The 144,179-nt window shown below is 44.2% G+C and overlaps 3 protein-coding genes across 5 annotated transcripts; 2 read left to right on the top strand and 1 right to left on the bottom strand.

Moving 5' to 3' along the window:
- Positions 1-42,581: 42,581 nt before the first annotated feature.
- LOC144683996 (membrane-associated progesterone receptor component 1-like) lies at positions 42,582-58,557 on the top strand. Its single transcript, XM_078547660.1, has 3 exons — positions 42,582-43,031; positions 54,799-54,954; positions 57,287-58,557. The coding sequence occupies exons 1-3, from the start codon at positions 42,734-42,736 to the stop codon at positions 57,397-57,399; spliced, it is 567 nt and encodes a 188-aa protein (XP_078403786.1). The 5' UTR covers positions 42,582-42,733; the 3' UTR covers positions 57,400-58,557.
- On the bottom strand, positions 57,549-94,664 carry LOC144683992 (A-kinase anchor protein 17B-like). 3 transcript variants are annotated; one of them, XM_078547653.1, is made up of 6 exons: positions 94,151-94,664; positions 84,572-85,344; positions 83,328-83,473; positions 78,724-78,961; positions 66,985-68,674; positions 57,549-59,570 (listed from the first exon to the last, which is right to left on the bottom strand). In XM_078547653.1, exons 1-6 carry the CDS (start codon positions 94,200-94,202, stop codon positions 59,524-59,526), a joined length of 2,946 nt encoding a protein of 981 aa, XP_078403779.1. In that variant the 5' UTR covers positions 94,203-94,664; the 3' UTR covers positions 57,549-59,523. The 3 variants fall into 3 exon arrangements, with proteins under 3 accessions (XP_078403779.1, XP_078403777.1, XP_078403778.1); XM_078547651.1 differs by lacking the exon at positions 57,549-59,570 and having other exon boundaries at positions 66,468-68,674; XM_078547652.1 differs by lacking the exons at positions 57,549-59,570; positions 94,151-94,664 and adding an exon at positions 93,766-93,808 and having other exon boundaries at positions 66,468-68,674.
- Positions 94,665-101,992: 7,328 nt separating this feature from the next.
- Positions 101,993-123,450, top strand: slc25a43 (solute carrier family 25 member 43). The gene is made up of 5 exons (XM_078547642.1): positions 101,993-102,333; positions 107,457-107,698; positions 110,729-110,901; positions 112,667-112,801; positions 121,756-123,450. The coding sequence occupies exons 1-5, from the start codon at positions 102,062-102,064 to the stop codon at positions 121,972-121,974; spliced, it is 1,041 nt and encodes a 346-aa protein (XP_078403768.1). The 5' UTR covers positions 101,993-102,061; the 3' UTR covers positions 121,975-123,450.
- Positions 123,451-144,179: the final 20,729 nt, after the last annotated feature.

Below are 144,179 nucleotides of genomic sequence, written 5' to 3'. Positions count from 1 at the left end.
TGCCTATCCATCGTCATGCCTTTTAATGAAGTTCCCCAATCTATCTCAGCTAACTCACACCTCATCCTTTTGTAGTTTAGATTTAGATTTAGATTTAGGACCCTAGTTTCAGATTGGATTACTTCACCTTCCATCCTAATGAAGAATTCTATCATGTTATGGTCACTGTTCCCTAAAGGACCTCGCACAACAAGATTATCAATTATCCCCTTCTCATTGCGCAATACCAAAACTAGGATAGCCTGTTCCCTTGTTGGTCCCTCAATGTACTGATCTAAAAAACCATCCCATACACACTGCAGGAATTTATCCACCACAGTATTATTGCTGATTTGGTTTGCCCAGTCTATATGTAGATTAAAGCCACCCATGATTATTGTAGCACCCTTGTTATCTTTAATTTCCTGTTTAATGCCATCCCTACCTTACCATTACTGTTTGGAGGCCTATAGACAACTCCCACTAATGTTTTCCACCCCTTGTTGCTTCTTAGCTCCACCCAGACAGGTTCTACATATAGATTTTCTGAGCCAATATCCTCTCTCATTATTGCACTGATTTCATCATTAACTAACAATGCCACCCCACCTCCTTTTCCTTTATGCCTGTCCTTCCCAAATATTGAGTACCCTTGGATATTTAGTTCCCAGCCTTGGTCACCCTGCGGCCATGTCTCCGTAATTGCAATCATATCATACCCATTTACATCGATTTGCACTATATTTGTCTACCTTATTGTGAATGCTCATGCATTCAGATACACTGCCTATTGACTTGTCTTTTTAACATTTTTACACAGTTTTTTGTACTATGGTCCTATTTGCTGCTAGCCCTTGTTTCCTCTGCCTTCCAGTGTTGCTTTTCTCTTTGTTTCCTTCTCTTGTGTCTCCCCCCTCAGGTTTCTATTCCCCTGCCATTCTAGTTTAAACCCTCCCCCACAGTACTAGTGAAAACCCCTGTAAGGATATTGGTCCCAATCCTTCTGGAGAGCAACCCGTCCAGCTTGTATAGGTCCCATCTTCCCCAGAATTGGTCTCAATGCCTCAGGAATCTAAATCCCTTCCTCTTACACCATCTCTCCAGCCACAAATTCATCCAGTCTATTCTACTATTCCTGATCTCACTAGCATGTGGCACTGGGAGTAATCCTGAGATGACTATCTTTGAGGTCCTGCTCTTTAATTTATTTCCTTGCTCCCTATATTCTGCTTTCAGGATCCCATCCCTCTTTTTAACCTATGTCATTGGTACCAATATGGACCACGGCCTCTGGCTGTTCACCCACTCCTTCAGAATGTCCTGCAGCCGCTTAGTGACATCCTTGACCCTGGCACCAGGGAGGCAACATACCATCCTGATGTCATGTCTGCGGCTGCAGAAAAATCTATCTGTTCTCTTCATGATAGAATCCCCTATTGCTCTCCCACTCTTTTTTCTCGCCCCTACACCGTGCAGCTGAGCCACTTGTGGTGCCATGGTCTTGGCTCTTGCTGCATTCCCCTGAGAAACCATCTCCCCCAGCGGTATCCAAAATGGAAAATCTGTTGGAGAGGGAAATGGACCGAGGGGACTCCTGCACTACCTGCCTGGTGCCTTCACTCAGTCTTGCGGTCACCCGTTCCCTTTCTGCCTGTGCACTCTTTACCTGTGATGTGACCACCTCACTGTAATATCTACAAAGATCTCATCCATGTGGATGCTCCACAGTGTCTCCAGCCATAGCCCCATCTCCAAAATGTGGATTTCGAATAGCTGCGGCTGGACACACTTTCTGCACACATGGTCGCCCCTGGACACTGGAAGTGTCCCTGACTTCCACATCGCACAGAAGGAGCATTCCACTTGGCCCTTTACTATAACTACCTCAAGTTTAGGCAATATTAAGGACAGAAGAAATACTCACCAGGTCCCATTTACCAAGGATGCCGCTCTTCTTACTGAGGAAAGGTAGAAAATGAAAGGAACCCTCCTTCCCTCTTCGCTAAACTCCCTCTCTCCCCAAACGCCAACATGAACACTTTAATGCAGCCCAAAGCAGCACTCTACTGTAGGCTGTTGTGGTGCCAATGTCAATGAGATAGTTCAGCAGCCCTGAGACTCACTTGAATTTACCCTATTGTTCGAGTATAATGTTGGTCTAAAATACCACAGCCATGCAAAAACTCCAAAACCTATTATTTAGTACAAACCCATCAAGCTACCCATCACCACCTATGAATTTAAGCAGTATATTGGATGGAATGACATCCTAGATTTGGCTAGATTATATTGGCTCGATTCTACTCTGCTATCCCACCTCAAATTGATGGATAGTACCGAAAAAGGCAGGAAAATCAGGCAGTAAGTTTCAATGCCATGTCCCAGCCAAGCTCACTATTCCTCCCCATCTGCATCCTGAACTAGATAGGTTTCCCGCTGCCTCTTTCCTGCCTGCTGTATGTAAATGAAGGTGGGAGTAGAGCTGGGTAAGCCACTTAATTCTCCTGCCTTCTGCCCAAGACACCAGGGACCTTTGTGAGGCCAGATTTCCCTCCCTGGCCCTTGCATCCCTCCTTTAAGTGCCCTCCACTTGTTCTGGTGCTGTGGTGGAGGTTCCACCTTTGCACTGACCAAAGTTTCCTGACTCGCAGTGACAGCCTCTCCCTTGGCAGTGAGGATCCTGCTGGGAGCCTACCCTATATACTTAATGATCCTGATCCATGAAAATCGGTCATGGTCACAGCAAGGCCAAGAAGTCCTGCTACACGCTAATAATGCCAACAGGGAGAAAATATAGGCCACGTCTCCCAAAGTGGCCCAATTAAGTCGGTTCTGGTTCGGTAAGGCATTGACTCGTCCTGGGATACAATTTTAAGGATGAACTTATCCAAAACTGCAATGCTTTTATCCTAACTCGCAGCAAGTCCTGTTCAGCCATCACCTCTGTACTCACTGACTGGCATTGTCTTTCAATCTGATAATGCCTCCATTTTAAAATTCTCATTCTCATTTTCAACTCCTTCCATGGTCTCACCCCTCCCTATCTCCTCCAGCCCTACAACCCTCCAGGATTTTTGTGCTCCTCCAATTCTAGCCTCTTGAGCATCCTTCATTTTAATTGCTCCACCATTAGCAGACCTGCCTTTAGCTGCCTATACCTTAAGCTCTGGAATTGCCTCCTTAAACCTGTCTGCCTCTCTATCTCCACCTTTAACATACTCCTTAAAACCTGCCTCACCTGTGCTAATATCTCCTTATGTGGCTCGGTGTCAAATTTTCTCCGCTAACCCACTCCCGTGAAGTGCTTTGGGATGTTTTACTACATTAAAGGCACTATAAAAATGCAAGTTGTTGTTGAGTACCAGCAGCCCTCTAATATCCCACACAAATGGCCATATTTCATGTATGAATGTAAATAGTGTCGGCAAACTATTTGAATGGCAAAGTTTCCCAGTAAAAATCCCACGATAGCAATCAGGAGCAAGAGCACTGGCTGATTTTTTTTCATTCCACGTTTCTGAAGCAACTTAGGTCACTCCTGTCTGCTGCCTAGCTGAGAATCAAACATGGCATCTATTTGATCTGATGGTTCAACGTTGCATTGGCGATGCATTAATGACTGGGCTATGCATCATCCTCTAGGCCATTGTGGGAGCTACCTTCTGTCATTTTCCCTGACACGTCACTCGTGGATGCACATTGATGGTTTCCAATGCAATATCTGACCTTCTATATTAAAAAGGACACTAGATTGGGCAGGGAAGAGAGAGAAAAGAAGAGGAATAAGGATAACAGTAGAAAAATATTGACATCTATCAATAATAATACTTCCAGGAAACTGAAGTGTATTAAACCTGATAAATTATTTAATTATAATTATTTCCACTTGTTACCTATTGATCTAGCCTGACTAATCAGTTACTGTGGTTCACAATTATCATGATGATAGTTAGTGATACTGTTAAATTGAATGTACACATTGTAGACAATGCCACAATGTTGTGACAAACTATGATATTCTTCAGCTTTGATTAGGATTCTGTGTTAGTTTTCCACTCTAAAAATTTAAACCTATGTAAAATATTGGGTAAATTTGAAATTGCATACAAATATTTACAGCATTCTGACTTCTTTTCGTGCCATTTCCTTAAGCCAGATAATAATTCATTATGAATCCAGACCATGCTCAGCACTGCTCAATATGACAGCAATATGACAGTATATCCTCTGATCTGCACAGACAACTTCTTGGGCTGATTTTTTAAATCTTGTCAATGATATTAGAATTATCCTGTCAGATTGAATCTGTATTATGTTGGAGTATTTACAAAGACTTTGCCAGTATAATCATACTTTCAGTGAAAGTGGAACAATCGAAATAATGGAACGGTACCGAAATGTCAGAAGGAGCTGAATGTGGCAACTTTTAACATTGGGACTCAAACTATCATTTTGCTATTGCATATAAATGAAACACTTCATGTTCTTCTCAGTGCGCTGAATAAGATGGAGTATATTAATGTGTGACTGGATACTGATATACGCAGCCTGTCATAAATTGATGAGAGTTGCACAATTAATCTCAGAGTTGAGATCATTTTCTCAGCCTAAAGGCTTTTCTAACTAAATTGAAATAAATCAATGTAGCTGGCAGCTAAATGTGTAATTCCAAATGTATAGAATTTGAGGGCACAATTTTTAATGAATGTGCTCTCCATTGCACTGAAAAAATATTTCCCTCTCTTTACTGTTGCTTCAGTATGAAATTGTTCTGGCCAAGCAGCATTTTTCAAAAACTTTTGATTAAACATTCTATTGCAGAGATTGACTCTAGCAAAGAAAAAGGATGGTTCTCACTTACACAGCAAGCACAGAAATCTACTTATTTTTAATCAACCTTCATTCAACAACAATAACACCTTGTATTTGTATTGCATCTTTAATGTAGCAAAATGTCCCAAGGTGATTTCCAGGAGTTTAATCAAACAAAATTTGACACTGAGTCACATAAGGCAATATTGGGACAGACGACCACAACCTTGGTCAAAGAGGTAGGTTTTAACGAGTGTCTTAAAGGAGGAAAGAGAGGTAGAGAGGCAGAGAGAGGGAGGAAATTCCAGAGATTAGAACCCAGGCATCTGAAGCCTCAGCCACCGATGGTGGAGTGATTAAAATCAAGGTTGCTCAAGAGGCTCGGGATTCATAGGGGTAAAACAAAGTTACATCCTCAATTCAGGTTTCAAATGAACGATATATTAATAAATTACAAAAAGGCAATTAAAAACTATGCCCATTTACCTTTGAAACATGAAAATTGTTGTCATCTAATGGTTATCGCTTGTGGATGGAATTTTAAAAATATATTCATTCATCGGGTGTGGGCATCGCTGGCTAGGCTAGCATTTATTGCCCATCCCTAATTGCCCTTGTTCAGAGGGCATTTAAGACACAACCACATTGCTGCGAGTCTAGAGTCACATGTAGGCCAGATCAGGTAAGGACAGCAGGTTTCCTTCCCTAAAGGACATTAGTGAACCAGATGGGGTTTTATGACAATCACTCCATGGTCATTATTAGACTTTTAATTCCAGGATTTTATTAAATTCAAATTTCACCACTTGCAGGATTTGAACCCAGGTCTCCAAAGCATTACCTGGGGTGGGTGGTGGGGGGGTCCTCTGTAATATGAGGCTAGTGACAATACTACTATGCCACCAGCAGCGTCCTGGGTGACTAAAAAGGACACATTTTCTTACTGAGAAGCTGATATTTTTATTATTTTGGCTTTTTGAAGGGAGATGGAAACATTCGCCAGCTGGCTCATGGGAGATGAAAGTGAGGAAATGTACCTGAATTTTGTGTTTTTAAATAAAAGTGAGGAGTGGTGAGAATTGGCATTAAAGTGACATTGTTTCAAAAATGAATGTGAAGCTAATAGAAAGAAATGAGTCTTGACATAAGTGACAATAAATGAGAAATGTTTGGACTCTCTGCATGGTGTGTGATAGACAGTAATCTAATAGTTGATCCGCGCAAAAGAATAGTAAAGTCCTGGGTCTGGCACCATCCACCATTCTAATAAATGGCTTTTGTATTGTGATTTCTTTATCCAGCAGTCATAGATAATGGTCCAAGCCATTAAGGGAAATGGATAGTGAGCTGAGACACTAGCCTTTATCTCTAGTGACTACAGTAGATTAAATTCAGTTGTGGGATATCAGCTATCGCAGAGAATTGAATTCACATCAGTTGAGAGTCTCAAATGTGCCTAGTGCGCTGACTGATTTATAATGAATCTGACTAACGCATAAATATACAATTTGGCAAATACCATTTTGGGATTGGGATGGAATCTGAGATAGGTGGTTAAACTAAATTCTAATTACCTATCTTTATAATTATTTGTTCCAGTCACTGGTATGGCTGCAACCATTCGTTGCAGAATTTTAAAAATAATAACCCTAACAGGGCTAACTCCTCTTGAGTCATTTTATTTTATGGCATGCACTGGCTGGGTCCCTCTGCTGCTTTACTGAGGTGAATGCACTACATGTCAGTGAGCTGTCATGAATGTGACAATGTATCACAGATACAAGGCAGATTCAAAACTTACATAGGTGCCCATGGCATCAGAAAGGTTGCAGCTGGTGACCATAAGACCATAAGACATAGAAGCAGAAGTAGGCCATTCGGCCCATCGAGTCTGCTCCATCATTCAATGAGATCATGGCTGATCTGACGATCCTCAATTCCACTTTCCTGCCTTTTCCCCATAACCCTTGATTCCCTTACTGATTAAAAATCTGTCTTTCTCAGCCTTGAATATTCTTAACAACCCAGCCTCTACGGTAAAGAATTCCACAGATTCACTACCCTCTGAGAGAAGAAATTACCCCTCATCTCTGTTTTAAATGGGCTATCCCTTACTCTGAGATTATGCCCACTGGTCCTAGACTCTCCCACAATTGGAAACAACCTCTCAGCATCTATCCTGTCAAGCATCCTAAGAATCTTATGTTTCAATAAGGTCACCTTTCATTCTTCTAAACTCCAATGAGTACAGGCCCAACCTACTCAACCTCTCCTCATAAGAAAATCCCTCCATACCCAGGATCAACCTAGTGACCCTTCCCTCGACTACCTCCAAAGCCAGTATTACTTTCCTCAGACAAGGGGTCCAAAACTGTTCACAGTATTCTAGTTGTGGTCTAACTAGTGCCTTGTTTAGTTTTAACAAGACTTTCCTATTTTTATACTGCATTCCCTTTGAAATAAAGACCAACATTCCATTTGCCTTCCCTATTATCTGCTGAACTTACATGTTAGCTTTTTGGGATTCATGCACGAGGACTTCCAAATCCCTCTGTGCTGTAGCTTCCTGCAGTCTTCCTCCATTTAAATAATATTCAGCTCCTCTATTCTTCCTGCCAAAATGCATAACCGCACATTTTCACACATTATATTCCATATGCCAAATTTTTGCCCATACACTTAACCTGTCTATATCCCTTTGTAGACTCTTTGTGTCACCCTCACCGTTTGCCTTCCCACCTATTTTTGTATCACCCGCAAACTTGGTGATAATACATTCACTTCCATCATCTAAGTCATTGATATATATTGTAAATAATTGTGGCCCCAGTACTGATCCCTGTGGCACTCCACTAGTTACAGGTTGCCATCCTGAAAATGCCCCCCTTATCCCAACTCTCTGTCTTCTATTAGTTAGCTAATCCTCTATTCATGCTAAAATGCTACCCCCAACACCATGGGCTCTTATCTTATTAAGTAGCCTTATGTGCAGTACCTTATTGAACACCTCTTGGAAATCCAAATACATTACATCTACTGGTTCCCCTTTATCTATCTTGCTTGTTACCCCCTCAAAGAATTCTAATAAATTTGTCAAGCATGATTTCCCCTTCATGAAGCCATGCTGACTCTACTTGATTATATTATGCATTTCTAAATGCTCTGCTGTTACATCCTCTATAATAGACTCTAACATTTTCCCAATGATGGATATTAAGCTAACTAGCCTATAGTTGCCTGCTTTTTGTCTCCCTCCCTTTGTGAATAAGGGCGTTACATTGGCAGTTTTCCAATCTTCTGGGACTTTTCCAGAATTTAAGGATTCTTGGAAGATTACTATCAGTACATCCACTACTTGTGTAGCTACTTCCTTTAATATCCTAGGATGCAACCCATCAGGTCCAGGGGACTTATTGGCCTTTAGTCCCATTAATTTCCCTAGTATGTTTTCTCTAGTGATAGTTATTGTATTTATTTCCTCCCCCCTTTTTGCCCCTTGATTATTTAGTATTTTTGGAATGCTATTAGTGTCCTCTATCGTGAAGACTGATGCAAAGTACTTATTCAACTCCTCTGCCAATTCCTGGTTCCCCATTATTATTTCCCCAGCCTCATTCTCTGAGGGGCCTATGTTCACTTTGGCCTCTCTCTGCCTTTTCATACATTTAAAGAAGCTCTTACTGTCCGTTTTTATATTGCTTGCTAGTTTACCCTCAAAGTTTATTTTCTCCCTCTTTATTTTGTTTTGGTCATCTTTTATTGGTTTTTAAAACTTTCCCAATCCTCTGGCTTGCCACTAATCTTTGCCACATTTTATGTTTTTCTTTCAATTTGATACTATCCTTAACTTCCTTGGTTACCTACGGTTGGCTTATCCCCTTCCTACAATCCTTCTTCCTCACTGGGATATATCTTTGTTGTGAGTCATGAACTATTTTCTTAAATGCCTGCCATTGTTCATCAACTGCCTTTTCTGCTGAACTCCTTTCCCAGGCCACTCTGGCCAACTCTGCCTTCATTCCCTTGTAATTACTCTTATTCAAGTTTAGCAAATTGTTTCCGATCCAAGTTTCTCACTCTCAAACTGAATGCTAAATTCTACCATGTTATGGTTGCTGTTTCCTCGGGGGATCTTTCACTCTGAGATCATTTATTAAACCTGCCTCATTTCACATTACCAGATCCAAAATATTCTGATCCTGGTTGGATCCACAACATATTGTTCTAGGAAACTGTCCTGAATACACTCTATGGGTAAAATTTTTAGCTTGGCGGGCGGGCGCTGCCCTACCCATTCGAATGTGACATGACACACGTTGACATCGGCCGAGCATGCTGACGTCAACACGCAGTCGCGCAATAGTTTGGTTGGCAGCGCGCCCGCCAACAATTAAAAGGCCTGTTAAGGCCATTAAACAATAAATTAACTTAAATTTTTCCCAGCATCCAACCTTACGATTGGCGGGCAGGCGAAAAGGCCAAACGGCCTTTGCATTTCTTTGAAAACCTCATCCATGGGCGAACTAAGATTTCCAAAAACAGATGAAAATAAAATAAAAGTTTTAAAATTTAATTAATAACATGTCCCTGCTCATGTGACAGAATTACATGAGGGAACATGTTTTATTACATTTTTCAAATCTTTATTTTTTTTTTAAAAAACGCTTTGTCTCCCTGAGGCAGCTCTGTGCCTCGGGGAGATTTACAAGCGCTCACTCGCGCACATGCATGAAGTTCTCGCTCATCCTTCTCCCTCCCACCCCCCCCCCCTCCCCCGCCACACACACACAGGCAGCGCTGAGCGCTGCTGCTCGCGTTTCACGCTGGGCAGGCCTTAATTGGCTTACCAGCGTGAAATTGTGGTCCAGTCTTGATCGCGGGCGGCAGTCAGCTTTCCGACTGCCCCCGCCCGGCCCCACCGAGCCTGCCCACCAAGGGCAAAACTCTGGATTTCTTGCTCATTGTTACCTCTGCCAATTTGATTTTCCCAATCTACATGAAGATTAAAGTCACCCATGATTAATGTTCTACCTTTTTTACATGCCCTCGTTATCTCCTGATTTATTCTGTCCTACAGTATAACCACTATTAGGGGGCCTATCCCACCAGTGTCTTCTTGCCTTGTTATTTCTTATCTCCATCCATATGGATTCTACATCTTCTGATCCAAGATCATTTCTTGCTATCGTACTTATTCCACCTCGTACTAACAAAGCTACCCCACCACCCTTTCCTTCCTGCCTGTCCTTTCGAAAAGTCGCATACCCCTGAATATTTAGTTCGCAGCTTTGATCTCCTTGTAACCATGGGCAGAATTTTATGGCCCCATTTCAACGGGGACGGGGCTGTAAAATGCAGCGAGATATTCTAAATCTCATTGGCTTCGGCGGAACGTAAAATCCCGCTGCCGTAAAATTTCGCCCCATGTCTCCGTAATGGCTATAAGATCATATCCATTAACCTCTACTTGTGCCGCTAATTCATTTATTTTGTTCCAAATACTACGTGCATTTAAGTAAAGAGCCATTAATTTTGCCTTTTTACCATTTTTTCTTCCTTTGACCCTATTTGTTGTTTTATGTTTGTACACCCTCTCCCTTCCTGTCACACTCTTGTTATCAATACCTAAATAGCTGCCCTGCAATGCTTCCATATCCTTTTGCTTTGTTAGCCTACATATCCTCTCTCCACTGCCCACCCTTCGCCTATTTAGTTTAAAGCCCTCTCTACAGCTCTAGTTATTCGATTCGCCAGGACGCTGGTCCCAGCACGGTTCAGGTGAAGCCCGTCCCACTAGAACAGCTCCCTTCTACCCCAGTACTGATGCCAGTGCCCCATGAACTGAAACCCATTCCTCCCACACCAATCTTTGAGCCACGTATTTAGCTCCTTATTTACCCTATGCTAGTTTGCCCATGGCTCAGGTAGTAGTCCTGAGATTATTACCTTGAGGTTCTGCTTTTTAATTTAGCTCCTAACTGTTCAAATTCTTTCAGCAGAACCTCCTTTCCAGTCCTATCAATGTCATTGGTACCAATGTGGACGACGACAACTGGATCCCCCCCTCACACTCCAAGTTCCTCTCCAGCCCTGAGGAGATGTCCTTAACCCTGGCACCAGGCAGGCAACACAGCCTTCATGGCTGCAGAGAACACTATCTATCCCCCTAATTATACTGACCCCTACCACTACTACATTCTTATTTCCTCCCCCAACTTAAATGGCTCGCTGTACCACGGTGCCGTGGTCAGTTCGCTCTCCCTCCCTGCAGTCCCCACTCTCGTCCACCCAGCTTGCAAAAATCTCATAACTGTTGGACAGTTGCAGGGGCCGAGGCTTCTTGAACATTACCCCCTGGGTCCCCATACCTGTTTCACTTGAAGTCACACCCTCTTGTCCCTGATCACAGACCAAATTTGAATTACCTAATCTGAGGGGTGTGACCACCTCCTGGAGCAAAGTGCCAAGGGAACTTTCCCTCTCCCTGATGTTGCGCAATCTCTGCAGCTCAGACTCCAGTTCCTTAACTCGGATCCGAAGTTCCTTGATTTGCAAACACTTACTACAGATGTGTTCGCTCTGGATTACCTTGGTGTCCAGCAGCTCCCACATGCTGCAGCGGCAACACATCACCCATCCTGCCATCACTATCGTATTTTACTTAATTAATTACTCTAGTATCCTTGCTCTTTACACTTGAAGAATCCCCCACTTTTTACACTTTATTGTAATTTTTTGCACACCAGTACCGATCTTATACTTAACAAGCTATTTTTAAGAAAAAGAGAACAAAAGAAAAAAAGGCTAGAGACCTAAACACAAACTAAAGACCTTACTTTTACTTTAAAGACTAGAAATACCCACCAATCCTACTCACTAGTCAACCACTCTCTGCAGTCTTTAATGATCTCTTGCCTCCCTCTCCGCAGTTTTTAATGGTCTCTCACTCCTCTCGCACTCTCTCACTGTCAATAGCCCTGCTGCTCCTCTTGCTCTCTCACTGTTAATGACCACACTGCTCCTCTCGCTCTCTCACTGTCAATAGCCCCGCTGCTCCTCTCACTCTCTCACTGCTAATGGCCCCACTGCTCCTCTCACTCTCTCACTGTTAATGGCTCCGCTGCTCCTCTCGCTCTCTCACTGTTAATGGCCACACTGCTCCTCTCACTCTCTCACTGTTAATGGCTCCACTGCTCCTCTCACTCTCTCACTGTTAATGGCCCCGCTGCTCCTCTCGCTCTCTCGCTGTTAATGGCCCCGCTGCTCCTCTTGCTCTCTCACTGTTAATGGCCCCACTGCTCCTCTCGCTCTCTCACCATTAATGGCCCCACTGCTCCTCTCGCTCTCTCACTGTTAATGGCCCCTTGCTTCTCACTCTCTGTCGCTGTTGCATGTGTCATTGCTGATTGTACTACTTGCTTCGTCCAAATGTTTAGATAACATGCATGAATGAACCCCAGATGCTGAACCACTGTGGATGATAGGGAACCTACAAAGCCCTGTATCTGACACGTAGCAACATTTAGACACTGATCTCCTGTCGCTATTCCTCTATTTCAGTGACAGTTTCATTTAGGTTCCTTCATACCTACAAATGATGTCTTTTTAAAGTTTTATTATATCCAGGATGAATGCTTTAAAACCTACCTCCTTGACCAAGGTTTTAGGTAATCTGCCTTATGTGGCTCAGTGTCAGATCTTGTTTGATTATGCTCCTGGAAAGCACCTTGGGACATTTTGCTTCATTAAAGATGCAATATAAATACAAGGTGTTATTGTTGTTGACTGCAGGTTAATGAAAGAGAAATACATTTCTGTGCTTGCTGTATAAGTGAGAGCCACCCTTTTTCTTTGCTAGTGTTGATCTCTGCAATAAAATACTTTCCTATGATGTTGAATTATAAAGTGTGTAATATTGCATTATTGTTCATAAGATTGGAGCATTTTCATTCAGAACATCCAGCAGAATTTCAATTTAATGGTATGGTGTCAGCTAAAAAGGGCTATTATTTCATTAAGTTATTAAATGTATCTGCATTTACTGTTAATTAACACATTTTCGCATTTGTATAATGAAAAACTACTCCTATGGATCGCAGAAGAAAATGCTGAAGTGCCTTCACGATTGCATATACAGGAGAAACAGCAAAAATATAAAGTAAAATAGCAAATCGCCCATGGACCTTAATATCCTCCCCAGTGTTTTCAACATAGCCTTGTCTCCCATTATAGCAGAAGAAAAATATAAACTTACTTTGATGTCTATTTGTTCAAACAGGTGAAACACTTCACGAAAGATGAGATAAGGTGAGAATTCAGTCACCGTGGATCTGAGGATTTTCTACAAGACAGGCTTCTGCTTTTACCCGGCTGAATGATTGTTTGAAAGAATCCATGAAAGGAGATCCAGTTTCTATAGTTACACATAAGGCAATGGCAACTCAGGCAGAGTGCTGAGTATTAAAAGTGAAGGTGAGGCACAATGTGGGTGGGAGACAGGACATGAGGGGACGTTTAGCACAATGAAGACTGTCATGTTCTTTGTAATTTAATCATTCCCAATGCTGTGCTTAGCATTCATGGATATGCTTGCAAAAAATATAACCAAGGCTATAGTAACGCCTAGCTGATGGAATCATGAACGTTTTTAGCAGAAGATTTACGGTGCAGTGGATTTCTGCTTTTTGGATGAGTGAGCCCCAAATTAAATTGAACAATACCGTTTGAAAATAAAGTTGAGGGACCTAAGGTGCACAATATCCAGGTATTTAGCAACATTCGGATACCTGACAACACAAATCTCCTCTTGTCATCTGCTTCGTTTTTCAGCTTGGATCGGGGCAGCGATTTATCATCTCAATTAGTCATGTTTTTTTTCAGTGTTAACTGTTTTCTCAGTGAATACCTTTCGATAATATAATTGTATAAATGTGTACTAAAGGTACATATTTGCAAACCAAGAGCTGTAGTAAAACACATAAAGAAATAATTGTAAATGAAAAAGCTTACAGATTTGTGCGTCCATGTCAAATGCTCTACAGAGTTTATTCTATGGTTCTCCTCTCCCAGTGGGGAACCCACTCTTAAAGGGAGGTTGTAAAGCTACTGTTGCCCCTTATCTCTGGCTCATGCTTGCTGTGATTATGGCTTCCCACTGGGATCATGGAATTCTATCTTATTCAGAATAAACTGTACTATCTCTGAACCTTGTGGCTTATTAAAGACTAGGAGTGAAAAAAAAATCAACCTAATTTTAAAGACTTTTCCTTTGTTATCAAAATATGTCTTCTTATATCCAAATTTGTCCAATCTGGGTTCTTGCTTTCAAATGTGTGCACTCAGTGACAGTGGTGAGTGTAGCAGCTCATGTTCCATGATGTTACTGAGTTGGAAGATCGCGATATACATGGGGACCTCTACATCTTCCAGAACACCTTTCCAATGCTATGTGCAAAAGAGGCTCATAACAACTCAAAGCTATGAAGTGGTCGTGCCTTCCATTTCAAAGCAAACCTACTCAGCGAGCCCGTTGTCACATAAATCAGTTTAGTGAAGGCTGCTGTCTTATGTTAGTTAGACCCCTCATTGGCCACCATCGTTGCTATGTCTTCCACATGAGTGCTTGGTGTCAGCCATGACTAGCCTAAGGCCAGAATTTTATGCTCCCCTGCCGTTGGGTTTTTAGGTGGGAGGGAGAACGAAATTGCAGGGTGGTATTCCCTCTGGGCTCCCGCCCGCCCCAACTACGCAGCGATTTTACGCTGGGGCAGGCAAGGCCTCGGACAGGACAACCGTCCTTTCCCCAGTTCAGGCTCTTAAGTGACCAATTATTAGCCACTTAAGGGCCATTTCCCGCCCAGCTCAATTTTTAGGCTGGCGGGAGGATTAAGCTGGAGAGGGGAAAGTCGAAATTAAACAGAGTTAGATCCCAGGCGGGAAGGGGTTTGAGGCGGGGTGGGGGTGGGGGGCGGGGGTTGCACCTCCACCAGAAGACTGCTTCTGAAGCCAGGCACTACCCCCCTTAAGGTCACTGACCACCGGTCCTCCCTCCCCCTGCGGCCTCACCCCCAAGATACCGATTGCCCCCTTCGCACACTCCCCAGGCCTTCGCTCCTTTCCCACCCTGGGACCCATTGAACTTACCTGGGCCTCCGCTCCCCGGACTTAGGCTCTGACGTCCTCCTGAAGTTCCTCTTCTGTCCACTGCAGCTGTTGTCACTGCAGGGTCTAGGGAACTGCCAGCCAATCCGATTGGCCCACAACTCTCTAAGGTGGGACTTCCTTCTGAGTGAGGGGGGGAAGTCCTGCCTGCAGCCAGTTAACGTTCATTTGAATGTGAAATGGCTGCGGGGACCACTTGGAGTCGGCGGGGATCGACTCTTCAGGTGGCAGGGAGTGAGACCCTGCCATCTGAAAAATTCAGGCCTAAGAGTCAGAAGGTTATAGGTTCAAGTCCCAGTCCAAAGACCTGAGCACAAAATCTAAGCTGACACTTTACAGCTGTACTGAGAGAATGCTAGATTGTCACATATGCTGAATTTAGGATGAGAAGCTGTGTTTACATGTTGCCATTCCCATTTTTGACAGTGAACAATTATCTCCCTCTGCTTTTAACATCCTGCATCGCTGTTTGGTCCCATGTACATTTTTGCATTTACATCCAGTGGATGTAAAAGTTCCCATGGCACCATTTTGAAGGAAAGCAGGGGCTCCCGGTCCTGGTCAATATCTATCCATCAAACAACATCACTAAAAAAACAGATTAACCAGTCACTGTCCCATTGTTGGACCTTGCTTTGTACAAATTTCCTGCCCCGTTTTCCACATTACAGATGCAGTAACTACTTTTCAAGAAGTATCTCATTGGTTATAGTGCAATTTGGGATGTCCTGTGGCGTGAAAGGCGATTTATCAATGCAAGTCTTTCTTTTAGTGTGTCAGCGACATAACCAATTATTTCCCCTGTCTGTATCAGGTAGGAGTGGCAATAGTTTAAGCTCGGGTTGAAAAGCATTCAAGGTGCACCTGATAGGACTATGGCGTTCTCCTTATTTTGTTAAGAGGTGGATGTTATATTTGTGTCAATTTTCTGATTTAGCACTCCTAGTGCAGAACTTTCTATCAGAAGGACACTGACGGCGAATCACGGAGGTATGCACCTACATGCCTGAATTGCTACTTGGCAAAGTTCTACAGCTGGAGCAGTAAATCATAAAATCTAACATATTATGGATACATAAGCCCAGAATTTGCTCCTTTATGTTTCAGTCACCACTGTTCTTACGTTAAAGGCAAAACTGCACATAAATGGTGAAAGGTCCTGGAACAGATGGAAGGACTGGGCGCACACCTTAAATTTGAGTACTGCATTGTCACTACATGCACTGTGATTCGTTTGTACGCAATGTGTGTGGAATATTTAAGTAATATGGTACATGTAACCAGTGCTTCCATCTGTTGCAGTGTCTTCTAAACTACCTCCTCTGGAACAAATTAACTGTAGCTTTCTTGCACAGAGCGAGTTCCTTAACATCTGAAGCTCCCTTGCTACTTTACAGCCATGTGAGGGGGTAACTTTTGCTGGAATCTCCTGACGATCCAGAAGGTGACCTTAATGAAACCTGGGTGCAGTGATGGGTCCATCAGTTCGTAGATTACATCACTTGGCTACAGGGACTGTGCAGACCTGTGCCAAACCACAGAGGGCACTGCTACACTTCATTCTGGTCAGTTAGGAGTCAGACTACACTAACCATTAGAACATTGGTTTGCATGATGCTCTGGAGTTTAGTTGAAAGAATTCCAAACACCCAGTGATTGGCTTACCCCTTCATGCCCTAATCAATTTTGCTTGGCTGGCACTTACTAGAGACACCTTAATATTGCCCGACCCAATTTGGCATCAGAGAAACTTTGAGTAGTGTTTAGGTGTGGGACATGGCTCCATGAAATTAGTGCTTTTTAGCAGCCATGAAAAGGGGTGACAAGGTTCGATTTTGTCCCCAGTGTGTCTGACATATCATCTTGTTTGTACTTAATCTACTTTTCCCCCCTCTCTCTAGGAACCATCTATCCTTGCACATCTGTCACTGTAATCAAGGCCAGAGTGCTACTACAGTTTTTCTAAAGGATCAGTGAAGCAATCTGTACTTACAAAGTTATGATTGAAGGACATGCTATGACAGTAAATAATCACCAAGTTGACATGTTCAAATGACAGATAAGTCATCAAAAAAACACCTTACAGACATTTTAAGATGAGTTATCAGCAAGTCACCGAAAGATAGGACCGGAAGCATCTCCTGGGACAAATTGATGAAAATGTGGGTTGCATTTGAAATAAAGCACCAATATTGAATAACAAAATTTAAATACGAAAATGATTCAAACCTATTAGTTGTGAAATGCTTAGGAACGCATTATAGTGCACTCCTTAATTTACAAAACTAAAGGAATTCTCTAAGCTTGTTGTCATTGCAACTATCTTTCAATTTAAAATAGAGGAAGCAAAGTGTTCTTAGAAAGATTATCTTATTGATACTACGTGAGGTGAGACACACAAATCACATTAGGCTAATGGTTCAAGTGCATGTAGTCTGCACAATTAAGTGGCAAAATAATTTTAAATCAAAGACAGATTGCTTAACATCAAATAAAGATGTGGGGGCAGGTTTTGCTTTTGAGTTACACTGATTTCCCTGTATAACTCCAGTGGATGGGGAAGGAAAATCAGGCAGGGAGCTTTTCTAAGCAAAGCTAATTCAAACAACCACCCAAGCTTTTGGCCAGGGAATCTCCCAGATAATTTGATCATAAAAATCTGCTAAGCTAAAGCCCATAAAGCAATTAAAGCCAAAAAAGATCACAAGTACCGAAAGCAGAAGGAGTTGTGTTTATTCTACAGACAGCTGGCAGGTTTGTTAAATGAGTACCTATTCATTTTCACAGTAGTGAAAGAAGAAAAAATACTTATTAAATTTAATATAAAACAAATGATGGAGAAACTAAATTAAACAAATCTCCAAGGCCAGATGGTTTTGGGTATTAAAGGTAACAGGTGGGGCATTTGCAAAGCCCTTAATCAAAATTTTCCCAAATTCTCTAGATTTGGAAATTGTGCCTCTGAATTGAAAAATTGAAAATGTCACTCCACTATATTTGAAAGCAGTGAAAGAGAGAAACCAGGAAGTTACAATCTGTCCGCTTAATGTCAGTCATGGTAAGGGTACTGCAGTCTATCATCGGACACAGAGTGACTGAGAACTTGAACAAGTATGATCAAAGAGAGTCAGCATGGATTTGAGCAGGAAATGGTCATGTCTGAATAAACTAGTTGAATTTTATGAGGAGATCACTAACATGGCGGATAGAGGAGAGTCTGTGGATTTTGGTAGGGTCTCTGACCTCATCAAAGTTTCCAACTCAGTGAAATACATTTGACAAAAAAAATTAAAAGATATTCCTCATACTTACTAATGGCTCCTGAAAATTTGTATTTTGCACCCCCTCAGCCCAATGTCAGAAAATGTCTGCCCTTCAGGTTGACAGTAGTGAGAAGGAGAATCCATTTGTCACATTAAAATTGCAATAAATGAGCAAATGCGGCTTTAAATTATTTTCAGGATGTGAGGGGTTATTCAGCAGTTGCTATTAGTGTTATGTTCATTTTTCAGTGTAATTGGTACGCTTGCTGGTTTGATTTCCACATTGAGCACTAAGCAGCAATCTGTCTACAGCATGTTCAGATCTTTGCATAACCACCCAATGAACAATAAAACATTTAATTTACAGGACACACTTCTACATGCACAAGCAGAAAGCCAATCTAGGTTTTTTATTACCACCATAGGAAAGCAGCAGACTGCTGTAAATCTTATTTTGCAAGTTATTAGCACTTCCAGTGAAATGCAGTCCTATCACTATCCTGATACATAATATCGTGCTATCATTTTAAATAAGGTTTTATCAGCGGTATGAGGCAGCACACCGGTGGTGCAGTTATGCGTGACACAATTTTGTTCAACCAAATGAAGCTGCATTTCAGTCAAGCATAATCTCCTTTACATAGAATAATTATTTGCATACTTGAACACATAATTGAGGCTGACACTTCAGTTCAGGATTAAATGAGTGTTATATTGTCAGATATTCGAGGTCCCATTTGCCTTGTCAGGTGGACATAAAGCATCCCAAGGAAATGTTTGAAGAAGAGCAATAGGGTTCTCCTAGTGGCTTGGTCAATATCTATCGCTCAATCAGTATCGCCAACGTAGATGAACTTGTCTTTATCCCAGTGCTGTTTGTGAGACCTTGATAAATTTGAATTGGCTGCTGTGTTAAATTACAAAGCAACATGTACTGCACCTCAAATGGATTCATTGGTTGTAAAGCACTTAGAGACCTGTGCAAATGAAGGATGCCATAGGATGCAGGTTCTCTTTCTTTTCTTTCTAAATAAGCTCTCATGTCAAATTGCACAACTTTGACAAAATCCATCTCCCATCCTTCCATCGCCCCACACATCCCTCCCCCACCCCCACGCCCACAACTTGCATTAAGTTGGCTTCATGGCCAATCAGCTGGCCTGGCCTGGTTTGCCAATGTCATTAAGTCGGTTGTTGCCATTTTTGACAGTGAACAATTATCTACCTCGGCTTTTAACATCCTGCATCGCTGTTTGGTCCCATGTACATTTTTGCATTTTGGGAAAAACCTTCACTGATAAACTCGTGGCATGACATGTGGAAAACCCCATGGATTGGGATGTTTCTCCTGTTAAAGTCACTACAACATTGAGTTTCTTTAAAAGAGGGTCCTTGCAGGCCATTGCATGATACTTTACAGAATCACTGAATTATTACAGTGCAGAAGGAGCCTATTCAGTCCGTCGTGTCTGCACTGGCTGTCTGAATGAGCAATTCACCTAGTGTCATTTTCCCACCTCCTCCCCGTAACCCTGCACATTCTTCCTTTTCAGATAGCAACAGAGGATGACTTCTTCAAGTTAATTGAATGCAAAACCCAGCTCCTTTCAATTCTAAGTGGCAGCCCTTCAAGAGTCATTGCTTCACCTGATTTTCTGCCCTCCAGCCAATTGCACTACAATACTAGCAATCATTGTGTTTTCTTTTTCATTTAACTTCATGATGCCGATTTTGTAATGAATGCAAAGTTAGTGCTCTGCTTACACGTCATAAGGCCATATCAGCAAAGAGGAGGGTTAACCTCGTTCAATTTTGTGCGACAAGATTCTCTCTTTAATTTCCACATGCTCTTTCTATTTGGAAAATTAATATGCACCCCTGAAAGCATGACGTACTGTGATTGGTTAGCTTCCAAGGGAGCATCGATCAGTGAACGGCATCATATATTGTCATATTTTATTGGGTCTGCTGTTTCAGCTTCCTGTGGGAGTTCTGTGCTACCCATTTAAGAAAAGAAGGTATGTTCATCTTTGTCTGCAGATGGTGGGTGTGCAGGTTTACAGAGTACCCTTCATGCAGCCTGAATTGCTCGACATCCCTTCATTAGACTTTCAAGGGGAGTGGATTCCCATTGGGAAAACCATTGAGGCCAGTAATATTGTTGGGGGAAAACAATTAATTTACAATAATTGGCACAAATGCTCAAGAGATTCTAGAGGAACAGGGAGAAAAAATTAGGAAAAACCAATTAAAAATAGCTAAGGTACAAACACAGGAGCAGAACCTAATTCAATTTTTCCATGCCAGAAATACCTGAAACTCTCCCATTGTTGGCTCCAATTGTTTCTTCAATGGTTCCAGAGTTTTTGCCCTTATTACTCTTCATTTGGCTGGCCAGGTGAAGAACATCTTAGTGATGCCATAGCTAAGTTTGCCTTGTACTAAGTCAAACCTCCCTTGTCCTCACAATTTAGTTTCAAGAAATGTTCTGGACTTGCCACTCTTTCTGTGGCCATCCTGTATTTGCCACTGCTCAGTAACCCTGATGATGCTGGTGACATTATTCTGCTCACTACCTCAGTGGAGAAGCTGCAGGAGTTGGTGGATTGTCTCGATCAAGTTAACAATAAATACTGTCTCCTGATCAATGTCGACAAGACAAAGGTGAGGGGGATGGGTGGAAAGTCGTCCAAGATTCTGATTAACAGAGTTCAGCTTGAACATGTTGATCCCTTCCGCTATCTTGGGCCACGCATTATGGAAGAAGCAGAGTCTACCAAAGAAATTTGGGCTAGACTTAACAAGGGTCATGACGTTGTGAACTCACTTAAAAGAGTAGAATAGCTACAGCATCCAGATTACAACAAAAATTTGTCTCCTGAAAGCCCTTGTGTGGCCGATGACAATGTATGGCTGTGAAAGCTGGACCATCTTGAAGAGTGACGAGGCTTGAATAAGAGCATTTAAAATGAAAGGACTCAGATGGATGTTACGTGTGTCATGAACAGCCAAGTGGATAAACGAGTGGGTGCTTGAGAAAGCCGGTGTTAAGAGGAACTTGTTTGAAGCAGCGATACCAAAGAAGCTCACATACTTTGGACATGTGATATGAACAGAAAGGGAGTGTTTGGAAAAAGGGGTAATGCGAGGCAAAACACCTGGACAACGTGCACAAGGAAGAGCCAATACGGCATGAATGGATAATATCAGAACATGGACTGGCCTCTGTATGGGACAGCCAGTGAGGGCAGCAGACAGCAGAAATCAATAGCGAAAGATTGCTCAAAGCACAGCTAGTCCTCGGAACGAGGACAGATGAAAGACAAGACAAGAGAAGCAACCCTGGAAGGATATAGACCTCATGTTTGGCACAGGCAGTATTTTCTGTTATTGGATGCATAAGTTGTACCCTAGCCAGGCCCCAGCAATGGAAAATCCAATCCAGGCTTGAGTGTTCAACATTTTTCTTACCTCAAAAGAGAGCTTTGTACTTGTAAAGTGCCAAATAAATTGAACACTTAAAATACCATATTGGTTTCCACATACTTACTGTCAATTTAAGACAGTGCAGTCATGGAGTTTTTTTAAAGCTTTGAGAAGTCACCAATTAGTCACATTAATAAACTGGACTGTCCAGAAGAAAGGCCTATTCTATTGAATGCATGGATATCCAGCTTATAAAATGTCTTTCAAGTGTAATTCATATCATGCAAGCTCCATGCAGAGTTCTGACTAACTATAAGAAAGCTCTGGAATTGCATGTAAATGCTAACTCTGTAATGGGCAGCCTCCTATTACAGAAAAATTATTGTCTATCCTTAAAGCTCCCCAGATTCATTTGTCACTTCTGTCTGCTTTGTGCAATTACAGACAAAATTAAAATGTTGATCCCAAGCCATCACAATCACACAATCACAGAATTGTTATGGTGCAGAAGGAGACCATTTGGCCCATCATGGTTGCACCAGCTTGCTGAACAACTCACCTAGTCCCATTCAGCTGCCTTCTCCCTCTAACCCTGCACATTCTTCCTTTTCAGATAACAGTCTAATTCCCTTTTGAATGCTTCAATTGAACTTGCCTCTACTACATTCTCAGGCAGTGCATTCCAAACTCTAACCACTCACTGCATAAAAAAGTTTCCCCTCATCACTTTTGCTTCTTTTACGATTAATTTGAATCTGTGCCCTCTCATTCTTGATCCTTTTATGAGTAGGAACAGCTTTTCCCATTCTACTCTGTCCAGACCCCTCATGATTTTGAATACCTCTATCAAATCTCCTCTCAACCTTCTTTTCTCTAGAGAGAACAGTCCTAACTTCTCCAGCCTAACTTCATAACTGAAGTCGTTCATTCCTAGAACCATTTTTGTGAATTTTTGCTGCACTCTCTCTAAGCTTTCACACTCTTCCTAAAGTGTGGCATCCAGAACTGGCTGCAACACTCTAGCTGAAGTCGAATTAAAGTCTTACACAATTTCAGTGTAGCCTTCTTGCTCTTGTACTCTATGTCCCTATTAATAAAGCCCAGGATACTGTATGCTTTGTAAACTGCTCTTTCAATCTGCCCTGCCGCCTTCAATAATTTATATACATATACACTCAGGTCCCTCTGCTCCTGCACCCCCTTTAGAGTTGTAGCCTTTATTTTATACTGTCTCTCCATGTTCTTCCTACCAAAATGAATCACTTCACACTTCTCTGCATTGAACATCAGCTGCCACCTGTCTGTCCACTCCAGCAACTTGTCTATGTCCCTTTAAAGTTCTACACTATCCTCCTCGCAGTTCACAGTGCTTCCAAGCTTGTTTTGCCCACAGATGTAGAAATTGTGCCCTGTACACTGAGGTCTAAATCATTAATATATATCAAGAAAAGCAAGGATCCCAACACTGACCTCTGGGCAACTCTATTACAAACCTTCCTCCAGCACGAAAAATATCCATTAACCACTCCTCTCTGTTTCCTGTTGCTCAGCCACCTGTTGCTACTGTCTCTTTTATTCCATGAGCTATAAGTTTTCTCACACATCTATTGTGCTGCACTGTTTCAATGTGTTTTGAAAGTCCATATACACCACATCAACAACATTGCACTCATCCCTGTTACCTCTTCAAAAAGCTCCAGCAAGTTAGTTAAACATGATTTTCCCTTAAGAAATCTATGCTGGCTTTCCTTAATTAATTCACATTTGTCCATGTGACTATTAATTTTGACCCGAACTATTGTTTCTAGAAGTTTCCCCGCCACTGAAATTAAACTGACTGGCCTGTAATTGCTAAGCTTAGCTTTACACCCTTTTTTGAACAATTCTCCAGTCTTCTGGCACCACCCCTGAGTCTAAGGAAGACTGAAAAATTAGAGCCAGTGTCTCCAGAATTTCCAGTCTCACTTCCTTCAGTACTTTTGGATGCATCTCATCTGGTCCCAGTGCCTTATCAACTTTAAGTACAGACAACCTATCCAATACCTCCACCTTTTCACTTTTAAATCCACCGAGTGTCTGAATTACCTTCTCTTTTACCATGGCCTGGGTAGCATTTTCTTCCTTCATAAAGACAGATGCAAAGTATTAATTTAATATCTCAGCTATGCCTTCTGCCTGCATGTGCAAATCCCCTTTTCGGTCCCTAATTGGCCCTACTCCTCCTTTTACCACCATTTTACTATTTATATGCCCATAAGAGACTTTGGGATTCCCTTTTATGCTAGCTGCCAGTCTCTTTTCACACTCCCTCTTTGCTTCTCTTATGTGTTTCTTCACCTCTCCTCTGAACTTTCTATATTCAGCTTAGTTCTCAATTGTATTTTCTATCTGGCACCTGTCTTGAGCACACTTTTCCTTCTTTATCTTAATTTCTATCACTTTTGTCATCCAGGGAGCTCTGGTTTGTTTGTCCTACCTCTCCCTTTCGAGGGAATATACCTTGACTATGCCCGAATCATCTCTTCTTTGAAGGCAGCCCATTGATCAGCTACCATTTTTCCTGCCAACCTTTGACTCCAATTTTTTCAGCCCAGGTCCGTTCTTACCCCATTAAAGTTGGCTTTCCCCCAGTTATTTTTTCTTACTCTGGAGTGTTCGTTGTCCTTTTCCACAGATACAACGGTCACTGTCCCCTAAATGTTCTCCTAATGACACTTGATCTACTTGACCTACTTCACTTCCAAGAGCCAGGTCCAACATTTTTTCCTCATCTTTCCTCATTGGACTGGAAGCATACTGCTGAAGAAAATTTTCATGAACACACTCTAGGAACTCTTGCCCCTCTCTGCGCTTTACTGCTATCCCAGTCTATATTTGGATAATTAAAGCCCCCCCATTATAAGTACACTTTAATTTTGCACCTCTCTGTAATTTTGTTGCAAATTTGTTCCTCTACATCCTTCCCACTAGTTGATGGCCTATAGGCTACACTAGGCAATGTAATTGCACCTTTTTTGTCCCTGAGCTCTAGCCAAATGAATTCTGTCCTTGTTCCCTCTAGGATATTATCTTTCTCCAGCACTGCAATGCTCTTCTTTATCAATACTGCCATCCCTTTCCTCTCCCCCTTTCCTTCCTTTCCTATCTTCCCTGAACACTTTGTATCCAGGGATATTTCACATCCAGTCCTGCCCTTCCTTGAGTCAGGTCTCTGTTATAGCCACATCATCATATTTCTACAGGGCAATCTGCCCCTGTAACTCATGTACCACACCCCAGGCATTCACATATATGCACAGTAACCCTGATTTAGACTCTTATTACTGTCTCCTTTACTCTGACCCCACCTATTAACTTATGATTTCCTACTCTACTACCATCTATCTCTCCAAGTATTCTGTGCCCCCTGGTATTCCTCTCTAATATTATCTCCTGATTCCCAGACCCCTGCTGAGTTAGTTTAAGTACTCCCCAACAGCACTAGCAAAATGCCTCACAAAGAACTCTGCCCCAGCTCTGTTCAAATGCAACCTGTCTGGCCTGTACAGGTCTCATCTCCCCAGAGCTGGTCCCAATGACCCAAGAATCTAAAGCCCTCCCTCCTGCACCATCTTTCCCGTCACGCATTCATCTGTCTTATCCTCCTGTTTCTCTACTCACTTGCGCATGGCACTGGGAGTAATCTGGAGATTACTACTTTACAGGTCCTGCTTGATAATTTTCTGCCTAGTTCCCTAAATTCAGACTGCAGGACCACATCCCTCTTTCTACCTATGTCATTGGTACTAATGTGGACCACAACTGCTGGATGTTCAGCCTTCCCCATTCAGGCTGCTGTGGAGCCACTCAGTGACATCCTTGACTCTGAAACCAGGAAGACAACACACCATCCTTGATTCACATCTGCAGCCACAGAAATGCCTATCTATTTCCCTAACTAATGAATCCCCCATCACTATTACTCTTCCAGACTTCCTTGTATCCTCTGTACATCTGAGCCACCTATGGTGCCATGGACTTGGCTCTGGCTGCACACCCCAGATGAATCATCACTCGCAGAACTGAATACTGGTTGGAAAATGGGATGCACTCAGAGAACTCCTGGTCTACCTGCCTGTTCCTTTATGACTGTCTGGTGGTCACCTCTTCCCTCTCCCCCTGCATACTCCTAAGCTGCGGGGTGACCACATCTATAAACGTGCTATCTACATAACTCTCAACCTCACAGGTGCAGCGCAATGAAGCCAGCTGCTGCTCAAGTTCCACAATCCAGTGCTCAAAATGCTGCAACTGACAACACTTCCTGCATAGGACATGGGAAGTGACCTGGAGTCCTCACATAGCACAGGATGGGCATTCTTGAGGTTGGAGCAGCCCTGCCAGTTCTCTATTTATTAACTGATAACCTTGTTACTACAATTAAACCTTCCCACTGGTAATAAACCTTACCAATATTAATAAATCTTTACCAATACAAATAAAACTTACAACTATTAATAAACTTTAGCAATATTGATAAACGCGGTCAATACTTACTTACACCTTACTAGTGGTAGTAAGCCTTACCAATACCAATAAACGGAAATACTTATGATTCCTACTTATACTTAATACAACTTACTAGTAGTAATAAACCCTACTTTATAAGAAAAAATAAGACTCACCCCATTATTCCCTAGTTTAGATCGGAAATACTCACCAACCAATCACCTACCTGTTCCCTGTGATATCACACCTCTACTTTTCTTTCCAAATCAGGGCCCTGACTGGAAATGGCCTAGCCCGGCTGCTCTTGGACTGAGCTCCCACCTTCCCTCTCCCCTCTCTTTGTCACCCTGCTGCTCTCATCATTTCTCCTCGCTAGGACTGAGCTCTCACCTCCCTCTCCGCACTCTTTGTAGCTCTGCTGGTCTCGTTGATTCTCGTCACTCGAACTGTTAGGGACAAAATTAAAATATTGATCCCAAACCATCACAAAAGGCAATAGGTTGTAAGAATGTTCATATTCACTGCAAATGGCATTTCTTACAGAGCTTCTATAAAGGTCTATATATGCACATTAAAAGAAGTGCTATCAACATAACACCGTTTAAATTACTAAATGAAGTGCGCTAACAAAAGATTATGCTGAGCATTCATCCTATTTGTATGATAAGATGAATTATTACATGAGATAATATATTTTATGGGGCTGTATAAATGATTGTTGGCTTGACTGTTCTAATGTGGCAGAAGTAACATCAGCTGTCAGAGTGTATTTTATTTATGTTTAATAATATTTGCATTGCTGTTAATGAGCTACAAAATGATGCTCTTATTCAGTGCACTCAGAAGACTTCATTAACCATCAAGCATCCCAATATCACAATATCGGAAGACAAAAGGAAACAATTCTGTTATGAATTTCTTTGTAACCTGCTCTTCAAAGCCATTAATTTCCTTGTGTTTACATGTTGAATGCTACATATTAAATATTTGAATTCCCTTTGGGAATGACAACATCTAAAAGGTCAAAATTGGCACTTTAACATTCTTACAGAATGTCAGCTTTTGTAAGTCATGTCCTTGTAATAAATGCTTGGGATGGAGCGTCATGAGGGAATTGTGATGAAGGTGACCTATTACTCAGTCTGAATGTTGATCAGTTGGTCTACACCAGCTCCAAGCAGCATCAATATGCACTAATGCCTTTGTTACCACTAGATTCAACTATTCCACTGCTCCCCTGACTGGCCTCCCACCTTGCACCCTCCATAAACGTAAGCTCATTCAGAATCTCTACTTCCCACATCCTAACTAGCACTAAGTTCCATTAGCCCATCACCCCTGTGCTCGCTGACCGAAATTGCCACACCATCTGGGAATGATTTAATTTTCAGATTCACCTTCATGGGCTGAATTTTGAGGCTGTCGGGCAGGTGCGGTGGGCGGGCCCGGGAGCGGGAGCGGGTGCGGTGGGCGGGCCCGGGAGTGGCTGGGAAATGGCCCGCCACTCGCGATCGGGGCTCCCCAGCCGCGAATTCACACTGGCTGGCCAATTAACGGGCAGCCAGTGTGAAACACGCACTGAAATGCTCAGTGTTGCCAGGGTGGGGGCAGGAGGAGGGTGAGCACTGAAGTCAGTGCGGACGCAGGGCAGTGCGCAATGAAAGCTCCCTGAAGGCAGAGAGCTGCCTCAGGGGGCTGAAGAATATAAAACCATCAAATAAAGATTTCTAAATGCAGAAAAAACTGTCCACACATCGGACTCACTTTCCTAAACATATGCATTATAAAAATTCTGCCCAAACGTTTTTATATGTTTTCTTTAATTACAGAAACCTCATCCCACCCTTGGATGAGGTTTCCTGAAAAATACAAAGGCCACCTGGCCGATTTGCCCACCCGCCAACCCTAAGGTTGGACAGGCAGCGAAAAATCGATGTCAATTAATACTTTAATGGCCTTAATAGGCCTCTTAATTGTTGGCCGGCGCACTGCTGACTCTTGCATGTGCCCGCCGACTGAAATATCGCACGAAAGCGCGATGACTCCGGGACACTCACGCGATGTCATCGCACGCTGTTTTACGCCCGATCGGGTTGGGCACGCACTCGCTCGCGGGACATAAAAGTCTGCCCCACATCTTCAAATTCTTCCTTGGACTCACCTCCCCCTCCCAACCTCTGTGGCTCTGTGGCGTTGCCACATATTAATGGGGAGATGTACTGGAACTGCAAGGGTTATCATTCCGTGAAAATATACAGTTTGTGGGTGACCATGCACAGAACATCCTGCCGGTGAATGTCTGCTATCCTGCCAGCAACCATGTTGCATTCATCCAGTGCCAGTCAGCCTTGTCTGCTATCTTTGGCCAGCCCTACAACTCTCTGAGCTCTCCGTGCACCTCTAATCCTAGGCTCTTGTGTATCTTTGCTCTACCCTTGGGCTCTGGAATTCACTCCTAAACTTCCCAGCCTCTTCACCTCTCCTTCTTTAAGATGCTCCTTAAAACTGACTTTTTTGACCAAGTTCTTAGTCACCTGACTCGGTGCCTTGGTATCAAATTTTGTTTGATAATCAATTGCTTCTAGTGAAGCGCCTTAGGACATTTTATGATATTGAAGGTGCTACATAAATGCAAGTTTCTGCTGTTGTCACTCATTAATACTTGACCCTGAAAATGCAGTAAAATGTAAAACTCTTAAATGTTTGCTCCTAAAGAGTGCTCAAATGGAAAACATATTTATTTGTTAGTTGTTTTCAGCCATGGAAACTATAGAGAACTCCAAGTGCAATTGGAAGGCTTTGAAAACATTAGTAATATCTACCGCCTGTATTAAAATGACCTCAGCTGCAACACATGTATCCAGCTTTTGAATCACTCCAAAAAGTGATAAAGTAACAGTTACACTCATAGCACACATTTCAATGTCAATTTGCGGTACACAGTGTAATTGCAAGAATATGTTTCATTTACATTTGTACCAGGCGTAACAACCTGAGGTGTATCATATTGATTCAATGACAGATCCATGGAAATAAAAATCAGCCCCAGAACACTGCTGGCATTGGTGCCACAGAAGGCCAAAACTTCATTAATATCGGCTCAACTACTTCTGGTACTCACTGCACAGGGTGCTATAATTGTGAAGGCACAAGTGCTAATGTTGTATGCATGCGCTGGAAATGTGCAGAATGAGCAGATTGTGATGTCAAACTGTTTGGAACTGCACAGATCCTGTTAACACTCTGTCTTAAATGCTCCTAGCTAATTATGAGTTCAACTGCATGAGGAACACCCTCACCATGAGTGCTTTTTAACGACATTGCCATGGAACTTTCAGGTGAGGAGCTTACAACTCACGTTTGGTGCTGTAAAGTGAGTGGGAGTACTGTGCTGAGCGTTATTGGAGAAGTTTTTGAAAAGCTTTTGGACTCACGAGGGAGATTGAGCACAGGCAGCAGAAAGCGAAGCTGTGTGCACAGGAAGGGGGAGGACGGCTCTCAACAGAAGCCCATATCTTGCACAGGTATTCAGGGAGTTCTCCTACCTCCACAGCAATGTCTGAGGTACCTATGTTTCACCAAGGAGGCAGTGACTGCCATCTCATACATCCCAACCTGCAGCTGCACAGCAGGGCGAGGATGCCTGTCAAAATCGCCATGGCCCTCAGTTTCTATGCCACAGAATCCTTCCAGGCAGGAGAAGGTGACATTGCCTACCTTTCATGGTTAGCCCTCCATTGCTGCACCAGGGAGATGACAGGGACTCTGGACTCCAGGAGAGAGTGCTTCATTACCTCAAAAGCAAAATACTGCAGATGCTAGAAATATGAAATAAAACCAGAAAGTGCTGGAAATACTCAACAGGTCCGACAGTATCCGTGGAGAGAAACATAGTTAATGTTTCAGGTTGTGATGACTCTCCGTTTTTATTGCACTTTGTCATCTTCTCTCTTAGCAGAAAGAAACAGAAAGGGCAGGCACATGGTTTTGCAAGGGTAGCAGGACTCTCAATGGTGCAAGACGCTATCAACTGCCCACACATGGCTCAGTGGCATTGCCACATATTATTGGGGATATGTACTGGAACTGCAAGCGTTATCACTCCATGAAAATACAGTTTGTGGGTGACCATGCACAAGAACATCCTGCTGGTGACTGCCTGCTAAGCTGGCAGCAACCATGTTGCATTCATCCAGTGCCGCTCAGCCATGTTCGCGATCTTTGAGCTGCCACAATGTACCTGAGATCAGCCGCTTGGTGACAAGAACTACCCACTCTACATCTGACTCATAACTCCCCTCTATTGTAAGGTTGTATGTTGTTTCATGAAGAGGTCTAGAGGCTTGAATGGTTGAACAATAACTGTTTATTAACACACACACATATATATGTGTGTGTATATATATATATGTATATGATATGGTTACAGTCCTGCTTGGACTGTATATTCTTATCGACTTCTACCAGACTCACTACTGCAGTCTACTACTCCCATGTGACTCTCTTTATCATAATGTGGGTGGTACTGTTTCCCCAGTCCTACATTAACCCTTACAATCCCAAGTACATTAATACTACACCTCCCCCCAAGTCTTTACCCAAATGTATTTTCAATAATATTTACATGCTACCTCTTCTCCCCACCCAAGTCTCAGACTTTACAGATTCTGATGGTCTGGAAGCTTTACAACTCTTCCAGATCTTGTTCTTTTCAGGTTTGGAGGAGTGGTCATCTCAACTGCTCTGGACTGAGTTTCTTGGTCTGGAGTTGAGTTTGTAGCACTTGGTGTTGCAACTATTTGGGTTTCTACATCTGGTTCACTCAAATGTATGATAAGATTTTCACCTTGAGGAATGAGGAGAAGACTTCTCCTGTTCCGTCTGATTGTGCCTTCTGGAGTATGTATCAAGCAAGACAGTCATTCTTCATCCCTCAGATAATGACGCCTTTTCTATGAGGTCCCTGATCCAAACCCTGTCACCTCTCTGTAGCCTGAGCAGGTTTCTAATACAGGTACCTCTTATTGTAAGTGGAAGCTCGTCTCTGTCTGTAGGACTGTTCTTTTTTTCATTATTCATTCATGGGATGTGGGCTTTGTTGGCTGGGCCAGCATTTATTGCCCATCCCCTGTTGCCCTTGAGAAGGTGGTGGTGAGCTGCCTTCTTGAACTGCTGCAGTCCATGTGGTATAGGGACACACACAGTGCTGTTAGGCTCCTGTGTCTAATTTGAAATTCGTGAGGTGACCATTTACAGTTAAGTCGGCATTCCAAAATATGAATCTGGGATTCTTAATTTCTCCCATGAAGAATTGTTGGACTTATTCTTGATGTGGCTTATGTATCTCATGGACACGTGTAGGATCCTCCGCGCATCTCGGGGTTTCGGACTTAAATATCTTTCCAAAGTGTCCCAGGTGGTTGCAGTGAAATCACTGCACAGTGATTGTTGGACATTGCTTGCGCCTGTGAGGTCCTTTGGCTGACATGGTTTGCCACCATCCTGTGTTTTGCTTGAGTATTGCTTTCCTTGCTCTGGAGTCTCCTTACCCTTTTTGTTGCTTCATAAGCTGGACTGCTGGGGTTACTCTGTACCATGGTTTAATTTTGCCACGCAAAGTGGGTCAGTTTTGCTGGCGGACTTTGGATTGATGATTTGGATGGCCTTTTCCAAAGTCAGATCTTCTTTAGATTGAAGGACACCTGAAAGAGTGTTCGTGAAAGCCTGTCCACCATCTACAAGGCACGAGTCAGGAGTGTGGTGGAATACTCTCCACTTGCCTGGATGAGTGCAGCTCCAACAGTACTCAAGAAGCTTCACGCCATCCAGGACAAAGCAGCCCACTTGATTGGCACCCCATCCACAAACATTCACTCCCTCCACCACTCACGCACAGTAGCAGCAGTGTGTACCATCTGCAAGATGCACTGCAGGAATTCACCAAAGCTCCTTAGACAGCACCTTCCAAACCCATGGCCACTACCGCCTAGGAGGACAAGGGAAGCAGATGCATGGGAACACCACTGCCTGAAAGGACCGACCGACCGACCGACCGACCGACCGACCGGCCAGCCGGCCGATTTTGGGGCTTACCTTAGGAAGGATATTATTGCCATAGAGGGAGTGCAACGAAGGTCCACCAGACCTGTTCCTGGGATGTCGGGACTGTCCTATGAAGAGAGGTTGGGGACACTGGGCCTGTATTCTCTAGAGTTTCGAAGGATGAAAGGTGATCTCATTGAAACCTGCAAGATACTTAAAGGGATATGCAGGGTAGATTCAGGTAAGATGGCTCCCCTGGTTATGGAGTCTAGAACCAGGGGACACAATTTCAAAATGAGGAGGAGCCACTTAGGACCGAGATGAAGAGAATTTTCCTTACTCAGAGGGTTGTGAATCTTTGGAATTCTCTATCCCAGAGGGCCATGGAAGCTTGGTCATTGAGCACGTTTAAAGCAAAGATTGCCAGATTTCTAAATACCGATGATTTAAAGCGAAATGGGGATAGTGTGGGAAGTATGATCAGCCATGATCATATTGAATGGTAGAACAGATCCGATGGGCTGAATGGCCTACTCCTGCTCCTATGTTCCTATCAGCCACTCACTACTATTCAGCCTTTTATGAACTCCAACTTAAGATTACCATAGTCACAGCCTTCAACCAATCTGTATAAATCATTTATGAAAGAATTTACGGGTTTGCTGGTCTTTTGGACTCTCTTGCTAAATTTTTCTCGCTCCACAGTAGGAGTCAAAGGACTTCATGACCTCTTCAAAGTTATTGGAAAATTCATTTATTCCTTGTCTGGTAACTATGTCATTGACTACAGGACCTACTGAATATTATAGTGTATTTACTTGTTCAGCCTCTGTTTTCCTATTCAAGCCTGATGCTATCATATATCTAAAAAAAACTACTTCACCATAATGCCCAGTTTTGCACCTGGCTTGGCCCTTCCATCTGCCTTAATTGGTCTGGCAGTGTTAATTTACCATCCAGGGCTGTTTTCAGCACAGGGGAATACAGCTTTATTATTTTTTTTCTTAAATGGCCCTGTGGTAATTGTTTTTGTTTTGTTTTCTTCCTGCACTTGTTGGGATTTGGCGGGCTCCTATCGCGGTTACAGAGCCGCTTTAAACTTCAGCAATTCTGCAGAAAATCTTTTGAACAAATCATTTTGGCCAACTAGTTGCTCTCCCAAGCTTGAAGAGTCAGTTTGAAGCTGATTTTTCGCCCTGACTTCTTTTTCAAAATTTTTTTTTTCTCTTGGCAAATGGTGTTATGGCACCGACTCTGGACCTGGGCTGCAGTATCCTTAAAGCCGCACTCGTTAAAACAATAAGTCTGCCAGTGCTACCTGACTATTATGCTGAATTTAAAAGCTTACTTTAGTTTTCTTTTTAGTTTTCTCACCGTTTTGTGATCTGGCAAGGGCCTTTGACTACGTTTTCGATTGGGCCTTGCAATGGACCTTCACATGTTCTGGTGGATTCCTCTTACACTGCACAGCAGATCTTTCTCCTGCCCTTCAGCCTCTATGCCTATAACTGAGCTCCTTAGGTGGTCTCCAGGTGTATTTGGGGTCTTCAAGTTAGGCTCACTCCTCTCTGGTCAGACTGCAATTTCTTTACTTCTTCATTCTTAGGGATTTTGGGGTCTTTCACCTGCTGCCAGCATTGTATTTTGTCTCATCAAATGGTCTAGAGGCTTGTATGGTTGAACAATGACTACTTATTAATAATACGTAGCTATATATATATATACATGATACAGTCCTGATTAGTTGCTATCTTCTTGCTGACTCCTACTAGGCTCACTACTACACTCTACTACTCCCATGTGACCCTCTACATCACTGTTTCCCCAGTCCCACATTAACCTTTACAATCCAAACATCCTAATACAACACCCTCCACCACGGGACCACACATGGACAGAACACCTCCAATGAGAGGCATGCTGTCATTGGGAAAGTCTAGGAGCAAGCCATTGGTGTACTGAAAGACTGGTTCTGCTTCTTGGCCTGAGTGGGGCGCCCTCCATTACCTGCCAGAGCATGTCTCCAAGTGTGTGGCAGTCTGCTGCATACTCCACAACCTTGTTCTCTTGACAGTGCAGCCCTTGCCACCTTTACACCTGGCTGCCACTGCAGCCTCACTTTGAAAGTTGCAGGCAACAGTGGGTCTTTGATAAGGAAACATTATCGCTTGGTCTGACACAAGCCACTACCAGCTCAGGTACTGGCACTGTTCGTATGTTAGAGGATAGTACAGATTTGGGGTCAGAACAAGGTGAGTCACTGGGTATTCACTGCAGTGAGGCAAGGGAAAATGGTAATGCATGTGCCTATTCACAGGAGGGTGAGATCGTAGATGAGTTCTGTTGCAGGCCGACACACAGGACAACGTTGATTGGCAAGCATGTAGAGCTGCTTGGTGAGTAGCCAGGCCTGCCACCGGTGGCCATTGTCATGGGCAGGTCAGGAAAATTTAATGGCTCTCCAAATTTTCCTGTCCCACCCGTGACAACGCCCGCTGGCAATGGAACCGGAAAATCCCAGCCTTCATTTCACGTATCGATTGAAGTTTTTGGAGCTCACTGGCAGCTGCGTTGTCACAAACTGGGAATATGACTCGAGCTCATTGACTAGATTGACATTGTGTGTCGCAGGATGGTCGACTGTGGCCCTGGGCAGTGTGTCCGCAGTCACTCTGGACGTACACTGTCTCATATGTAAAGTGTATGAGACGCAAGTGGAATCTTTTCACTGTCAAACAGCACGGAGGAATCTGGTTCCATTTTTGTATTTTTAAAGATCTCTAAAAGGTGTGCAAAACAAGTTATATTTATACAGCACTTCATCACATCTTGCAGAAATGTCTCGAAGCACCTCACATACAATGAATTACTGGGAAATGCAGCAATTCCTTTTACGTTATTTTCACCTTGTGTTTTTTGCTGTAATTTAATAACTTCCCTCTAGAAGGGGCACTAGGAATCAAGTGCCTCTCCTGTTTATTTAGATACTTTCATATCACTTAAGAATAATGCCAACATGGGAGAAGTTAGAAGAAGATTTAGTAGCATATCACAACTGCAGTTGTGTGAAATTGCTTTACTTGCTAATATAACTAAGACATTAACCCTTTTATTTTAAGTGTGTTACTATCTCCTTTGCAACAGGGACAGCAATTTCACAGGACATGCATTAATTCATTACTAATAGCAGAAAATGTAATTTCACCCCATATTAATAGTAATGAGAACAAACAAAAACGTCAAATATAATTTTTCTTGTTTGTTATTCATTTGTTCATTGTTTCTGAGTAAAGGGTATTCACATAGAAAAACAAATATCCCCATCCATCACAGGAAAATGATACAGGTGCTGTATTTCTTTGGCACGCATTCTATTAAATCTTCCTTTATTTGCTGTTAAAGCTGCCATTGTTAATCATCACTGAACACAGATTTCTTCAGGGTACCATAATGGTATCACTTGTACTTAATGCCTGAACAATAAGAGCATATTCTATTTTTTTTATGATATCCATGTTATTGGAAACATGAATATCATGTAATATGATTGGTCCTCTTCCACTAATCTGATTGGTCTGTTGGTGCCACATGATTCCAAGGAATGAGGGGTAGCCAGATTTTTTTTTTGCAGTAACGCATCAGCTCTTCCGCTCCCTTCTCCCTGGTGCTTCTCTATACTTCACTGGCCTGGAGCTGCAGATGTTCCTCCCAGGCTGTTGGTCAAACTCTATTTGATGCCCCAAAGATTCCCACTTTCCAGTCTCTACTTTCCCCCCCTGGCCCAGCCTCCCCTCTTCACTGCATTCTGTGGCTCTGCTTCCCCAACTTTGTCTTTGCTCTGCTCTCCAGTGCTTTTCACTCCAATTCTGACTATCAAGTTATCTCTGCAAAGCTGCCACTCCGTCCCAAATATCCAAATTGACCTCATTCCTACTTCAGCTCTGAATTTGCCTCAACCTAAGCTTCATCTCACATCGGCATATTCATCACTTAGACCTTCTCAAGGACAGTTAGTGCTGAGCACTGAATGATAGCTTGCCAGTGACACCCACATTCCATAAACAAATAATAAAATCCTGTCTCCCCTGCACTCACCCCCAATAATGCACAGAATGGACACATTCTCAGCCTGCCAGCCATGTTGTGGTAGCCAACTGACATTATTTAAACATCAGAAGATGTGCAATAAAGAAAGCAAACTAGAATGAAATTTTACAAAGATCCAACAGTGCATTCTGTGCAAAGGAGAAAGTAACTGGTGAACTCAGGGACAAGATGGGAAGAATTGCTTGGGTTAGTCCACGCGTAATTCATTCAAAACCAACATGATTACCATTTGATACTCAGAGCAGGCAAAGAAATTCTTCTTCCACTGTGACTGAACTGAACTTTCAGTCGGTCAGTGTGAAGAGCAAGAGGCAAAGTGTAATGGCTTTCAGATCATCATAAAGCAGAGGCAACCAGCCATGACTGCAATCTGACCTGAATCTAAAAGTTACCATTTTCAAAGAGAATTTATTCCTATGTATTTTATATGAACGTGGAAACAAAGTTGGTTAATTACTGGCATAGCAACTCAAAAGCTGATTCTGTTGGCTTGGCTCATTGACTATTGGGTTTTTTAAAATATTATTTTATATTCATTTGTGGGATGTGGCCAGCATTTATTGCCCATCCCTAAATGCCATTGAGAATGGAGTGGCTTGCTAGGCCATTTCAGAGGGCATTAAGAGTCAACCACATTGCTGTGGTTCTGCAGTTACATGTAGGTCAGACCAGGTAAGGACGGCAGATTTCCTTCCCTAAAGGGCATTAGTGATCCAGATGGGTTTTTACAACAATTGACAATGGTTTCATGGTCACTATTAAAGTTTTAATTCCAGATTTTTTTTATTGATTTCAAATTTCACCAGCTGCTGTTGTGGAATTTGAACCCAGGTCCCCAGGCAATTACCCTGAGTCTCTGGAGCACTCGTCCAGTGACATTACCGCTATGCCACCACCTCCCCATTGTGGAGATGTTAGACTTCTTTCAAGCCTTCCACCCTTGAGCTAGACCAAACAGGATGCTTGCAAACAGGGTGGTAGCTGATACCTAAAGGTATCCATGAATTACCGTATCCCAGTCTTATTACCTGTGAGGGCCAATTTGAGTGTTTGTCAAGGATCCCCTGTGCTAAACTAAGCATGGAAAAACTCAGAACCTTTCTCCCCAATGGAGCTTTCAGGGAAGCTTTCAATTTCCTGGTCCACATTTTGTTAGTATTCCTACTTTTGATGCAATATGAAAGAAACCTACATATTGTTTTCTCAGATTAGAAGCAATCAGAAATACAGACTGGTAAGATGCTGCGTTTTGACATCTATCCAATATTCAAAAAATTGCTCATCCCATAATTGATATATGATTGCCTCAATTTTCTTATTCTGATGAGCAATAATTTTGTTAAATCACAAAAGGAGAGATTCTTGGCTCTTTTTAGACTCTGATGTCATTATCTAGAACAAAGATGATCCTTTTAAGTTGTTCCACTTATTCATTGCAATACTCATGTCCTCAATGGTAATTATTGTCCAGTAGGTAATAGCAGTTTATCCATCAATCCTGTACTTCAGTTAGGGCTGTAGGTAAAAGAAAACCAAAGTTTGTTTTGCCCACAAAATACACACTCATGCCATTCGAACAAAATTACATCTTAACACAACTGGCTTCTATTTAGAGTTATTTTGCTAATCTTGAATATTTATAGTGAAGTTTGACCGTAGTTCTTTTTTTAAACTGCAAAATAAAATAACAAATTAACAAAGTGTTAGTTTTAATGTTAGCTTACCAATATAGGCAATTGCTAAAGGGGTAATGTCAACACAACAAAATGGGAACAGCTGATGGATGCACTAAGAGAAGTCACAGACAGAGTAACTCATTTTCTTATACTATGAATAGAATAATTTAGTAACGATCTTTCTCCAATTTCTTCCCATTTTATTGAAGAGGTGTGAGGGAAGGTAATGCTTTGGGGTTCCATACTACAGTCAACAATTGAGCTGATCTATCTTCCATTCTCGAGACCAAAAGCAGAACAAATATTCTTATAAGTAGCATCATAGATTTTTGCCAATAAAGGAATGCACTGAAGAATGTATAGCAATGTTTGACTGATGTCTTTGCTCAAGTTGATTTCAACCTCTTCAACCCTCACCCTGAATATGACTCAGTTAAATCCAGATAATACACTTAATATGACTGGAAAATTGCAGGGAATCAAACAAGGGTTGCCTTAAATGTCGAAACTAGTGGAGATCGTTGAAGAATGACATTATTGATCACATTATTTATGAAAGAATTCCATTTTTATTAACAACAAACTAACAGCACATGTGAATATCCAGCTGTTGTGCACAGAGGCTGAGATCAGATTCAAGTTTGCAGTGGGATTTGTCCTGCTTTGGTCTAACTACCAGACTATGGCCTGCAGCATTTTCACTGTCCAATTACTCACTCATGCAGCAAGGGTCCTTGAGGCTTCAAATCATCACACCAGATGATCATTGCTTTAGTGCCCAGGGACTTGTTAAACACTCTATCTGGCATCAGGTCATTGTTAACATGATGGGCGCAGCTACTGGTTCTCCTGGGTAGGGGCAGTGCAGTGGGCGCAGTTCCTGGTCCTCCTGGATAGGGTGTGTGCAGTTTCTGGTCCTCCTGGATAGGGGGCAATGCAGTGGGTGCAGTTCCTGGTCATCCTGGGTAGGGGGCTCAGTTAATATAAAAGTAAAATACTGCAGATGTTGGAAACCTGAAATAAAAACAGAAAATGCTAGAAAAGCTCAGCAGGTCTGGAAGCATCTGAGGAGAGAGAAACAGTTAACATTTCGAGTCCGCATGACTCTTCTGCATAAGGATCCCGGTTCCTGGTCCTCCAGGGTAGGGGGAAATGCAGTGGGCATGGTTCCTGGTCCTCCTCGATAGGGGGCGCAGTTACTGGCCCTACTGGGTAGGAGAGGTGCAGTGGGCATGTTTACTGGTCCTCACTGGTAGGTGGTGATTCAGTTGGCATGGTTGCTGGTCCTCCTATGTATGGGGTGAGGTTATTGGTCCTCCTGGGTAGAGGAGGTGCAGTGGGTGCATTTACTGGTCCTCCAGGGTAAAGAGCAGTGCAATGGGTGCAGTTACTGGTCCTCTAAGAGAGGATGCACTGCTACTGGTTCTCCAGGATAAGGGGCACGGTTACTTGTCCTCCAGCAACAAGGTTTTGTGGAACACCTTCACTCCATTCGCAAGCATGACCCAGACCTTCCTGTCCCTTGCCATTTCAACACATCATCTTGCTCTCATGTGCACATGTCTGTCCTTGGCCTGCTGCAATGTTCCAGTGAAGCCCAACGCAAACTGGAGGAACAGTGTCTCCTCTTCTGACTAGGCACTTTACAGCCTTCCAGGCTTAACATTGTGTTCAACAACTTCAGACCATCTTTACCCCTTTTTTAATCGATTTTTAAATTTTATTTATTTATTCATTTTTTTTTAAATACCCTTTTCCCCAGCAACCCTCTCCCCAGGCCATCTATCACTTGTTTTTATGTTTTGTTTTCACAGAGCGCCCACTCTTGTTTTTCCATTAACATATTCTGCTATCTTACTTTTATGCCACTATCAGCACCTTCTTTAGTCTTTAACACTACCATTAACACTCCCTTTGTCCTGTGTCCATAACATCTTTGTCAAATTTCTCCTGATCACCCACCTATCCCTAACCTTCTATTTTGCTCCACCTGCTCCACTGCCTCTTAAACAGTATAAAGTCCATCACATTTCTACTTCTATAAAAGCAAAATACTGCGGATGCTGGAAATCTGAAACAGAAACAGAAAATGCTGGGAAAAACTCAGCAGGTCTGACAGCATCTGTGGAGAGAGAAACAGAGTTAACGTTTTGAGTCTGTATGACTTCTTCAGCGCTAAAGAGAAGTAGAAATGTTGAAGAAGAGTCATACAGACTCGAAACCTTAACTCTGTTTCTCTCTCCAGAGATGCTGTCAGACCTGCTGAGTTTTTTTCCAGCATTTTCTGTTTTTGTTTCAGATTTCCAGCATCCGCAGTGTTTTGCTTTTCTTATACTGGTCCTCCAGGTTAGGGGGCAGTGATATTGCTCAACACAAAAACAGAATTACCTGGAAAAACTCAGCAGGTCTGGCAGCATCAGTGGAGAAGAAAACAGTTGACGTTTCGAGTCCTCATGACCCTTCGGCAGAACTGAAGTATAGTTAGGAGAGAGGTGAAATGTAAGCTGCTCTAAGGTGGGGGGCGGGGGGAAAGAGAAGTTGAGGGTGGGGTGGTTGTAGGGATAAGCAAGCAGTGATAGGAGAAGATAATCAAAAGATGTCACAGACAAAAGGATCAAAGAGGTGTTGAAGGTGGTGATATTATCTAAGAAAAGTGCTAATTAAGAATGGATGGCAGGATACTCAAGGTACAGCTCTAGTGGGGGTGGGGTGGAAAGACTGACAAAGTATTAGTTGTAGATTTAAAAATAATGGAAATAGGTGGGAAAAGAAGAATCTATATAAATTATTGAAAAAAAAGGGAGGGGGAAGAAACGGGGTGGGGATGGGGGGAGGGGGAGTTTAAGATCTAAAGTTGTTGAATTCAATATTCAGCCCAGAAGGCTGTAAAGTGCCTAGTCGGAAGATGAGATGCTGTTCCTCCAGTTTGCGTTGGGCTTCACTGGAACAATGCAGCAAGCCAAGGACAGACATGTGGGCAAGAGAACAGGGTGGAGTGTTAAAATGGCAAGCGACAGGGAGGTTTGGGTCTTTCTTGCGGACAGACCGCAGGTGTTCTGCAAAGCGGTGGCCCAGTTTGCGTTTGGTCTCTCCAATGTAGAGGAGACCGCATTGGGAGCAACGAATGCAGTAGACTAAGTTAGGGGAAATGCAAGTGAAATGCTGCTTCACTTGAAAGGAGTGTTTGGGCCCTTGGACGGTGAGGAGAGAGGAAGTGAAGGGGCAGGTGTTGCATCTTCTGCGTGGGCATGGGGAGGTGCCATAGGTGGGGGTGGAGGAGTAGGGGGTGATGGAGGAGTGGACCAGGGTGTCCCAGAGGGAACGATCCCTACGGAATGCCGCCAGGGGGGGTGAAGGGAAGATGTGTTTGGTGGTGGCAGCATGCTGGAGTTGGCGGAAATGGCGGAGGATGATCCTTTGAATGCGGAGGCTGGTGGGGTGATAAGTGAGGACAAGGGGGACCCTATCATGTTTCTAGGAGGGAGGAGAAGGCGTGAGGGCGGATGCGCGGGATATGGGCCGGACACAGTTGAGGGCCCTGTCAACGACCGTGGGTGGAAAACCTCGGTTAAGGAAGAAGGAGGACATGTCAGAGGAGCTGTTTTTGAAGGTAGCGTCATCAGAACAGATGCGACGGAGGCGAAGGAACTGAGAGAATGGGATGGAGTCCTTACAGGAAGCGGGGTGTGAGGAGCTGTAGTCGAGGTAGCTGTGGGAGTCGGTAGGCTTGTAATGGATATTGGTGGACAGTCTATCATCAGAAATTGAGACAGAGAGGTCAAGGAAGGGAAGAGAAGTGTCAGAGATGGACCATGTGAAAATGATGGAGGGGTGGAGATTGGAAGCAAAATATAGATTCTTCTTTTCCCACCTATTTCCATTATTTTTAAATCTACAACTAATACTTTGTCAGTCTTTCCACCCCACCCCCACTAGAGCTGTACCTTGAGTGTCCTGCCATCCATTCTTAATTAGCACTTTTCTTAGATAATATCACCACCTTCAACACCTCTTTGATCCTTTTGTCTGTGACATCTTTTGATTATCTGCTCCTATCACTGCTTGCTTATCCCTACAACCACCCCACCCTCAACTTCTCTCTCCCCCCGCCCCCCACCTTAGACCAGCTTATATTTCACCTCTCTCCTAACTATACTTCAGTTCTGCCGAAGGGTCATGAGGACTCGAAACGTCAACTGTTTTCTTCTCCGCCGATGCTGCCAGACCTGCTGAGTTTTTCCAGGTAATTCTGTTTTTGTTTTGGATTTCCAGCATCCGCAGTAGCTTTTAGCTTTTTGTTCTTATATCTAGAGTGATATTGCTCATCCAGGCAAGAGGGCGCGGTTACTGATCCTCCAGGGTAGGGGGAGCCCTTACTGGCTCTCCTGGCCAGGTGCGCGGTTACTGGCCCTCCAGGGTATGTGGTGGGGTTACTGGTCCTCCAGGACGCAGTTACTGCTCCTCCAAATAGTAGGCGGGTTTACTGGTGCGCCAGAGCAGGGGGGGTGCGATTACTGGTCCTCCAGGATAGGGGGCGCAGTAACTGGTCCTCCAGGATAGGGGTGCGATTACTGGTCCTCCGGGAGAGTGGATGGAGTTACTGGTCCTCCAGGATAGGGGGCGCAGTTACTGGTCCTCCAGGATAAGGGATGCGGTTACTGGTCCTCCAGGATAGGAGGTGGGGTTACAGGTCCGCCAGAATAGGGAAGGGTGCAACTACTGGTCCTCCAGGATAGGGGGTGCGTTTCTCTGTTTCCCGTTCAGACCAGTGGCTCTAAGATGGCGGAGGAAACAGTGCAGAGTTCGGTTGGGCCCGGAGTTTTGCAAGAAATCTTCACCAGCCCGCTGAACGTCAGCCTCCTTTTCCTCTGCCTATTCCTCCTCTACAAGATCGTGCGGGGGGAACGGCCGCCTGAGGCCGAACCCGCGGATCGCCAAGAGGATCTGCCGCGACTCCGGAGGGACTTCACCCCGACCGAGATGCGGGAATATGACGGCGAAGTAAACCCGCGGATCCTCATCGCCGTCAATGGCAAAGTCTTTGATGTCACCAAAGGGAAGAAATTCTACGGACACGGTACGGAGACAATTGACTGCGGACATTGTGAAAATTTGTCGCTTTCTTCCCACCCCACCCTGTCCGCCTGCCCCCCCCCCCCCCCAACCACACCGCCCTGCCCTCCCCCCCGCCGCCCTGTGCCGCCCTCCCCTCCCCCCGCCGCCCTGTGCCGCCCTCCCCTCCCCCCGCCGCCCTGTGCCGCCCTCCCCTCCCCCCGCCGCCCTGTGCCGCCCTCCCCTCCCACTACCGCCCTCTTCCCACCCCACCCTGTCCGCCTGCCCCCCCCTCCCCCACCACACCGCCCTGCCCTCCCCCCGCCGCACCGCCCTGCCCTCCCCCCGCCGCCCTGTGTCGCCCTCCCCTCCCCCCGCCGCCCTGTGCCGCCCTCCCCTCCCCCCGCCGCCCTCCCCTCCCCCCGCCGCCCTGTGCCGCCCTCCCCTCCCACTACCGCCCTCTTCCCACCCCACCCTGTCCACCTGCCTATCCCCCCCCCCCCCCCCCGACGGTCTGCTCCCCTGCCCTCTGCCGCCCTGCCCTCCCCCCACCACCCTCTACTGCCCTCTTCCCACCCCACCGTATCCACCTGCCCCCACTCTCCCATGCCCTCTGCTGCCCTGCCCTCCCCATGCCCTCTGCTGCCCTGCCCTCCCCATGCCCTCTGCTGCCCTGCCCTCCCCATGCCCTCTGCTGCCCTGCCCTCCCCATGCCCTCTGCTGCCCTGCCCTCCCCGTGCCCTCTGCTGCCCTGCCCTCCCCGTGCCCTCTGCTGCCCTGCCCTCCCCATGCCCTCTGCTGCCCTGCCCTCCCCATGCCCTCTGCTGCCCTGCCCTCCCCATGCCCTCTGCTGCCCTGCCCTCCCCATGCCCTCTGCTGCCCTGCCCTCCCCATGCCCTCTGCTGCCCTGCCCTCCCCATGCCCTCTGCTGCTCTGCCCTCCCCATGCCCTCTGCTGCCCTGCCCTCCCCATGCCCTCTGCTGCCCTGCCCTCCCCATGCCCTCTGCTGCCCTGCCCTCCCCATGCCCTCTGCTGCCCTGCCCTCCCCATGCCCTCTGCTGCCCTGCCCTCCCCATGCCCTCTGCTGCCCTGCCCTCCCCATGCCCTCTGCTGCCCTGCCCTCCCCATGCCCTCTGCTGCCCTGCCCTCCCCATGCCCTCTGCTGCCCTGCCCTCCCCATGCCCTCTGCTGCCCTGCCCTCCCCATGCCCTCTGCTGCCCTGCCCTCCCCATGCCCTCTGCTGCCCTGCCCTCCCCATGCCCTCTGCTGCCCTGCCCTCCCCATGCCCTCTGCTGCCCTGCCCTCCCCATGCCCTCTGCTGCCCTGCCTTCCCCATGCCCTCTGCTGCCCTGCCCTCCCCATGCCCTCTGCTGCCCTGCCCTCCCCATGCCCTCTGCTGCCCCCTGCCCTCCCCATGCCCTCTGCTGCCCCCTGCCCTCCCCATGCCCTCTGCTGCCCCCTGCCCTCCCCATGCCCTCTGCTGCCCCCCTGCCCTCCCCATGCCCTCTGCTGCCCCCCTGCCCTCCCCATGCCCTCTGCTGCCCCCTGCCCTCCCCATGCCCTCTGCTGCCCCATGCCCTCTGCTGCCCCCTGCCCTCCCCAAGCCCTCTGCTGCCCCCCTGCCCTCCCCATGCCCTCTGCTGCCCCCCTGCCCTCCCCATGCCCTCTGCTGCCCCCCTGCCCTCCCCATGCCCTCTGCTGCCCCCTGCCCTCCCCATGCCCTCTGCTGCCCCCCTGCCCTCCCCATGCCCTCTGCTGCCCCTGCCCTCCCCATGCCCTCTGCTGCCCCCTGCCCTCCCCATGCCCTCTGCTGCCCCCCTGCCCTCCCCATGTCCTCTGCTGCCCTGCCCTCCCCATGCCCTCTGCTGCCCCCTGCCCTCCCCATGCCCTCTGCTGCCCCCTGCCCTCCCCATGCCCTCTGCTGCCCCCCTGCCCTCCCCATGCCCTCTGCTGCCCCCTGCCCTCCCCATGCCCTCTGCTGCCCCCTGCCCTCCCCATGCCCTCTGCTGCCCCCATGCCCTCTGCTGCCCCCATGCCCTCTGCTGCCCCCATGCCCTCTGCTGCCCCCATGCCCTCTGCTGCCCCCATGCCCTCTGCTGCCCCCATGCCCTCTGCTGCCCCCCTGCCCTCCCCATGCCCTCTGCTGCCCCCCTGCCCTCCCCATGCCCTCTGCTGCCCCCCTGCTCTGCCGCCCTCTTCCCACCCCACCCTATCCATTTGCCCTCCGCCGCCCTGCCCTCCCCCCCGCCCTCTGCCGCCCCGCCCTCCTCTCCACCTCACCCTCTGCCGCCACCTCTGCTGCTCCTTCCCCCTGCCTTTCTCCCTGCCTCAGCCTGTCCATTCTGCCTCCTGCCATGTTGCTCTACCCCCATGCTTGCTCTACCCCCATGCCCTCTTCTGTTCCTGCCCCTATTGCTCTGCCCTCTGCTCCTGCTCTTCTCTCTGCCCCACTTCTTTGTCCATGCCCCTTCTCTCCACTGCACCCTTGTGATAGGTTTTAGATATGATTAATATTTTCCATTCTAAGTGGTAGTTTTATCTTGCCAGTGTGTATTATAACTTGATGTTAATTTATAATTCAGATTTGGGTGAGGTAATGGGGAACACGTCTGTGCTCTCAGGTGAATGTAAAAACAGATGATCTGGTCATTTTCAAATTGTTCATGGGGTTTGGTTGTGTACAAATTGGCTGCCACGTTTCCTAAATTACAACAGCAGCCTCTTCAAAAGTACTTCATTGGCTGTAAAGCACATTTGAGACATCCTGAGGTGAAAAGTGTTGAATATAAATGCAAATTTTTTTTAAGGAGTTAATATTTGTTTGCAAGACATTTTCAAGGTTTGCCAACAGTGCACACGTGATTGCGGGGCTGTTTGTAAACTTGAGAAACATTTAACAGCCTTTACAGCTCTTACCACACTTTCAGATTACATGGGGGAGGCTTGGGGGTTGCAAGTGGTGGAACTAAGAAGTGTTTAGTCATGATGCTTAGACCATCATGGTTGGAGCAGCCTTACTGAATAAACTGATTTTCTGCCTGTCAATCTTTTGTTCTGCCTGTTATTTTCCCATCTCCCCTTCAGAAATACTTATGAACATGGATCAGACCCCCAAATTTCGGTATGATTCGGTTAGGAACCAGTAACATTTTTTAGACAAAGTTTGAGATCCCAGGTACTTACTAAGAGAATAAAGGCTCAAAATTCCACAGTTTGACACAAACCAGAATAAACTTTACAATACGAATTCAGCAAAGTAAAACTATATACAATATCTACCTTATGCTGCTATATTTAAAATTAACACGAGGTACATGTGAATTAACAGGCACACCTTGGCCAAACACACTATACTGCACTATAAATGCCATTTGTAACCAAGATCAATCCCACGGATTTCTCAGCAAGCCACCCAGACGTCAGTGTCCACTGAGTTACATAATCTTGTTAAAACTCTGATTCCCTTGTGAGGGATTTCAAGCCTTCACTCTTGAGGATCTAGCCTCTGAAATCCCTCCAAAAGTCACTCCAACTTGAGTCGCTGCCTCACAATGACTGCTCACCTGGTTTTATCTCTTCTCCTGAGATTACTTCACCTGGCTTCCTGAAGCTGCACTCCAGCACCTCCTCACGAGCTCGGTTCCAGCTCTTCAGCTACACCAAGCAGAACGCAGCTAGTTGCCTTTGCCCCATTGGCCTGCAGCACAGAGTCAATGGATCTTCTGCCTTTTCAGTTCTCTAGGGCTTCTGTGAACCCTACTTGTATGGAGCGAGCACACAGCATTTCTTTCGCTGCCTGGATCTTCTTTTGGGTCCTTCCCCGGTGGTTTTCTTCTTCTCTGTGGGCATTCCCCAGTGGTTCCTCCCTGCGTCTTGGGACTCCCACTTTTTGCAACGCCATACTGGGCATCGTGATCAGGTTTTCCGTGCAGGCATGCTGCTGTCTGGATTGGCAAGCCCTTCAACCACAAGAGGAGAAACCAGGGCAAAGCATGCACAGCCATACGTCCTGCCGCACACTGCGCATGGACTAAAACTTATGGCTTGACAGGGATCACAGTCCTTGGCCTCCACTTAGGAAACGCGCCCCACCCTGTGCGAAAGGTAAGCCAGTTTCATGACACAGACTAGAAAAAGATTGTTGTGATGTACACAATTGCGCAGATTGCTTGCCTCTTTCTCAGTGTGATGGCAGAAATGTTGTGTAGCAAAGATTGTTACCAGAACTAGCACACTACATCCTAGCGTTTGTACGTGCTATCATTTTCTTACTGTTCCCCACATATAATCAAGCCAGTTCTTTGTTTGGTCTCTTATAGTTTGAATAGTTTTTTGTCTGCATCTCCCCCACCCTGCCCCCACCGCCTCATCTTGTGTACCATCCTGGAGTTAGCTTCTAGGCAGTGCTGCATTGTAAGCAGCTGGTTACAGTGCAATCCTGCCAGAGGACTGGGAGTTCTAGCATTGCAGCTTGACTCAGCATCTCGAGATGTTGCTCGCTGTGAAAAATTCCTGTATGAAAGGGATTGACAAAGTTGATTATAGCAAGTAAGAGGTGGGGCTCGTTGAAAATTAGGAAAGGTTAAGAAAGCTGGGAGAATAGACTTGTAGAAAAAAATTACCAGGAAGCCCCACCCACCGCCCCCCTCCCCAAACCTTGTAAATGGGTTTAAAAATAATTGGGTGGAGTTCTTGGGTTAATGTGGGGGGAGAAAGAAGAGATTAAGGACTACGGTGAAAGTATGCTGCTGGGGTTGAATGGTGGAAAAAAACTGGTTTTTTGTGACTTTCCTCAAGCTCTTCAAAAATTAATTTTACTCAGCAAGAGTTAGAAATCATTGTTTGGAGTAGTGGCTGTGGGCCTTTCTTTGCATTCATGTTCAGGGTGTTGGAGCACATTTCTTCCTGTTTGCAACTTAATTTTGTTTAAATTAGTATGCTGTCCATTCAACAGATCCCCGATGGACATTGGAGCACTCACATTCCCTCTCTGTTTCAACCTGTACTGTTTGGTAGATCTAAATTTGGAAGGAATAATTTTAAAACTGTCTGGCCTTGTTTGTGAACAGCTTATGAAATACTGGTTGCGTTACTGATTACTCATTGCAAACTCTCCCAAATAATCAGTGATCACAGCTAATCTTTGCAAATGTTAGTGTATACACTGTTACTTCAGCAGTGGTTTGTTTACCCCCCCCCCAGCTCTTGTACCTGTTTGTGTAATTTTGGCATTTAGACCCTAGCTTTATTCCAAAGCAGGGCCTGCTGTTTATGTCTCTCATTGACCTTTTAAAAGCAGACATTAGTTATTCAAGAGTACTTGGGAAGTATGTGGAAATGAAGGTGACAGGGACAGTTACTACATTTTTATCAGGATGTTTGGAATTCTTTTGGATAACCAAATTTAACGGTAGAAATATGAGAGTTAGTGATTGGTATATGACCTTAGTACATTCTTTCTAACAGGACTTTGACTATTTGCTTCAGATTCTCATTCAAACCAGTAAGCTTTGGATACGATCGTTACAAAATGTCAGATGACCTTTGATCATCAGCTGTTGTGAAGAGGAATGCATCACTGAGCCAGTAGGCTCGCAATTCCTGATAAGCATCTGTGTACGGGCCATCACCGGTACCAAAAATACACATGGCAGTGCTTGAAAGTAATCTTGGTGTAGGCCAATGGATTTCCCTGGCCGTACTTCCTTGAGGAACAATTCTCTGATCAGCAAATGCTGATAGCTTTGTTCCCCTTGTTTAACAGTTTTACTTCGTCTGGTTCTGTGTGCTAGTCTGAGGATCTGTTTGAATTGTTCAAGTGCTGCAGCTAATGGCTAAAAATGGGCTCTGACCTGTACACACTATTCAAAATAAATTCAGTTGGTTGCAATATGGAGTCTGCCAGCATGGTTGTTTATCATGTAATTTCATGGTGTTTCAGTTCTCTATCTTTTTCTTACGTACATATGGTAATTAAGTATTTTGATCCACCTATAGCTGAAATAAATTAGACAGACTGGCATCTTTATTTAATCTGGTACGTTGGTATGCCTAAATCTGCTTGGATATAACTTCAGGTATTGAGGTGTGGCGAACGGTTGCACTTGTAAAATTTACTGTGATGTTAGCTAGAGTAATCAGTCATCCAGCTTAGCAAACCCAACATGTTTTAGCATGTAAAAGATTAAATTGGTTAGATCTAAAAGTAGGACCTAATATAGCCGGTCTTGCTACATCAGATCTAGCAAAGTCGCCTTGGACTGAGTTGTGTCATTGCCTTGAACTGCACAGTAAGCACAGGCTATTCTGTAAGGAACATCCGTTATCCCCTCCATCTCATCCTGGTAGACTTTCTTGTGGCGTTTCAGTTTTTGTAACTGGCGGCATTTCCTTTTAACCTTTCTGATTAACCCCACTAAAATTCAGTAACATTCCCTTCTGGGGGCGTACTCCTCATGGTTTGAGATCATGTTAGGAATTTCTTTAAATACTACTTCTCCATCTGCTCCTCTGTCCACTTGGAGGGGAGCACGCTATCCGTTTCTTTCCTCTGTCAGTACTGCTTTAGTGCTGGCTATTGGAAAATGCACAAGATGATGGCAGAGGAAATGCGGTAATGTTTGAAGATAAAACTCTTGTGTTTGCCCAGCTTTTCTTTCTGTAACACCTGGAGGTGGGTTAATACGGTAACTGGATAAACCCATGCATTGTTATACATGAAATCCAGTTGTTGGGATGTACAGCCTACATACCTGGCACAACATCATACCCAACCAGCCCATGCTCGCAAAACTCACAACATGGTGTCCAACATTAGATGTGATTCTGTGATTGGACAATCCTGATTGTGCTCAGAATTACACAAAATCAATTTGATTATCAGTCGGATTCACAGTGTGGCTCATTTATGTATGCTACAAGCTACATATATTCACACACACGGATAAAAGCAAAAAACTGCGGATGCTGGAAATCCAAAACAAAAACAAAAATACCTGGAAAAACTCAGCAGATCTGACAGCATCTGCGGAGAGGAACAAAGTTAACGTTTGGAGCCCGTATGACTCTTCAACAGAACTAAGGAAAAATAGAAAAGAGGTGAAATATAAACTGGTTTAATGGGGGGTGGGACAAGTGGAGCTGGATAGAGGGCCAGTGATAGGTGGAGATAATCAAAAGATATTATAGACAAAAGGACAAAGAGGTGTTGAAGCTGGTGATATTATCTAAGGAATGTGATAATAAAGGTACAGATAGCCCTAGTGGGGGTGGGGTGGGGGGAAGGGATCGAAATAGGCTAAAAGGCAAAGATAAAACAATGGATGGAAATACACTTAAAAATAATGGAAATAGGTGGGAAAAGAAAAATCTATATAAATTATTGGAAGAAAGGGGGTGGGGATGGAGGAGAGAGTTCAAGATCTAAAATTGTTGAACTCAATATTCAGTCTGGGAGGCTGTAAAGTGCCTAGTCGGAAGATGAGGTGCTGTTCCTCCAGTTTGCGTTGAGCTTCACTGGAACAATGCAGCAGGCCAAGGAAGGACATGTGGGCATGAGAGCAGGGTGGAGTGTTGAAATGGCAAGCGACAGGGAGGTCTGGGTCATGCTTGCGGACAGACCGAAGGTGTTCCGCAAAGCAGTCACCCAGTCTACGTTTGATCTCTCCAATGTAGAGGTTTTCCACCCACGGTGGTTGACAGGGCCTTCAACCGTGTCCGGCCCATCTCCCGCGCATCCGCCCTCGCACCTTCCTCTCCCTCCCAGAACCATGATAGGGTCCCCCTTGTCCTCACTTATCATCCCACCAGCCTCCGCATTCAAAGGATCATCCTCCACCATTTCCGCCAACTCCAGCATGATGCCACCACCAAACACATCTTCCCTTCAACCCTCCTGGCGGCATTCCGCAGGGATCGTTCCCTCCGGGAAACCCTGGTCCACTCCTCCATCACCCCCTACATCTTGACCTCCTCCCACGGCACCTTCCCATGCAACCGCAGAAGGTGCAACACCTGCCCCTTTAATTCCCCTCTCCTCACTGTCCAAGGGCCCAAACACTCCTTTCAAGTGAAGCAGCATTTCACTTGCACTTTCCTCAGTTTAGTCTACTGCATTCGCTGCTCCCAATGCGGTTTCCTCTACATTGGAGAGACCAAACGCAGACTGGGTGACCGCTTTGCGGAACACCTTCGGTCTGTCCACAAGCATGACCCAGACCTCCCTGTCGCTTGCCATTTCAACACTCCACCCTGCTCTCATGCCCACATGTCCATCCTTGGCCTGCTGCATTGTTCCAGTGAAGCTCAACGCAAACTGGAGGAACAGCACCTCATCTTCCGACTAGGCATTTTACAGCCTTCCGGACTGAATATTGAGTTCAACAATTTTAGATCATGAACTCTCTCCTCCATCCCCACCCCCTTTCCGATCCCTCTTTTTTCCAATAATTTATATAGATTTTTCTTTTCCCACCTATTTCCATTATTTTTAAGTGTATTTCCATCCATTGTTTTATCTTTGCCTTTTAGCCTATTTCGATCCCTTCCCCCCACCCCACCCCCACTAGGGCTATCTGTACCTTTATTATCACATTCCTTAGATAATATCACCAGCTTCAACACCTCTTTGTCCTTTTGTCTATGACATCTTTTGGTTATCTCCACCTATCATTGGCCCTCTATCCAGCTCTACTTGTCCCACCCCCCCCATTAAACCAGTTTATATTTCACCTCTTTTATATTTTTCCTTAGTTCTGTTGAAGAGTCATACGGACTCGAAACGTTAACTTTGTTCCTCTCCGCAGATGCTGTCAGACCTGCTGAGTTTTTCCAGGTATTTTTGTTTTTGTTTCACACACAGGGCCCTGTCCTTTGCAGAACAGAAGGAGCATGTCCATGCATTGTGCCATTTTCAACTAACCTAAAGGTTGGGCGGCAGCCATTCCCTGGTGCATTCTCCATGGCAACTCCTCTACCAATCAGGGTCCACTTGCCAGCCAATCAGCACTCTCTTCTCATGCAGTATAAATTGTTGTTCCCTTTACAATTGGAATTCTTGTGAACTGTCCTGATGAGTGCAAAACAAAAAGCTCCAACAGCATGTCTCTTTTTTTCAGCAATACATGTTCTGTGCTACCAAATGACTATTTAGTTGTATCCTCAAGACTGACCCAGCTGAGACCCAGCAAAGACTAAGGGTTGAAGATAAGGCTATTTAATGCAAAATCCACCCGCTGATAATCAGGAAAGCTTGTTTTTTTTCTCTCAAGAACATAATTTCCCCTCCCCTGTCAATTGATTTTTCACATTTAGCTAGAGCAATCACTGATAAGGAGCTGAAAAACCCTCCTTGGTAGAGGGAGGAGTGGGTGGAATGGAGTGGTCTGGCTCACAGCAGGCATGTCTGCTGCTTTCTGCCTGCTGTTGATGCTTAATGTTAAGTGTCGAAGCTTTACAAGCAGGAGCTCCCAACCCTCAATGCACAGAGCTCCATCAAAAGTGGCTGTGCATTTTAAGTAATGTTAGACTATCTGTTACAGCTCAGCACCTCAAACTGCGTCAAGCTGAATTGCTTTTGTTTCCTTGGAAGAGAATGTTTTCTATGGGGAACAAATGAAGGGCAGTAAGTCCCGAAACCGCCAGGGCTATGGAACAAGTGCTGGAAAATGGGATTAGGTTTAGGGGCTTGTTTTTCAGCTGGTGCAGACATGATGGGCAGAGTGGCCTCCTGTGCCATACATTCTTCTAAATATCTGGAAAGGAGGAATGTGCAGGGATGTGGGGAGAGAACAGGGAAGTGGCAGTATGTGAATTACTCCTTAGGAGAGCCAGCATGAACATGATGGGTGAATGGCTTTCTTCTGTGCTGCAACAATTCAATGACCACAATGTTTCTGTAAATGTGCTCCCGTACAGTTCCTGTTGTGTTGCTGATTGGTCCATGCTCAGCACATGATACTGTCGGCCAGTTAGACTCCTCCATTATTTTATGCCTGTACTTTCCAACCATTCTTTCCATGTGATTGTTTAGTTTTATTTTAAGCTTTCTATTTCTCGTGTTTCACGTTCTTCACCTCGGAATGGATTAGCTGCTCTGTCAACTTAAAATCTTGCCTCCCCTCCAAGTACTGATGCTCTTTGAGGCCTGATTTGCTCAGCTGTTGTGTGACTTGGTACTGATGCAACCTGGTACCTTCCTGACTACTTGATCATTGATTGGGCTACACTGGCATTTAGTACTTTGCTATTGCTCCTTGGAAGATCATCTCCAATCTTTTTTATTTCTTGCCATACCTGTTCCTGTTCTTCTTCCCTTCCTCTCCCCACCCACAACCCATTTTCCTGACAAGCAACCAGAAGTAAATATAAAACAAAAACAGAATTACCTGGAAAAACTCAGCAAGTCTGGCAGCATCGGCGGAGAAGAAATCAGTTAACGTTTCGAGCCTTCATGGCCCTTCGGCAGAACTGGAGCATAGTTAGAAGAAAGGAGAAACATAAATTGGTTTAAGGTGGGTGGGGGGGTGGAAGAGACACATTGAGGGTGTGGTGTGATGATTGTGGAGATGAGCAGATAATCAAAAGATGTCAGACAAAAGGGTCAAAGAGGTGTTGAAGGTGGTGGTCTTTGTCTGAGAAAAGTGCTAATTAAGAATGGAAAACAGGATATTCAAAGTACAGCTCTAGTGGGGGTGGGGTGGAAAGACTAGAGGTTTTAGTTTTAGATTTAAAAATAATGGAAATAGGTGGGGAAAGAAGAATCTATATAAATTATTGAAAAAAAAAAGCGGAGGGGGGGAAAAGAAACGGGGTGGGGATGGGGGGAGGGGGAGTTTAAGATCTAAAGTAAATATATAAATAAGAAGTAAATATAGGTGGACTGGGGCATGGTTGGCTGTAGCAGTTAGATTGACCTTTCTGCAGTGCCCATGTTAGGTGGCTGGAAGTAGGAACAGGGATTGCAGTAACCAGAACCCATCCCATTTAGAGCCTGATAGGTAAACTGATAACTGAGAATTGTTCATATGGTATAATATTCTTCCAAAGAATGATGGATGAAAACAAATCTAACAGACACAAGTATGTGAAAGAGACAGAGAGCGAGATGAAGACAGAATTCAAGTACAAAACAAACAAAAACATTGTTTCATAATGACTGTTTTCTGCCATAGACAACACCACACATCACCTAACCAATAATGCAACATATGTGACCACTTACTATGGCAAAATAGATACTTCACTACAAGTAACATCTTTAAAATACATACCATTAACAGTTAAAAGTAAAAGCCCAAGACTTGAAAATGTGCTGTCAGATTCTGGCATTGGTCTGGTTAATGGGACTGACTTAGCATCTCTGTTACCATAGCGGACTGGGATTTCCAATGGCATGCTAGCCGTTCCACATTAATATCTCAGCAAAATTTCAAGGCCAGAGATTAGAAAATTTGAATGTCAGAAGAAAATTTCATCCACCTGACTCAAATATTATTTATGTTTAAGCATGTATGGCCTTGTTTCCTGGAAGAACTGAAATTTTTCAGTTGTCTCACAGTTATGATTCTCAATTTCATGTTGTTTAGTTGATTCCTCTTTATTAAACAAAAAACTATAGGCTGAAAAAGAACTCCTACAGTTTCTCATCCGTACAATTATGCTCTAATTAATTGCCATGGGGCTATGCCTATGTTTCCTGTGAGGCCATTTCCCCGTGTCACAGAACCTTTTATAAAGAAAGAAGTGTTCGAGAGGGGAAACAATTGCATTAATAAATTACTTTTTTTGCCTAGAGGGTCCTTATGGCATTTTTGCTGGAAGAGATGCATCAAGAGGCCTTGCTACATTCTGCCTGGATAAGGAGGCACTGAAGGACGAATACGATGACTTGTCTGATCTCAATGCCATGCAGCTGGAAAGCCTTCAGGAGTGGGAGATGCAGTTCACCCGTAAGTATTCTCATTGTTTGGTGATGGAAGCCTGAACCTCCATTTGTGTTGTCTAGGCCAGGGGACTCTAATCTCTCATTTCAAATCCAGGAAATGTAGAAGAGAGGAGGAACCACAGACATAATTAAGCTCTGTTCTGTTGTACAACCATAAAACCTCTGCATAATGTTTTCTCACTCCACAGTGTATTAAAAAATTCATTTGTTTACAAATGCCTCCGGATAGAATCTAATGAGAAATGCCAGCTTCCTATTGCGAATCCTTATGGATTGCAGATCCAACTCTTAAAAGGTTTTGACCGTTCAACTGCACATTTAATGCTCCAGAATCTTGCCAGTAGAGATTTCCTACCAGTTGGTATTTGCTTTCTTTCCTGGAATGGGAGAATGTTCATCATCACAAACTGAGTTTTCTTTTAGTTGTCACTAAGTTGTGATACTTTATTTAACATCATTTGGTTGATTCTCCTGCCTGTGCCCTGTTTATTGAGGAAGACATGAATGTTATAGTTAACATTGTGGAGGAGGCAAATGTACAAAAGGTTTAAATTTTTGGATACTTAAGGGATATGGGGATAGTGTAGGAAAGTGAAGTTGAGGTCAGTGATCAGTAATAATCTTATTGAATGGCAGAAAATGTTTAAGGGTGCTGTGTGGCCTATTCCTATTTCTTAGGTTCTTATATGTAGCAGAGTTATGTACTTGGCTTGGATAAATACCAAAACCAATGCTACAAGTGATGAAATTGCCACATTCACAGAATGGTCTGAATTTTAACTTGTGCTTGGGCTCCTTAGACTTCCAGTAAAACCTCTAAAGTTCAGAATCCAATTAGAGGATGGAAGTCTCTGTACAGAAGAGATAAAGAGCCTTACACCACAGAGGAGATTATGAAGCAATGAGAGCATTCATCTTTAACAGCTAATGCTTCTTCTGCAATCCTCAGAAAAAGAAGACTGGTAGTGTTTCCAGCTTCTAATACCAAAGCAGATAAAGTGTGTTTTCTTTTCATATAGCTATGTAGTTCTCAATATTTCTCAATAAATACTTATACTTGCACATTGTAAATTGGATAAATCTACTTAACTTGTTAGGCTCAACCTAACAACACAAGTTTTAGATATCAACTAATTTTACTAATACCAATTCATTTTTGGAAATGAACACTCTGGCCTTTCAGCTTTTTAAGCATATTGTGTTAGCAACTCTGTTGCTTGGTTTCTCCTTCTATCATCAAGGTCCTGTTGAGATTCCCATTGCAATTACAACCACTCAAGTTACTACATCCTTAAATATTGACTTGGTTTCAGCTTCAATCACTAACTCTAGTAAAGTGAGCCTTGACTAGTGCTGGCATTCCTGCCTCTGCGCCAGATGGTGCAGGGTTTCAGTAGTCACCCAGACAGCCCTGGTAAGTGAAGACTGGACCTCCACTCTGACATCCAATGGGATACCCCTGTCTGCTGGGTGTGATGAGCTGTTCTTATCATGTGGGAGCCCTTAAAACCTCTTCCACCAATAAGAATGAACCACCCTATGGGTTAGTGTAAAGCTGGATACAACCATGGAAGGAACACTCACTTTGCAACCTGTTAAAACTAAATCTTTTCACTCCTTCACATTCTTCTGAGGAGTGAAGTTGGGAAAACAAAATGACTAACTCTGGTAGTGCATTTCACAGCCTCGCATCCCTTTTTTGGTTCTCTTGTATCTACATGTTATACACTCCATAATCAATCTGTTCCTATCTATTCTGTCTCAGTACTCCATGATTCAAATCACCTTAATTCTGCAGCTGTTTTTCTTACAACATGGGTTTTGTTTTTGCTGAATTTGCTATTGGTACAAATACACGTCAGATTTAAATGAGTAAAGTGAATATTTTGTTCTCTCACTATCTTTATTATTACCAATCTTGAGTTTTTCTCTTTGAATTTTAAAAAATGTTTGTGGGAGGAATGCTTTGAGAATCCAAGTCTTTGTTGTGGCTGGTGTGGTTTACTGGGATCGAAGGCTTGATGCAGCTTGTTTGACTTGATCTGTGTAGAACGAATTTATTGTGAGCTGGAGAGGGGGGGTTGTTATCTTCTCTAACACACACGCTGCTGTGAATGGGCCATGGAGTGATTTACCAGAGAAACGGAGTGAGATAGAGGGTGAGCTCTTTTCTCTTTTTGCTTAGGGGCACAATGCAGTGGGAACTAAGATATGTGTCCCAGTTCTCTTAAATTGCACCTTTTTTGGGACATTTCCTAAGACTGGAATGTTTAGTCAATTTGAATAAAGACCTTTTAACAGTCATGCTTGCTTTCTCCGTTCCCAATCTTTTCCAGAGAAGTACTATTATGTTGGAAAACTCCTGAAACCGGGAGAGGAACCCACAGAATACACGGATGAAGAAGATACGAAAGATGGAAAAGAGGCTAAAGAATTGAAAAAGGAATGAAGTTCCGCAGTTTGAAGAGATCTATTTTTGTAGAATTGATCACGCAACAACAACCTTGTATTGAATTTTTGAAGTAAGATTTCTGTGGGGTTGGGGAGGGCATGATTATTGCAACTGTTCAGTCTCATCACTTTGACAGATGTTTTGTGGTGGTGCATTGAGTGAGGGTGTGGAATAAATTGCATGGAGGGAGGTATGTCATTCTAAAAACAGCACTGAGCTGTAAATATTGTAAAACTGTAATGTAACACTATTTATCCCAGCCAAGGCAGAGCAGCCTAGTCTGATAATCAAGCTACCCAATTCAGTTAGGATAATTTGAAAACGTAACCAATGTTTTCCCTCATTTCTTTAATAGGAGAAGGCAAAGGCCTTTACACACTAGAAATTAAGTTTGGAGAAATGCATTGAAGGTACAGCAGGGAAACAGGCCATTCAACCTGGCCAGTGCGGGTTGATGTTTACCTTTCATGCGAGCAAATAGTATTAATCACATTCCCGCTGAGTTAACCTTTATTTGGCTTAAGTTGAGCTACTAGCAGTGTTTTTGTTCCAGAAAAATGTGCAGCACCAGTTTACAGCTGTGTAGTTACTGTAAGGTCAGCAGTTAATTCTGTTCAAACGTTGCTTGTCTTGTGTAAATGCAACAGAGCCTTTCTTATCAGTTGCAGTGCCTCAGTGGAAGTATGTAGCAATATCTGAACAGGATAACTTTCTGAGGGTCGTGTTTCGCGGGAAATAAGTGGAACAAGCTCAGTTAAAACCACATTCCCTTTAAAATAATGGGCCTATGAAGCAAACCGTTTTAATATGCATGTGAAATCATTCCAGCAGTTAACCAACAAAAGAAAGCAGAACGTTTTTTTCTGTAGTTTTTCTAATTGTGGGGATAAGGTGACCTGTTTCTATGTCATTCTATAATCCTTGTACAACAGCCGACACAAGTGGAAGGCTGATGTGTGTCCTCTTCAGAGAAATGTGCTTTGTAAAAAATAAAATTCAAATCCCATGTTTGCAGTAAATGTATGCCTGACCAGGTTAAATGTTGCATACTAACAAAGTATGATTGAATCTGTACAAATACACATCAGATGATACTGAAAGGCATCCGTGTTTACTTTTGCTGAAATAAAGAATGTCGTTACTTGGAATTCAAAACATGCTGATTTAATTGTGTAAAAGTGAGAACTGTTGCAGTACAGTTTACAGGAAGTGTGATTCTTCATCAAGACTCCTCTGGCACAGTTGGTAGATATCCTTAAGGGTACAGTAGTGTCTTGGTTATGGTACTGGACCAGCAACCCAGAGATTGAGAGTTGAAATTCCGCCAAGGCAAGTTATGAAATTGTTTTCAATGAGCCATGGTAACTGGTGCATTGTGCCAGATAATAACCTTAAATTGCAGGATTGGCCTTAGAAACTCAACTAACTCATTAATATCCTTCAGGGAAGGACACCTGCAGCTCCCTGCACCATCTATTACCCCTCCCACAACCCCCACCCCCCCCAACAAACATCTTCTAACTGACCTTGTACTGTGAGGTTAAGGACCTTTTAGTTTAAAGTTTTATCGCTGATTTCAAAATCCTCACCTTCAAATGTTCTTCGGTTTTTGTTTTAGTATCGAAATTTGGTTTAAATAAAATACTTGGTTACATTTTAAGGGGCAATCAGGAAAAATCAGTTTTAATCTTGTTCACTAAAAAATGCTTTACGGAAAAGGATACATGTGCTCTTGTGATAAGTAACCTTGATTACAAAACACTCAAGCTATTTTAACAGTAAAATACATTTTTAATATTTTTGAATGAATTGCAAGTCAGTGTCTGCTAAAATGTATATTTAAAGTAGTACATGATTTTACCTTGAAGCACTAATATTTTAACATCGGTCTTGAAAGCTGGTGCTAAAATTTAATTTTGCAGCATGTGGTGTGACTGTTCATTTTGCATCATTGAGCGCACTATCCATTTTCTTAACAGCTGTGATATTGTTAAAGCTCCTCATTTTGTTTGTTTTGCTTTGCTTGCAGTTTGGAAACTCTTAACACCTAGATGCGGATTTTCACTCCTTTCTTGTTCCATCTCCATTATAAGCCCTAAATGCTCTTTGCTTGTCTGATTATCATAGGTGTTGATCAGTGATGTTTGGGTGGCCAGTAATCAATGTTCCTGTCAAGTGTAAAAAAAAAAGTCCATAAAGTTTTGTTACCTCTCTTTTTTTGAATACCACTTCATTTTTCTTTTATCGCCACGGGTCAGGTTGTGAAAGTGACAGTCCTTAAAATCTCTCAAACCTGTGCTTAATGAACTTGGCTCAGATTATCTCCTTCCAGAATTTGGCACTGCAGGTTGTGTCCTGGGATACGTGCACTCCATTCCAGTGATGACATTTTTCATGAATGTGTCATTACAGCATTCATAATTTCAGGATCCACTTCTAACAGGTCAATATCAGTAAGAAATTGTTCCTTTTTCTTGATTAACCTTACCCCCACCCTGCCTTCCCGACCCTACCCCACCCACTCAACTCCATAGCTTTATAGGAAATAGCTGGAAATTGATGTTAAAGGCCTCTGCTGGATCTGAATGCCCTCTGAAGTGGCTCAACAAGTCACTCAGCTGCAGAACAATTGCTATGATAGGCTCATCACCACCTCAATAAATGTTTTCTAGTTACTGTGAATCGAAAAATTATAACTGCATGCTGCATGCAACAGAGATTTGGACAAACTGGAGAAGTGTGGACGATGGCAAGGAGAACACTGAAGTAGACAGTGGATTGTATGAGGGTTTCAGCATGATGGTGGGGGGTGTATAGCAAGAACTGGGGTGCAAACAGGCAGGTAATAAGTTGCACAAATGGAAGTATGTGGTCTTTGTGTTCGAGAGGATACAAGGTTTGATTGAAAGAATTCCAAAGTCGGGTTCAACCTGAGTGGAAATGGAATCAAGTGAAATTTGTGATGGTTGCAAAAGTATTTTCAGCATTCGTGATGTTGCAATAGGAGCAAGATTCATTCATGACTGGATGTTAGCAAAACTCTCAATGCAAAGGCAATCGAGAAGTCAGGGGAAATTAAGCTGGTTGTCATGTGCCCATGTGTGGAAGCTGACCTGTTGTTTGATGATAGTAAAGGGTAGATCCTCAAGGTAACGTATGAGGATATAATGAAAAGCCATGACAGGAGATGTTTTGGCTACATTTGGATAAATGGGACAGCAACCAAGTCTCACTGAACTAGAGAAGCACAAGAATTTTTTTTGAAGATTTATTGAATACAGGTTAATGATGATGACTCTGTTGCATATGGAAAACGGCACCTTCACAGTAAAATGAAACTTCCAATCTCAGCTGGACAGTGTGAAAGAATGGAAACAGAACTTTCCATTTCTGATAGTGACAAATTGGGTGAATGAACCAAGACTCTAGGTTGCAGTGATAGAACACACCTACTAAAAATCATTGCTTTTTGAGCCCAAATTGTCTCAAAAGTTTTGATCTGCACTGCAATTACATTAATTAAATACCACATATCACTGCAACTTAGTGTTGGTTCGCTCACCCAATTTGTCACTATCACAGATGGAAAATTATGTTTCTGTTCTGCACCTTAACACTGCCTGGCTGAGAATGAGCTTCATTTTACTTTGGAGGTGCAGTTTTCCACCTGCAAAAGAGGAGACATCATTAAATTAACCTCTATTCACTAAATCTCCAACAAATTGCTTGGGCCTGTCAGTTCAGTGAGACTTGGTTTCAGCCCATTTATCTAAATGTAGCTAAAACGTATCCTGTCATGGCTTCTCAGTGCATCCTCATACTGTTACCTTGAGGATCTACCCTTTAAAATCATTGAAACACCAGGTCAAGTTTTGTATAGTGACCAATCCAAACTGGGTGCCTGCTAGGTTTCAGAGTAAATCCAGACAACCCTTGACCTGGATTCTGAATACTAATCTCTAATAAAGAAAAGTCTCTTCAGGCAGGTTTTTTAACTGAACTGCCTGAAATAAATATTTTACTTATCACAAAATTAAATTTGGAAACATTGTCAGTCAACCTTTGACTAAGTTGAGGAAAGTTATAATGGATGAAATGTAGTGAGCAGGTGCTGAGGTGTTTTGGGGATAAGGAGATAAAACAAGTTGATTACAACTTGTTGAACCTTGACTGTTGTTTAATAAGTATAGTTTCCCAGCCCAGTCCCAGCAAAAGATTACAATTACCTCAAATGGATTGACTTTCTTTCCATTGTTTGTGGGCCCTAATCCAGTCCTGCCTTCTAACCCTATTTGACCTGAAGATCACACTTGGTCTTAATTCCCTGTTTGTGACTCTACAACACCAACTTGCATTTGTACCTTTTAACATGGTGAAAGTCTCATGAGGCGCTTCACAGGTGTATTATCAAACAAAATTTAACACCGCGAAGTGATATCAGGACAGGTAAGACTGTCGTAAAAGAGGACGGAAGGGTGGAGAGGTTTATGGGGGGAATTCCACAAGAGTGACTAATCTTTGGTAATTGTGCAAAATATTTAACCTTGGCCTTGTCTTTGTTGAATTAGAATGCAAAAGGTGCTACTTTTGTAGCTTGTTATGGACAAAGAAATAGACAAATCGCTAAAAAATGTTTTGCATTGGGGGAGAGTGGATTTTAGTAAAATAAGGCAGGATCTGGCCAAGGTAGACTGGGAACAGCTACTTGTGGGGAAAGCTACAGAGGAGCAGTGGGGGGGCGTTCAAAAAGGAAATGGGGAGAGTATAGGCTCAGCATGTTCCCTCTAGGGTGATAGGAAGGAGTAACAAGACCAGAGAACCATGGATGACCAGAGATATTCAGGATACGATGAGAAGGAAAAGAGAGGCTTTTAGCAGGTACAAGGGGAGCAAATCAGCAGAGGCATTAGTGGAGTACAGAAAGTGCAGGGTGGAGCTTAAGAAAGCAATTAGGAGAGCAAAGAGGGGAGATGAGAAAGCTCTGGCTGGTAAAAGTAGGGAAAAATCCCAAGATATTCTAGAAGTATATCAATGGGAAGAGGATAACCAGGGAAAGAGTAGAGACCAAGGGGGCAATCTATGGGTGGAGCCAGAGGACATCGCTAGAGTGTTGAACGAATACTTCACATCCGCCTTCATCCAAGAGAATGAGGATGAAGGTACCGAACTTGAGGAGAGAGACTGCGAGGTTCTCGAGCAAATGGATATAGGGAGTGACATGGTTTTGGAGGTGTTGGCAGGCTTAAAAGTGGACAAATCTCCAGGTCTGGATGATTTGTGTCCCAGACTGCTGAGGAGTTCGCAGGGGCTCTGACCCAAATTTTTAATTCCTCATTGGCCACGGGGGAGGTACCAGAGGACTGGAGAACAGCTAATGTGGTTCTGCTATTTAAGAAGGGTTGTAGAGATAAGCCAGGGAACTACAGGCCAGTGAGCCTCACGTCAGTGGTAGGGAAACTATTGGAGAAAATTCTGAAGGAGAGAATCTATCTCCACTTGGAGAGGCAAGGTTTGATCGGGGATAGTCAGCTTAGCTTTGTCAGAGGGAGGTCATGCCTAACAAATTTGATTGAATTTTTTGAGGAGGTGACCAGGTGTGTAGATGAGGGTAGTGCAGTTGATGTAGTTTATATAGATTTCAGAAAAGCCTTTGACAAGTTCCCACATGGGAGACTTATAAAGAAGGCAAATGCACATGGGATACAGGGTCATTTGATGAGGTGCATTCAAAATTGGCTTAGTTGTAGGAGACAGAGGGTGATGACAGAATGATGCTTTAGTGACTGGAAGCCAGTGTCCGGTGGTGTACCACAGGGATCTGTGCTAGGCCCCCTATTATTCGTCATTTATATAAACGACATAGATGACTATTGGGGGGGCTGGGGGCTGGGGGCGGGGGTGGGGGGGGGGGTTAGGATTAGTAAGTTTGCGGATGACACAAAGATTGGCCGAATGGTTAACAGTGAGATTGAGTGTCTTGGGCTACAGGAAGATATAAACAGGATATATCTGTAAATGCGCAGATAAGTGGCAGATGCAATTTAACTCTGAAAAGTGTGAGGCGATACACTTTGGAAGGAGTAATTTGACAAGGAAGTATTCTATGAACGGCATGACACTAGGAAGTTCTGAGAGACAAAGGGACCTTGGCGTGTGTGTCCATAGATCTCTGAAGGCAGAGGGACATGTTAGTGGGGTGGTGAAAAAGGCATATGGGACACTTTCCTTTATCAATCGAGGCGTAGATTACAAAAGTAGGGAGGTCATGTTGGAGTTGTATAGAACCTTGGTGAGGCCACAGCTGGAGTAGTGTGTGCAGTTCTGGTCGCCACATTATAGGAAGGATGTGATTGCACTGGAGGGGGTGCAGAGGAGATTCACCAGGCTGTTGCCTGGGATGAAACATTTAAGTTATGAAGAGAGGTTGGATAGACTTGGGTAGTTTTTGTTGGAGCAGAGAAGACTGAGGGGAGACCTGATCGAGGTGTACAAGATTATGAGGGGCGTGGACAGGGTGGATAGGGAGCAGCTGTTCCCTTTAGTTGAAGGGTCAGTCACGAGAGGGAATATAAGTTCAAGGTGAAGGGCAGGAAGTTTAGGGGGGATGTGAGGAAAAACTTTTTTACCCAGAGGGTGGTGACGGTCTGGAATGCGCTGCCTGGGAAGGTGGTGGAGGCGGGTTGCCTCACATCCTTCAAAAAGTACCTGGATAAGCACTTGGCACATCATAACATTCAAGGCTATGGGCCAAGTGCTGGTAAATGGGATTAGGTCGGTAGGTCAGGTGTTTCTCACGTGTCGGTGCAGACTCGAAGGGCCGAAGGACCTCTTCTGCACTGTGAGATTCTGTGATTCACCACCATAAATCCTTGCAGTTGTTTCATTAATTGTGACTGCAGAATAATGTTACACTGATGCAGTACAAATAGATCAAAGAATTTACAGATAAAAACACTGCATCTCTTTCCCTCAAAGTGGCAAACAGGTAGTGGTGCAGCAGATAACAGCACATAATCTGTAATATATCTACAGTTCTCTCGCACCAGATGCAGTTCAGATAGAATGACGTTGGTCTTAATCAGGTAGATCTCAAGTTGCTTTGGTTTTACACTGGCTGTGGAACAACAGTTTCCATAAGTTATCATTTTAATTTTTTAAACTCAATAACATTAGAAAATGTCATCAGCTTTTGGAGACCAGCGATTGGACCTACAAGCATCATGAAGAATTGCACCTACCTAAACAAAGAACTTTGCAGAGCCACGGTACAACTGAGTATTGCTAGTTCTAAGCAAGTGACGGTATCAGACCATTTATGATGCATGTTGTAAATTAATTCTGCTTTGAACAAATGCAGTTTAACAAAAGCTAGAATTTAAGTATTCCAATCTTTTGTTTTTATAAAGTCACCTGTGAAACTAACATGAGTTTGAACCTAGAGTGGCCAGCAAATGGAATGTGATGCTATAAAGCAAGTTTCTCTGCAGGCCAGTAAATGGGTTAAGAATTACATTATTAATATCTCTAGTCACATACAGCTCCTGTTGGAGTCAGTTAGCCCAGTTGGCTGGACGGCTGGTTTATGATACAGTGTGACGCCAACAGCGCAGTTTAATTTCCATATCGACTGAGGTCATCCATGAATTCTCAACCTCACCCCTTGACTGAGGTGTGGTGACCCTCAGGTTAAACTCTCTGCCAGTTGTCTCTCTCTCCAATGAGAGAGCAGTTTATGGTCCCCTAGGACAACGGTGACTTTCACAGCCCCTGAGCTGAATGCGCTGGCAATTTAGATTGGAGTGGGTGGGGGCATTGTAACATACTCAGTGTAAAATCTTTTTAGTGTAAATAGTGTAAATAAATCAGTGTAAATACTCAGTTATTTATTCTAGTCTCCATTCAGAGGATTTAAAAAAAAATTAACTTTCTTCTTCAGTCTCTGATTTAAAAATATCAATTCAACTCTTCGCAATAGATCCTTGTACCTAACAAAAATCATCAAATGAGAGGATACAGATTAGGAATTATTTATCAGCCACTGTGGAGGCATGTTGCATTCAAATGCTTATCATCTCATCTGAACGTGTCTGTATGCAGTAAACAAAGCTAATAAGGTCCTTAGATTCTAACCAAATCTGTAAATTTATATTTAACCACTTGGATTGTCTCTCTTTTAGAAATGCTGCTACAGGTTGATTTATGAACATTTTATATTCATAGTATGATTTAATTTGAGTCTTTTAACCACCAAAAGTAAACATTTAACAAAGAAAAACAAGAACCACTACATTTTACGAAGTGGGTTGTCAAACTAAATGGTACAGTGGTGCCCTCTCATTGGGAAAACCATATTCCCCTGTTAAATCAGGCTTTGGCTAGAACTAAAGGTCTGAGTAGAGAGAAAAAAGGTTGAAATAATGTTGTGCTGTGAGGGTTGCAATTAAAGTTAGGTCTATGCCACGCTAATTCACTGGCGTATCAGAGTTTAAGTAGGAACCAGGACCAGAGAATAATAAAGCTTATGTCCTCTGTTCCAGTACAAAGCCTGCTGTATCACTGACTTTGTCCACTGTAATAGGAACTTGCAATTATATAACACCTTTCACATCCCCAGGATGTCACAAAGCATTTCATAGTCAATGAACTATTTAAGTGTTGCCCTGTGGTAACATAGGCAAATGTTGCAGCCAATTTGCACACAGCAAGCTCCCAAGAAAGCAGTAAGGTAAGTGACCAGATTGTTTTTGTGGGGACAATGTTGGCTAGGACAAAATATTAATGAGAAGGAGGAAGTTTAAATGTAATTTTTGGGGAACACTTGTTATGTTGTTCCTATTTCCTTTGGTTGCCAAATATCTGGAGTGCATCCTTTTCTATGTTGACTCCCAAATATAGAATTTGTTCTCTCAAACATGTTCGCAGAAAGAGAATGATTGCTGGTCAATCAAACAGGCTATAATATTGCATTTACACAACCATATGTCAATTCATACCTAAGCTAGGTTTAATATGCTACTTTGTTCAAATCAGATTAATTGAAGTGCTTTGGCCTAGAAAAGCATCAATGTATTTAAATGGGTTTTATTGTAATAGCACAAGTCAAATCATATGGAAATCTGTTTTTTATGTTTGGTGCTTTGGATAAAATAAGCAGATTAGGTCACTAATTTATAGAAGATATGATGATGCATGAGCTTCACTGTGCTTAGACCTCCTAAATTGTTTTTATTCACTTTAATGCGTTTGCTTATTTACGGTGATGAAATTTGTTTGAATCATTTTCATGCTTCTTCATTTTTTGCCCATTTCTGTTATCATCATAAAGCCCATGGTCAAAACCAAGCTGCTTGTCAAAGTATGTCTGGTTTCCATTTGCTTCTATTTGAGAATGGTAATAATGATGCCCAAAATCTCTTTCGTGAGGCCAAGAATAATTTCCATAGCCACCATGGTGAATGCTGAAACCCCTCTCATAAGGGCAATAATTATCTATCCATTCATTCTTCACGTGCTGAGATGAAGCAGAAAGACCTTTCCAATGGGTTTTCACATCTCTATTAGAATCCATGAGATGATTTTTACGTTTACAGTGCTTGTCTTTGGGATGTACAATGACCACTGTGTTGCTTTCCTTTATTTTGTGCTTTGCTTCATCACTGAAGACTTCAGAGCAACTAGACAGCTGATTACCCAAATCTGACACATTGCTAAGCTTTTTCCCAGATCCTTCACCATCCCATAAGTCTTTCCTCTGGTGCCCCCTACTAGGTTTGCCAGAATTGTTAAGTTCTTCCTTTAACTTGCTTTCATTTTCTTTCCAAGGATATTTTAGCTCACTCCTGGATCCACTGGGAGCTGGCTTTGTGTCATTGCTGCATGTTTGAGATTTTTTGTTAGGCTTGTGGTTCAAGGCTTCTTGGTGAATTCCTGACTTGCAATTTGACCAGCTGGGCACAGCACTGAACTCACAAGCGTCATCCTTATGTATGTGCTTTACTGTTTTGTTTGATTGCTTCAGCTCATCTGTGTATTCTTGCTTGGGACAATCTGGTTCAATCTTGGTTACCTTGCAATGAGATTTCAGTTGGGGGTTGTACTTCTTGCTTGAATTCCTGCACTGATTACTGTCCTCTAGCCTTGGTTGAGCCAAATTGTCCTGAGTGTTTTTAATTGAAATTTTCCAGTTGGTAGTGGGATTTTTCCATGGTTCTTTGGAGCCTGAATGGGAAGATATCCACAGATCCTTGGTGCTGGAATACAGATTCTCAGGGTTACTGACCAATTTCCCCTCTTGGTTTTTAAAGTCATAGACAGAGGCAACACAACTTTTCTCTGAGACACCAACTATATCTTTTAAGTACAGTTGACTCCCACCGGTTAAATCTTTCCGAAAATCCAACTGGCTGCCTGAATCCTTCCACTGCACCTGGAACTCTCTGTTATAGTCGTTCAGCTGATGGTTAGCACTACTGCTGGAGGCTTTCTGCTTGGCACCAGACTTGCCTATGGTGATTGTCCACCTGTAATTGCTGTCGTGGTCATAATCGTGCCACCTGTTTTGTGGTGTGACGCTAACCTTGGTGCAAAGGTGGCTCGATTTATTCTTCAAATCTATTCGGAAGCTTTCCCCATTGTCAGAGACTATCCTCCGCCACTCAGAGTGGTTTCCTGAGCCGCTGGTACCAAGGCAGATATTTCCACGGGTGAGATCTGAAGGGCAGGCAAGCTGATGGTAATCCAGCAAACAACTGACAAAATCTTCATAGCTGTAAAGCTGACGGCGAATCTGCCGATCCACAGTGGTGACCTTACGCGAGTGTCGATTGCACCGGTAATCATTGTAGCCACCTAGATGCTGGTTATGTAAGTGTGCACCACAATCTTGGGTCACGGTAATTTGCAATGATCCAGATTCATGGGATGTTGTGCCCTTTTCCCTGACAGGGCTGTGCTGTCCTTCGGAGTCAACAGGAGTCATGTCTATCAGTGAGGTCGTGAATGGAAACTTGTTGGTTTGTGATCTCAAAGGCTCATTTGCTCCAGTAAGTGACTTGTGCTTCTCCTCATCAGTGATTTTCTGTGCCATCTTAATCTTCTTCCATTCTTCAGTCTCCACTTTTTGAAAGCCCTCCTTTCCGGCGACAGCTTCACCTGGTTTCTTTCGTTCATTTTCTTCCACGTGTTCACATTTCAGCCTTTTCTGGTAACAGTTTGCTGTGTCGCTCTCAGGAAGCTGTCTCTTTCGAAACCTCATTTCTTTTTGCAAGAACAACTATAAACAAACAAAAACAGTAAAGTCAATGTCTGGCAAAGGTGATGGTGATTAGGCCCATTTCATATCTACAAAATATTTACTGGCAAATATATTAGTCACCGCAAGACAAAACAAACATCTGACATTCCATTTCCCATTCTCGGGATGTGAGTATCGCTGGAAAGTCCAGCATTTATCGCCCATCCTTAATTTAAGTTGAGAAGATGGTTGTGAACCTTCTTGAACTGCTGCAATCCATGCAGTATAGGTACAGGGAGAGACAGTGGTGTAGTGGTAATGTGATTGTACTAGTAATCCAAAGGCCCAGGTTAATACTTTGGGCACATAGGTTCAAATCTCACTGTGGTAGCTGGTGGAATTTAATTTTACTTCTAATTAAAAATCTGGAATTGAAAACTCAGTAATAGTAACCATGAAACTATCATTGATTGTCATAAAAAACCTTTTAGGGAAGGAAATCTGATATCCTTACCTGATCTACTCTGCATGTGACTTCAGGCCCACAGTAATGTGTTTGACTCTTAACTGCCCTCTGAAATGGCCTAGCAAGCCATTCAGTTCAAGGGTAATTAGGGGTGGACAACAAATGCTAGCCTTGCAGGCAAGCAGTTCCAGGGTTTTGATCCAATGACAATGAAGGATTGGTGATTTAGTTCCAAGTCAGGAGCTTATGCAACTTGGAGGGGAAGTTGTAGATGATAGTGTTCCTACTAGGTGCACCCACTGCTCTCATCCTTATAGCTGGTGGAGTCACAGGCTTGAGAAATACTGTCAAAGAAATCTTGGCAAGTTGCTCCAGTGCATTCTACAGATAGGATATACTGCAGCCACAATATACCAATGGTGGGGGTGAATGATTAAGCTACTGGATTGGGTAGTATCAAGCAGACTGTTTTTCCTAGATGTTGAGCTACTTGAGAGTTTTTGCAGCTGCATCCAAGTGGAGAGTTTTTCATCGCACCCCTGGTATGTGAGTTGTTGGGGAGGCTTAAGGGGGTCAGGATCCAGGCCCTTGCCATACAACACCCAGTCTCTGAACTGCTTCAGTAGCCATGCTATTTATTTAGGCTGGTCAAGTTGAGTTTTTGGTCAATGGTCAGCCCTAGGATACTAATGGTGAAGGATTTGGCAATGGCACTGGTGTTGAATGTCGAGTTCCTCTCTTGGTAGAGATGGGCATTGCCTGGCAGTTGTGTGATGCAAATGTCTGGATGTTGTCCAGGTCTTGCTGTAAGTGGGTGTGGACTACCTCATTATCTGAGGAGTTACAAATGTGCAATGATAAGCAAACAGCTCAACTTCATACCTTACCCATCTGGAACTTTGTTACTGGTACATTAATACAACAACCTTGGAAAAAACCTCTATAATATCGATATAGTAGCAACAGAGCAAACAAAACATGAAACAAAGATATTCACTGCCAAAATAAGTTGAATTAAGTCGGCCTCCCTTTGCACCAAATAATGGCCCAGAGAATGCTGAACTTCCCTATGCCAGCATTCCCTAATGCCACTCTCTTCCTCTCCTCCGCCATTTCCATGAAATAAGGACATTTGGCAAAGCAAACAGCAGGAGCTGAGTGTGTGAGAAATTCCAGGTGAAGAGAAGTGAATATTTATGGATTACCTATCAAGGGCAATCTAGAGAAATCTAAAGGCTTTGGAGGTGGTCTAGAGGAGATTTACTAGAATGGTGTGAGGGATGATGGACCTCAGTTATGTGGAGAGACTGAAAAACCTGGGATTGTTCCTCTTAGAGCAGAGAAGGTTAAGTGTTTAATAGAGGTGTTGAAAATTATGAAGGATTTTGATCATAATGAATAAGGAGAAACTGGTGGGTCCAGAAAGTGGTAGGTTGGTAACCAGAAAGCACAGATTTATATTGATCAGCAAACAAACCAGAGAGAAGACAAGGACTTTTTTTTAATGCAGCAAGCTATGGTCTGGAATGTATTGCCTGAAAGGATGTTGGAAGCAGAATCAGTAATAATTTTCAAAAAGAAATTGGATTAGATCCTGTGGTAGGAATGTTTGCGGGGCTATGAGGAAAGAGCAGGGGGTGTGGGACTAATTGGATAGCTCATTCAAAGAGCCAGCATAGACACAATGGGCTGAATGGCCACTTCCTCTGTTGCATGATTCTAAAGTGTTGCAGGGTATTTTAATTAAGAGCCAACCTACTCTAGGAAGTTATAATGCACGTTGAGCAGCCAGTCTATTATTGGTAATATCCTCCACAGAAATGTACAGTGTGAGGTTGAACTTCAGGTGGAAAAGACTTTATGTGCCTTTGTTTTGCATAATATGACAAGATCCTAACATTGTATAAAGGTAAATCATGTGATACTCACTATCAGGGTAATACAGGGACCAACAATTACCTTCCTCAGAGTGCGCATGCAAAAGAGACCTGTGTAATGGTAATGCACTATAGAACCTACTTACAATATAGTGTCATTTCCTTTGGTTTGTACTCTGTATAAAGGAAGATACCTGTCGCCTTACTTAAGACAGTCACTTTTGTTATCCAACATATGCATCCATAAGATAATTTACTTCTTTGGTTTCATTTAATTTATTGATTGCATAGGTTTAGCTTGGCTTTTCAAATATGCGTCAAGATATCGGCCACTCTGTTTGTGCAATCAATTGATATAAGGGAAAAGGGTGAGTCCTATCAACAGTTGGTGCCAAACTCAGTGAGTGGACAAAATAAGATTTGTTTTCAAAGAGGGTTAAATATTATCCAAGGTTCCTTGTGAAAACTTTGCAAAAAGCGCCTGCATTATTCTACAAGGGCATATAAAGTCATTCTCAACTGGCGGGGCTCCATTATACTCTGTTTGCTACTGATATGGAAAAATGACAGCTCAAAGTGTAAGGTAAGTTATCCTGCTGGGTTCATAATATTCCACAAATAGGGCAATCTAGTGTGCGACCAAAACCTGCAGGTAGGGTATACCCCAGATAACATGTTTCTCTGTCACAGTCAGTTTCACATTTCCATCCTTTCCATTGAGAGGAATTGGAGCCGAGGTTAACAGGTTAGCAGGATATGAAGTGGTTACTGTGCCAATAGTATGAAAGGGAGGAGTACTGATGATCCATTACACAGCACACCACATGTTACAGAGTGTTCGACACAACACAATCCCCTGAATACTAATCTCCTACATCTGAGTTTGCCATACTTTACTGTTTTTATTCAGTGTTATTTAGTGTTTTTATTTCACACACACACACAGTGTGTTTGGTGTCCTGTGGAAAAGCTTAGCAGAAGGTCGTGTTACCACCTTCTCTGGTGCAGATCTGTTTTGTTCACTATTTGTTTAGTGGCATCCACCATAAGCTATCCAGGCAGTAACAGCACAATGAGCAAGCCCAATGTTAACCATTCCTTCCTTCACCCATCTTTCCAAAGTACTGGGTCAATCATGGTGCCAACTTTCACATGCTGACAATGCAGGATACTTCCCACTCCACTGATCCATAAGGTGTTTGCTAAAGCCTTCCCAAGATCAGGATCTGGATGAGCCAGAACCTCCTTCAGCATAGTGCCCACAAAAGCAAATCTAACTTTCTGGCTGCCACTTGCATGTAAGTGCCTCCTCCCTCTCGGCTCCCACTCGCCTCCCCAGCTGGCACCAGTTAGATATGGGAGATGTAGAACTTTGACACCCCATTCAACCTCAGGTTCAGCTTCCTGTCTCTCATCACCTCCACTTTATTTTCTACCTCCCAACACTGCAACTCCACATCTCCTAGCCCACTCCCACAACAAAACCTTAGTCCATGCCTTAGTTATCTCGAGGTCTCCAACACTGCTCATTTGGCTCACTGCCTCAACCCTCTAGAAGCTACAACTTAATCAAAATGTTACAGGCTGCATCCTTGCTAGGATGCTCAGTCCAGCCATCCCTGTCCTCTCCAAACTCTACGGAGCTGATTTTGTCATTCAATTTCTTGGAGGGGCATGTTAGTGGGGTGGTGAAAAAGGCATATGGGACACTTGCCTTTATCAATCGAGGCATAGATTACAAAAGTAGGGAGATCATGTTGGAATTGTATAGAACCTTGGTGAGGCCACAGCTGGAGTAGTGTGTGCAGTTCTGGTCGCCACATTATAGGAAGGATATGATTGCACTGGAGGGGGTGCAGAGGAGATTCACCAGGATGTTGCCTGGGATGAAACATTTAAGTTATGAAAAGATGTTGGATAGACTTGGGTTGTTTTTGTTGGAGCAGAGAAGACTGAGGGGTGACCTGATCGAGGTGTACAAGATTATGAGGGGCATGGACAGGGTGGATAGGGAGCAGCTGTTCCCCTTAGTTGAAGGGTCAGTCACAAGGGAGCATAAGTTCAAGGTGAGGGGCAGGAGGTTTAGGGGGGATGTGAGGAAAAACTTTTTTACCCAGAGGGTGGTGACGGTCTGGAATGCACTGCCTCGGAGGGTGGTGGAGGCGGGTTGCCTCACATCCTTTAAAAAGTACCTGGATGAGCACTTGGCACATCATAACATTCAAGGCTATGAGCCAAGTGCTGGTAAATGGGATTAGGTAGGTAGGTCAGGTGTTTCTCACGTGTCGGTGCAGACTCGATGGGCTGAAGGGCCTCTTCTGCACTGTGATCCTGTGATTCTGTGTGATAGCCATTATTGAGACATGGTTGCAGGGTGGCCAAGGCTGGGACATGGGTATTGAAAGGTATTTGACATTTCAAAAAGATAGGAAGCTAGGAAAAGGTGGTGGGATAGCTCTGTTAATTAAGGATGTCATTAGTGCAGTATTGAGAAATGACCTTGACTTGAAACAGCAACATGTAGAATCATTTTGGGTAGAGATAAGAAATAGTGAAGTTAAGAGGTCACTTGTGGGAGCACTAACAGTAGTTACATGGTATGACAGGCTATACAGGAAGAAATAAATGGGGTGTGAAAAAAAGATGCAGCAATAATCAGGGTGACTTTAACCTACATGTAGATTTGCAGAGGCAGCCAGGAACATGAGTTCATAGAGTGTATTCGGGACAATTTCTTAGGGCAGTACTTTCTAGAGCCAACCAGGGAGCAGGGTATTCTGGACCTGGTAATCTATAACCCAGAAGAACAAGGGCAGGAGGCAATTGAGAATGCGACCACCTGCAAGCTCTTTTTGAAAAATTAACAAGCAAGGTGGATAATGGGGAACCTGTAGATGTGCTGTACTTGGATTTCCAGAAGACATTTGATAAGGTGCCACATCAAAGGTTACTCCACAAAATAAGATTACATGGTATAGGAGGGTAACATCATATTGGTATGGATAAAGGATAGGTTGGCTAACAGGAAGCAGGGAGTAGGGATGAATGGGTCTTTTTCGGGTTGGGAGGCTGTGACAAGTGGAATCTACATCAATGATTTGGATGGAAGGGTATGTTAGCTAAGTTTGCTGATGACACCAAAATAGGTAGGAAAGTAAGTGCCAAGAAGAGGTAAAGAGTCTGCAAAGGGATGTAGACAGGTTAAGAGAATGAGCAAAAGAATTGGCAGATGCAGTATATTGTGGGAAAATGTGAACTTGTCCATTTTGGCAGGAAGAATAGAAAAGCAGCGAATTATTTAAACAGAGAGAGATTGCAGAACTCAGTGGTACAGAGGGAGCTGGGTGTTGTACTTAAATCACAAATAGTCTGAAGATACAGCAAGTGATGAGGAAGGCAAATGGAATGTTGGTGTTTATTGCAAAGGGAATGGAACATAAAAGTAGGGAAGTTTTAGTGCAGCTATACAGGGCCTTGGCGAGGCCACATCTGGAATGCTGTGTACTGTTTTGGTTTCCTTATTTCAAGAAAGATATAATTGTGTTAGAAGCAGTTCAGAGAAGGTTCACTCGACTCATTCCTGGGATGAAGGGCTTATCTTTCTATGAAGAAAGGTTGAACAGGCTGGGCCGACACCGATCGGAGTTCAGAAGAATGAGAGGTGATCGTTTTGAAACATATAAGATCCTGAGGGGATTTGATAGGGTAAATACCGAGAGGATGTTTCCACTTGTCGGAGAGACTAGAACCAATGGACACAGTTTAAAAATAAGGGGTCTACCGTTTAAGATGGAAATGAGGAGACACTTTCTCTCACTCTCTCTTCCCTAGAAAGCAGTGGAGGCCAGGTCATTGAATTTATTCAGGACAGAATTGGATTTTTGGTAAACAAGAGTTATTGAGAGCAAATGGCAAAGTAGAGTTGAGACACAACCAAATCAGCCATGATCTTATTGAGTGGCAGAGCAGACTCGAAGGGCTGAATGGCCTCCTCCTGCTCCTAAATCCTATGTTCCTAGGGCCTGCACATTTCTGTAGCGCTATAGAAATGCATTTTGTTGTTATGACATCTGTCCTTGTATCTTTGCTGTGGGATAGGGCAGCTGGACACACCTGAACTTGAGGCACCACAAAACCAACCGGCCCAGCTGATTTTCAGCATTTATTTTGTCCATTTTCCCCCGATTTTATTTCCTTAAAACGGGGTGGGGAAATGACGATCTTCCACAGCCACAGAACAGGTAAACAGGAGATGCTGTCTGTGTCCTCACTCGCACCGAGTTCTGTTCAATCGTCACCCCATGCTCGCTGACCTACCTTAGCTCCCAGTTAGGCAACTCCTGAGTTTTACAATTTTCATCCTCGTTTTCAATCCCTCCATGGCCTCGCCCCTCCCCATCTCTGTAATTTCCTCCAGCCCCACATCTCTATAAGGTACCTGCGCTCCTCTAATTCTTGCCTCCTGAGTATCCCTGATTTTAATTGCTCTGCCATTGGTGGCCGTGCCTTCAGCTCTGCAATTCCCTCTCTAAACCTCTCCTTTAAGCCACTCCTTAAAACATAACTCTTTGACCAAACTGTTATCCATTTACCCTAACCCTATCACTGGCCCTTTACTTAGCTCTTCTTGTCCCAACAACCCCCCCCACCCCCCCACCTTTAAACCAGCTTATATTTCACCCCTTTCCTATTTTTACTTAGTTCTGTTGAAGGGTCATGAGGACTCGAAACATCAACTGTGCTCTTCTCCACCGATGCTGCCAGACCTGCTGAGTTTTTCCAGGTATTTCTGTTTTTGTTTTGGATTTCCAGCATCCGCAGTTCTTTGCTTTTACCCTAACAGTGCCTTACGTGGCTTGGTGTCAACCTTTGCTTTATAATGCCTTGAGATGTTTTATTTCATTACATTAAAGGCACCATATAAAGACAAGTTGTTGAGATTCACTGCTTTGAATGTCACCCAGCTGACAACAGGTTTTGATCTGCAGCTGAGATGCTCCACCTAGTGGCTCAACTAAGAATTGACAAGCTGAAATAAATCTGTTGGCTGAAGCAACAGTGTCTGGAAAATATATTTGGTGGTAAAATGTGTCCTGGTAACAAACATTGTTGGCAGTATCTTCATACTCTCTGGGGTCATTTTAACCTGATGGGATGGAATCGACTATCTGTTTAAGCTCTGCCTGAGAGAGTTTTATTTGTTATGTTTGGACAGTGCCATACAAGTAAGAGCATCTTTCCAAAAACATTTTAGTATGAGGTGCACATTATGTAATTTACTACTTCGCCCTTTCATTAGGAAGTCAAAAGTAGCATTTATATAGCAGCCGTACCATGTTCAAGACAGCTGTTTTGTTATGGAGCACAGAAACTAATTTGTGCACAACAAGGTACTACACATAGCAAATAACATAAATGACTCCCTATTTCGATCCCTTCCCCCCACCCCACCCCCACTAGGGCTATCTGTCCCTTGCTCGTCCTGCTTTCTATCCTTAATGTCACCATTAGCACATTCCTCAGCTAATATCACCACTGTCAACACCCCTTTGTCCTTTTGTCTATGACATCTTTGGCAATCTTTTCTTTGCCTCCACCTATCACTGGCCCTCTATCCAGCTCTACCTGTCCCACCCCCCACCCCAAACCAGCTTATATTTCACCTCATTTCTATATTTTTTAGTTCCGTTGAAGAGTCATACGGACTCGAAACGTTAACTGTGTTCCTCTCCGCAGATGCTGTCAGACCTGCTGAGTTTTTCCAACTATTTTTGTTTTTGTTTCAGATTTCCAGCATCCGCAGTATTTTGCTTTTATTTTGCATAAATAACCAGATGATCCCTATTTTGGTAATTGAAGGATGAAATTTGGACAGTGTGGGATCTTGCACAAAGAACAAAAGTTTGCATCTATGGCTGAATTGCTCCACCTAGTGGCCCAGTTAAGAATTGATTAAATAAATTAAACTTGCTCAGCAACCTCGGGAGGAAAGGGTACAAGACAATGGCTCAGATCTTCCAGTCTCCGGATGTTCAGAGACTGGACATACCCCAGAAAATGCGGGAGCCGTCAGAAATACCAATACAAGGAATCCGTGGGAATTGCCAGGGAAGTTTGAACTTCCAGTGGTCAATTCCCCTACTCCCCAGGAACCCTCTGGAAAAGTCTCCAACACTGAGTTAGAGTCGGAGACTTCAGACAGTTCCAACTTACTTACCTGGATAGTTACCCAGGAAATGTTAGATAGAAAAATCCTAGTCTAGCACCTAGGTAACTATACAACTGATACACCAATCACCCACACTGAACTCCCATCCAACTGCCTCCTTGACCCCTGACTCCATCCCTGACCCCCCCCACCCAACCCAACCTGACCAGCCCCCAACCTGACAACTCCCTCAGGACCCAACTGCACCGCCCCACCACACAACTCTCCCTAGACCCGACAACTCAACCCAACCATATATCCCTTGACCCGCCTACCCATTCACCCACCTACCACCTAACCACCTGCCATCCTACCCCCTTACCTTACCCACCCTATCCCCTTACCCACTTACTTCACCCACCTTTATCTTTACTTCAGCCAATGTACCCTCTTACCCACCCTACCCCCCCCCCTTACCTACTTGCCTTCTCTCTGGAGCATTTCAAAGCAGCTTTGGGACATTTAAACTCTTTACTTACCAGAACACGGCAGCTATTGCCGTAAAGGAGGGAGTGTGGCTCCTGTATGGATTCTCTCCGCTGCTCTCTCCGACGTCTACTGCACCAAGTCAGTTTGGAAGGACCCTCCGTAGGAAGATTGCTCAGAAAAATCGGAGGAAGGTAAGTGTGTGTTTTTCTGTTTGATTAAGGGTCGGAAATAGGGGTTCCGAGCCTGGTGGGAAGATTTGGGCCAATATTTTATTCTGGCATTCACACCGCTCTGCCATGGCTCTGCTGGCAAATCCACTGTCCAGTACGGTACTGAGCCTTACCAACTAGAACAATCCCAAATCAGATCACTGTTTGGGACCTTCAGCTGGAAAGGTGCCCTGAGCTAAGGAGGAGAAAAGGAAGAGCTTTGCTCCTATTCCTAACCAAAACCAGTCATTCCCTGTCAGAGAGTGTGCAAGTGTGGGCACTGGGTGTAGAATGGCATCCACTTTGGACAGTCTGCTGATTCTCAGTGTTGAGACTGGCACATGAAGGATTGGCCACTTAGTGAGGGACCCACAGAACTATTACAACAGCAACAACAATTTATATACAGCCTTTAATGACACTGAGCCACAAATGGAGATATTAGGTCAGGAGACCAAAAGCTTGGTCAAAGAGGTAGGTTTTAAGGAGTGTCTTAAAGGAGGGAATCAAGGTAGAGAGGCAGAGAGGAGTAGGAAGAGTAGTCCAGAGCTTAAGGCCTAGGTAACTGAAGGCACAGCCACCAATAGTGGAGTGATTAAAATCGGGGATGCTCAAGAGGCCAGAATTAGAGGACCACAGGTATCTCGGAGAGTTGTAGGGCTGGAGGGGAGGGGGGGCTGCTTACAAAGTTAGGGAAGGGGTAGACCATGGAAATATTTGAAAACAAGGATGTGAATTTTAAAATCAAGACACTGCTTGACCAGCAGCCAAGTGATGAAATGGTAACGTCGCAGGGGTCGGTGCCTATTAGGAGAATGAAGACATCAGAGGGAAAAAATGAGCGACTGGCACACGAAGGAGAGGGTGATGGAGAAATTCACTCAAAACCAGATACTTACTTTTGCACTGTTTAAGAGCACCGTGAGGAGCCTGTACGAGTCCAGCTTCCTCTGTGCTAACACCAGTTTTCTCTCCTCCCAGGCAGTGGCCTCCTTCTGCTCTTTTTCATTCCCCGTTTTTATCTTCCACTGTTTGCGCAGGCGGCGTCTCTCCTCCCGCTCTCTCTGCCTGTGTTCCCTCCTCCTGAGCTTTTCTTTCCGTCTCCTCTCCCTTTCCCGCTCGTCCTCCCTACGTCTCCTGAAGGCAACAGTCCAGGAAGTCAACGTGAGTTTACACAGAGACATTCTGGGCATTTTGAGTTTCTTCAATGTTTATTTAAATATTAGTTTAAAATTCATAAAATATAGTTTCCTGTCAACGAACCATAAAGAGTTATGTTCACATTCCCTTATGAACACAATGTTACATGTGAGATAACATAGCAACCACATTTATCTTCTTTGAAGCAAGGGATTACATTACAGGCTGGAGAATTCTGCTTGTTAAAATTAAGTTGACAGAATTAAGGAAACCCAGAAAATCCAGCGTTGTTCTTTGTTAAACACACAAGTACATGGCAAATGGAATTCAACCCGGAAAAGTGTGAAGTAATGTATTTGGGGAGGGCTAATAAGGCAAGGGATTACACTATAAATGGTAGGACCCTGGAAAGTGCTGAATATCAGAGGGACCTAGGTGTGCTTATCCACAGATCCCTGAAGGTAGCAGGGCAGGTAGATAAGGTGGTTAAGAAGGCATATGGGATACTTGCCTTTATTAGCCGAGGCATAAAATACAAGAGCAGGGAGGTTACGCTGGAACTGTATAAAACGCTGGTTAGGCCACAACTACGTGCAGTTCTGGTCACCACCTTATAGGAAGGATGTGATTGCACTGGAGAGGGTGCAGAGGAGATTTACCAGGATGCTGCCTGGGCTGGAGGGTCTGAGCTAGGAGGAAAGATTGGATAGGCTGGGGTTGTTTTCCTTGGAGCAGCGAAGGTTGAGAGGGGACCTGATAGAGGTGTATAAGATTATGAGGGGCATAGGTAGGATGGTAGGAAGACACTTTTTCCATTAGTAGAGGGGTCAATAACCAGGGGGCATGGATTTAAGGTAAGAGGTAGAAGGCAAAGAGGGGGGTTGAAGAGAAATCTTTTCACCCAGAGGGTGATGGGAGTCTGGAACTCACTGCCTGAAAGGGTGGTTGAGTCAGAAACTCTTGTAACATTTAAGAAGTATTTAGATATTCACTTGCATTGCCATAGCCTCTAGGGCAATGGGCCAAGCGCTGGAAGATGAGATTAGTGTAGTCAGGTCTTTGTTGACCAGCGCAGACATGACAGGCCAAATAGCCTCCTCCTGTGCTATGAACATCGATGAGTCTATATGTGCTAGATCGGAAGACACAGTGGATCATATAGATGAAAGTGTGACAAAAATAATGTTTCACGATACTTAATCACTTCTTCCTCTTTCCAACGATATGTGAGAGGGAATCTCATAAACGTTACGTAAAATTATGCCCCATTTCTTCTTCCACATTCTTGTCTTCCTTGGGGCAGCAGCAGGTTGTTTTAGCTGCTCCAAGGAAAACAACCCCAGCCCAAATAATCCTTCCTCATAGCTCAGACCCTCCAGCCCAGGCAGCATCCTGGTAAATCTCCTCTGCACCCTCTCCAGTGCAATCACATCCTTCCTCCCCATCTTCTTAAAGCCTACCTCTTTGACCAAGCTTTTGGTTACCCTTCCTAATGACTCCTTCTTTGACTCAGTGTCCATTTTTGACGGATTACAGCTCTACAAAGTGCCTGCTTGGGACAATTTTTCTGTGTTAGGGGCGTTCTTATAAAGGCAAGTTGTTGTTGTAGCAGCATATGAGAGTGACGTGTGACCTTGTTTATACTATACGACTTAATGAAATACGTATAGCTTGTGGAATAACAACTTTTTAAAAAAAATTCCCAGCCTTAAGTCTTCAGACTGAAAGGAGACAATTTTAACGTGCCAGTCAGGAAACTGACAACACCGGTTTTACCTTCTACAAGACTTGTTAAAGCTAATGGCAGTGATATCGGGTGGGAAATATAACTAGCATTTCATTTGATCTTGATGATTTTACTGCCTGGTGTGTTAGGTTAAAATTACCCCTCAGAGTGGTTCTGCAAAATTGCATATTAAGGATTAGACTTCTCCATATGGGAGGTGTTGAGGGACTTCCATTTGTTATTTTTTGGACTGTTACTACAATTAAGAGTGTTACTCTGCACACTTGCAGTATGAGGTATATGTTGTTTGTATTATAATCACTCTTCCCTAAAGAAATAACTTGCCTTTATATGGTATGATTCACATCCCCAAGATAGTTATTTTGTCAGAAAACATAGAAACTCATTGTGCACAGCAAGGTCATTCAAAGAGCAGATGAGATAAATGGCCAGTTAATCTATGTTGCTGGTGGTGACTGAAGAATGAAGTTGAGTGACGCGCGATCTTGTATACCCCCTGAACAGATTGATGTTCTGCAAAATTTATGTCACCTCAAAACCATGATTAGGGTTTCAGGACAATGACCTTTCGGAGTTTTGACAACACTTTGAAACGTAAACTCTGTTTCTCTCTCCACAGATGCTGCCTGACCTGCTGAGTATTTCCAGCATTTTCTTTCAGGTTTCCAGCAGCTGCAGTATTTTGCTCTTGTAAAGGTATCCCATACGCCTTCTTAACCAGCTTATCTACCTGTCCTGTTACCTTCAGGAGTTACCTTTTACCTTACACTCCAAAGTCTCTCTGCTACTCTACACTTCTCAGTATCCTACCATTTATTGTGTATTCCCTTTGCCTTTTTTGCCTTCCCCAAATGTATTACCTCAAACTTCTCTGGACTGAATTTAATTTGTCTCTTTTCTGCCCACTTGATCAGTCCATTGATACCTTCCTGCAGTCTACAGCTTCCTTTCTCACTGGTCAATCACACAGTTAAATTTTGTATTGTTTGCAAACTTCTTAATCATATCCCCTGCATTTAAGTCCAAATCATTGATATATACCACAAAATGCAGGGGACCTAGTACTGAGCCTGGCAGAACCCCATTGGAAGCAGCCTTCCAGTCAAAAACAACCAGCAACCATTATCCTTCGCTTCCAACCTCGGAGTCAGTTTTGGATCGAACTTGCCACTTTTGCTTGGATCCCATGGGCTTATACTTTTCTGACACATAGCCAAAGTCAAATCTGATTCTGTCTTCATCCACCATCCACACAAGCATCTATCTGCAAGAGCCAATGGAGTAATAATCAGAAACAAATAAAAAACCTCATCAGTTTCCCTTCCTCTCTAATACATAAATGTGAAAACTAATTGTAACATCCCACTCTGACTCCAAGCGGGCTAATTCAGTACAGACCTGCTCTGTATAACTTAGTGCCCACTAATCGATGTGCTTAGTCACTCAGCAATTGGGGGTCTGATTTCATCATCGAATCTATTTTCCTGAAATTCCTGAGCTAAATCCTACTTGCCCAGATAACTGCCAACAAATCCTCAAAATTAATTCCTAGTCATGTAATCAACATTTATTATTGACGCAATTATGTTCTGAACGTGAGTAGAAAAACCGAAAAGGGTGTTAAAATGGATATCAATTCTTTAGCTGTTTGATTTCAGCGAGTGTACTTCATGGAGCCAGTCAGTCTCTAAGCAAGTTTGTGTGCACTGTAAGCTTTAAGATGTAAGTTAGTCCTCCCCCACCCCATATAGATCAAACTACTGCTATCTGACAGTGGAGCAGATTGCAAATGGGCCATCGTGGGATCATTTACTGACTAATTTTGGAATCCTCTGATAGCTTCTGCTGACATGAATCCAGAAAAACTTATGACACTGGTTTCTGCGGTGCCCTGAGAAGCAGTTTACCCCCCCCAGCCTGTTCGCAGATCAAAAGGTCAAAAATTTGAAAATTCCACGAATGCTGTCAACCTAAATAGTAAAAAAAAACAATTCAGCTTTGCCAACCCAGCAGTTAGGCAGGTTAAACATCAATGCACCAAAGTTGGAAGGCACTGGGGCAGTGTGACATTAACCACTGCCAAATACATTAAACCCCAGCACCACACCCCACAGGCAGTCGTTCACTAACCATCCACGTTGGAGTATACAAAGTAAACCACCCCACACAAAACTATCCCTAATGGAATGGGTTTCTACCACTAAGTTTGTTAACTGAGTATTGGAAATGTTAATTTTATATGTATTATTGCTGAAAAAAGAGACATATCAAAGCTTTTCACCTTGCACTCTTCAGGACACTCTGCAAGAATACCAATATACGGGGAAAACAACAATTTATACTCTATGTGAAGAGAGTGCTGATTGGTTAGCAAGTAGACTCTAAATTCTTGTTTTCCCCATATATTGGTATTCTTGTGAAGTGTCCTGATGAGTGCAAGACAAAAGCATCGACATGTCTCTTTTTTTCAACAATACTCAAGTTCTGTTCTACCAAACAACTATTTATACTTACTCTTATCTGAGCACTTTGCCAGCCTGGGCGCAATTTTTAAAAAAAAATTGTTTTACTTGACATAACCTTCCCAGGCATCTCCCAGAATAGATTCTGATTTACCGTTCAGCCTCTTTGGCCTGCTCCTCTTCCTTGTCCCTCCGTTTTTGCTCCTCTCGCTGTTTCTCCAGCTCTTGCAGCTTTAACCTTTCCAGGTTCCGCTTCTCAATGGACGAGTCACTAAGGTGCTTGGTTGTGTCAAAGGTCACCTGGAAGAGAAAGTAGGAGACTGGTCCCTGTACGAGTTACTGCACCTTAAAACAAGCACACGTTAGGGATAAAGGTATTGTTCATCAGAAGGTGGCACAAAGAAATCAGCCAAATTAGCGCAGAGTCAAACTGATCAAGGCCCTCCATATCCAGTGTACAGAAAGAGGCAGGCAGAACTGATCAATGAAATTGAAGGAAACTTTAAACAGCCTACAGGGAATCGAAGCCTAAAAATGTTCCTTTCCTTAGGCTAAATAGCTACCTTCTTTCCCATTACTGAAATTCAGCCTCACTGAAACATTGCACTTTTAAGCAGTCATTCATACTGACAAAAAGACGACTTGCATTTATAAAGCGCTCCTCATGACCACCAGGCATCTCAAAGTGCTTTACAGCCAATGAAGTACTTTTGAAGTGTAGTTGCTGTTGTCAATAGTCATTAGTCTGTGGAATTCTCTTCTCTTGAGAGCAATGGAGGCTAGGCCGCTGAATATACTCAAGGCTGAGTGAGACAGATTTTTGACAGTCAAGGATTAGAGGGCCAGACAGGAAAGTGGAGGTAAGGCCACAGTCAAGTCAGCCATGATCTTATTGAATGGCCGAGCAGGCTCAAAGGGCCGAATGGCCCACTCCTATTTCTTATGATCTTATGTAGGAAATATGCCAGTTTGCACATGGCAAGCTCCCACAAACAGCTATACAATAATGACCAGATAATCAGTTTTTTTTTGTCACGTGGATTGAGGGATAATTATTGTTCAGGACACCAGGGATAACTTTCCTGCTCTTCTTCAAAATAGTGCTGAGGGGGCTTTTACACCCAGCTGAGAGGGTGGAAAGGGCCTCGGTTTAACGTCACGTGCAAAAGCTGGCCCCTCTAACAGTGCAGCATTCCCTCAGTACTGCGCTGGAGTGTCAGTCTTGATTCTTGTGCTCAAGTTCTGGAGTGGGACTTGAACCTGGAATCTAGTGACTCAAGGAGATGACTGTTACCAACTGAGGCACAGCTGACACTGGTCATCTAGTCAAGATCTGAATGCTGAGGGACAATGTATCGGCATCCATATATAACAAATGCAAGCATTTTAACACCATACCTTTATGTTACATGCCAGTGCCTTTCCATCATCCCCTTTGTGCATCAACTTCATTCCCCGTAAAGACTCCATAGCCTTCACAAAGCCCGCACAATCCTGATATTGGATGTATGCTTCAAAGGTGGGGAGTCCGCCAAGGCTGAATGTATTGAACTTCTTTCCTGTCATTTCCTCTCTATAAGGATCCAACATGGGAATGTCAACATTTCGAATCTCTCCAAACCTTCCAAAAACTTTTTGAAGGATCTCTTCCATTGGCTTCTCCCTATTGAGCTGCTTTGAAGAAAGCCACTTGCAAGGCAGCCCTTCCATATGAATAGTATCAGGTCTCTCACCGGGTAAGGCCTCATTCATGCAGTCAGCCATCTTAAAAAAGGACTCCCAGTCGCACGGGCTTGGAAAATTGACTTGAGTTACAACAGCCAGAACCTTCGCTGTCTCATTGATACCGTTCACCTTAATGGTTTTGTTGTTGAACTTTTCCCATACGGTTTGAACTTGGTTCTTATTTTCAACTTCTGCTTCAAAGCGAATAAAGTCCATTGTACTTCGCGAGACTTTGAGTGATGTAATCTGATCTGGGTACGCCATTTTCTTCAGAATCTCCATCACTTCCCAGTTTGAAATGAGCCTTGGGGATATCTTGGACTCAGGAAACATCACACTGATTGTCAGCCTTGCAATCGGCTTTAAGTACAGACACTGGGGGGCAAAGAGTTCCACTGCATCAGAAGTATCGAACAGTCTTGTGGCTGCCATAGTGACATTAAGCACTGGAGGAAAAAGGGTAAAATAATTGTTAGAATAAAATTACATTCGTAAAATTTCCTGCGCTTAAAAATACCACCACTGCCTAGAAGAGTTAAGTGGCACAGTGCCATAACCAGTGGCAAGGTCAATGGACTATTATTCATTTTCACTGACAGCTACATATACTATATGCAGTTAGGTGGGTGGAGGGGTGAGATAGACACAGGCCTTCACCTCTGCAGCTTGTCCTTGAATCTAGTCCACCAGAAATTCAAAACTAGCCTCCCCTGTCTGTTGGTTGTAAGGGTCTTCTTGGAAAATAGTTTGGACAGTATCGACTGCACTTTCCAAAGTTGTAACCTCTACCATCTAGAAGGACAAGGGCAGCAGCTATATGGGAACATCGCCACCTGCAAGTTCCCCTCCAAGCCACCCACCACCCTGACTTGGAAATATATCGCTGTTCCTTCACTGTCGCTGGATCAAAATCCTGGAACTCCCTTCCTAATAGCACTGTGGGTGTACCTATGCCACAGGGGCTGCAGCGGTTCAAGAAGGCAGCTCACCACCACCTTCTCAAGGGCAACTAGAGAAGGCAATACATCCGGGCCTTGTTCGTGACATCCAGAATGATTGTTTTTTTCCCTTAGTGGGTACTTCCACCAACTAACAAGTTCGTACTTTGGTCAGAGGAATGGCTGGTGTGGGGAAAGAAGTGAAATAATTATCACATCGATGCAGTAAGAGGACACAGTTCTTGGGTCAAGCGCACTGGGGGTAGAACGGAGGGAGTGTTGCCCTTCAGTTAAACCTGATCCTGACAGAGTTTGAGACTGACACCAATTGGCAGGATTAGCAGATGCGCTCCACTCGCTAGCAGAGGCATAATTGATTTTGCCCCAGAGAAAATGAAAGAAGTCAGTAGGAAAACATTTAGGGGACAGTGACCATTGTATCATAATACTTAGGTTGGCTATGGAAAAGGACAAAACAGTCCAGAGTAAGAATACTTAACTGGGGGAAAGCCAACTTCAGTGGGGTAAGAACAGATCTGAGCCAAATAAATTCGAGTCAAAGCTTGGCAGGAAAATGATAACTGAACGATGGGCTACCTTCTAAGAAGGGACGGTTCGGGTACAGTCAAGGTATATTCCCTCAAAAGGGGAAAGAAGGGCAAACAAATCCAGAGCTTCCTGGATGACATATGAGATGGAGATTATGATGAAGAAGAAAAATTATGCTTATGACAGATGTTAGGTAGAAAATACAATTGAGAACCAGGCTGAATATAGAAGGTTCAGAGTGGAAGTGAAAAAGCAAAAAGAGAAGCAAAGAGGGAGTATGAAAAGAGACTGGCAGGTAACATAAAAGGAAATCCCAAAGTCTTTTATCGGCATATAAATATTAAAAGGGTGGTGAAAGGAAGAGTAGGGTTTATTAGGGACAAAAGAGGGGATTTACGCATGGAACCAGGGGCATTGCTGGGGTATTAAATGAATATTTTGCATCTGTCTTTACCAAGGAAGAAAATGCTACCCAGGCCAAGGTGAAAGATGAGGTAATTCAGACACTAGATGGCTTTAAAATTGATAAAGGGGAAGTATTGGATAGGGTATTTTTATTTGTATTTAAAGTTGATAAGGCACCGGGACCAGATGAGATGCAACCAAGGATACTGAGGGAAGTGACAGTGGAAATTGCAGAGGTACTGGCCATCATTTTTCAGTCTTCCTTAGGCTTAGGGGTGGTGCCAGAGGACTGGAGAACTGCAAAATGTTACACCCTTGTTCAAAAAAGGGTGTAAGGATAAGCCCAGCAACTATAGGCCAGTCAGTTTAACTTCTAGAAACAATAATTTGGGACAAAATTAATCATCACATGGATAAATGTGAATTAATTAAGGAAAGCTAGCATGGATTTCTTAAGGAAAAATTGTGTTTAACTAACTTGCTGAAAATTTTTGAAGAGGTAACAGAGAGGGTTGATGAGGGTAATGCTGTTGATGTGGTGTTACATGGACAGGTTGAGGGAGCAGTTAATAAAGCATACAGTATCCTAGATAAAAGCAAAATACTGCGGATGCTGGAAATCTGAAACAAAAACAAAAATTGCTGGAAAAACTCAGCAGTTATGACAGCATCTGTGGAGAGAAAGACAGAGTTAAAGTTTCGAGTCCAGATGACTCTTCTTCAGAACTCTGAAGAACTTCTGAAGAAAAGTCATCTGGACTCGAAACATTAACTCTGTCTTTTTCTCCGCAGATGCTGTCAGACCTGCTGAGTTTTTCCAGCAATTTTTGTTTTTGATACAGTATCCTAGGCTTTATTAATAGGGACATAGAGTACAAGAGCAGGGAGGTTATGTTGAACTTGTATAAGACACTAGTTTGGCCTCAACTGGAGTATTGTGTCCAGTTCTGGGCGCCGCACTTTAGGAAGGGGTGAAGGCATTGGAGAGAGTGCAGAAAAGATTCACAAGAATGGTTCCAGCGATGAAATCTTCAGATACCAAGATAGATTGGAGAGGTTGGGACTGTTTTCCCTGGAGAAAAGGCGGCTCTGGACAGAAAAGATAGGGAGAAACTGTTCCCACTCGTGAAAGGATTGAGAGTGAGAGAGCACAGATTTACAGTAATTAGCAAAAAAGATACAGTCTCCTTATTTAAGGAAGGCTGTAAATGCGTTGGAGGCGGTTCAGAGGAGGTTTACTAGATTGATACCTGGAATGAGCGGGTTGTCTTATGACGAGAGGTCGGACAGACTGGGCTTGTTTCCACTGGAGTTTAGAAGAGTGAGGGGTGATTTGATTGAAGTATACAAGATCCTGAACGGCCTTGACAAGGTGGATGTCGAAAGGACGTTTCCTCTTGTGGGTGAGTCCAGAACTAGGGGGCACTGTTTTAAAATTAGGGGTCACCCTTTTAGGACAGAGATGAGGAGAAATTTTTTCTCTCAGAGGGTTGTGCAACTTTGGAACTCTCTGCCTCAGAGGGTGGTAGATATGGGGCTGTTGAATATTTTTAAGGCAGAGGTAGATAGATTCTTGTTAGGCAAGAGAATCAGTGGTTATTGGGGTAGATGGGAATGTGGAAATCGAAACACAAGAAGATCAGCCACGACCTTATTGAATGGCAGAGCAGGCTTGAGGGGCCGAATGGTCTACTCCTGTTCCTATTTCTTGTGTTCTTATGTTTCCTCATCTGGAGTAGGCAGTGCTGTCCAAAGCATTGGATTACAAGAGATGAGCATCAATCCAAACCTCCAGGAACAATGTCCAACCAGTGGCCACTTAAATTGCCAACCCCGGCTGCCTTTAAGTCGTTGAAGCTGAAAAAACACTCTGCTCATGTGTAAAAATACAATGTCAAGATCCGGGCTGCAACACAATACAGCTGCACACAGACCAGGAGACTGGCAGAGGATTTAATCTGCGAGCAAATTGTTGAATTTACTTAAGGAAAAGGAAGAAGAAACTATGATTGCTGGGAATCTGAAATAAGAACAGAAAATACTGGAAATATCCAGCAGCTTCAAAAAGGGAAAAAAAGACAAGTGCAAATTTTGGGTTTGGACCATACGGCCGAACACAATCGAAATTTATAAATGCTAAAACAGTTTCTGAGATCCCTGGACCATGCACTGTTCCATAGACCAAGTAGCTGACACATACAGTAGCTGGCCATCCAAGTGAGTCAATAATCCTTCCCTCACTGTGGAAAAGTATTTGGCTTTCAGCTGACACCTCCCTCAATGGCCTCAGCTGATGTTTGAAATTCAAGTGTCAGAGGAATCCCAGTTAAGAACTGACACCTCATCACTGCATGATGTTGTGTACTAAATAGTTGTACCATCTGTCTTTATGGGGCCTTCAGATTCTAATCTAGATATTTAAACTTCTCTCAATTTAATCTCGCTTGTAACAATGCAACACTTTTTTTTAAAGAAACTAGTATGTAAATAAATCCAATCAGAAATTCAGGAGAATGGTTAGAATGTTGAACTTGCTGCCAAATGGAGTAGTTGAGGCAAATAGCACATAAGTATTCAAGGGGAAGCTAGATAAGAGAGAAAGGAATAGAAGGATATATTGATAGCATTAGATGAAAAAGAGTGGGAGGAGGCTCATTTGGAGCTCAAATACCAAAATAGAAATGTTGAGCTGAATGTCCTGTTTCAGTTGTGTAAAAATCTATGTAAATCTATGTAATAAGGGGATGACATTTCACATTGTAATGCAAGTTTTCTGTCAACAGAACAATGTTGCTCCAAGTCCTATTGGAGTCCCCAGGTGTGATACCCAAGCTCACTAATTTAGCTGATCTCAGTCATGTAGCTGTCAAGTCTCTGTCATTGGCCCGATGGGCTAACAAAACAAAGAAATAACAGCCAAGATTGGTATTACGAATTGTTTTCCAGTGACCCCCTGCTGTAAAGCACGTGCTAATGGACATCAAAACAAAAGCAAAATACTGTGGATGCTGGAAATCTGAAATAAAACAGAAAATGCTGGAAATACTCAGTAGGTCTGGCAGCATCTGTGCAGAGAGACGTTGTTCATGTTTCAGGTCTGCAAACTTTCATTAGAACTATGAAAATTTAGAAATATACTCGGATTCGAGGGCGTGAAAAGTGAGGTGACAGTGACTGATCCTTGACATCAAGGCAGCATTTGACCATGTGGGGCATCAAGGACGCCTGGCAAAATTGGAGTCAAAACTGGAGGGGGACAACTCTCCACTGGTTGGAGTCACACCTAGCACAAAGGAAGATGGTTGTGGTTGTTGGAGGTCAATCATCTCAGTTCCAGGACATCATTGCAGGAGTTCCTCAGGGTAGTGTCCTCGGCCCAACCATCTTCAGCTGCTTCATCAATGACCTTCCTTCCATCATAAGGTCAGAAGTGGGGATTTTCGCTGATGATTGCACAATGTTCAGCACCATTCACAACTCCTCAGATGCTGAAGCAGTCCATGTCCAAATGCAGCAAGACCTGGACAATATCTAGGCATGGGCTGCCAGGTGGCAAGTAACATTCATGCCACACAATTGCTAGGCAATGACCACCTCCGACAAGAGAGAATCTAACCATCGCCCCTTGACATTCAATGGTATTACTGTCGTGAAAATATAATAATTATCATAATATTGTTGTAATTTATTGCATAAATAGGTTAATAGTGGGGTTTGAATTAGTTTCTGTGTATATGTGTGTGTATGAGTTTAATGGAATTGCAGACAGCTAGTCTGGGCAGTTTGATGTATCAGAGGGGAGACCACATTTGAAATGCTAAATACATAAACATGGTTGAAGTTTTAGAATGGGAGGTATGAAGAACATTTGCGTTTTTAGATAAACCCGAGTAGTGAATTTCAAAGAGATGACAAGGTGTTACACCTAGCCAACAGAGGCTAAGCCAAACAGTGTGTTTATTTTTCCCAAAGATTACTGATAATATGAGTGCTATGAAAGATTTATATTATGGAAAAAGTAAAGTTGCAAAGACATATTGGGACAATGGGATTTATATTAAAAAGGGAAAAAACTGTATAAAGGAGATGAGGTTATGTGTAAGAAGATGGCATTCTGAGATCCAACAAGTGTGAAAAGCCTCCAGCCTCTATGTACCAAGCAGCTGTCTCCAGAAACCGAAGCTAAGAGAATTCATTTTAAATATCACTGTCCAGGGTATTGTGTGCTTTGCCTGGGTCTGCTGAAACCTATGTTGTTCTACTGTTGCCTTAACAGAGGTGTAACTGGGAGCTAGATTAATTAGGGGATTTAGGAGTTATCATAGTTGTAATTTGTAGACCTACGTATGTGCTCAAAATCATTTCTTTTATTAAGAAATGTCTACTTGAGTTTTGTATAAAAAAAAACCTCCAAGACTTGGTGGTCTTATTACTACTGAATTTAAGGCACACATCTCGAAATAAAAAATACAAATTGCAAAACAGTTGTTTTCAAGTTTCCCTCTGGGATTTGAGCAGCTCAGCATTTACCATCCGCTGTGCCATAACATTACGACCACTGAATCCCACACTATCAACATCCTGAGGGTTACCATTGACCAGAAACTGAACTGGACTAGCCATATAAATACTGTGGCTACAAGAGCATGTCAGAGGCTAGGAATCCTGCGATGAGTAACTCATCTTCCGATTCCCCAAAGCCTGTCCACCATCTACAAGGCACAAGTCAGGAGTGTGATGGAATACTTTCCACTTGCCTGGATGAGTGCAGCTCCAATAACACTCAAGAAGTTTGACACCACCCAGGATAAAGCAGCCTGCTTGATTGGCACCCCATTCAGAAACATTCACTCCCTTCGCTATCGACGCACAGTGGCAGCAGTGAGCACCATTACAAGATGCACTGCAGTAACTCACCAAGGTTCCTTAGACGGCACCCTCCAAACCCACGACTGCTACCATCTAAAAGGACAAGGGCAGCAGACACATGGGGAATACCACCACTTGGAAGTTCCCCCCAAGCTACTCATCATTCTGACTTGGAAATATATTGCTGTTCCTTCACTGTCACTGGGTCAAAATCCTGGAACTCTCTCCCTAACAGCACTGTGGGTGTATCTACACCACATGGACTGCAGCGGTTCAAGAAGGCAGCTCACCATCACTTTCTCAAGAGCAATTAGGGACGGGCAATAAAAATGTTGGTCCAGCCCGCAAGGCCCACATCCCATGAATGAATTTTTTTTTAAAAAAAGAGTCCTAATCACTTACCCAAGTCCCAAACCAACACCCAACACCTCTATTCCGAAGTTCTGGAGAGCTGCCAGCCTCCGATTGGCAGGAAACTCTCCAAGATGGGATTTCCTAATCCAGAAGGGCCAAAGTCCTGCTTCAAATTAATTAACGGTCAGCTGCCTGTTAAATGGCTGGAGGAGGGGTGGGGGGGGAAAGCTGGTGTTGCCGCTTCTGCCTAACTTTTAGCACGGGGGGTGGGGGGGTGGTGGTGGGGGGGGGTTGCGGGGGACTGCGTGGGGAATTCAGTGCCTCACATAATCCAGTCCAACATATTTGACTCTTAACTGCCCTCTGAAGCAGCCAGGCAAGCCACTCAGTTGTCAAGAAGTGGCTCGTCACCACATTCTCAAGGGCAATCAGGGATGGTCAATAAATGCTGGCTTCGCCAGTGAATGAATAAATATGCTTTTGTCCACTTTAAAATATATCAGTAAACAATCTCAGGAGATAAGTGCTTATTGCAACAATGTAGGTGAAGATTCAGAAGTGAGAACACCATCGTAATAGGGACAAATCAGAAAATCTGGCATTCCTAGTACAGATATTACAATAAGTTACTAACACATTATCTCCTGTAAGGAAACAAGTTATCAAAATCACAGAATGTACAACAGGATGTCAAGCTCATTTGTAACACTTTGAAAAATATGAATCCGATCCAAAATTTGTCCAACACACTTGGGAATAATGCTTTTGAAAATATTTGAGACAAAAACCATAACTTATGCTTCGTAAATATTGTATTGTGATGAGATTTCATAAACTTCCCTTAGACTGGTACATAACTGAGTCCTTCCATTCACAAACAGGACATTGTTATTTCTACTGTGGTTTCAAAAAAAATCTTTGTATTTTTATTCGTCGCCACTTTTACTTCAATGTTTTTGGGAATTAACTCTGCAAATTGATATCCCAATTTAAGCCTCGATTTTAAGTGAATAGTAATAACTGCTAATTTTGTATTGCCATGTACAAAAGATATCAAGTGGTATATCATATTATCTTAAAAAAAAACTAGATTCAATAAATGAAATGTAATCCTATTTTCTGGCAATGATTGCATCTATAACATATCCACATCCCATCACAACCAAAAAAACTCAATTACTAACACGAATTCTTAACTTTCTGTATTGCTCCCTGGAATGCACAGCAGATGCACCAGGTACAGAAGAATTACAGCACAGAGGGAAGCCATTCGGTCCACTGAACCAGTGTCAATGCTATCTCTTCAGCTGTAGCCATCTCCAGCTGTATTGGAATTCATGAACAATTATCTCACGTTCTTCGACAGTTGCTTAACTGTTGCACCGACTGAAACTACCTCTGTAACAGTAACTTTGAAATCATTGTCTTTAATGTTGCTTTAAAAATGCCCTATAACATACGTAACAGCTGTCTGTACAGCGGTGACAATAATCAACACAGCCAAACTTGAGTGAACCGAGCCTCAAAATTCTATTGCTTTCTATCAATTACTTTAGCCTAATCACAACTTGTCCCCAGTTTTGACAATAATAATTGTTTGGATATATTTTGGTTTTAATGAGTGATCACTTACAGATGTAACGGTACCAGAAACAACATTAGTGAATGGAATGGTAAAGTGCAACAGGCAGTACAGAACTGCACATTATAATGCCCACAAGTCTGGATCACGCTACACCAGTTTTTCCTTACCCTGATTTTGACTCCTCACTAAGATGTCCTTCCATGGGGTCTGGCTTCCCTCGAGCACTGATCGAAATGGCCAATATTCATGTATGTACCTTGAGTTGGCAGGCTATACACGGAGGGGCGGGCATCAGAGTCAATGGTTTGACCCACTGTCTACACGCATCGTAGCTATTCCCCCCAACCCAGGGGCATGCAAGCCCCTGATACCATTGCCACCCTGGACGAGATCAATCAGCTACATACTGATGAACCCTTTCTACAAATTGACCTTTCTAAGCAAGTGTGCTGCCCCAGTTGTCCACACCCTCAGCCGGATCAGTGAACGCACCATGTATTACAGAAACCTCTGTACAACTTGCCTGAGATCTATTAAAGGCCTGTCACTCACACATGCAGAAGCAGAACTCCCCTTGTTCACTCTCCTTTGCACCGAAAGCCATTCACAATGCACAATTTCGGACGCTCGATGTTGTTCACATTGCCTGACATCAAGCGACCTCCTGCAGAAATAACCTTTTTTTCTTTAAATAGCAAGAGGGGTGCAGCAGTTTTGTACAAAAAAAAAATCAGTCGGTGCGCAAAGCGACAGTCCGAATAACCGCGACTGGTTGTGTCTGCTGACATCTGAATTTCATTCTCGGCCGTTTTCAGTTCTTAAACTAACATTCAGCGATCAACTCGTGTCACCCTCTGCAAAAACAGAACCTTCCCAGCTGATTCACAACAGCCAGGAGAAATGACCAGGAAATCCCCAACTGGCTGGATTGTAACTGCACACGGACTGAGCAAGCGCAGCTTCTCCTCTTCCTGCTCCACTGCAGTCCACCATGAGCAGGATTATAACTACGTGTTCTGAGTCCTGCCAATTGTTTTAAGCTTCATAAGGTTGCACCAGCAGTTCTGTGGCACCAATTACAAAAATGTGTGGTTTTTTTTTTCCCCAACCCAACAGCAATTAAGAATGTTCTGCAACCCGCCCCCCAATCCAATCTCTTAAATACCTTAAGCCCAAGACTTGCATTTACCCCGTCCCAGAATACAGACAAGTCTCGTTTTTTATTCTTTCACGGGACGTGGGCATCGCTGGCTAGGCCAGCATTTATTGCCCATCCCTAGTTGCCCTTGAGGAGGTGGTGGTGAGCTGCCTCCTTGAACTGTTGCAGCCCATTTGATGTACCCAACACCCCCTGTGGGCTAGTTAGGCTCTCAGTTCTGGTGAACACCACATGTTCCCTCTCTCGAGCCACCCAGACTTGGACAAGAATGCGGAACAGAGGCAGACAGCCAGACCATCCGCCCACTTCTCTGCCCCCTGACCCCGATCGCTGTGGGCCCCTACAGATTGCTGCTTTAGCCAGGCCCATGAAACGATGCTTCAATTTATCCACCCCTCTCCCCACTGGACACCCACAGCTTGGCAGAGTGGAGCTAAAATGTCACCAAACATTAAGGAACAGCCCCTTCAGGTAACTAACTATAAATGGACTGCAAGCTCTCATATGGGATATATACATGGGCTGCTGTGGAGTTTATATTACATTAATAAAATCTGAAATTGAAAAGCTAGTCCCAGTAATGGTGATCATGAAGCTATCATTGATTGTTGTAAAAACCCATCTGATTCACCAATATCCTTCAGGGACATGTCCTTAACTTCATGTGTCTCCAGACCTACAGCAACGTGGTTGACTCTTAACTGCCCTCTGAAATGGCCTAGCAAGCCACTCAGTTCAAGGGCAATTAGGGATGGGCAACAAATGGTGGCCTTGCCAGTGATGCCCACGTCCCATGAGAGGATAAAGGAAAAAAAAATGTGGCCTGGGAGTCCATGAACTGACATAAAAAGCTCCTGCACATGACTGCATGCAACGCTCTGCACCCAGATTCTGAATGGAGCAGTGGAGGACTCTGCAGTGAATAGCTCTCCACAAGGGACCCACCCCCCCACTTCCTCCAGAGGCAACCTGCCAGGGTGTATCTGAAAAATGAGACAGCAGCTGGGGCATGTCCAGATGGTGAGATGGAACATCAGGGCGCATCCATGCAGCGGCTGAGGCCAATGGAGTGGAGAGTGTTGTCACGAAACTATCTTATTTTTCATAATAGTATTGTGGGATATCGTAAGGTAGGCTTATGTGTGTGTGTGTGTGAGGTTCTATGGGTTGCTTATTTAATTGAATTAGAGTCAGATAGACTGCAAGGTTGAAACTATCAAAAGAGTTGGGTGTAAAAAGGGTATTTGAAATGCTGATGAGTGAGCTACGGTAAAAGTCTCAGCCGATAGGGTGTGAATGAAATTTTCATTTTAAGATAAGTTCGGTTTTCAAAGAAACATGATAAAGTTTTACAACAGGCAGGGTAAATAGGGCAAGATTATTGTGTTTATTTTTCCCAAAAGGAAAAGGCCATATTAACTACATGAAAGATTTTTATATTATGGGGAAAGTAAATTCCAAAGAACAACAGGATTTACAGATTAAAGAGAGAGAAATATATTTAAAGAAGGATGGAAGGTTGTATCGGGGTCAGCGTGTAAGATCTAAAAGATACACCATGTGAGACAAACTTGGGGAAACAGCCTCTAGCCACTTTGCAGAAGTCTGCTGTTCTAATAACCAAAGTTGTGTTAAAAGCCTTTGGAATTCCACTGTCGAGTGTGTACCTATGGCAACCTTGCTGGATTGCCTATCTAAATTTAAAATCTATTTTGGATTGTTGCCTTAAAGGAGGTGTGTAGTTGGTAGTCACGTTAATTAGGAATTTGGGGATTTGTTATAATATTAAGTAACGGTGTAACTGTAATCTTGTGTATCTGTTTTAATTTTCTTTTTGTTAATAAATGTTTTAATTTAATTATTAAAATCTCTAAAGGTGTTAGTGGACTCATTACTTCTGAATTCAGTGCACAAGCCTTCTCATAATAAATACAAATTACAAAACCATTGTGATAGCGTAGCCGAGTTTCCCTTGTGGATTTGGTCAGCCTGGCAAATACCATTTGCCGTATCATAACAGGGTGCAGGAAAGCCCGTACAGGAATCCCCTCTGATCACAGACTGGATTTCCGTGAGATGGCTCAGAGTGTGAGTCGCAGGTTCCTGAAGGAGGTTTTAAGCTTTGTGCCAATGAAAAACTCCAAACAGGGTTAAGATTGGGTGGGATTGTGCCACACTCTGCAGCCTCCTCGATATCCCAGCAGAGCCTGGGCCAAGTGTGACCAATATTGCCTGGAATGCTTTGGCTGCAACTGGCTGGATGCCCAGAACATCTGATGCACCGGCATTCAACTGGCTCCATCACCTTTCAGTACATCACTAAATCTAATTACCCTCCCAGTCCAGGGACCTCTGCACCAGCAGCCAGTACATCACTAACTCTAATTACCCTCCCAGTCCAGGGACCTCTGCACCAGCAGCCAGTACATCGCTAGTTCTCCTTGTCTGCTCCAAAAGCCACATGTTGCCAGTGACCCAGAGGTGTAAATTGTGGAGCAACGGCTCCACCAAAATAGCCATTACCTCTGGCGGACGAGAGCTCCTGCTTGAGACAAACATTCCAAACTGATATGGTCTTGATAAAAGATAGGCAACTCCTGCAAGGCCAGGTGTAAGCTCTGCAATCTGATGAAAAGGAGCTGCCATTCACAACTCAGGCCATGTATTTGGCAGAAGAGAATTGTTGCCACCATTTGGGTGGATCTCCAATGTACAGGTACTGTATTTCTGCAGGGTTTGAAGGTGGAAAGTCGAAACCTGGTTGTGAAGGCACTGACCACACCAACCACCCCCGCCCACCCACCCCACTCCCCCCTCTAACTGAGAGACTCAAAACTGTAGCAGGGAACCAGTGAGCCCTTTTATCCCACAAGAAGGCAATAAGCTTCCTCTGAATCTTGGTGAGAAACTCAGAGGAGGGACCAAAGTGACTGTAGTTGGCTTAGAATCAGTGTTTGACCCTGTAGGGGAGCCCTCAGTGCAGCCCTGTCCAACAACCTAGGCAAGCAGTGCCTTTGACTGCCGCCTCTTACCAGTTTTCCATCCAGGCTTCCTCAGTAGGCCAGGTAAACCATCAGGCACTGGAAGTAGGTGGTGTTCTAGGCAAAGGGCTGGAGCTCTTCCAGCAAAGATTCACCCACCACTGACTCACCTGGAGTTTGGAACATCTTCCCTGATAATCCCTTCGGAGGATGTGGCAGAGTACACTTCCTGATACTCACACATCCTCGGCAAGTTAACAGGGTCCGTGACTGTGAGGAGCGTGTCACCAGTATAACCCAACAGGATGAACTACATGCCCAGATTACACCCACCCAGCATCTCCCGAGTGGGATCTGAACACAGAACGTACTGACTCAGAGACAAACATACTACCAACTGAGACACGACTGATACCATTGTTTTCAGAAAGTAAAAGTCAGTTGGTCTGTGGCACAACGTGCTGGCGAAGGAGAAATAAAGATTTGCATTTACACAGCGCCTTTCTTGACCTCAACGTGTTCCAAAGCACTTTACAATCAATGAAGGACTTTTGAAGGATAGTCACTGTTGTAATAAAGGAAATTTAGCAGCCAGTCTGTGCACAGCAAGATTTCTGCTGATACTCTGTTTTCATGATGTTGTTTGAGGTTAAATATTGAACAGAACTCCTTTGCGTTTCTTTGAAATAATGCCACATGATCTATAACTTCTACCTGAGATGTCAGACTGAACCTTGACTTCGCATTTCATCAGAAAGTCAGCTCCTCCAACAGTTAGGCATTCTCTCAGTCACTAATTAATAGGTCTGGGTCTGTGCCCATATTCTGTGTGATCATCACTCAACTATCATCTTGATGGAGAAGTCAAGTAGGAGTTACAGAGAAAAATCAACAGGCAAACATGTGCTATTGGTGAACTGTACCATTGGTGAACTGTACCAGGGCAGCACCAATCAGCTGGAGAGCAATGGAAGTCAAGGAACATCTAAAAAGGAGATATCCACCTAAAAACTAAAGCTGACATTCTCCCTGTCATTAATGTCTGGCTGAAACAGATATGAAATGGAATTTTAGAAGTTTCATATTTTTTACTCATTCCAATGTTTACAGTAAAATTATCAACAGGAGAGATTTTTGTCCTTTAAGTCTTAATAGGAAATTAACAAGAAATATTAAGTCTCTCTAGGATTGTCATTTTATTAAATTTTCAGCCTGCGTAATGTGAAACAAAACCTATTACTACAGTGCAAAAGCAAAATACTGTGGATAATAGAAATCAGAATTAAAAACAGAAAATGCTGGAAATACTCAGCATTTGTGGAGAGAAAAACAGTTAACTTTTCAGGTCAATGACCTTTCATCAGAGCTCAGTAATAAAATTACTTGGATAACAGGAGTAACATTAATATTAACTCCTTATACTACAAATAAAGCGATTTTAAACATTTAAATATATTCATAAACAAATCATGTCAATTTATTACATCTTCCTTTTTTAATCCTGTTTTCTCCTCCTTCACTGTTACCATTTTTTTTGCTGTACTTTACTTATATCTAATATACCTATTTGTTATTGCATAACCTTTTTCAATAAAAGTATTTAAAATATTTTCCTTATTTATCTTCCTCTCAAGACCAATCATCAATTTGAGAGGAACAAACAGGTTTAAAAGCTGAATGTCTGACAACAATTTTTGGCCAGTTGACAATTAAAAATATAAACATTGCCTCAATCCTACTACGGTATAGATGTGACCAAACCAATCTTAGGTGCATAGTGGTAATGTCACTGTCACTGGACTAGTAATCCAGAGGCCCAGGCTAATGCTCTGGGGATATGTGAGTTTCAAGTCCCATCACAGCAGCTGGTGGGATTTGAATTCAGTTAATAAATCTGGAATTATAAAACTACTCTCAGTAATAGTGACCATGACAACTATCATCAATTGTTGCAAAAAAAAACACATCTGGTTCACTAATGCCTCTTAGGGAAGAAAATCTCCTGGTCTGGCCTACATGTGACTCCAGACCCGCAGCAATGCGATTGACTCTTAATTCCCTGAAATAGCTGCTAGCAAGTCACTCAGTTCAATTAGGGATAGGCAACAAATCTGGCTTTGCCAGCAATGCCTGCCTCCCATGAAATAATGATTTTAAAACATTGTTAAGCATCAAGGCCATCATTTTCTGTTCGGTGGGCGGGGCCCCGCTCACCCGACACGTAAAGTGACGCGCGGTGACGTCGGGACGCACGCCCCAACGTCACTGCACGTCATTCCGATCTTCCATTCAGCAGGTGCCCACCGGAGTCAGCTGCGCGCCAGCCGAACTGTCAAAGGCCTGTTAAGGCCATTAATTAACTAGCTTACCAAATTGACAGGGCTGCCCTTCCAACCTTAAGGTCAGCCTTCGCATTTTTCACGAAACCTCATCCACGGGCGGGATGAGGTTTCATGAAAGGTTTATTAAATTAGTAAATATTTTTCAAACATTTGATAAACATGTCCCAGCTTTTGTGACACTGTCACATGAGGGGACATGTGTAAATGATTTTCCACTTTCTTTATTTTGAACTTTGAAACTGAACTTAATCTCCCTGAGGCAGCTGCGTGCCTCAGGGAGATTTATGTGCTCTGTTGCGCACATGCGCGACTCAACCTCCTCCCCCTGCCTGCACAGGTAGCACTGAGCTTAATCGGTCCACCCACATAAAATGGCAGCGCGCAGCCGATCACGGGCTGCGATTGGCTCTGCGCCAGCCCACACCCACTCCCGACCGGCCCGCCTGACGGGGAGAAAATTCTCCCCCAAATGTAGGAAAAAAAACCACTTGCATTTATATAGCAACTTTCATGACCTCCAAACATCCCAAGGCACTTTACAGCTAATGAAGTGCTATTTTGAACTGTCATCACTGTTGTGACATAGGAAATCTGACAGCCAATCAGCACGCAGCAAAGTTCCAAAAACAGCAATGTGACAAGTGACCAGATAAATCTGTTTCGGTGATGATACTTGAGGGACAAATATCGAGTGGGTAGAATTGATTTGCTCTTCTTTGTAACTGCTGCTATGGGATCTTTTAATTCATCTTGAGGGCAGACCTGGTTTACTGTCACGTCAACAAATTCAGCACTTAAGCGTCAAGCCTAGATATTGTGCTCAAATATGTGGAGAGGGACCCAAATGCAGGAGCTTCTGACTGAGACCCACATGTACAATTACTGAGCAGAGGCTAACAGTTGTAATTGAGGATGAGGATTCTTAAATTCAGTGTTTCTGGAGATAGGGTTGCCAACTGTGATTAAATGTATTCCTGGAGGTTTCATCACATGACTTGACCCCAGATTCCAGCCATTGCCCAACACATCCATCCTGGTGATGCACTGCCTTCCCACACCAATTGGAAAGCAGAAAGACCCATTACCCAGTTGGCTGATGCTTGACTGTCAGCCAAACAGCCTTTTTCCTCCCCATTTTCAATATTTTTTAGATCTGGTAAAGAGAAATGTTCAAAGGAAATGATAAAAAAAAACGATTTTTTTTTAATGTCCCAGTGATTTCTCTCCAGGGTTGCACACAGCAGTGTCCTGGAGATTGACCCCCAATTCCTGGAGGCTCCAAGCCAATCCTGGAGGGTTGGCAACCCTATCTGGATTTGACAAGTTGTGGGTTGTAATTCTTTCGAGTACATTCACAGTTCTTGGTTTCCGGGAGTGGGACATGAACCCACAGATTCAAAGGCTAGGGTGCTATGAACTGAGCCACAGCTGACACCTCAAGTTGTGGGTTGTATCCATCTAGACCTGGTGAGATTAGCAAGGGCGTCGAATGAGCTAGCCTATCCGGTGGCAGCTGGCTTTTGCGGGTGATGTCCTAGTGGAAGAAAGACAGGGGTAATTTGCATAAAAGAAAGCCCACTTTCTTTCTGGAATGGTTTGAGTGGAACAGGAGGTTCAGCTGGGCGAAGCATGTTCTGCAATGTGTCCGAGCAACACTGGGATTTCTTGTGCTTACGGCACCTGGACGGCCCAGCGGATATATTTCGGTCTGTAGACAGGAATGAGCAAACTTGCTAAGATCACTCGTTGTTCAGGAGACAGGTCGACATCAAATGCATGAAGGTCCGATCAGAACTGATATTTTTACACCCACCCCCCAACCAACCAACCGAAACACTTTGGAGTGGGAGCTTTAAACGTCAGCCAGTCCTGCCCCCATCTCCCCATCATCACCAGTCGCTTCCTGCATTGCATTGCATGATCGCTAAAATTATAGCGGCCTCCGACATCGAGCCCTGCAGTGCTGTCAGCCCGCAGGAGGATGGGGCTGGGCGAGCGGGACTCCAGGATAACTTACTGCCAGGGCCTGGGCTGCGGCGGGGTGGCCGGGCTGCTCAGCCGCTCCCTCACCTGCCCGCTGGACGTGGTCAAGGTGCTGAGCCAAGTGGGCACCTTCCACAGCAAGAGAGGATTCCTGAGGACCTTCTGGACGCTCTCGGAGGCCGAGGGGGTGCGGGCTCTGTGGAAGGGGAATTGCATCGCCTGCCTGCGCCTCTTTCCGTACAGCACCGTACAACTTTCCGCTTACAACAAGTAAGGCAGACCCCCTCCCCACCCAACCCACCATTGCGCTGCAAGTTAGAGAATACACGGCTTGAAAAGCGGTTGTTTGTGGGCTGGGAGGTGGAATTTCTTCACCCAGTTGACGTGTTAATTTCAAAAGTACTTTTCATTTGGTGCAACTTTTAACAGCAACTTTTCTTCTGTTAAAAAAAACTGAGTTAAGGAAACGGGGGGTGGGGGTTGGCGTGGGTCGAGATAATTTTCTTCATGTTAACTCGGATTGCAGTGGGGGTAAATTGAGCTGAGGTTAAGGCCGTTCACTGATGTTTTGCCAGGGGCGATGTGATCACGCCTTCCTCCACATCCAATCCCCGGCTTCGCCGTCGCTCGGCTGACACTGGCGGACTGTGATGGGACATGAGTTTAGCTTCCGGGTAGGGATTGGCACGTTTGCAAATTGATTATAAATAGACAACTGGTCTGCGGGGTAAAAATGGGAAGTGACAGCTTAAAATTTCGAGTGCAGCAGAAGGGTTAATGCTTCTCCCACCCCTCCCCCAAAAAATGGCCACAGTTGCTGACACACACCCCTGCTGTACACTTCCTGTCTCTTTATAGATAATAAAATATTTCACTTGCCCATCCGTGCAATTGCATTACAACGTTAGGGACAGGAGGAGGCCATTCAGCCCCTCTGTCCTGTTCTGCCATTCAATATAGATCAAGGCTGATCTACACCTCAACCCCCATTCTCCTGCCTTTTCTCTTTATCCCTTGATCCCATTACCCAATAAAAAATCTATCAAATCTACGATAAAAGCAAAATACTGCGAATGCTGGAAATCCGAAACCAAAACAAAAATTGCTGGAAAAAAACTCAGCAGGTCTGACAGCATCTGTGGAGAGAAAGACAGAGTTAACGTCTCGAGTCCGTATGACTCTGTCTTTCTCTCCACAGATGCTGTCAGACCTGCTGAGTTTTTTTCCAGCAATTTTTGTGTTTTTGTTTCTATGAAATCTGCCTGTCTTAAAAGCTTAATTTACCCCAGCATCCAGAATCTGTTGGGGGAAGAGAATTTGACTACCTTTCATGTGACCAAGCACTTCCTAATTTCATTCCAGTGAGTATAACTCTAAGTTTAAAATAGTATCCCACTGTTCTGCCTTACCCCATCAGAGGAATTAGTTACTCTGTATCTACCCTATCCCATCCATTTACAAATTGTCTCTTAAATGATTTCCAGGCATTTTTGCCTCCACCACACTAGAGTCTATTTATTTCACATCTTGATTACTCTCTCTTTCACGAGTTTGCCCCCCTAGTTCAACCACTATGGTTTAAATTAAAGGAATCTACTTAAAAATAATCTCTTAAAAATATCCAGCAGACAAATTTTGGGTTCCAGGAATATAAGGAAGGGAGAAATTTGCAAGGCTATTGGCAAACAGCGGGGTTATGGATTCAATTGGATAACTGGTTCAAAGAACTGACACTGACACAAAGGGATAAATGGCCCTTTCTGTTGAATGTATGATTCTATGGTCGGATATCTGAAGGGAGAATTTAATCTCACAATATGATGTGGTAGTTGGGGGGGAGATTGAAGCAGAGTGGTAATGTCACTGGACTAGTAATCCAGAGATCCAGGCTAATGGGCTCATGAACATGAACTGGGGACATATTCAAATCCACAGCAGCTGGTGGAATTTAAATTCAATGAATATAAAGCTAGTCTCAGTAATGATGACCGTGAATCTATCATCGATTGTCATAAATACCCATCTGGTTCACGAGTGTCCTTTTGGGAAGGAAATCTGCCATCCTTGCCTGGTCTGGCCGACATGTGACCCCAGATCCATAGCAATGTGGTTGACTCTTAACTGTCCTCCTGAAATATTCAGTTCAAGGGCAGTCGGGGATGGGCAATAAATGCTGGCTTTGCCAGTGACAATCACATCCCATGAAAGAACAAAGGGAAAAAAAGCTGTTTTTAGATGATGGCCTGGAATGAAACCACCTGCTGGTGTAACAAAGTTCCAGACACTGGCAGGTATAGGTTCAATCCTTGGTCTATGCTAAGATAACTCCTCTCTGCAGTTGCAACCCTCATATTAGTTTCAGTGCCCTAAGCGAGAGAGAAAAGTTTCCTGCTCTTGAGTGCTAACCAGCAATTCCTACTTGAAGTGCATTTGTGGGGAGGGATGAGATTGTGCTCAGTCAGAATGCCTTTCATGGTCAAATAGCCTGGGTTCAGGTGAAGGATAGTGAGGTACAGTGGTTCCTGCATATCCCAGGAAGAGTCAGTCTTCAGGAAAGGAGAGAATAACTACAGAGAATGAATGGGTCTACATTTAACTGGTGTCATTCACATTAGCAGATACATTTGTCTTGTTTTAACTCTTTGTCACTAATTGTGAGTGGGATTTGTTTGCTACATAGTAACTTGGTTTCTGAGACAACATAAATTCAACCACCTTTTTGTGTGTGTACTTGACATCTCTCTGGTATGGTTTATGAGAAATATTTTAATATCCTATGATGGAAAAATAAATTCACACAGGTTCTCGTATCAGAAAAAAAGCTGCTCTTTTTTTGATTGAACATTTACTGTTTCACTTTCTACAATTTCCAGTACAGGATAATTTGAGTGTTTTTATTCCTGCACCATGCAATGTTGTTATAAATAGAAAGCTAAAACTGAACCAGTTTGTTTACTGCTCCACTGCCTGCAATATCTTTAAATATATACTTCATTAAAATGAGCATCCGGTAAAATATGCTTGATTACTCACAAATTAAGACTCTGTGAATCACTAGAGTGCTGAGTTTTTGCTGAGTTCTTGGTTCTCGTGCTGCTTAAGCCTTGTTGCATTAACTATTGAGTCACATTGATGGTGGAAAACCAGCCAGATGACATAAAGCAGCAGAAGACAGTCCCAGTGATGTGAAAAACTCTCTCACGTGTTACGGAATTCCTGATGAGGCCAGCTTGCAATGTCTGGTCACTGAGAAGTCGCAGTGGGAATAAAGGGTTTCCCTTATAAAGTTACACCACCACTAGGTTCTGTTGAAGAGTCATACAGACTTGAAACGTTAACTGTGTTCCTCTTCGCAGATGCTGTCAGACCTGCTGAGTTTTTCCAGGTATTTTTGTTTTTGACTAGGATTTGCATGTCAGATATACATAATTTTTTTTAAAAGGATAAATATTTGTGCTTGGTGGCTGATAAATGTCAGTACTAACAATGGAACACTGGTGACCTTTTGCCTAGCTAGGATTTTGGAACCCTACGACAATTATTCTCAAGAACCTCCCTATCCAGCCTGCTGCTTCCCATTCTGCAACCTGGGTATTTCACCATCCAAAAAGTGGTGGCAATTTAAAATTGTTATCCTTTATTTTCAAATTCCATACCCCCCCACCGCCCGCCCCACCACAACTGCCCCCTGGGCTCATTCCTCCCTATCTGTACCACATTCCAACAATGACTACGCTTCATTGGCTGTAAAGCATTTTGGGACATCTTGTGGTCATGAAAGGTGCTATATAAATGAAAAACTTTTTACCTCTGTAGCCTTCCCCAGCCCTCTACAATCTCTGCATTCCTCCAGCTCTGGCCTCTTGTGCATACCTGATTTTAATTGCACCATTATTGATGGCCATGCCTTCAGTACCCTGGGGCGTAATCTCTGGAATTCCCTCTCTAAATGCCTCTGCCTCTCTCTCTTTTAAAGTCACTCCTTGAAACACACCATGTGATCCAGCTATTGGCCATCTGTCCTAATATCTCTTTATGTGGTTTGGTGCCAAACCTTGGGATGTTTTACTACATTAAAAGGCACAATATAAATGCAAGTTATTTCCAAAACCTGCTTTAATGAAGATTATTGGCTTAAAATAATGAATGGCAAGGAGATGGGCACTTCCATCAAGGAAGGTGACTACCCTGACACCTCTGACAAACCAAACTGATTCCCTAGACTTGAGTGGATTCTGCAAGGTCATTAAGTTCCTGCAGTAATGCAGCTCTGGATCACCAAATCGCCATGGCTGGAAATTAGGACATGATTACCCAGGAGTATGTCAGTATTGACCGGGGATTTCCTCTCCACCAAACTATGACACGCACAGATTTGTAAATTCCTGTCTGAATTGGGAGATTCCTGCAACAAAATTGAAAGGGCAAATGAGACGCATAGCTCCTCCACCAGTTCAATTGTTTTGAGGGGAAGATGCCAGGATATATATTTGTACCTATCCTTTTTATGGATCTTCCTGTGTGTTGCACTCTGATTTGTGATAAACTCCCCACTTGCAGGAACTTTAGGCCAATATGGGAGCAGAGCTTTGTTATGCATCAAGTGGGTAAAATGTCTATTATATTTTTGTATGTGTTTAGACAAAAAAATAAAGTAACATGAATTAAACATTGGCTTCAGCATTAACTGGAGATAAGAATATTTTTTAATTAGCAAATTATGATGACTCCAACTGACGCAAACTATCCTGGATAGATAACTCACTAAAATGCAGGCGTTCTGAGTATTGGCTACCCTCTTTTTAAAGATACAGTTCATAGAACCATGTAGCACAGAAGGAGGCCACTCAGCCAGGTCTCCAATTAGTCCCACTCCCCTTCCCTTCCCCCATTACCCTGCAGTATTTTTTCCTTTTCAAATATTTATTCAGTTTCCTTTTGAACGTTATTATTGATCTGGCTTCCATCATGCTTTCAGACAGCGCATTCCAGATCACAACAACTCGCTGCATTAAAAAAATAATCTCATCTCATCCCTAGTTCTTTGGCTAGTTTAAATGCCCACCTTTAAATCTGTATCCTTTGGTCACGGACCCTTTTGCCACTGGAAACAGTTTCTCCTAATTTACTCTTGTCAGGACCATTCATGATTTTGAATACCTCTATAAAATCCCCTCTGAGCCCTTTCCACTCAGAGGAGAACAACTCCAGTTTCACCAGTGTCCGCATGTAACCGATGTCCTGCATTGCTGGTATCATTCGGAAAAACAGGATTCTTATTGTGTCACCTAACTATTGATGGTCCAGATTTTTAGATGTGCAGCCTGGAAAACTGATCCAAGTGACAACTGTTCCCAGCATCCCTTTTGAGACATTGTCTGTTTGTTTCCCAGGCTTGTGAGCCTCTTCATGGATGACTTTGGCCACATCTCCCATTGGAGTGCCATTGTAGCAGGGAGCCTGGCTGGGATCGTGGCTGCCATCCTGACTTACCCAGCGGAGCTGATCGAGACACGTCTGATTGTTCAGAACGGCACGGCTCCCACCTACAGAGGAGCCATCCACACTTTCCTCACCATCTACACCAAGGAGGGATTCCTAGCACTTTACCGTGGGGCTTCACTGACAGTACTGGGTATGTAGACAAGACCTTCAGGACAACAAGAAATGTCCTGTCTTTGTAGATTGGCTTAGGAGCAGGAGGCCTGTTGTTGAAGATGCTTAGTTCATCCAACAGATAGCGAATTCAAATATTGACAGATTTTCAGCTGGTCCCGTTGAGGGGACTCTACAATTAGCCTTTATTAATCAGTTAGAAATGCATAGTTCAGCTGAGGTTCTCACTGCTGGTTACTAATTATCAATCCTTGTTGCAAGTGCAGCTGAAGACAGGATCGGGCCCTGACCTCGACCCCTCCCCTAAAAAATGATGGCCAACGCTCACTGTCAATGCTGTCACGTGATGAATGGCCACTGGGGCAAGGTGGCCAGTGTCCAGGCGAGGAAATGGACAGGGGTGAAAATTGATTAGAAATGTGCATGGGAAAGTGGAGTAATTGAAAGAAGAAACTAGGAGGGTCAGGTAACTGATATACTAACAGACTCTACCATTCTGACTGGGAGGACATGGGGTCGTGGTGAGTTTGTGATCTTCTGCGAAGCTGCCTGTGGGCAACACCGCTGGAAAAGAGCTCGTCTCTAAAAGGAGAAGGAGAATTGGACAGAAGGTTAACTCTCATTGCACAACTACCCTTCCCTTAATGGAGCTTTTCACAACTGGTTACAAGTGGATGTTCACAGGACATCTACTTGGGTTCTCAGTCAGAGCCTGGTGAGGGGGACCTGGAGAGTGGGAACTCAGAGAGGAGAAAAATATTTGGAAATGAGTGGGGAGAAAAATGAAATGGGTGAGAAAGCAGAACATTTTTTTTAGGATTGGCCTATTTTGGCCTATTACGGGATTACTGTCTTATTATCAAATTTCCTGGTTCCATGCACATTAAGACGTTGATTTTCCAGTTGGTACATTAGCCTTGTCAGGGAAATTCCAGGGAATCTGCAAGGTGACCAGATTTTGAGAACTTGAGGCAGAAGCACAGTGCCTTGAGAACTATGTATTCTATATTTCCCTGCATTTATTGTCTTATTACCAAGGTAGTTCTGTTGCTGCAATAACAGTGGATATGACTTATTTAACAATGGGAGTGCTGTTTTATTGTGAGGAGCTAACAGCCTGGTTCAGAAGTTGGGATAGGGTTGGTTCTTGGGTGTATGCATTTGAGGGCATGCCCAGGATTGTATCATATATCATCCACAGGGCAGAGACTAGAGACATGAACAGAAAAATCAGCACTCTTGGAACCGGACCAGAAACATTGTCTTGCAGCCAATAACTAATTAACTCTTCAAATCCCTCCATGGTTTCATCCCTCCCTATCTCTGTAACTTTCTCCGGCCCTATAACCCTCCCAGAGATTTATGTTCCTCTTGTGGTTCCCCACTTGCTGAACCATTTGTGGCTGTGCCCTCAGCCGTCTAGACCATAAGCACTGAATTCCTTCCCTGGACCCCTCTGTCTCTCTCTCTCCTTTAAGATGTTCCGTTAAGCCTACCTCTTTGACCAAGCATTTGATCATCTATCCTAACTTGGTGTCAGTTTTTGTCTGAGAACACGCTCGTGTAGCACCCTTGGGATGTTTTATTATTTTAAAGGCGCTAGATAAATGGAAGTTGTTTTTGTAGTTGAAGAATGTTACTGGTGGAGGCTTGGCACCAGGTCACCATGTGAGGCGGGGGATGATGCAAAAAGAACTTAAGAGTGTGCAAGCGTATTTATCGGCACGTGTTGAAAAGCGAAGATGATTTAGAAAATCAAAACCAGAGAAAAGCAGAGTTTGAGAACCAAAGCAGTGACATTATCTGTAGTTACCAGCCCATGGAAGTCTGACTTGCTGTACTATGCTTCAGGATAGCTTGAGGTCATGAAAAGTGCAGTGAAAGTACAAGTTCTTACCCTTCTTTATAAATTGGCACGAAACTTGCAACCTAATCCTTGCAAATATTTTCAAACTCCTCCTGTTCATACTTCCCCATCCACAGTTAGTTATGTTTTAGTCAGGTATCCATTGATATCATTTATGGACTGACTGCATAATTACATTAGGTCTAGACTAGACTAGAACAAAGAAACAAGTGATACATGTGTTAGAGATCTGCCAGTCGGTACAATCAGGACAGTATCTATCCACTTAAATTCAAATACTAAACAAATATCGTACAGAACTTCAGCAACGTTTGTTACCAACCAAGGTGTTTTTATTTAAATTGATAATTTATTTTAATAACGTAGGAAATAGGAGCAAGAGTAGACCATTCGGCCCTTCAAGTCTGTATTGCTATTCAATAAGATCATAGCTGATCTATCTCAATTTTACCTTCCTGCATTATCTTCATACCTATTTTTTCCCTTATTCTTTCATGGGATGTGGGCGTCACTGGCAAGGCCAGCATTTGTTGCCCATCCCTAATTGCCTTTGAGGCTTGATGAGCCATTTTGCAGGGCATTTAATAGTCAGTCACTTTACTGTGGATCTGAAGACTCATGTAGTCCATTCTGGGTAAGGATGGTAGATTTCCTTCCCTGAAGGACATTATTGAACCTGGCGGATTTTTACAACAATCGATGAAAGTTTAATGGTCATCATTACTGAAGCTAGCATTCAATTCCAGATTTATTAATTGAATTTTAAATTCCACTAGCTGCCATGGTGGGATTTGACCCCAGAGCATCATCCAGGCCTCTGGGTTGCTAGTCCGACGACATTACAAGTATGTCACCATCTCCCCATGTCCCTTGATTCCCTTCATATCCAAAAATCCATTGATCTCAGTTGTAAATATACACAACGACCGAAAATTTGCAGCTCTCTGGGGTAGAGAATTCCTAAGATCCACAACCCTGGGAGTGAAGAAATTTCTCCTGATCTCAGTCCTAAATGGTCAACCCTTTATTCTGAGCCTGTGCACCTGTATTCTAGATTTCCCAGCCAGGAGAAATGTTTTCTCAGCATCTACCTTGTCAAGCCCCTTATGAATTTGATATGCTTCAATGAGGTCATCTCTCATTCTAATTTTAATCTGAGAATTCCTGTATTTCCTTTTCCAGGAGCAGTACCCTTTTCCGCAGGTTCCTTTTTAGTCTATATCAACCTGGATAAACTCTGGAATAAGCCCAGCGTGAAACTCACTCCTCTCCAGAATTTTGGGAATGGCTGCCTGGCAGCAGGTGTTGCACAGACAATATCCTTCCCTTTTGAAACTGTAAAAAGAAAGATGCAGGTGAGTTCTGAGCTGTGCTTATACAGTTGGAAATGTGAATAGTGATTTGAGCTGTACCTGAAATCTTCTGCCTACACTGTATGGTTGGGTACATTTCCCCTGGTACTCTAGTCAGTAACTTTAGCAATCCACTTTTCTTGACATTCATTCCTCATCTCCTAACAGCCATTAATTGTGAATTCCTAAGGCATTTTTGACGTGTGTGGGTGTGGTTTGTGTATGTATGTGTGTGGGTGTGGTTTGTGTATGTGTGTGTGTGTGTGGGTGTGGTTTGTGTATGTGTGTGTGTGTGGTTTGTGTATGTGTGTGGGTGTGGTTTGTGTGTGTGGTTTGTGTATGTGGGTGTGGTTTGTGTGTGTGGCTGTGTTTCCAGCGATGTCCACCAGTCTGTGCTATTGGCCCATTCCTCTATCAGAAACCTGCGCCAGTGGCTTTTTTTAGAATGAGAAGCAGCTGCTCGACGTTTTATGATCTAGTTACTTGTTGCGTTTGCAGCAAATGATAACGCGATGTAGATGTAGTTGAAGTATTTAATCACCGGCTCGAAACCAGGAGGATGTGATTCCAAGCTCAGGGGGCTTCCTTCACTCTGGTGTCCTGATTATAAAGGTGCTTTGAAGGTCAGTCAAATCGTAGCTGGCAGACAGCAGCCAGGCTAAGTGTGCTGACCCAGTGCCAGTATAATTGAAATTTGCCTCGTTGTTGAGTCCATTGCAGGCTCTAAGTCAGATTTATTCTAAAAAGAAATGTACCATCAGGTTTTCCAGTAGATTTCAAGTTTGCAGTCAGCACCATTTCTAAAGTTGCAGCAAAATCAAGTGGTGTGTCCAGCAGTACCTGCACTAACACTCAGCACATCCGTACGGGGCAGCAATGCAGTTTTTGATATTGGGGAATGTCCGGGGCCTGTAAACTAAAGATGTAATTGCAACTTTACAGCACCAGTGCATGTATGTAGTATTTCTCTCCATTACCTCTGAGTGTTTTAGATGTTCCCAGCAATATAAACGGGTTAAATTTCCAAGCACAGAAGATTGAGACTGGTCCTATACCAACCAGCATTACAGTAACAAACAGGAGATAATTTCCATGTCAAGTTTACCCCTAATTATACACCAAAGTAAAACAGGCCTGTGATCTGTCACTGTGCTATCCCTGCATTATGGTTGTAATTTAATCAGGCTTAATAACCAGAATAATTTCCATCCAACCTGCACTCTAATTCATATGGATGAAGCATAAATAATTCAATTGCCCATCTCATTCAGGCCAAGAAATCATTCACTTTCATCCATCTCATCCCATCAGCTGCTCAAACCCTCATTTATGATTCCTTCGCCTCCAGACACGGTTATTTCAATGTTCTCTAGCTGGCCTTGTGTCTTCCATCCTGTGTAACCTCCTCCAGCCCTGCAAATTTCCCAGAACTCATGTTTTCCTCCAATTCTGGCCTCTTGCGCCTCCTGATTTCCTTCACCCCACCATTGGCAGCCATGTTCTCTGCAGCCTGATCCCAAAGCTCTGGAATTCCTTTCCTGCCTTCCTCCATCTTTCCTCTTTTTCAGATGTCCTTAAAATCCCCTTGACTTAGCTCTTGCCCCTTTGACCAAGCTTTTAGTCATTTGTTCTAATGTATCCTCCTGTTGCTTGTTTATGCTCCAGTGGAGTGCTGTGTGATGTTTTGTTACAGTACAGGCAACATCTAAATGCAGTTTGAGAGTTCATTCTTGGTTTCCGTGTGTGAACACCTTACCTGTCATTCTAGGCACAGAGTCCCCTGCTCCCCCACTATGGAGGTGTTGATGTTCATTTTACTGGTGTTGTGGACTGCTTCAAGCAAATTATGAAGACAAAAGGTGTTCTGAGCCTGTGGAATGGTCTCACAGCCAATCTTCTAAAGGTAATAACTGTCTCTGTGAACCCAGCAGTTGGACGGGTGGCAGGAGAAATGTATTAATTGTGTTGTACTGTAAACATTAATAATGTCCTTGATTTCTCTCTGCTCAGTTCAACTACTACAGCCAATATAACACCTGTTCATCTAAATGAACAAAAATCCATTAGACCTAAAAACTATCCTTTTGTTGTTTAACTTGGTATCAGTATATTCTGAGCTGCTATTTAATACAAAGGCGTAGAGCCAAGAGCCAATCTCTCTCTCTCCAGTTGTCCCCCTCTGGAAGTCTTCCCCTCTCACTCATGCTCTCTTTCTCTGTGTCTTTCCTCTTGTAAGACGCTCCTTAAAGCCTACCTCTTTGACCAAGCGTTTGGTCATCTGACCTAAGATCTCCTATGTGATTTGATGTTAAATTTTGTTAAGATAACACTCCAGTGGATCACCTTGGGTACGATGTTGTACAAATGCAAGTTGCTGTTATAGTTATTTTTAAAATTTCACAGCAGTAATTAATATACTTTTTTTTTAGCTCAATGATTTATAAACAACTGGGGAAACTTGAATATTGTACAAATATATTACATTTTCTGAGATTTAATTCATCTGATGGTTCAGCCAATGTATTTGGTGTGAAGTTGTGCTAAACAAGCTGGGAAGACCCCACATTCCAACCCCGGTCCGGGTTAAGTTAGCTAGCCTCAGATGTGAAGGTTCTAGAGACTTTGTGCTTGGCTTTAACAGCTCTGGATTGAGGAGAGGGAAAAGTCAGCAAGGATGCCTGATGGCCATCCAGTGACACATACTAGATGTCTGTAGGCCACTGCAAGGTCAACTCAGCCCCACAGTTGACCAACCTGCCAACACTCTTATCAAAGCTCAGTATTTTCTTTTATTCATTTTTACAGGATGTGGGTGTCACTGGCTAGGCAGCATTTATTGCCCATCGCTAATTGCCCTTGAGAAGGTGGTGGTGAGCTGCCTTCTTGAACCGCTGAAGTCCATATAGTGTAGGTACACCCACAGCGCTGTTAGGGAGGGAGTTCCAGAATTGTGACCCAGTGACAGTGAAAGAATGGCGATATATTTCCACATCAGGATGCTGTATGGCTTGGATGGGAACTTCCAGGTGGTGGTGTTCCCATGTATCTGCTGCCCTTGTCATTCTAGGTTGTAGTGGTTATTGGTTTGGAAGATGCTGTCTAAGGAGCCTTGGTGAATCTCTGCAGTGCCATTGCATTTGTAGATGGTACACACTGCTGCTACTGTGCATCGATGGTGGAGGGAGCGAATGTTTGGCACCCCATCACAATCAAGTGGGCTGCTTTGTCCTGGATGGTGTCGAGCTTCTTGAGTGTTGTTGGAGCTGTACTCATCCAGGCAAGTAAAGAGTATTCCATCACTCTCCTGACTTGTGCCTTGCAGAAGGTGGACAGGCTTGGGGGAGTCAGGAGGTGAGTTACTCGTCACACGATTCCTAGCCCCTGAACAGCTCTTGTAGCCACAGTGTTTATATGTCTAGTCCAGTTCAGTTTCTGGTCAATGGTAACCCCCAGGATGTTGATAGTGGGGGATTCAGCAATGGCAACACCAACCTGGGTAAGCTGCAGTGGGATATGGGAGCCCATGAAACTCAGGAGTTACCACTTTGACAAGGAAAGGTGTGAGCAGAAAATCAGAGAGCAAGGATTGAAACGTTTTTATTAAAATTGAGAACTTTTCAGGGACTGTCCAAGGTGTTACGTTCTGAAGGTTACTGAATAAGATGTCAGCCTTTGTTCAGTGCCTCTCGCCTCTTGAATCTGAAGTCCGTAGGTTTAAAGGCTGACTCTAGCCAAACACTTCACTGCCGTATTGAGGGAGTGCAGAATTATTGGAGGTGCCATTTTACAGATGGCAAAATAAACTGAAGCCCAGCCTGTCTTCTCAGGTGGACATAAAAAATCCCATGAAACAAGAGCAAGGGAGTTCAACCTGGTACCTGGCCTGGATTTACCCCTTCAACCAATATCAATAAAACAGATTGTGATCAATGAAGGCCCCCTACATGAAGAAGCGAATGATAGCTCCCTCAAGTGCTCAGTCACTAAAAGCATCACTTAGTACAAAACTGAATTCATATGGATCATGAGGGCCCATGATTTGATTGCTGGTCACTATAGGGTCTCATTCACTGGTGGGCATTACTACCTGGACTAGAGAGAGGAGTAAAATCAGCCAGGGTTCACGCTCCTGTTCACTGTCCAGGGAACCCCAACTGAAAAGTACCCATCAGCTGATGAAAGCATCATGCTTGGCTGTGATGCACACAAGAGTTGAAGAGCTTGCCAATACTCAGGAAGATTAGAGGATTAAATAGAACGTACACAGAAATAGGCCATTCAACCGATGTCTATAACAATTTTAATGCTCCACAGGAGCCTCCTTCTAACCTTATCAACATATCCTTCTATTCCTTTCTTCCTCAATTGTGGAAGTCAGCAAGAAACAGTAGCTTGTGGTTTTCTGTTTCTGCACTTACCGCTCTCACCGTAATAGGAACAGGAGTGGGCCCATCAGCCCCTCGAGCCTGTTCTGCAGTTGGTGAAAATTCACAGGCTGACCAGCACAGGACTGGAAAAGACAGTCAGGAGAGAAGGCAAGGGCATGGAGCGAAACTATGGTGCAGCTTGTACCATCAGACCCACATTATGGTCTCTGTGTTGGGACAGCAATATTGGGATGAAGTTCAACGCCTGAACAGTTTTAACTGCTGTGCGAGGATTTACGCAGCATCAGGCCACAATCAAGTCAATATCAGTTTGTTCTGGTTTCACACTGTTGCAAGTTTAAAAAAATGCTGCATGACCTCTGGTTGGCGTAGGTGGCCTGGAGTTACTGGCAAACAGCAATGAATCCAAATGTATTTTTCCATGAGTTTGACTAAAATATAGAAGGCTGTATGAAGAATAACTGAGCATGAGTGTTGGCAAACTATTCTTTGATGGTGACTATGTTTTTTGCCTATTTATACAAAGCTTAAAATCTGAGGCCAAAGTATTGGGTTTGTGCTTCTGAGTTCTGGACTCTTGACCCATGACCCAATTTCACCAGGAGCTCAACTGACTTCCTAATGGATAACCCAAGGCATAAAACTGCCTTTAATTTGATTTACATTACCATTACACCATTACTCTTAGAGAGGAATAGTGCTTCCATAGAAACTACAGCACAGAAACATGTGATTAAGTCCAACTAGCCTTTACTGGTGTTTATGTGACATACGAGTCTCCTCCCATTCCCGTTGCCTCATTTCAACATATCTTTCTATTCCCTTTTCTCTCACACACTTGCCTGGTTTCCTTTGGAAATCATGTGAGCTATTTCACTCAACTACTCCTTATGATAATGGGTTCCAAGTTCTAACCACTCCCTGGGTAAAGAAATTCATCCTCATTTCCCTATTAGATTTGTTATTAATCCTAGTTTTGAGTTCTCCCACAAGTGGAGACATTGTGTCCTGATTTACTCTATCCAACTTATTCATAAAAGACCTCTATCAGGCCAAAAGTGTTTTTGCAGATACCTCAGTTCTTGTTATCATCCTTGTAAATTGTTTTTGCACTCTGTCCTTTTTTTTAATAGTTTGGAAAGCAGAATTGTGCACAGGACTGACTGGGGTGTGATATGGTGTAAGAAATGGAAAGTTCACATTGGTACAGGAAGTTTGAGTTGGGGTTCATTGGCGGGATGGTGTATAGGAAGCTTCAATCTGGATCCAGCAGAGCTCTCACGGACATGTGGGTCCTGAATAATGACAATTGGAAGACTGTCCTAATCTCAACATTGACATTCCTTGATTTGATGAGCGTAACTACATAGGTCTACGATATGTTCATTAAAGTAAAATGACTAATATCACCTGCAAGTATCTCCATCTTTGGGAAAAGTTCCAGGACCTGACAATGTAGGATCAGAAATATAAGCCCTTCAGCCTCTTCCACCATGCAGTCAGTTGATCTGTACCTTAACTCAGAGCTTGCAAGCTGGATCCTAATACATGGGAGAAGAAACAATCTTGGACAGGCCCAAATGGAGATGTCGCTGTCATCAAGCGATTTTGACTTTTGAGGAGAACTGAGTCAAGTGTCTTCAGGACAAGTGAGTGTGGCACAAAGCCAATGCCTCCATCCACCCCTCCAACACTGACTTCGTATGCAGTATTTGCAGTTGATTATGCAAATCAAGATGCAGCTTAATGTCATACATGGGGCGACAGCAGCCTGGACTGTACACTGTTTTTATTTCTTTGCCAAATACTCATCCATTGGAGCAATGGGTTAGAATTCCCAGGTGCTGAGGCATCTAGGTGTTCTGGTGCATGAGTCACAAAAAGTTAGTATGGAGGTACAGCAAATAACTAAGAAGGCTAATGGAATACTATCCTTTATTACAAGAGGAATTGAATGTAAAGGTAAGGATGTTATGCTTCAGTTATACAGGACCTTGGTGAGACCGCACCTCAAATATTGTGTGCAGTTTTGGTCTCCTTATTTCAGGAAAGATGTAAATGCATTGGAGGCAATTCAGAGGAGGTTTACTAGATTGATGCCTGGAATGAGTGGGTGTCTTATGAGGAAAGGTTAGACAGACCGAGCTTGTTTCCACTGGAGTTTAGAAGAGTGAGGGGTGACTTGATTGAAGTATACAAGATTCTGAACAGTATTGACAAGGTGTGTGTGGAAAGGATGTTTCCTCTTATGGGTGAGTCCAGAATTAGGGGGCATTGTTTTAAAATTCAGGGTTGTCCTTTAGAGATGAGGAGAATTTTTTTTCTGAGTGTTGTGCGACTTTGGAACTCTCTGCCTCAGAAGGCGCTGGAGGCGGGGTCATTGAATATTTTTAAGACAGAGGTAGATAGATTCTTGTTAGGCAAGGGAATCAAAGGTTACCGGGGATAGATGGGAATCTGGAATTCAAAACACAAACAGATCAGCCTTGATCTTGTTGAATGGCGAAGCAGGCTCGAGGGGCTGAATGGCCTACTCCTGCACCTAATTCATATGTTCACATAACTCCCTTTACCAGCCTTAGTTCCAAAACCCTGAATATCCCGACCAAAGATCTACCGATCTCAACCCTGAACAGCCTAGCTCAAATTTTAATGGTTTTGGAACGGGAAGGATTGATTCACTTATGTACCACTAATTAGGCCACTCACCGTCAGGACACGTGGGCAAAGCTTCGCACATGTGTCTCTAACAACTGCAACCAGGCTTCAGACAATGTCATCGGGCCCCTGATTTGCATAAAGTAGAGGCTGACTGTCTGAAACAGGCAAGTGTTCTGGCTGCCTAAGATAAGGCCCCTTTAAAAATTGGCAGTGGCCAGGGTATCATTGTTGACAATCAGCCTCATTGTCTCTCAATAAGTGATACACAATAATAGAGGAACTAAACGAGGAAGAAAGGTAGGGGGCAGGATTTTCGGAGCGGCGGGCGGGCCCGGGAGCAGTGTGGGAAACAGCCCACTCCTTACGATCGGCCCCCAACTGCGATTTCTGGGGCGGGGGCGGGAGGAGGGCGAGCGCTGAAGTCAGCCCGGGCGTGGGGTAGCGTGCAATGAAAGCCCCCTGAAGACAGAGAGCTGCCTCAGGGAGCTGATGTACTTTTAAACCAATGAGTAAAATTTTTAAATTTCCAGAAAAAATGTCCACACAGCGGACTCACTCACCTTAACATGTAGAATTGAAAAATTCTGCCCCCAAATTTTTATTTTTCTTAATTTAATTACGGAAACCTCATCCCGCCCGTGGATGAGGTTTCCTCAAAAACCCGAAAGGCCGCCTGGCCGATTCGCCCGCCCTCCAACTGTAACGTTGGATGGGCAGCGAAAAATACAGGTTAATTAATTGATTAATGGCCTTTATAAGCCCACCGGAATATTGCGCAAATGCGTGATGACGTGTGGACACTCGCCCGACGTCATCGCGTGCTATTTCCCGCTCGGGCGTGTTGGGCACGTCCCCACGCGCCAAGTGGAAAATCCTGCCCAGGGAGTGTGATCATTTACTGGGAGAAAAATGATATTCCGAAGCTAGAAAGATTTAACTGTAAAGAGAAACTAAGACTTATCAGATTTCCAGCATGTGTATGGAATCTGTGTGGATGTCATGTGGAATTACAAATGTCATATGATGACCCAGTGGTGGGAATTGATTCAGTCCCAGTTGTTAAGATACCTTGGAAAAGCCTGTTTTTTTTTCATTATTCGTTCATGGAACGTGGATGTCGTTGGCCAGGCCAGAATTTTATTGCCCATTCCTAATTGTCCCTGAGAAGCTAGTGGTGAGCTGCTTTCTTGAACTGTGGCAGTCCATGTGGTGTAGGTACACCCACAGTGCTGTTAGGGAGGGAGTTCCAGGATTTTGACCCAGCAACAGCTAAGGAACAGCGATATATTTCCAAGTCAGGATGGTGAGCGACTTGGAGGGGAACTTTCAGGTGGTGATGTTCCCATCTATCTGCTGCCCTTGTCCTTCTAGATGGTAGTGGTCATGGGTTTGGAAGGTGCTGTCGAAGGAGCCTTGGTGAATTCCTGCAGTGCATCTTGTTGCTGCTGCAGTGCGTTGGTGGTGAAGGGAGTGAGCGTTTGTGGATGGGATGCCAATCAAGCAGCTGCTTTGTCCTGGATGGTGTCAAGCTTCTTGATTGTTGTGAGAGCTGCACTCATCCAGGCAAGTGGGGAATATTCCATCGCACTCCTGACTTGTGCCTTGTAGATGGTAGACAGGCTTTAGGGAGTCAGGAGGTGAGCTACTCGTCGCACAATTCCTGGCCTCTGATCTGCTCTTGTAGCCATAGTATTTATATGGCTAGTCCAGTTCAGTTTCTGGTCAATGGTAAACCCCAGGATGTTGATAGTGGGGGATTCAGTGATGGTAATGCCATTGAACATCAAGGGGCGATGGTTGGATTCTCTCTTGTTGGAGATGGTCATTGCCTGACACTTGTATAGCGCGAATATTACTTGCCACTTGTCAGCCCAAGCCTGGATATTGTCCAGGTCTTGCTGCATTTGGACATGGACTGCTTCAGTATCTGAGGAGTTGCAAATGGTGACAAACATTGTGCAATCATCGGCGAACATTCCCACTTCTGGTCTTATGTTGGAAGGAAGGTCATTGATGAAGCAGCTGAAGGTGGTTGGGCCTAGGACACTACCCTGAGGAACTCCTGCAGTGATGTCCTGGAGCTGAGATGACTGACCTCCAACAACCACAACCATCTTCCTTTGGGCTGATTAAGACTCCAATCAGTGGAGAATTTTCCCCCTGGTTCTCACTGACTCCAATTTTGCTAGGGCTCCTTGATGCCACACTCGGTCAAATGTGGCCTTGACGTCAAGGGCAGTCACTCTCACCTCACCTCGGGAGTTCAGCTCTTTTTGTCCATTTTTTTTATTCATTCACGGGATGTGGGCTTCGCTGGCTGGGCCAGCATTTATTGCCCATCCCTAGTAGCCCTTAAGAAGGTTGTGGTGAGCTGCCTTATTGAACCACTGCAGTCCATGTGACCCAGCAACAGTGAAGGAACAGAGATATATTTCCAAGTTAGGATGGTGAGTTACTTGGAGGGGAACTTCCAGGTGGTGGTGTTCCCATCTGTCTGCTGCCCTTGTCCTTCTAGGTGGTAGTGGTCATGGGTTTGGAAAGTGCTAAGGAGCCTTGGTGAACTCTTGCAGTGCATCTTGTAGATGGTACACACTGCTGCTACGGTATGTTGGTGGTGGAGGGAGTGAATGTTTGTGGATGTGATGCCAATCAAGCGGATTGCTTTGTCTATGTTTGAACCAAGGCTGTAACGAGGTCAGGAGCTGAGTGGCCCTGGCGGAACCCAAACTAGGCATCAGTGAGCGGGTTATTTCTAAGCAAGTACTGCTTGATAGCACTGTTGATGACCCCTTCCACCACTTTACTGATGATCAAGAGTAGATTGATGGCCCGGTAATGGGCCAGGTTGGATTTGTCCTGATTTTTGTGTACAGAACATACCTGGACAATTTTCCATATAGCCGGGTAGATGCCAGTGTTGTATCTGTACTGGAACAGCTTGGCTAGGGGCAAGTTCTGGAGCACAAGTCTTCAGTACTATTGCCAGAATATTGTCAGGTCCCATAGCCTTTGCAGTGTCCAGTGCCTTCAGAGTTTCTCACGTGGAGGGAATCTAATTGGCTGAAGACTGGAATCTGTGATTGCTTCCGTTGTCCTTCTCGGTGGTAGAGGTCACTGGTTTGGAAGGTGTTGTCGAAGGAGCAAATGTCGTAATGGAGCAAATTGAAATTTCAGACCAAAAAAAAACCTTAATTCCCATGAACAGGAGTTGGATCAATACATTCAGTTTGCCTCCTGAAGCTGAATTTATGTTAGGCTAATGACCAGGCTCTTTTGCTCTGTGAAGCGGGTCTGATAATCTGTAATCTTTACAATATGAGGCTGTTCTGTTCAACTCATTATTAACGAGCTATTAAGAATTTACCGTGGGGGAGGTGTGATGGGAGAGATGTGGCATGATCACAATGTCCAGATTGGAGCTGAGAATTAGGCTTAAGAGTTTTATAAAATTAAATAAATGCAACAAATGTTGGGGGTGGGGCACGTCCCTGAGCGACAGCTGCTACGTTAGCAGATGTGGATCAAAAGCTTTTTGACTTATCTCTGCATGAAACCTCTTTACAATCCCAAGAGGTGTTCGTAGTGCAGCAGCTCCTCATTACACAGCTCTCCAATGTACTGTGCCCATCAGCGCTGCATAAACTTGCTTTATAAGCTAAATATTATAGCTGCCACAGTAATGGGTGAGCCATATAACAGACCCTCTCACACTTGACTCTCAAGTATACTTGTTGGGGAGACCTGTCATTTTAATTTTTAAGCCTTTGCCTTTTGCCCGCCTGTTTTAATCACTGCTCTTAATTCACAGATCGTTCCATATTATGGTCTGATGTTCAGCACTTTTGAGTTCTGCAAGCGGGTTTGCCTATACAAGAACGGCTACATCGTGTCCCCCCTGAGCTATCGGCTCAGCCCAGGAGTGGACCAGAGCCTGGGGGCCGAGGAGCTCCAGGAACTGAGGAGGTTGATCAGGGAAAAGAGTTTTGACAGCAACCGATCTGCTCTAGGCACCAAATGGTGGGGCTGAGCAAACAGACTGGAGAGGCTTGTGGCAGGATATTTGTTAATCTCAAGAGTGACCATTACCTCGCTACACAAAAGAACTCTTCACTTCAAAGACTGTATACTTCTCCTGTTTGTGTCACGCTAAGTTGACATATCAATCCGTTAGATGCCCGGTTGAATAACACAGATGGTATCTGTTACTGAGCTAACTTGGGTCCTTATTGAATGAGTGGGGCAGGCCAATATTAACGTGCAAGTCTCAAACTTCAATGACTTATCCTGTGATTACCTGAGCTTTTACATGATAGTACGCAAGTTAGTTTTCATTTTACTTGCCTCGTATTCTCGCGATGAAGTGTGGGCATTGACTGCACCCATGAATAGATACTGGTAATAAGAAACAGTGTAAGACTATTTAAGGTGCCAGCATTAGAACAGATGTGAGGGTGAAGTGACACTAAAATCATTTGTGAGACAACAAAAAGGAAACTTGCATTTTACATTGTGCCTTTAACCATAGAAAATTGTGGCTTCGTGGAGAAAATGGACAAATTGATCTGAACCAAAGAAAGATTAGAAGGCGTGAGCATGTACATTCTGGGCATGTAGTTTGCAATTATTAATTTCCCAGATTCTGAGAGAATGCAATACTCCTGTATCACAGTACTGATGTTTACAGATGAACTCAGCATTAAAAGAAAAAATAGCCTAGTGAACAAAGGAGAGAGAAACTGAACTCAACGTTTGTAGACGATCTTCTTTAGTTTCTCTGGTCAGCAGAGTTCCACTCTATGACCTTGTCTGAGCACATGTCTGAAGTCTAAGAAAATTATTAAGGAACCAAAGAATAGAAGGATTACATTCTGAACCAATGCAGTGAGCAAGTGTTTATACCAGTCAAAAATACTGGGTAACTCTCATTGGGTCACAACCCGATCATTTGATTGCACAAACTTGAATTACTTGTTTAGTCTCCCCTCCTCTGTTACAGAGGAATATGAAATAATAGATTTATTTAGAACAAATTACCTTGTGCAGACCATGTAATCTGTCAGTTTCACTGTGTTCAAGCAATAACAGAATCATGCACTGTAATAACTAAGAAATGAATCCAATTTTACATTTAGATTCTAATTCTCCAAGTCAACCACTTTTTATACCCATAATGAGGCCAAAGGAAGAACTTTTTCTGATCATGTTTCCCATTTTTATTGACAGTTTAAGTTATATGTCTATTGCATGTAATAAATGTTTACACATAGCATGTTAAATTGCTGTCTGTTGCAGAGCATCTCAGCATACTTGTACAGTGTTTTATTCATAATACCTCTGTAGGGTAAATGATTTATCAGGATGTGACATCCCATAATAGTTTCTGTAATATTTGTCACTTGTTTTATGTAGTATGACTGCTTTCCCATTTGCCTGATTTTCTAAACACCGTTGTAAATGGTGATTTTCAATGACAGTCTCACCATTAAACCATTTGGCAAATGAATCTGAAGTAATCATGGCATTGCTGCTCGCATGACCCCTACAATGGACACACTTGATTAACAAAATGGTGGCAAGCACAATTTCACTCGTCCACTTCTGGGTTCGCAATTGCACTTCAAACTCCACCACGGGACTGTCTGAGTGTCTCTGCTTTTGGCAGCTTTGGCTATTGGAATGTGGTAACATTTTATGTGAGTCACATATGTTCTGGACAGCAGGAACTTGAATTGTCCCAAGTGTTTGAAATGTTAAAAACAACTTTTGATAGGACACAGAGAAACTATTTGCTCTGGTGGATGAAATCAAGAACAAAGGGGGCATAATAAAACGAGAGCGAGGCCATTTCAGAGTGAAATCGGGAAAGCTGTTTGTCCACACAAAGTGTTGTGGGAATCTGGAAATGACTGCCCCAAAAAGCTGTGCTTGCTAGAGAAAAATTGAGCTTTCGTGACTGAGATTAATAGGTTTTTGTTATGTAGGGTATCAGGGTTATGGAGCTAAATAGAGTTGTAGCGCAGATCAGCTATGGTATGATTAAACGGCAGAGTAGGCCTGAGGAAATTAATGGCTTTCTCCTATTCCCATGTTTCAACTACAAACTTCTACAGGTAGGTGAATGGTACAGGACTTTGATAAATATATCAGGAGTCTGTCTTTATGCACTTGAGTCCAATTCATTTCCTGCAATGGAGATCTCTTCCCCAATCTTTGTAAATTTTCCTCTTAACTGCACCTAATTTTTGCCACTTTTTTTTTTGCTGGACCAATCAATAGCCCTGTACATCTGAAGTGGACTAATGCAGCACTGTATATGTGAAAGCTAAATGGAGGTCTCGATTGATACTGTGAGGATCAGCTTCATCTCCTGTTTTGATATTTTAACATATTTTTGGGTAATCATCAGAGGCAGTAACCCTGCTACTTTTGGCTGACTGACTCAAAGGGCAACGATTTTCACACTGCTGATTGATAAAGATCTTCCCCAGCTGCCAGGGATCACAGCTTGTGATCAGGATGACATCACATTTGTGCGCCGTTGGATAAGAACCAGCAGAGGAAGCACCAGATGGTTTATCGCCCTTCCTAGCATCAGGACCACGGTGCCCCAATTGTGATCAGCTAACTCGGACGTGAGCAAGGATTGAACTCGAGACCTTCCTAGTCTGAAAGGCTTAGTGCTGCACTGCATGTTGCATTTGACAATGAAGCAAATTACTCAAAATATCTGGTGTTACTGCTGCAGTGATTGTTCTTACTACCGTAGAACACTTAGTAAGTCGAAAATATGAGAATTTGATGATAGGTGGGCAGGAATCTGACGATCCCAGGGATACAAACATACCAACTAGGAGCGGGGGTAGGTCACTAGGCCCTTGCAGCCTGCTCCACCATTCAATAAGATCATGGCTGATCTGATTTTAACCTCAACTTCACATTCCCGCCTACATGAAACGCAGCTCCCGAGAACAGAGGGAGTGGGACTGCAATGACTGCCGGGTCCAATGGCGACCTGGTGGCCAGTTTAAAGAGCGCTCCTGCAGCCTTGTAAAGGCTGTGAACCATGGCCAGCAGAAGGGCTCCCCAGAGCGCCGCTAGTGAGCAGGCTAGGCAGGAGGGCAGGTCAGCAGGGCACTGTGCCCTTGGCTTTTCGGATGAGTGCCTTGCTGCCCTCCTCGAGGAGGTGGCAGCACGGTGTGAGATCCTCGTTCCCAGGGAGGGGAGGAGGAGGCCCTCCCACATGACCAAATATGCCTGGGAGGAGGTGGCAGAGACAGTGAGTTCACACGACATGGTGCGATGCGCCTGGGTTCAGTGCCGCAAGCGTTTCAATGACCTCTTGCGCTCAGGAAGGTTGAGTACCATGTTGGCATGGGTCACTTAACACAGCAGTTAGGCTTCCCCCTCCCTGGCCCCCCACACCCCTCAACTCTGAATGCAGTTACTGTATTGAATCATTCACGGCATGTGTCCTTCGCTGGGTGGGCCAGTAGATACTGCCCATGCCTAGTTCACCCTGAGAGGGTTGTGCTGAGATGAGTTCTGCACCTGCTGCATGTGGTAGACTGACCCCCACAATCCTGTTTTGGGGGCGACCTCCAACATGCACCTAGGCACAGTGCTGGAACTCCAAATTCAGGCTGTCAAAGTCAGGCTGTTGAAATGCTGGAAGGGGAACTTCCAGATGGCGGGGCACCCAACCATCTGCTGCCCCTGGCATTCCATGTGCTTGTGTCCTTGCTTTGCAAGGTGAAACTGTGTGGGGGGCAAATGTGATGGAGGCAGCATGTGGGCAAGGTGGGGTCAGCCCTGGCTGCTTGGTGTGAGTGTGCGGCAGCTGCAGGATCACCATTCACTGGAGCCCTGCAATGTTTCACTCAGGTGGGGGTGGCAGGGATGCGATGGCAATCCAGGTACAGGGCAGACTAATCAATGCTCCTCTCTCCTTTCAGGAGAAGACCACACACAACACCACAGAGTGTTTCAGACTGGCGGAGGCCAGGTCCAGTTAGCCATTATTACCAGATACGAGCAGGAGGCGATGGAGCTGGAGAGGTGCCTTTCGCCCAGGTCCACCAGTGGCGGTGAAGCTGGGTAAGAATGGCATGCACTGAGGTCACCATGTCTGTCCCAGCAACCATTCCACTGTTCAATGTTCAGTAATTTAAGCTTCCAACCTGGGTTTCCCATTGATTATGGAAGGATGAGCGCATACTGATCAGGGGGCCAGGCATACACATTGACATTGTCTCCACTTGAACTAATCAAATATCCTTGTTCTTCCTTTCAGCATCACCAGAGCAGAGCCGGGAGGAGGAGGCATGGGGGGGCCTCTAAGACCTGATGGCTCAGGAGAATTACAAGCACCAGCATCACACCATCTCTGCCAGGCAGGCACCAGCTCAGATACTAGAACCTCGGTGGGAATTAGATCATCGGCTAGTGTCCTGGGGCACAGCAGTGAGGGCACTTCACACTCGCTTGAGCTGCAGGCGGAGACAGAGAGTGCCCATGGCTCTGGCAGTTGGAGGACTGCAGGGGACCAGGGACATGTTCAATCAGTGGCTGATGATGAGCCTCTGGAGTTGTCCCTGAGGCAGCAGACGCTGGAAGTCCAGTAGGATCTGCGGGAGGATCCGGCAGAGATACACGAGGCTACGCATGGCATAGTCTCCGTGCTGGAGGAGTCCATGCGGAGCATCAGCAATGCAATGACCCTCATGGCCGAGCGCCATGCTTCCTCCATGGAGAGAGTGGTGACTCTCGTGGAAAGGCTCCTCCAGGAGACCAATCAGGGCTTCCTGGGGTTGCGCTCGGACCCGCAAGCCCTCACAATGGCATTGACCTCAGGTGGTCAGTACCACGTGGGCGATGCATTGGGCACCAAGTATCCCAGCTAGGTGTCCGTTCATCAATGGTGAGCAGGGAGGTCCGAAGCGACCTCACGTCGGTGCAAGAGCTGCCTGTCGTCTCAGCGGGCTCCTCTCAGGGCGCTCCAGATGAGGGTAGCAGCTCCTCTTCCCCTCTGCCAGTGACGGTGGGATCCAATGAGGCTGTGGTGACTGGGGTGATGCCAGCTGTGGAACTGACAGCTCCCTCCCAGGTGGGGCCAGAACAGGCTCCACCGGCCAGAGGACGCCCGCCAAGGTCATCTAGGCCAAGAACAGGACAGTACAGTGAGCAGGCTGTCTCGAATGCCAGTGCCAGCGAGAGGGGAGAATCTAGGCATAGCACCCGAAAATGTAAACTTAAGGCACCTTAGGCACACCACGTTGCCCTGCTATTAGTTGATTATAATTTGGTGTGATGCTGAACACCTTTGAATGAAGTTTCTTTTCTGTTTTATTTTGTGAATTCATTAAGTGCTTCACATGTGAGCATGGACGGAAACCCATGATGTTATCAGTGACTTGTTTGTCATTGAGCTTTATTGACAAGGCACATAGTTAATGTTCCTAACCAGGCAGATGTTACTCTCAGTAATCGAGTATGAAGCCTGCAGCCCTGGCGTGTGTTGGAGGTCCATCTGTGGTGGGCTAGCTGAAGGTTCATTGGATTAAAGCCTCCTGGGTGTCCATGCCTCCCTGGAGGATGCCTGGATCAGCGTCTACCCCCTCAGTGTTCTCTTATGCGTACTTATCCTCAGACTCACTACTGGACTCATTGTGTGCAGCTGGAGCATCTGCATCTACATCTTCTTCCTCCACTGCGTCACCCCTTTCCAGCGCCAGATTGTGGAGAGCGCAGCATGCAGCCATTATCAGTGACACACGATCTGGGGGGTATTGCAGTGCACCTCCTGAACGGTCCAGGCATCGGAAGCACATCTTGAGAAGACCGATGGTTCTCTCCACCACAGCCCTTGTGGAGGCGTGGCTCCTATTGTACCACTGCTCAGCCTGTTCTTGGATGGTGGAGAGGCGTCATGAGCCACCTTTTGAGGGGAGAGCCCTTGTCACCCAGCAGCCATCCATCCAGCCGGGCTGGAGCACTGAAGGGCCTCAGCACTTGGGAGTGTCTCAGGATGTAAGCGTCATGGGAGCTGCCTGGGTACCTTGCACAGATTTGCAGAATCAGCATCCTGTGATCACACACTATCTGCACGTTCATGGAGTGGAATCCCTTCCTGTTGACGAAGGCACCGGGCTCACCTGCTGGCGCCTTGATGGCCACACGTGTGCAGTCTATAGCACCCTGGACACGGGGGAAGCCAGCAATCGCTGCAAAGCCTCTGGCACGCTCTGTCTGGCTGGTCTCGTCCCAGCGGTAGTGAATGAAAGTCAATGCACACCTGAACAGAGCGTCTGTCACCTGCTTGACACGTGTTTTAAAAAAAACTTTAAAAAAAATAATTTACAAATACTTTTTGGTGCATCAACAAACTGACATTGGAATGTTTACTTACCATTTTCCCAGTGTTAAATGTTTACATTCCATGATATATGCATTTTATTACATAACACAAAGATGTCCAAATTATAAGATTTTCTGATAACCAACTACAAGTCTTTTTGATCCACTTTCAGCAATCATTAATCCTTCTGAATAAATATCATTATGGAGGGATTGAAGATTTTGACATCACTACTGCATATTTACATAGCCAAATGTGTCAGCCATTTCTCAAACAGAAAGAACCTACAAATTAGGATAAATGATCAGGTAAATTACTTTTGATGGCATTAGTTGAGGAAGGAATAGTGACAATGACTACGAGAGAAACACCCATTCTTTTGCATAGAAGGAAACACTTACATTGATATGGCACCTTTCATGATATCTGGACATATCCCAAAGTGCTTCACGGGGAAGTGTAAATCACTGTTATCATGTTAAGGAAAGCCAAAAAATGTTGTTGTCTGAAGGATAAATGTTGGCCAGGACACTTCCCTGGATAGGTTTGTACATTTTTATCCACATGAGAAGTAGGGCCTCAATTTCGCCTCAATTTCATCAGGTAGGCAGCACTTCTGACAGCGCAGTACTCCCTCAGTAATGCACTGAAGTGAGATCCTAGATTATGTAGTCAGGTCTACTGGATGGGGTTTTGAACTCACAACCTACTGGCTCACATGCAAAGGGCACTACCACTATTCCAAGGGGCCAATACTATGGGATTTTAACAAGCATCCCAACTGAAGAACAGCACCCAATGCCTTTGTTCAAGAAAGGGTGTAAGGGCATGCCTAGTAACTGCAGGTCAGTCTCCTTAACAGCAGCAGTTGATAAGATTTTAGAAACAATATTCAAGGAAAGAATTAACAGACGCTTGAAGAGATTTGAATTAATTAAAGAGAGCCAGCATACATTTGTCAAGGGCATATCATGCCTGACTAATGCAATTGAATTTTAAATGAATTAACAGCCAAGGCTGATGACGGAAAAGTGGTGGATGTTGTCCATATGGATTTTAAGCAAGTATTTAACAAAGTACTACACCAAAAGCTGGTTAACAAAATTGAGGCTCATAGGATAGGAGGGTTGGTGTCAACTTGCATAAAAATTAGCTTAAGGACTGAAAATGGCTATTTTCGGACAGAGGTGTTCCCCAAACTTCAGTGCCAGGACCACTTTTTTGATATATATAAATGATTTGGATATTGGAATACAGAATAACATTTCAGAATTTGCCAATGATAAAAAACTCGGAGGTGTTGCTGACAGTGAGGATGATATGATTGACTGCAAGAGGACAGAGATAGCTTTATAGAATGGGCAGAAAAGTGGCAGATGGAATTTAATACAGAGAAGTATCAGGTGATGAATTTTGGGACAGGGATAAAAAGAGACAATGTAGACATAATGGCGCAGTTCTAAAGAGTATGCAGGGACAGAGGGATCTGGGGATTCATGTACATAGATCTCTGAAGGCAATGGGACATATTGTAAGCGTAGTTCGCAAAGCAAATGGGATCTTCTACTTCATAAATAGAGGCATTGAGTACAAAAGCAGGGAAGTTATGCCGAAGCTTTATAAATCTCTAGTGTATAGAGTATTGCATTCAGGAATGGGAGATTTTAGTTACGTGGTTAGGTTGGAGAAGCTGGGGTTGTTTTCCCAGGAGCAAAGGTGATTGAGGAGAGATTTGTGGAGGTGTACATGACAATAAAATGTTTAGCTAAGGTAGGTGACTGATCGTACAAGGACTAGTGGACACAGATTTAAGGTTTTGGGCAAAAGTTACAGAGATCCTACCTCAGTGAAGACTGGGGTCTATTAAAAATGTCTCATTGTACCAACCCTCCTCCACTTTCCTCACTGTAATACTGCACCTCACTACCAGCAGATTACCCACAAACATGGAATTAATCTACAGAACAGATGGGAAAATGTTCAACAATCATGTTGCCTTCAATCCAAAACCAAAACCACTCCAACCTCACTCCAGCTTCAGAATGCAGATGCTGCTTCCGTATGTTCTTACTCAGTTCCAGGTCATTGTCAACTCCATCTCTGAAGTACATGAGAAAATGGGCTGTTCACTAAACACCCAGAAAACTAAGGTCCTCTTCCAACCAGCTCTCACAGCACAACACCTCCTCCTGTTGATTAAGGTCAATGGCAAGATTCTGGAAAACATGGACCATTTTCCAAATCTCAGGAGTCTCCTCTCAGTGAAGGCAGACATAGATGATGAAATTCATCATCACCTCCAATATGCCAGCTCAACCTTTGACTTTGAGGACAAGGACCTCAAACATGGCACTAAGATCATTACTGGGCACCAGTGATCCCCGCATTCCTACATGCTTTGGAGACTTGGACAACCTACAGCAGGCACCTCAAAGCACTGGAAAAGTACCACCCAGTTGTGCCTTCATAAGATCCTCCAAACCTAGTGACAAGAAAGGCGATCCAACATCAGTGTCCTCTCCCAAGACAACATGCCCAGCACTGAGACACTAATCACTCAAAACCAGCTCCGCTGGGCAAGGCTTGTAGTTCATATGCCGGACACCAGACTCCTGAAGCAACTGGCCTACTCAGAATTCGGTAGCAGCAGAAGACTCCCAGGAGCACAGCAGAAACACTTTAGGGATGTCCTCAAAGCATCCCTGAAGAGATCAAACATCCCAGATGACTCGTGGGAGTCCCTGGCTTGTGACCAAACAAAAATGGAGGTTTACGTGGGAAGGCATACATCGAGAGAATTTGTTGGGAGCATGTAGTGGCAAATGGGATTTACTGGATAGATCTGCATGGCCAGCATGGACCTTATGGGCCAAATGGCCTCCTTCTGTGTTGTTATGACTCTATGAAGCAATTATTTGCACACTAGTAGTGTCACCATATGTTTGATGGCCTGAAGTGGAACCTGAACACAAAACTTTCTGATACAGAGGCAGGAATGCTATCAAGAATAAGAATTTTAACTACACTCAGATGGAAAATGGAAAGGTTAAAGGCCAATAACAATGCTGATTGGAACCCTGCAGAAGTTGACACCACCTGAGAGCAAGGAACAGCAGCTTCCCAGTGTGGGAAAGGCTGGTCGATGCCTTGGATAGTACTCACATGCCTTGACCCAGCAGGCCAAGTGCAATCACATGGAACACATTGGCCTGAATCCTGCGTTTCGCGATCGAGCGCACGCCCAACCCGAACACACATGAAATTGTGTGAAAAGACGTCAGGCATGCGTCCTAAAGTCATCAGGCATACGTACAAGATTGAGGTTGGTGGCTGCACACAGGAGTTGGAGCAGCACCTGCCGAAAATTAAAGGGTCAAATAAGGTCATTAAAAAGTCTATTGACCGCAATTTTACGTTGCCCGTGCAACCTTTAGATCATCGCACGGGCAAAACGCGTGGGCGGAATTCACATTTTCATCATTTCCTCATCCACGGGTGGGATAAAAGGCCCCTGGAGCAGCAGCACTTTCTCTGTCATTGCCTGTTCATTGCTGTGTGAGTACAGAGTTGTCCCAGAGTTTCTTAGCATCTCGTTTGATTGTCAAGCCTGCCTTTCAGCATCTCAGGTCCTCATCTTCCCTGGAAGGTTGCCCTCAGTCTGGCAGCACACAGCTCCTTCATTTTCAAGGCCCTGCTCCTCTGCATCTCATCTAATGGGGATAGTGTATTCCGCTGGTGGAACTTCTCCTGAAGAGAAAGAGAGGGGCAGGAGGGAGAGGAGGCCAGGGGGCCCAGGTAGTGTCCCAGGGGCAGACCTTTAAGAATAGAGGCATGAGGTCAGTTGGTGCAGGGCCAGCAGGGAGGCCAAGGCAGGAGGGCATGCTGAAGACACCACTACCCAGCGTCTAGAGTGTTCAGGCAGCGCTCCAACTACCTGGATGTCTGAGGTCCAGTGCTGCAGGAGACTCCGCCTCTCCAGGGACACAGTGACAGCAATATGTCACATGATAGGCCCGGAAATTGCCTCCAGCTGCGTGAGCAGACACCCCATGCCGGTGACTTTGAGGGTCACAGTGGCCTTCAACGTCTATGCCTCCAGTTCTTTTCAGGGCTCAGTGAGGGATCTGAGCAGCATTTCTCAAGCAGCTGCATACAGTTGTGTCAAGCTCGTGACTGATGCTATCTTCAGGCACGTCCGCACGTTCATCCACTTCCAGACAGATGAGGCGAGCCAGGCAGAGAGAGCACGAGGCTTTGCTGTGATGTCTGGGTTCCCCCATGTCCAGAGTGTGATAGATTGCACTCACGTGGCCCTCAAGGTGCCAACAGGTGAGCCTGGAGCTTTTGTAAATAGAAAGGGGTTCCACTCAATGAATGTTCAGATCATCTGTGACCACAGGACACAAATTCACCAAGTGTTTTTTCTCATTCATGGGATATAGGCTTCGCTGGCCGGGCCAGCATTTATTGCCCATCCCTAGTTGCCCTTGAGAAGGTGGTGATGAGCTGCCTTACTGAACCGCTGCAATCCATGTCGTGTAGGTACACCCACAGTGCTGTTAGGAAGGGAGTTCCAGGATTTTGACCCAGTGACAGTGAAGGAACGGCGATGTATTTCCAAGTCAGGATAGTGAGTGACTTGGAGAGGAACGTCCAGGTGGTGGTTTTCCCATCTATCTGCGGCCCTTGTCCTTCTAGATGGTAGTAGTCATAGGTTTGGAAGGTGTGGTCGCAGAAGCCTTGGTGAATTCCTGCAATGCATCTTGTAGATGGTACAATCTGCTGCTACTGTGCATTGGTGGTGGAGGGAGTGAATGTTTGTGGATGTGGTGCCAATCACGTGGGCTGCTTTGTTCTGGATGGTACCAAGCTTCTTGAGTGTTGTTGGAGCTGCACTCATCCAAGCAAGTGGCAAGTATTCTATCATACTCCTGACTTGTGCCTTGTAGATGATGGACAGGCTTTGGGGAGTCAGGATTTGCACAATTCCTAGTGTCTGACCTGCTCTTGTAGCTACAGTATTTATATGACTAGTCCAGTTCGGTTTCTGGTCAATGGAACCCTCCAGGATGTTGATAGTGGAGATTCAGTGATGGTAATGCCATTGAACACCTAGGGAGCAATGGTTGGATTGACTCTTGTTGGAGATGATTATTGCCTGACACTTGTATGGTTTGAATGTTACTTGCCACTTGTCAGCCCAAGCCTGGCTATTGTCCAGGTCTTGCTGCATTTGGACGTGGACTGCTTCAGTATCTGAGGAGATGTGAATGGTGCTGAACATTGTGCAATCATCAGCGAACATCCCCACTTCTGACTTTGTGTTGGAAGGAAGGTCGTTGATGAAGCAGCTGAAGATGGTTGGGTCGAGGACACTATCCTGAGGAACTCCTGCAGTGATGTCCTGGAGCTGAGATGACTGACCTCCAGTAACCACAACCATCTTCCTTTGTGCTAGGTATGACTCCAACCAGTGGAGAGTTTTCCCCCTGATTCTCATTGACTCCTGTTTTGCTCCAGCTCCTTGGTGCCACACTCTGTCAAATGCTGCCTTGATATCAAGGGCAGTCACTCTCACCTCACCTTGGGAGTTCAGCTCTTTTGTCCATGTTTGAAGCAAGGCTGTAATGAGGTCAGGAGCTGAGTGCCCCTGACTAGCCAAACTGGGAGTCAATGAGCAGGTTATTGCTAAGCAAATACCGCTTGATAGCAGTGTTGATGACCCCTTCCATTACTTTACTGATGGTGGAGAGTAGACTGATGGGGCGTTAATTGGCCGAGTTGGATTTGTCCTGCTTTTTTGTGTACAGGACATAATTGGGCAATTTTCCACATAGCCGGCTAGATGCCAGTGTTGTAGCTGTACTGGAGCAGCTTGGCTAGGGGCGCGGCAAGTTCTGGAGCACATGCCTTCAGTACTATTGCTGGAATATTGTCAGGTCCCATAAACTTTGCAGTATCCAGTGCCTTCAGCTGATTCTTGATATCATGTGGAGTGAATCAAATTGGCTGAAGACTGGCATCTGTGATGCTGGGAATCTCCGGAGGAGGCCGAGATGGATCATCCACTCGGCACTTCTGGCTGAAGATTGTAGCTAATGGCTTATCTTTGGCACTGGCGTGCTGGGCTCCTCTATCGTTGAGGTTGGGGATATTTGTGGAGCCTCCTCCTCCAATGAGTTGTTTAATAGTTCACCACCATTCACGACTGGATGTGGCAGGACTGCAGATCTTAGATCTGATCCGTTGGTTGTGGGATTGCTTAGCTCTGTCTATCACTTGCTGCTTATGCTGTTGGCATGCAAGTAGTCCTGTGTTACAGCTACACCAGGTTGACACCTCATTTTTAGGTATGCCTGGTGCTGTTCCTGCCATGTCCTCCTGCACACTTTATTGAATTAGGGTTGATCCCCTGGCTTGATGGTGATGGCAGAGTGGGGGATATGCCGGGACATGAGGTTACAGATTGTGTTTTGAGTACAATTTTGCTGCTGCTGATGGCCCACAGCGCCTCCTGGATGCCCCGCCTTGAGTTGCAAGATCTGTTCGAAATCTATCCCATTTAGCACGGTGGTAGTGCCACACAACACGATGGCGGGTATCCTTAATGTGAAGGCAGGACTTCATCTCCACAACGGCTGTGCGGTGGTCACTCCTACCAATACTGTCATGGGCAGATGCATCTACAACAGGCAGGTTGGTGAGGACGAGATCAAGTACGTTTTTCCCTCATGTTGGTTCCCTCGCCACCTGCCGCAGACCCAGTTTAGCGGCTATGTCATTTAGGACTCGGCCAGCTCTGTAGAGGTCCTACTGAGCCACTCTTGGTGATGTATATTTCCCTCTGTGCTTCCTCCAAGCTGTTTTCAACATGGAGGAGCACTGATTCATCAGCTGAAGGAGGGCAGTAGGTGGTAATCAGCAGGAGGTTTCCTTTTGTCCATGTTTGCCCTGATGCCATGAGACTTCATGGGGTCTGGAGTCGATGTTGAGGACTCCCAGGGTAACTCCCTCCTGCCTGTATACCACTGTACCGCCACCTCTGCTGGGCCTGTCCTGCCAGTGGGACAGGACATACCTAGCAGGCATACCTAGGGATGGTGATGGTGGTGTCTGGGACATTTTCTGTGAGGATGACTATGTCAGGCTGTTGCTTGACTAGTCTATGAGACAGCACTTCCAATTTTGGCACCAGCCCCCAGATGTCAGTAAGAAGGACTTTGCAGGTTTGAGATTGCCACTGTTGTTTCTGATGCCTAGGTCGATGCCAAGTGGTCCATCCAGTTTCATTCCTTTTTTGTGACTTTGTAGCGGTTTGATGCAACTGAGTGGCTTGCTAGGCCATTTCAGAGGGCATTTTTAAGAGTCAATGACATGTAGGCCTAACCAGGTAAGGACAACAGATTTCCTTCCCTAAAGGACATTAGTGAACCAGATGGGTTCCTTTTACACCAATTGACAATAGTTTCATGGTCATCATCAGACTTTTAATATCAGATTTTTGTTAAATTAAAATTCAACCATCTGCCATGGCAGGATTCGAACAGCATTACCCTGGGTCTCTGGATTACTAGTCCAGCGATAATACCACTACATCATCACTTGCCCCGTTACCCTGGGAGCTCACATGATGCTTACATCTTGTGGTGCTCACAGGTAACAAGGCTGGTTGTGGCTCCTGCATGGGTGGATGGATGGCTCCTGAGTGACAAGGGATATCCCTTGAAGAGGTGGCTGTTGACCCCATTCCATTACCCAAGAATTGAGGCCGAGGAGAGATACAACAGGAGGCATGCCTCCACACGGGCAGTGGTGCAAAGGGCCATTGGGCTGCTCAAGATGCACTTCAGATGCCTGGACCGGTCAGCGGGAGCATTGCAGCATCCACCAGAGAGTGTTTTCCTCATAGTCGTCGCCTGCTGTGCCCTGCGCAACCTGGCTCTGGCGAGGCAGCTCCACAGGCCATGGAGGATGAGATGACTCAGAGGAAGACCCTGAGGAGGCACAGTGTGAGACACTTGAGGCAGCAGACAGGAGCCTTCATGGAGGCAGGCACACCAGTGATGCTTTGATCCAATGAACCTTCGGCTAGGCATCCAAGGCATCGATGCCTTGTCAAGCCAATGGCACTGTCTCCTTTGTTAACAATCAATAAATGAGAACCCAACCCAGTATGCCAGCAACACACCAACACCATACTTTTATAAGCCTGTGCTGCATCTGGCACCTATTCATATCATCCAGCCAACTCAGCCCATTTAATTCAATATGTTATTGATTAATATGTTACTTCACATGAACAAACAAAGAACAAACACAAGGTCCATCCCTAATACAGGGGTCAAAATAGTTAACGCAATAAAGTTACCCGTGACAAGCCCCTGTTGTGCTCAACTTACGTCTGCAGATGCTGAGTCTTTGTGCCCCCACCGCCCCCCCACACTCGCTGACAGTGGCGTTGGAGGCAGCTGGCTGACTCTGCTGTCCTGGTGGCCCTGATGACCTTGGCGGTCGTCCTCTGGCTGCCGGAGCCTGAGCAGGCTCCGCCTGGGAGGGTACATCCAGTCCCATGGCTGGACACTCCTTGGTCATTGCGACATCATCAGATGCACCAGACGCTGGCAGAGGGGTGGAGGAGCTGGTGCCCTTGTCCAGAGCATCCTGAGAGAAGCCCATAGAGATGACAGGCAGCTCGTCTGCCAGTGTGAGTTGTGTTTGCACCTCTCTGCTCACCATTGATGGATGGGGACGTAGCAGGGAGAGTAGGTGCCTCATCCAACTCTCACACTATGTGAGGGCTTGCAGGTCCGAGTGCAACCCCAGGAACCCCTGAGTCTGCTACTGAAGCTGCCTCTCCATGAGAGTCGCCACTCTCTCAATGGAGGAGGCTGTGCACTCGGAATTAAGGGTCAATGCAGAACTCATACTCCACATGGACTCCTCCATGACAACGACTGTGGCACGCAGACCCTCATGAATCTCTGCCAGATCCCCCCGCACATCCTGCTGGATATCCAGCAATTGCCGCCTGATGGACGACTCCAGAGGCTTGTCATCTGCCTCGGACGCAGCATGGTCCTGGTCTCCAGCTGTGCTCCCACTGTCAGCTCCCTGGGACCTCTCTGCCTCTGCCAGCTCCTCAGGTGAGTGTGATGCGCCCTCACCACCGTGCATTACCCGCAGAGCTGATACTTAATGCCCACCGAAGTGTGAGTATCTGCGCTGGTGCCTGGTTCAGAGAGACAGTGTGACACTGGTGCAGGTGTTCTGTCTTCCTCGGAGCTCAATGGGGGGGTCCTCAGGGTCACCAGTGGCTCCTGCGGAAGGTGCATCTGTGGGAGGAAGGCAAAAGATCAGTACATTCACTCATAGTCACTAAGCATGCTAGGCGGGCTGAGGAGACAGTGGAGACTTGCTGCATGGTGCCATCTGCATTGGAACTTCAATGGGCTCTCTGGCTACGACAGTTCAGTTCCTGATGAGAGGAGCCATTATGTTTCCAGTGCCCACCTCACATGCACCTGTTACCTGCACTCTTAACTTCATCTGAGACCCCCGTCTCACTGTGACCGGAGGAGCGAGCTGGCCGGTGCCATTCCAGCACTAGCGCATCGCTTTCATGCTTCATGAGGATGCACAGATTTGGCACACCTCCACCCGTTCTGTGGCACTCCACGGTGTTATGACTGCTCTTCTCCTGACAGAAAAAATAGCCTCATTATTGGTCTGTCACCCTGAAGGTCCTTTCCTAGTTCCCGCCCACCCTCCTACCTGGGCATTAGCCACGCCATGTCACTGTGGCACATTTCACTCTGCAACACACTGAGGCCAGTCGTGCTGACATCCAGCCTTGGCAGGGCAGGCTGAAGTGCCAGTTGGCAACACACTCTTAGACCCCTGAATGTTCCAAGCAACGGGCACCCGACTAAAGTTCTCCACCCTTACCCTTGCTGACCACAGCAGATTGTTAAAACTTTTGCGGCATTAACCTGGGCGGCGACCTCTGTCCAGGCCTTCTTGGTCAGGTGGGGTGGTCTCCTCTTGCTATCCTTAGGCATTAGGATATGCCGCCTGGCACTGATCTCCTTGACCATCACCTCCTAGTCACTCATCTGAGAAACAGGGGGCAGAGTGCCCGCCCAACTTGCCCTCCTACCTTCCATGACCACCATGTGCTGAGGCCATGACTACACACCAGGACATTTGTTGGATTGCTTCCAAACAGAGTAAGAGTGGCGGAGCAGATAAAATAACGCGAGAGTGGAGGAGCAGATAAAATAGCTGGTAGTCCACCAGAGCGGGACCGGGAGGCAGTGCGAGAGGAGCGGCGACCTTGATAAGATTTAAATAGAGCGGGTGCTGAGAGTCAGAGCAGAGATTTACAAAGAGCGGGAGCTGGACTCGGGGCTGAAAGTGGTGCGGGGACAGAGCGAGACTTCCAGGGAGACTCAGGGCTGAATTCGGTGCAAGGACATCACGATTCAAAAAGTGACGCAACACAGCGGAGGCAGCTGATTGGTAAATTGGGCCATGTGAGTACTTCTACTTCTACTTTTTCTATTAATTAAACTGCTGCAGTCCATTAGCTTAAACAAAATAAGGTGAGGACTTTGGACTGTAGTAGAGCGGAAAAAGGTTATGCGTAGTTAGTATTCTTTAAAGGGAGTAACTAAGGAGATTAATCTAAAGGGAAGTCATGGCAGCAGAACTCGCACCCGTGATATGCTCCTCCTGCGCTATGTAGGAAGTCATGGACACTTCCAGTGTCCCTGGTGACCATGTGTGCAGGAAGTGCGTCCAGCTGCAGCTACTGGCTAACTGCATTTCGGAGCTGGAGCTGTGGGTGGATTCACTGTGGAGCATCCGCAATGCTGAGATTATTGTGGACAGCATGTTCAGTGCAGTGGTCACACCGCAGGTAAAGACTGAACAGGCAGAAAGGGGATGGGTGACCACCAGGCAGAGTAAAGGAAGGCAGGTAGTACAGGAGTACCCTGTGGCTGTCCCTCTCTCTTACAGATATACCAATTTGGATACTATTGGGGGAGATGACTTCTCAGGGGAAAGCAGCAGGAGCCAAGTCCATGGCAACATGGATAGTTCTGCTGCGCAAGAGGGGAGGAAGAAGAGTGGCAGGGCTATAGTGATAGGTGATTCAATAGTAAGGGGAACAGGCAGGCGTTTCTGTGGCCGCAAAAGAAACTCCAGGATAGTATGTTGCCTCCCTGGTGCCAGGGTCAAGGATGTCTCGGAGAGGCTGCAGGATGAGGGTGCGGAGTGAGGGTGAACAGCCAGTGGTTGTGGTACATATTGATACCAATGACATAGGTAAAAAAAAAAGGGATGATGCTGCTTATAGGGAGTTTAGATGTAAATTAAAAAGTAGGACCTTGAAGGGAGTAATCTCAGGATTACCACCAGTGCCATGTGTTAGCGAGAATAAAAATAACAGGATATATTGAATGAATACCTGGCTGAAGAAATGGTGTAGGGGGCAGGGATTCAGATTCCTGGGACACTGGGACCGGTTCTGGGGAAGGTGGGACCAGTACAAACAGGACAGGTTGCATCTGGGCAGGACCAATGTCCCCGGAGGGATGTTTGCTAGTGCGGTTGGGGAGGGTTTAAACTAGAATGACAGGGGGATGGGAACCTGAGCAGGGAGACAGAGGAGGAGGAAACAAGGATAGAAACAAAAGCAGAAAAGTAAGAAGCAAAAGTGGAAGGCAGAAAAAACAAGGCTAAAAAACAAATGGGGTCAGAGTACAAAATAAAGCTAAGATGTCTAACAAGGTTAAAAAGACAAGTCTAAAGGCATTGTATCTTAATGTGTGGAGCAATCGCAATAAGGTAGATGAATTAACACCGCAAACAGATATAAACGGTTATGATATAGCTGCAATTGCTGAGACATGGCTGCATAGAGACCAAGGATGGGAACTGAGCATCCTGGGGTATTCAATATTTAGGAAGGACAGACAAATAGGGAAAGGATATGGGGTAGCACTGTTAGGAAAGGAGGAAATCAATGCAATAGTGAGGAAGGATTTTGGCTCGGAAAATTATGATGTGGAATCTATTTGGGTGTAGATAAGAAACACCAAGGGGCAGAAAACATTGGTGGGGGTTGTCTATAGGCCCCCAAACAGTGTTGGAGATGTAATGGAACGCAGGAAGCAAGAAATTAGAGATGTATGCTATAAGGGTACAACTGTAATCATGGGTGACTTTAATCTACATATAGATTGGACAAACCAAACTAGCAATAATACTGTGGAGGAGAATTTCCTGGAGTGTGAGGTGTGATGGATTTTTAGACCAATATGTTGAGGAACCTACTAGAGGGCAGGCTATCCTAGATTGGTTATTGGGCAATGAGAAAGGGTTAATTAACAATCTTGTTGTGCCAGGCTCTTCCCTTGGGGAAGAGTGACCATATCATAATAGAATTGTTCATTAGGATGGAGAGTGAAGAAGCTAAATTCGAAACTAGGGTCCTGAATCTAAATAAAGGGAACTGCGAGGGTATGAGGTGCGAGTTGGCAATGATGAATTGGGGAACCTTACTAAAAGAGTTGATAGTGGATAGGCAATGCTTAATATTTAAGGAGTGTATGCATGAATTACAACAATTATTCATTCCTGTCTGTCGCAAAAATAAAACAGGAAAGGTGGCTCAACCATGGCTTACAAAAGAAATTAGAAATAGTTTTAGATCCAAAGAGGAGACATATAAAATTGCCAGAAAAAGCAGCAAGCCTGAGGATTGGGAGCAGTTTAGAATTCAGCAACAGTGGACAAAAAGATTGATCAAGAAGGAGAAAATGGAATACGAGAGTAAACTTGCAAGGAACATAAAAACTGACTGTAAAAGCTTCTATAAATATGTGAAGAGAAAAAGATTAGTGAAGACAAACATAAGTCCCTTACAGTCAGAAACGGGGGAAATTATAATGGGGAACAAAGAATCGAACACATATTTTGGTTCTGTCTTCACAAAAGAAGACACAAATAATTTCCCAGAAATGTTAGGGAACCAAGGGCCTAGTGAGAGGGAGGAATTGAAGAAAATCAGTATTGGTAAGAAAAATGGTGCTAGAGAAATTAATGGGGTTAAAGGCTGAAATATCCCCAGGGCCTGTTAATCTACATCCCAGGGTGCTAAAGGAAGTGCCCTAGGAAATATTGGATGCATTGGTGGTCTCTAAAGACTCTGGAGCAGTTCCTACAGATTGGAGGGTGGCAAATGTAACCCCACTGTTCAAAAAAGTAGGGAGAGAAAAAACAGAGAATTACAGACCAGTTAGCCTAACATCAATAGTGGGGAAAATGCTGGAGTCTATTGTAAAATATGCGGTAACAGAACACTTGGAAAGCATTAACGGGATTAGACAAAGTCTATGTATTTATGAAAGGGAAATCATGCTTAACCATCGACTGGAGTTTTTTTGAGGATGTAACCAGCAGAATAGATAAGGGAGAACCAGTGGATGTGGTGTATTTGGATTTCAAGAAGGCTTTTGATAAGAGGCTACTGGGAAAAATTAAAGCACATGGGGTTAGGGATAGTACACTGGCATGGATTGAGAATTGGTTAACAGACCGGAAACAGAGAGCGGGAATAAATGGGTCTTTTTCCAGGTGGCAGGCAGTGACTAGTGGTGTACCACAGGGATCAGTGCTTGGGCCCCAGCTATTCAGGATGTATTTAAATGACTTGGATGAGGGAACCAAATGCAATATTTCCAAGTTTGCTGATGACACAAAACTGGGTGGGGTTGTGAGCTGTGAGGAGGATGCAAGGGGGCTTCAGGGCAATTTAGATAAGTTGTGTGCGTGAGCAAACACATGGCAGATGCAGTATAACATGGATAAATGTGAAGTTATGCACTTCGCTGTGAAAAACAGAATGGTAGCGTTTTATTTAAATGGTGATATATTGGGAAATGTGGATGTACAAAGGGATCTGGGTGTCCATGTACACCAGCCAATGAAAGTAAATAGGCAGATGCAGCAAGCAATTAGGAAGGCAAATGGTATGTTGGCCTTCATTGCAAGAGAATTTGAGTTCAGAAGTAGGGATGTCTTACTGAAGTTATACAAGGCCTTACTGAGACCACACCTGGAGTATTGTGTGCAGTTTTGGTCTCCTTACCTAAGAAGGGATATACTTGCCATAGAGGGAGTGCAGCGAAGGTTCACTAGGCTGATACCGGGGATGACAGGACTGTCTTATGAGCAGAGATTGGTTCGACTGGGCCTGTATTCACTAGAGTTTAAAGAATGAGAGGAGATCTGATTGAAATGTAAAACATTCTAACAGGGCTAGACAGACTGAATGCAGGGAGGATGTTTCCCCTGGTTGGGGAGTCTAGTATCAGGGGCCACAGTGTCAGGATATGGAGCAGGCCATTTAGGACTGAGATGTGGAAACATTTCTTCACTCAGAGGGTGGTCAGCCTGTGGAATTCTCTACCACAGAAGGCTGTGGGGGCCGGGTCACTGAGTATATTCAAGAAAGAAATTGATAAATGTTTGGATATTAGGGGCATCAAGGGGTATGGAGAGAAAGTGGGAATATGGCAGTGAGATAGAGGATCAGCCATGATCATATTGAACAGCGGAGGAGGCTCGAAGGCCTCTTGAATGAATGGCCTACTCCTGCTCCTAGTTTCTAAGTAAACAGCTCCCTCAGCCTCCCCACAACTCCTGGCAGCATTCAGGGAGCTGCCTCTTCCATTTTGTGAACACCCCGCCGGGTCCCCAATGGACCCAGCGCCCAACACATTCCCACCCCTTGCACGGAAAACATATCCGGTGGTCGCGTTTCATGCTGGGCAGGTCTTAATTGGCCACCCAGCGTAAGATCAGGTTCACAGTACAAACTTGGCGCGGGACCGGATTTTACATCCGCTTCCAGCCGCACCGACTTTGGGTGCACCCCGAGGATAAAATTGAGGCCATTATTCAAGAGTCTCTATCAGAATAAGGACCGTCTAACAGAAGAAATCCACACTTGCAATGTTAGACTTTTAAAAGAGTTTATAAGCAGCAATGTATTTCAGTGGCTCAAAAATCAAGACCAAGACACACTCTGATTTCCTTCTTGCAGTTTATGCTCTTTAATGATATGAACATTGAAATAGTTATCAGCTACAAGTATCTAGGTGTCAAAGTGGATGATATGTTGAATTGGGAGTGTGCAGGTGTAGTGGCCAAGGGACATATGCAATTATATTACCTCAGAAAGTTAAAATCTTTTCGAGTAGGTCATACAAACCTGAAGCTCTACTGTACGGCTGTAGTTGAGAGTGTTATCCTTTTTGGATACCTCGCCTGGCTCTGTTGTCTTAGGAAGGTAGACTCTTTAAGGGTACAGAGATTATTGAACCAGGCAGGAAGGGTGTTTGCTTAACAGATCTTTCTTGGTGAAATCTGCTCTCGAAGAATTTTGACGAAAGTATCATGAACAATGAGAATCACCCCTTGTCTCAGTATGACTGTTGGATGCGTTCAGGGAAAAGGCTACAAACACTCACATGCAGGACAAATCGCTTCCTGAACTTGTTTGTGCCCTTCTGCATAATAACTTTTGACAGGAACTTGATGTGTGGACGAGGATAGGGTGGGGCTCACTGACATTATTTTAATGCATTGGAATAGTTTTTTAAATACATTTTTAATTAAAGTTTTAATTAAAGCTCCTTTGATAGGGTAATTTTCTTACTTTTATTGTTATTATGAATGTACGTGTATTTTTTAACGCAGGAGCAATGTTACCCGAAACGAATTACCGTGTGGATTTAGTAAAGTGATTTTGATTTGAATTGAAAAAGATTACTACATGATGCTTTGACATTAACTTAAGAAAACATCAT

The sequence above is a fragment of the Cetorhinus maximus genome, chromosome 8, assembly GCF_964194155.1.
Source record: "Cetorhinus maximus chromosome 8, sCetMax3.hap1.1, whole genome shotgun sequence".
NCBI lineage: Eukaryota > Metazoa > Chordata > Chondrichthyes > Lamniformes > Cetorhinidae > Cetorhinus > Cetorhinus maximus.
Note: the sequence above shows the minus strand (reverse complement) of the source record. Positions and strands in the feature narration are given on the sequence as shown.

What these genes read in the sequence shown, in the direction of transcription:
- LOC144683996 (XM_078547660.1), top strand. Translation starts at nt 42,734, where the DNA reads ATGGCGGAGGAAACAGTGCAGAGTTCGGTTGGGCCCGGAGTTTTGCAA. An exon ending in GAAGAAATTCTACGGACACG is followed by an intron (nt 43,032 to 54,798) that starts GTACGGAGACAA and finishes TTTTTTGCCTAG; the next exon opens with AGGGTCCTTATGGCATTTTT. An exon ending in GTGGGAGATGCAGTTCACCC is followed by an intron (nt 54,955 to 57,286) that starts GTAAGTATTCTC and finishes AATCTTTTCCAG; the next exon opens with AGAAGTACTATTATGTTGGA.
- LOC144683992 (XM_078547651.1), bottom strand. Translation starts at nt 94,202, where the DNA reads ATGGCTTTCGGTGCAAAGGAGAGTGAACAAGGGGAGTTCTGCTTCTGC. An exon ending in GGAGTTCTGCTTCTGCATGT is followed by an intron (nt 85,345 to 94,150) that starts GTGAGTGACAGG and finishes TTTTTCCTCCAG; the next exon opens with TGCTTAATGTCACTATGGCA. An exon ending in TGCTCTTAAACAGTGCAAAA is followed by an intron (nt 68,675 to 78,723) that starts GTAAGTATCTGG and finishes GTTTGTTTATAG; the next exon opens with TTGTTCTTGCAAAAAGAAAT.
- slc25a43 (XM_078547642.1), top strand. Translation starts at nt 102,062, where the DNA reads ATGGGGCTGGGCGAGCGGGACTCCAGGATAACTTACTGCCAGGGCCTG. An exon ending in CTGTAAAAAGAAAGATGCAG is followed by an intron (nt 110,902 to 112,666) that starts GTGAGTTCTGAG and finishes CTGTCATTCTAG; the next exon opens with GCACAGAGTCCCCTGCTCCC. An exon ending in TCACAGCCAATCTTCTAAAG is followed by an intron (nt 112,802 to 121,755) that starts GTAATAACTGTC and finishes CTTAATTCACAG; the next exon opens with ATCGTTCCATATTATGGTCT.